Below are 139,624 nucleotides of genomic sequence, written 5' to 3' on the forward strand. Positions count from 1 at the left end.
TGTTGTTCTGAATTGTTACACTGTGGCAATTTATGTATCTTAACAAATGAATTGTTACACTGGCAATTTTTTAAGACTGTCTGACTCTCTTTAAATAGTGGTTCCGTTTTTTTTTTTTTTTTTTCCCTGCTATTAGCAGCAAGCAGGGTTAAAATAGAAAAATAAAATTGAACAAAACCAATCTAATTTAATTTTTCATTTCGGCTATTGAAGTTGATGGATTTGATTTATCTTAAGGTTTTAGATAATTTTAATTTTTAATTTTTAATTCGGTTATAAAAAATAAGTTCAATTCGCTAAAAAATATTTGTACATTCATATACCGGATCATAATATATATCATCTTTATTTTACAATCAACGAATTCTATTTCCATTGCAAGTATTTATTGCTGAAAATCAACGAAATCCAATGCTATTTATAATTTTATTTTATGGATAATAATAACAAAACACCATCTATCATGTCAAATGTAATAAACAAACTTTAAATAGCAATGCAAAATGATATTAAATTCTCAATAGAGACGCCTACAGAGAGTAACACCGTCGCCAATAGAAACTTGCGAGATCTCTACACGTTGATCCCGAGACAGGTAGTCATTGAGTTCCTGTATAGCTTTTGTCCAGTCCCTGAAAGGCTCTGGAACTTCATTTTCTTCTTGAGCTACAAACCCATGCCATAAGGTGTTATCATAAGCAATTATCCCTCCAACCTTAACTAATTTCAACAACTGCTCATGGTAATTTTTGTAATTGTGCTTATCTGCATCTACAAATGCTATGTCAAATTCTTCTCTCTCATTTTCCTGTTGTGTAAGACCAAAAACAAAATAAATAAATTCCTAATATAGATGTAATTAGGCTAAAATTTTCTGGAGTATGCTTACGTACATTGTTTAGCATTTTGGTTAATACGGAAATAGCATCAGATTGAATGAAATTTATTTTGTGCTCGACGCCTGCCTTGCGGATGAATGGTGCTCCAACTTCATAAGCTTCTTTATCAATGTCTATAGCTGTTATCTGTTCACAAAATTTCTCAGCAGATCAAGGTTTTTTCACTAAAAGTAGAAAAAGAAAAGATAAAAGTAATAAGAGTATATAAATTACCCGGCCATCATGAGGCAAGGCAAGTGCAGTTGAAAGAAGAGAATAGCCAGTAAAAACACCGATCTCTATCGTCCTTTTGGCGTTCATAATCTTAACAAGCATTGATAGGAATTGCCCTTCATCAGCTGGTACTGACATTATGCTCCTGCAATCGGAATTTTCAAAAAAATTAGAAACTGTTCTAATATTTATGGAATATATGGAAATTAATTACTTACCTGTTTCCATATTTGTTCTCAGTAGCTTTTCGTAAATTCTTGAGTTCCTCGTGCTCTCTTGGATATGCACTTGTTTCATAGATATACTGTAACAAAATTTCTAAACTTTTAAAACATTAAAAAAACATAATTCGAGTTCTTAATATCTTTTTCTCTGTGGTGAGTATTAGTAATTAATTCCTTCGCAGAGATAAAAAAGAAGAAAAAGAAAAAAGAGAACCAATGGAAACACATATATAGTTCTCAAGGAGAGAAATTGCAGGGTTGAGAAATATATTATATACGAATGACCTTCTTCAGAGCTTCGCTCTGCAGGATTCCTTCAGGAGGTAAAACATTCGCCATGCCTCACTTTCTTCTTCTTCTCACTTTAACAAAAATGCAGGCAATTAATATATATTGGAATGTTCCTAATGATTTACTGAGTGGTGTGAAGCTTATGTGATATATTTATTGATAGTAGAGTGTTTTCCTAAAAGTCAGGTTTAAATCTCAACAAACATTTTCTTATTTTTTTTTCATTGGAATTTCATTTTTTTTTTCTGAAATATTATGATTATAATTTATTTAAACAGATAAAGTACTTATCTAATTTTTTTTATCGATAAATTTATATTTTTTTTATCTTTTCATAAATTTAAATTCAAATATAAAATTTCCGAAAACAAATTCAAATATAATTTAATTTTTTTTTTTTTTTTGAAAAGGCACTAACAATATTATTAATGAATCATCTCAGCAATTTAGAGAGAGATACAAATCTGAGTAGAGTTATAAGAATAAACTGTTATTTGTGGTTTTAAGGTTTAATCAAATAAATCATTTAAATTTTTAATAGGAAGTAAAAGTGACTAATTTTGTGTCTGTTGAGATACAACGAGATTTATGACATCATATATATATATTTTTTGATATTGTTCTTATTCTTTTTTTTTTTTTTTTTTTTGAAATGGTTGTTATTCAAATTTAAGCAATTAATAGAGGCAAAATTTACGTTTTTTTCAAAAAAATTAAAATTAAAATTTTAAATTTTAAATTTTAAATTGAGAAATTATTTTCTTTTTTTTAAAAAAAAAACAGTTTAGAACAAATCATTCTCACATTGTAAAATCTGCCAAGGAATCAAGAAGAAGAAAAAGAGTCAGTAAATGACAACGGCTAACTGAGAAAACTGAGAGATTGTTTCATTGTTTGCGAGAATACTTAGATTTTGAGAAAATTAAAATTCTACCAATATATATATATATATATATATATATAGGAAATTTCTACTAATATATGAATAAACATTTTAAATTTTAAACTTTTACTTACTCTTGAGCCAAAATCACATTAATTTAAAAAATTATTAAATAACTGCTTTTTAAATATTAAGAAAAAATAATAAGTAATCTAAAAGAAGAATAAATAATTTTTAAATAGCTGTAACGGCTTTGCTTAAAAATTTGAACTATTTTTTTTTTCTAAAAGAAAATTCACATAATATCTTTTTGCAGTTTCCTACTGATCCATGCACAAATACAAGTAGATAAAAAGCGTGCAGGATTCCTTGCAAATTGAACCTTTTCTTGAGAAATATTATTGTGAATCCTAGTGAAACAAATTGCTCTTATATTCATTGGTTAAGACGAAATAAAGCAGTTCTTTCAGCTGAAATTGTAGATGCTTTGAAATGCTTTGCCTATCGTTGAAATTATTAAATTTAAGAATAGAAATTTGCATACCAATTTTTCAGATTGGGCTTCGTTTCCCCTTATTGTTTATGACAGTTTGCATGGTCCAAATGGGAATTTGCATCCTGATCATGATTTGATTGGTTGCGTTACACCTTTGCCTGGTTTTTTCAAATTTAATGGAGATGGTTCAGCACTTGGTGAACTGGGTCCAAGTATGAATGGGTGTTTTGAAAAATTCATTAGGTGAAGTTTGTCTGCATTCTATAAAAAAGTTGAAATTTTGGATTCTAATGAAGTTGAGATTCTTGCCACTTTTGAAGCTATTCAAAATTTTGCTTCTTCTGTACTGGATGTTACATGAAAATAAGCGACTCTGGACATGGTAAAAAAGTTTTAATAAAATGGAAGCTCTCGATTATTTATAGTTATTTTTATTTCGTGTTTACTTAATTGTAAGTGAGTTTTTTAAAGTTATTTTACATCTCTTTTTCTTCTCCATGGAAAAGGAGAGGTTTCCAAGATCAAGTTGTATTGTTTTTGTCAGGTTTTTATTTAATATTTCCAGGCTAGTTATGGGTATATTAAGGAAGCCTATTGGCTTGGAATAATTTTTTCTGATTTTTTAAATTCTAATAAAATTTTGTTGCTGAAAAGAAAAAATGATAAAAAAGATAACCTCACGAGGACACGGAGACGGGATGGGTTCCCCAAATTTCAATTCAGCTTCTTCCAACTTCCATAAAAGCATGGGAGGTGTCGGTGGCTCCCCATTATTTGTGTTAGTATAATTATAAACTCACTCCCCTGAAAAGATAAATTTATCTCATATTGAAAATATATAAGATCACAAAACCTATATCATTTTATATAGGTAACCCTAATTCATATAAACTCAAATTATTGAATGAATTATTAATTGAATTTGATAAATTACCCTTAGGGCGCAAATTTAACAATTTATGTATATTTTAGCAAATTTTTTTGTCGAAATATTAAAATGAATAATTTTAATTCATACATAAGTTGCAGTCCACTAATAAATCCATAGAGCCAACACATGAATAATTGAAATCATCATAATATTTATATTTCAACCAAATTTTAGATTTGATATTACTACTATTAGAATATGTTTATAATTTGTGAAACCTATTTTAAATTAATTTTGCTGAATTTTTGAAGAATTTATTTAACTCATAGAGTCATTTTGAATCTGTATTCAATCTAATCGTTACATTCTCAATAAAACACCATCTATCATGTTTTACAGCTGCAACAGAGACAAAATCTATATATACGCCATGTAACTATGGTAGAAACATTCTCAATAGAGACGCCTACAGAGAGTAACACCGTCGCCAATAGAAACTTGCGAGATCTCTACACGTTGATCCCGACACAGGTACTCATTGAGTTCCTGTATAGCCTTTGTCCGGTGCCTGAAAGGCTCTGGAACTTCATTTGCTTCTTGAGCTACAAATCCATAACACAAGGTGTTATCGTAAGCAATTATTCCTCCAACCTTAACTAATTTCAACAATGGCTCATGGTAATTTTTGTAATTGTGCTTATCAGCATCTACAAATGCAATGTCAAATTCTTCTCTCTCCTTTTCCTGTTGTGTAAAAAAAAAAAAGAAAGAACAAAATAAATAAAATCCTAATATATATACAATTAGGCTAAAATTTTCTGGAAGTATGCTTACATTACTTAACATTTCGGTTAATACTGAAATAGCATCAGACTGAATGAAATTTATTTTGTGCTCGACGCCTGCCTTGCGGATGAATGGTACTCCAACTTCATAAGCTTCTTTATCAATGTCTATAGCTGTTATCTGTTCACAAATTTTCTCAGCAGATCAAGGTTTTTTCACTAAAAGTAGAAAAAGAAAAGATAAAAGGAAGAAGAGTATATAAATTACCCGGCCATCATGAGGCAAGGCAAGTGCAGTTGAAAGAAGAGAATAGCCAGTAAAAACACCGATCTCCATCGTCCTTTTGGCGTTCATAATCTTAACAAGCATTGATAGGAATTGCCCTTCATCAGCTGGTATTGAAATTTTGCTCCTGCAATTCATATTTTCAAAAAAATTAGAAAGTTTTCTAATATTTATGGAATATATGGAAATTAATTACTTACCTCTTTCCATATTTGTTCTCAGTAGCTTTTCGTAAATTCTTGAGTTCCTCGTGCTCTCTTGGATATGCACTTGTTTCATAGATATACTGTAACAAAATTTCTAAATTTTTAATACATTAAAAGGACATAATTCGAGTTCTTAATACATTTTTTCTCTGTGGTCAATATTAATAATCAATTCCTTCGTTGAGATAAAAAAGAAGAAAAAGAAAAAACAGAAATTGCAGTGTTGAGATATATATTAAATACAAATAACCTTCTGTAGAGCTTGGCTCTGGAGGATTCCTTTCGGAGGTAAAGCATTCGCCATGCCTGACTTGCTTCTTCTTCTCACTTTAACAAAAGTGCAGCAATATATATTTGAATGTTCATAATGATTTTTTGTGTGATGTGAAACATATGTTGGTTGCTCGTGAGATATTTATTGACAGTTGAGTTATACCAAGCAGCTTTACGCCAAACGCCAAAATTAGTGAGTTATACAAACAGAGCCTCATGGGGACATGGGTTTGACGGAGTGGGTTCTCCAAATGTCAATTCAGCCTTTTTCCAACTACCAAACAAGCATTGCCAGCGGCCGCAGAGCTAAAAATATCTACCGGTCAGATCATTTTATTTAATTTGATTTTTTAGTGGTTAATTAGATTAAAAATTTTAAAAGTTTTTCACTTAATATATATATATATATATATAAAATTTTTTTTATCAATTTAATCACGTTTTATAAATATTTTTTAAAAAATTGAGTGAGATCAACTAACCCTACTTCACATAGCGGGGTGCTGTCCTGATGGGGAGGTGTTGGCTGGCTTCTCATCATTTGTTAGGCTGCATTCGACAAAAACTTTTTAAAACTCCATTCGGTAATAACATTTGAGGGAGAGTTTAGAATTTTGAATGTGTCAAAACACTATTTTTATAAATTATATCATTCAGTTGTTAGTGAATAATATATCTTTATTGAAATATTAATACATGTAAGAGTTTCCATTTTTTTATTAAATTTTTTTGACAATTATGTCCTTAATTAACTCATATTATCCTTATCCTTAATTAACTTATATTATCCTTATATTAACATTAGTTTAAAGTGTTTTGCTATATAACACTACAAATCTGCAATTAAGTTAAAAAATTACATTATTTTACACAAAAATTTAAACAAAATAATTTAATAATGAATTAACAGAGAAATACGTGAGGGAATTGTATTATCATTTTAAAGTGATAATGATTTCAATTTATCTAATTGGACTATACATAAATTGACATTTTTTTTTTATAATGAGTCAACTACTGTATTCATAAGTTAAAATTCAAACTTAATATTTAAATGTCTCTTTTTATCATTTTAAATTCAATATCTAATTAAATAACTATTTTTACCGAATACTTTTACTCTAAACAGTTATATAAACAACTAATATCCAACAGCTAACAGTTTTTAAAACAGTTAACAGCTCGTAAGACCGCTAACAACTATTAAAGTATTGTCGAACAAGCTCTAAGTAGCTTATTAAAATATTAAACCCTATTTTTTATAGTTTTTGGTAACATACGTTTAAATTAGCTTTTAAAGATTAAAACAACGTTTTATACAAAAATTAACTCATATAATATGTTATGAAAAGTTGCTCAAACAGTTAATATGTAAACACTACTAAAATGGCTAAAGAGCTATCAAAACAACTAAACAGTTACCAAAACAATTAATTAACTCATAAATTTTTAGAATTTATTTTTTTTATTTATATTGTTTATGATTTATTTAATTAACTCATAGATTCACGTTGAAACTGTATTCAATCTAACGCTTACGTATTCAACCAAAGCAAATATTCGACCCAAATGCAACCCTCTAATGATTTTATTTTATGGATGATAGTAATAAAACACCAGTATCTATCATTCTCAATAGAGACGCCTGCATAGAGTAACACCATCACCAATAGAAACTTGTGAGATCTCTACACGTTGATCCTGAGACAGGTAGTCGTTCACTTCTAGTATAGCGTTTCTTGCGTCCCTGAAAGGCTCTGGAACTGTATTTTCTTCTTCAACTACAAGTCCGAACAATAAGGTGTTATCATAAGCAATTATTCCTCCAACCTTAACTAATTTCAACAATTGCTCATGGTAATTTTTGTAATTTTCTTTGTCAGCATCTACAAATGCAATGTCATATTCTTCTTTCTCGTTCTGCTGTTGTATTCAAAAAAAAAAAAAAAAAAAAAAAAAAAAAAAAACATCAAATCAAATAAAACCTAATATAAATATATATAGTTAAGCTGAAATTTTAATACTTATGTTATTTACCATTTTGGTTAATGCTGAAATAGCATTAGATTGAATGAATTTGATTTTGTGCTCGACGCCTGCCTTGCGAATGAATGGTAATCCAAATTCATAAGCTTCTTGATTAATGTCTATTGCTGTTATCTGTTCACAAAATTTCTCAGCAGACCAAGATTACTTTTTCATTAGAGAGAGAGAGAGAGAGAGAGAGAGAGAGAGAGCATGCTTAAATTCTTGAATTCTTTAGAAAAAAAAAGTTGCATCCCGAAAAATACTTACCGGAGAGGCAGCTACCAACCCTAAAACAAAATTATTCTCGTTCTAAAAAATAATGCGGAGAAATTGAAGGGGTCGAAAGAGTATATATTATAATTACCTGGCCATCATGAGGCAAGGCAAGGGCAGTGGAAAGAAGAGAATAACCAGAAAAAACACCAATCTCTAGTGTCCTTTTAGCGTTCATTATCTTCACAAGCATTGATAAGAATTGACCTTCATCAGCTGGTACTGCCATCATGCTCCTGCAATTCAAATTTCAAACATTTATAAAATTTTCTAATATTTATTGTGTATATATACATATTAATTACTCACAGGTTTCCATATTTGTTTTCTGTAGCTTCTCGCAAATTCTTGAGTTGCTCATGCTCTCTGGGATATACACTAGTTTCATAGATATACTGTAACAAAAATTTTTAAATTTTGAATACATTATACAGATAGATATAACACAATCTTCTCCAAAAAACAATATTTAAAAAACCTTCATTAGAGCTTCACTCTGTAGGATTTCTTTAGGAGGTAAAATGGGCACCATGCTAACTACTACAGTAGTACTACTACTTTTTAACTTCAACAAAAATGCAGTAATATATTGGAAAGCTCCTACAAATTTATGGGTGTGAAAGCATATTTTCGATTGATGGGGACAAGACTTGCTTAAAAGGTAGGTTAGTTTAAACCTCAAAAATCATTTTTCTTTAAAAGAGTTGAGTTTCAAAAGAATTAAACATTCTATTAATAATATTTTCAAAAAAAAAATTCTAATAATAATAATAATATATGAAAAGAGTATATCTTCATTTTTTTAATAATTAATACATTTAAATCACATTAATATAAAAATAATTGAATAATTTATTTTTTAAAATTTTAAAGATTTTTTTTAAGTATTGGAGAAGAGATTCAAACCTGGATCTATTGTCAGATCGTAAATATATTTATCACTAAACTACGTCTTAATGTGCAAAAAAAAATTTTTGTTTTGTAAGAACCTAGAATAGTTAATCACCTCTGACGTTACACGTAAAGCTTTTGAGCTCTCTTGCAAGTAACAATAAAATAAAGGTATCATGAAACTTCCTCGTAAAAAATCTCAATAAAAAAATTAACGTACTAATTAAATATTATATCTATAAAATTATTTTATTGAGAATTTGATAATTATAAAAGTAGATTGCTTTAACACTAAATGAAAATTTAAAAAAATATAAAAATTATTATTTCAAAATTATATTAACCACGCATCAAATTAATATTCTATTTGAAAAGACCGTTGTTAATTGAAAAGTTGTATAATATTATAAAATCCCTAATTTTATAAGCATAATAATTTCCCTTGAAATTTTAGGTGCCATAAATTTTTTTTCAAACAATAGAGGGAGAAATTTATATTACATGTTGTCAAAATTCAAAGGCAATGATGTATGTATATGGTTAATCATCACTTTATCATAAAATGGAGAATAAAAGAATCATATATATAACATATTACACAGTAATACTTTTATTAAAAAATTAAAAAAATAGTAAAATAAAAATAAAAATGAGGAGAACAACATATTATTTTTAAGTAAAAGTATCATCCCATTATTCTGCAACAAGTAACATTTAAAATTTTGACCAGAATTAAAATATTATTTTTATTAATTATAATATTCAGTAATATAATATTTATAATAATAAATTAGACGTATATAGCAATTAATTGAACTTTTTTAAATTATTTTATATTTAATAGTTAATTAAATAATTATTTTTATTAAATATTCTTATTTTAAACTATTTTGTATAAATAATTAACTACAAATAACTAATATTTAATATAATTAACAGCTAAAAAAACAATTAAGTGATAACTAATTGAATAGCCAACAACAATAACTAATATCAATTAACACGTCATGGTTTTATACGGTAATTATGGAAAAGTAAAGTTTATCACTTTTCATAATACTAATTATTTATAATAAGTAAGGTGGTCTGTCTCTATCGCTACAAGAAAAAAAGATAAGGCTCCATCAACAAAATAACAAAAGAACGTCAAATGAGAGGAAAGAAAAATGCCAAACGAAAGGTTGTTGGAAAGCTACTCTTTTATTGATTTTTTTTATATTTCATCAGAAGTTTTTAGATTACAATAACGAAGTTATTGGTCTAACTATGAATGATTAATGCACGAAAATATCAATTTCGTTAACGATAGGTGGTTGGATAAGAAAAGGTGGATAACATGTCTGTAAGCTTCGTCTATGACATTAAGGCCTTGTTGACAATAATTTTTTAATTAGCTTTCAATATTTTTATCGGTTAAAACGCTAAAAATAGTGTTCAATAACATAATATTTAAATTAATTTTTAGAAGTTAAGATAATGTTTTATTAAAAATTAACCCATATAATATTTAGCTTTTTTCATTTTATAAAAACTATTTAAATGACTAACAACTGAACACTGTTATAACAACTATCAAAACAACAAATTTTACCGAATAGATCCTAAGTTTTAAAATGGATCAAATGTAAAAGCTACTAATTGAGAATCAGAAAAACTTAAACCAATAGAATTGGTTTAAATGAAAATCACTCAAGTCATTTAAGTAAGAAGTCTAAGGCTGTATTTGACAAAAAGTTTTTTAGGTAACTTTTAGCGTTTTGTCTGGTTAAAATGTTACTATTTAAAAAATTTTTCAGTAACATAATGTTTGGATTAGACTTTAGAAGTTATGGTAGCGTTTTGTGAAAATTTAACTCATGGCGTTTCATTAAAAAAAATACAAAAACAGCTAACAGCTAAACGCTACTAAAACAGCTAATAAATAACAAAACAGCTAAACGCTACTAAAACAGTTGATAGATAACAAAATAGTTAATTTTGTCGAACAAACTCTAAGTGCTCCTTCATGAAGAAAATTTTCATTGTGACAAAGTAATTTAATTAACAATAAAGGTTGAATTTTCTACACCTAAAATTTTCTACACCTAACTATGTATATTGCTTCTATGTTTTTGTACGCCTTAATGAAGGAAAACCTTCTCTTTTTTATAGGAGAAGGGGACGCGGTGGACGCGCGTTAATCACGCGTCTACTTCTCTTTTTTTTTTTTCTTTTCAAATGTGTGTGGGTCTTATATGTTGGAGGGACCCTACAACAACATTAAGGAAGTCTATTGGCTCGAGATAATTTTTCCTGATTTTTGTAATTCTAAATAAAATTTTGTTGCTGAAAAGAAAAAATGATAAAAAAGATAACCTCACAAAGATATGGAGACGGGCGTGGGTTCCCCAAATTTCAACTCAGCTTCTTCCAACTTCCATAAAAGCATGGGAGGTCTCGGTGGCTCCCTATTATTTGTGTTAGTACAATTATATACTCCCTCCCCTAAAAAGATAAATTTATCTCATATTGAAAATATATAAGATCACAAAACCTATATCATTTTATATAGGTAAGCCTAATTCATATAAACTCAAATTATCGAATGAATTATTAATTGAATTTGATAAATTACCCTTAGGGCGCAAATTTAACAATTTATGTATATTTTAGCAAATTTTTTTGTCGAAATATTAAAATGAATAATTTTAATTCATACATAAGTTGCGGTCCACTAATAAATTCATAGAGCCAACACATGAATAATTGAAATCATTATAATATTTATATTTCAACCAAATTTTAGCTTTGATATTACTACTATTAGAATATGTTTATAATTTGTGAAACCTATTTTAAATTAATTTTGCTGAATTTTTGAAGAATTTATTTAACTCATTGAGTCATTTTGAATCTGTATTCAATCTAATCGTTACATTCTCAATAAAACACCATCTATCATGTTCTACAGCTGCAACAGAGACAAACTCTATATATACGCCATGTAACTATGGTAGAAACATTCTCAATAGAGACGCCTACAGAGAGTAACACCGTCGCCAATAGAAACTTGCGAGATCTCTACACGTTGATCCCGAGACAGGTACTCATTGAGTTCCTGTGTAGCCTTTGTCAGGGGCCTGAAAGGCTCTGGAACTTCATTTTCTTCTTGAGCTACGAATCCAAACCACAAGGTGTTATCGTAAGCAATTATTCCTCCAACCTTAACTAATTTCAACAATGGCTCATGGTAATTTTTGTAATTGTGCTTATCAGCATCGACAAATGCAATGTCAAATTCTTCTCTCTCCTTTTCCTGTTGTGTTAAAAAAAAAAGAAAGAACAAAATAAATAAAATCTTAATATATATACAATTAGGCTAAAATTTTCTGGAATTATGCTTACATTACTTAACATTTCGGTTAATACTGAAATAGCATCAGACTGAATGAAATTTATTTTGTGCTCGACGCCTGCCTTGCGGATGAATGGTACTCCAACTTCATAAGCTTCTTTATCAATGTCTATAGCTGTTATCTGTTCACAAATTTTCTCAGCAGATCAAGGTTTTTTCACTAAAAGTAGAAAAAGAAAAGATAAAAGGAAGAAGAGTATATAAATTACCCGGCCATCATGAGGCAAGGCAAGTGCAGTTGAAAGAAGAGAATAGCCAGTAAAAACACCGATCTCTATCGTCCTTTTGGCGTTCATAATCTTAACAAGCATTGATAGGAATTGCCCTTCATCAGCTGGTATTGACATTTGGCTCCTGCAATTCATATTTTCAAAAAAATTAGAAAGTTTTCTAATATTTATGGAATATATAGAAATTAATTACTTACCTCTTTCCATATTTGTTCTCAGTAGCTTTTCGTAAATTCTTGAGTTCCTCGTGCTCTCTTGGATATGCACTTGTTTCATAGATATACTGTAACAAAATTTCTAAATTTTTAATACATTAAAAGGACATAATTCGAGTTCTTAATACATTTTTTCTCTGTGGTCAATATTAATAATCAATTCCTTCGTTGAGATAAAAAAAAAGAAAAAGAAAAAACAGAAATTGCAGTGTTGAGATATATATTAAACACAAATAACCTTCTGTAGAGCTTGGCTCTGGAGGATTCCTTTCGGAGGTAAAGCATTCGCCATGCCTGACTTGCTTCTTCTTCTCACTTTAACAAAAATGCAGCAATATATATTTGAATGTTCATAATGATTTTTGGTGTGATGTGAAACATATGTTGGTTGCTCGTGAGATATTTATTGACAGTTGAGTTATACCAAGCAGCTTTACGCCAAACGCCAAAATTAGTGAGTTATACAAACAGAGCCTCATGGGGACATGGGTTTGACGGAGTGGGTTCCTTTTTCCAACTACCAAAAAAGCATTGCCAGCGGCCGCAGAGCTAAAAATATCTACCGGTCAGATCATTTTATTTAATTTGATTTTTTAGCGGTTAATTAGATTAAAAATTTTAAAAGTTTTTCACTTAATATATATAATTTTTTTTATCAATTTAATCACGTTTTATAAACATTTTTTAAAAAATTGAGTGAGATCAACTAACCATACTTCACATAGGGGGGTTCGACAAAAAATTTTTAAAGCTCTGTTTGGTAATAACATTTGAGGGAGTGTTTTATAAGCATAATAATTTCATTTGGGTAATAACATTTATTATAGAATCCCTAATTTTATAAGCATAATAATTTCGCTTGAAATTTTAGATGCCATAAAATTTTTTCCAAACAATAGAGGGAGAAATTTATATATTTAGCTCTCCTCTATCCCTTCTCACCATTGCATTATATTTATATTACATGTTGTCAAAATTCAAAGGCAATGATGTATGTATATGGTTCATCATCACTTTATCATAAAATGGAGAATAAAAGAATCATATATATAACATATTACACAGTAATACTTTTATTAAAAAATTAAAAAAATAGTAAAATAAAAATAAAAATGAGGAGAACAACATATTATTTTTAAGTAAAAGTATCATCCCATTATTCTGCAACAAGTAACATTTAAAATTTTGATCAGAATTAAAATATTATTTTTATTAATTATAATATTCAGTAATATAATATTTATAATAACAAATTAGATGTATATAGCAATTAATTGAACTTTTTTAAATTATTTTATATTTAATAGCTAATTAAAAAATTATTTTTATTAAATATTCTTATTTTAAACTATTTTGTATAAATAATTAACTACAAATAACTAATATTTAATATAATTAACAGCTAAAAAAAACAATTTAAGTGATAACTAATTGAATAGCCAACAACAATAACTAATATCAATTAACACGTCATGGTTTTATACGGTAATTATGGAAAAGTAAAGTTTATTACTTTTCATAATACTAATTATTTATAATAAGTAAGGTGGTCTGTCTCTATCGCTACAAGAAAAAAAGATAAGGCTCCATCAACAAAATAACAAAAGAACGTCAAATGAGAGGAAAGAAAAATGCCAAACGAAAGGTTGTTGAAAAGCTACTCTTTTATTGATTTTTTTTCTATTTCATCAGAAGTTTTTAGACTACATTAACGAAGTTATTGGTCTAACTATGAATGATTCATGCAGGAAAATATCAATTTCGTTAACGATAGGTGGTTGGATAAGAAAAGGTGGATAACATCTTCACGTAAGCTTCATCTATGACATTAACACTGTTTTTAATTAGCTTTTAATATTTTTACCCGTTAAAATATTAAAGACGGTGTTCAATAATATAATATTTCAACTAGTTTTTAGAAGTTAAAGATAATGTTTTATTAAAAGTTAACCTATATAACATTTAACTTTTAGCATTTTATGAAAACTATCTAAACAGCTAACAACTGAACACTGTTATAACAACTATCAAAACAACTAATTTTGCCGAACAAACTCTAAAGTTTTAAAATGGAGCAAATGTAAAAGCTACTAATTGCGAATCAGAAAAACTTAAACCAATAGGAATTGGTTTGAATGAAAATCACTCTAAGTCATTTATTTTGAAGTCTAAGGCCGTGTTCGACAATAATTTTTTAAGTAGTTTTTAGCGTTTTATCCGGTTAAAATGTTACTATTTAAAAAATTTTTCAGTAACATAATGTTTGGACTAGACTTTAGAAGTTATGGTAGCATTTTGTGAAAATTTAACTCGTGGCGTTTCATGAAAAAAATATTAAAACAGCTAACAGCTAAACGCTACTAAAACAGCTGATAAATAACAAAATAGCTAAACGCTACTAAAACAGCTGATAGATAACAAATAGTTAATTTTGCCGAACAGACTCTAAGTGCTCCTTCATGAAGAAAATTTTCATTGTGACAAAGTAATTTAATTAACAATAAAGGTTGAATTTTCAAACCAGCATTCAAAAGGTAATATATTTTTTTTGAATACTAAGGTATGAAGATGCAATTTTTGATTCATTTCAAAAAAGAATTTAATTTATTATGTAAATGAGTCTAAAATTACCTTTAAGTCCCTTACCACTCAATTTTAAAAAAAAAAAATTACAAAATTAAATGTGCAAGTACATCTGGATGTTCTTATAATATTTCATAGGCCAAAGCCCATCTCATCTAATCCTATAATTCTTGGGGCTGACCTTTTAACTTTCTGCGCATGGCTTTTCGTAGAGTTCCTGCTGCTATCTACAGTATTGGGCCAATACACTTTTCAGCCCATCTTCAATTATAAACACCAATCCTGTTGTTTTTTTTTTTTTATTTTGGAGACATGCTCGGATTTTCCAATAATAATTACATAATTCTTTCCATTAATATTTTTCTTAGAAATATAAATTCATAAATGATTATAAATTTATTTATTTTATTTTTTATATGAAGGGAAGTCACGTATTACTCTCTTTTTAATATATTTTTTGACCACGAAAATTATTAAAAAAAAGGAAAAGTTAATGATCAATATCACCACATGATCCTAAACTAAAAGGAAAAAAATGTAATTCACCCTAAAAAAACAGTATCGTCTTAAATATCTCACCGAACGAATCGCAAAAAACCTAACCGCAGAGTCTCAAAATATCTTTGCTTCCACATTCCAAATTTGTCTACGCGGTTCAAAACCGAAAGCCAATGGACGCTGTCGTCCGTACAATTCCTCAAATTCCTCTTATACCCTTCTTTTTAATTTTTCTCCGGCTCCTGCATTTCTTGCGAAGTCTACGGAGACTTAACAAACTGTTCTAAAACACCGTTTTTGGTTCCATTCTGGTTCAGAAAATCGTTTTGTTTGTGGGTTTTGTGACGATTGTTAATCAATGGTGAAATCTGGAGATGATGGGTCTCCATCAGTCGCGCCTTTCCTTAAAAAATGCTATGAAATGGTAGATGATGAGTCGACAAATTCGATAATTTCATGGAGCCAAAATAGCGACACTTCTTTCGTTATATGGGATATGACTGAGTTTTCAGTTCAATTGCTGCCTAAATACTTCAAGCACAGTAATTCTTCTAGCTTTATCAGGCAGCTTAACATCTATGTGAGTTTTCTTTTTTTCTTTTTCTTTTTTTCATTAATATCCTCCTGTTTGCTTTAATGGGTAGACTTTGTTTTGTTTGATTCTAAGTTTGTTTGGTGTTTTCTAGCTTGTGGTCTTTTGTTGATTGTTGGGGGTTTCAATTGATTGCTATTTGTGTGTTCTAAATTTCGTTAGTTAAGCCCTTGTCTGTCAAAATTGTACTGTGATGTAGAAAATTGGCATCATCTTGATACGTGTTTGTATGCACTCTCTGTTTCTAACATGGAAACATCTATTATCCAAGGCATTGAATGAATCAAATTTATACTCTAACTAGAGTATTATTATGAAATGTGTTAATAATCCAGCAATTTGGTGTTGAGTAGTATTATTTTATCCTTGAAATGCTAAATGCAGAGTAAAGACCGAATTCCCATACCCAAGGAATGGTATCTAGCTTGACTAGCTTCTCTTCTATGTTGCATTTTAATAATGTGGAAGATGTACTTGTATCCATTAAGAATTTATGCATGGGTTGCAATTCCCGATTGTATTGTTTGTAAGTAGACATTGTATTTTAATTGTTATTTAGAGCTGGCGCGGTTCATGAATTTTGTTAACAGCAACTACTTCAGCAATTGGGATAATCTTTATAGCTCATTTCCCTTCAATATTGTTGAGAGGAACCACTTGGGATGTACTTTTCTAACTAATCAAACACCCATGTCCCAAGGAATGAATATTTTGGGATTTCTTTTTTGTGGCTTCTTTCAAGAAAGGTTATTGCCTTAAGAATTTTATATATTATGCTTATTGTTTGATACATTGCTTGTGGTGTGAGCCAACTGATTTTAATTGGTTTTGTCTCCTTTTTCCTTTTATTTATTTCTGTTTCTAGTCCTAAGAAAAACCAGAGGCAAACATGTGTATAGCTAATTCATCTTTGGCTAGAATTGTGATGCAGTTATGTTGTCTATCATATCTTGCAGATCCATCTATTTTGGTGGCTCTTTACTAGTACTAAGACTGATGTTGTTTCATTTGTCATTTATATATTTCTCTTTTTCTTAGTTCATTAAGCATTTGGTGGCAAAATATATATGCATGCGTAGAACGAGAATATCCTTATTGAACCTCTCAGATTTCATTCTCTTTTTTAATTTCACCTATAAATGTATTGTCTCCTATTCAACCACCCTTTTTCCTTACGTCTTTTCTTTTTCATTCTTCTTGCTACTCTGGTCCATCTAATTTTACTAGGTTGCAGGGTTTAATGGTTTCATTGTTTATTTACTCAGTTTTAGGGACTACCTTGAGTGGTAGGAGGGTGAGATGTAATTGGGAGGTTCTTGATTCTTGGTCCATGTATAGGATACTTAAGAATTCTTCTACAGATGTATAACATTAAAAATATTTCAGGGCTTCAGAAAAATTGATGCAGATCGTTGGGAATTTGCTAATGATGGATTTGTCAGAGGTCAAAAACATTTGTTAAAGAATATCTGCAGAAGAAAAAATTCTCAAAGCACAAACAATATAAAATTGTTACAGCAGCAGGACAACTCGATTGAGCCTTGTGACAAAATTGAAAATGATGGGCTGTGGAAGGAAATTGAGAAATTGAAGACTGACAGAAATTCATTAATGCAGGAATTAGTTAAACTTAGGCAGCACCAGGAAAATGCAAGCAATAAGCTACTCCTCTTGAGAGATCGTGTTCAAGGAATGGAAAAAAATCAGCAGCAGATGCTGTCATTTTTAGTTATGGTCATGCAAAGTCCAGGATTTTTGGTTCAGCTGCTACACCCAAAAGAAAATAACTGGCGGATGGCTGAACCAGGAACTATAATAGAGCAAGGTGCAGATGAAGGACAATTAGCTGCTTCTGATGGTATGATAATACGATACCAGCCGCCACAAGTGGAGGAGATGCCTACACCAATGGTTTCAGAAATACCACAAGCATCTAACCCTTTACCCGATATGAGAAAAGATTCTTTCTTGAGCCCAGATTTTGTGAAATTGCTTATGGAAGAAAATTTATCTTTTGAAAATCATGCTCCACTTGCTCTACCAGAATTGCCAGACGATAGTGCATGGGAACAGTTTCTTTTAGCCACTCCTTTCTTACGGAATATTGATGATACCAAACATGATGGTGAAGGGCTTATTGATGCTGAAGATGAAACTGAGGCAGAACCATGTCGAACTCAGGTTGACCAGTTGGATGGGAATCGTTTAGAGAAGTCTGAGAACATGGAAATCAATAACTGAGCAAATGGCTCTTTTGGCGGCAGAAACCAACCTAAAAAATGGATTACAGTAGAAAAGCTCCTAAAAATTGTTATGAAGATACTTTTGGCTGTGTCCCTGGGGCGTATGAATTTTTTTCAAAGCGATGTAAGTTGTTTCTTTTTTATTCTTCTCTATCTCTCAGCCTGTCAAAGAACATTGAAAATTCCTTTGATAGTTTATCTATCTACATCATTTTGTTGATTCTGATAAAGTTAAATTTACATATGCTGATTATTGTTTTTATGCATTTGTCTCATTGGCAGATGTTTGGTTTACTGACACGGTCTTTCTCAACACTTGCTGGGAAGAATCGCAGGAAAACATTCTGTTTCATGAAAATGAAAATTTTGTTCCTGTTGACATGTATAGGAATCTGTAGTTGATAGTGCTATGTGGAAAAAGATTTATGTGCCACGAACATCAACTCTCTCTCTCTCTATTATGCAATACTTAATATTCTCTCCGATCATGTTTGCCATTGTTGAGCTTTCCAAGAGATGAGAATGTGGCAGATTATAAGTAGTTTTTAGTTAGTTTAAGATAATACGCTCCGATGATTTAGATGCGCCTCTAGCAAAAGGTCTGAATCCATCAAACATTTCAATTCTTTGTATTAATCATAGTTTTTTGGCTTTTATAGTATTATCTTCTTTTTTTTTTTTTTTTTTTTTTGGGGGGGGGCGGGGGGTGTAAAACCACTTGGTTATGCTAAATTAGTTCAGATGCACGCTTAAATATTTCTGTTTTTATCATTTCCTTTCTATAATGGCCAAAAACATTAATTTAACATCCAACATTACAAAAAAAAAAAAAAAAAAAAAAAAAAAAAAAAATCAATAAAAAAAGAAAAAAATATAAAATTGGAATCAAATGGTACAACCGGGAATTATCAAATAAAATAATCATTTTACAGATATGCTTAATTAAATATTAGAAACATATTGAAAAGGTAGGGTGGGGAAAAGGGTAAAAGAAAACTAAAGGAAAAATGTCTTAAAAATGAACAGGTGTACGCTAGAATGTAAGCAGAAATCCATTAAGTTGCACAAATATTATCAAAGCTGATATTACAACGGTATGCAAGTTGAAATCCCTAAAATGCTTATATTGGCAATGGCAGGCAGGATCATATGATTACTGGACAGCCTTAGCCATGCCAAATGCAGCAGCAGATGCAATGGCGCCAATAAGGGCAGTTTGTAAGGCACTCCTGAAGGGTTTACTACCCGTAAAATACCCTTTGCCATAGCCAAATATTAACAATGCCACTAAGGTTATGACGACTGATGCAATTACAGCATCTTGAGCTCTTGAAATGAAAATGTAAGGAGCCAGAGGAACTAATCCACCCAAAATGTAAGCAACGGCAATAGTCAGGGCACTTTGTAGGGCCCTTCTTGGATCGGGCTTCTCCAATCCCAGTTCAAACCTGCACCCATATAGGACAACTTCGTTTCATTGCTAGTTTCTTGTATTTCAACTTTCTAGTACTACTTGTCATAAGTTCTATTGAACTATCCTCCTAAAGAAATCTTAAAAACAATTAAAGATTTTGCAAAAGAACAATTAGATGTTAAGCACAATCTTTGTTTTTCACCCTTCAGAACCATGATGAACCACCACAAACACAGTCGCAGTATCTTGACCTATGTGGCCACAACATGGACAGTCATCTATATTTTTAATTCTGATTGAAAAGGAAAGTGTAATTTGCAATGATAACACGATAAATACGCAGAAAAGGCACACAAGCATCCAAGAAAAAAGAAATCTACAGCTTTAAACCACAAAATTTTATGTACCATCATGTGATACTGAAAATGAAACAAATCTAATAGTTCCAACTGCAATTTGCAGGTGCTCTGGAATATGGGACCACTTGGGTTTGTCCTCAAAAATACTGCTTCTGTAACTTTTCAGAGTGTATCAGTGCTCCTCCTGGTGGTGGCGGAGGTACTGTTCTAGGTGGTGGGTTACAAATTTAATTATACTCGTCGTTTAAGTACATAAACTTTAGTCCTATTTGTTAGATTTTTTTATCCAGCGTCCCAAAACTAAAGATCCTAACCTTAATCAAGAGTATGTTCAGTAACTGCATTTTCATTACAGTTCCCAAACATATTCTGAAAAAGAAAGTCAGAAACTGTGGATCAATCACTCTAATATTTCAATTTTTCTATTAACAATAAAAGATGACATTTAGAAGATGTTAATTAAATTGAACTTACTTCATCATGAAATCAAGCCAAGCTTCAGGCTTTTTCATAAGAGCATTAACCACAGGCTCATACTCATGAGGCTCTATTCCATACTGTGCTAGTATCTCTGCTACCTCAGCCGCCTCTGCATTTCAATGACGATCATCATCAAAATACACGTAAGTGTTTTTAAAAAATCAGTTGAAAAAAAAAATAGAGGGAAACCTGTGTCAGGAACACTTAGTATCTCTTCTCGTTCTCTATTTAGCTCCCTTGCATAGTGATCTGCCTCGCTCTTAGCCGCTAAATACCTGCATAGATCCAAATAATCCATTAAGAGTCCTAACTAGTTAAGTGATCATATCTGATACGTAATATAAAAAGGTGCAATATTACCCTCCAAGTCCCATGGAGATAGCACCGGCGGCGACTTCGGCGATTCCGGCAGTGAGTACAATGGAAGATGTAGCATTGGCGCCAGATAAACCGGCGGCGAGGGCGAATGGTACAGTGAGACCGTCCGATACTCCGATGATAATGTCGCGGACGATTTCGCCGGCGGTGAAGTGGCGCTCCTTATGCTGGCTGAGTAGCGTCTGCTTCTCAGGGTCTAGGTTTCCTTCGGTTACAGCGGCCATTTTGGGCTTTTGGATAGTATGTTTTAGGCGGTGCCCCGCCGCGATTGACTGTTGGATGTGTGATAAAAGAGTCCTTCGAGTCTGTATGTAAATGAAGGCGGTGTGGATTTGATACTGTGGTCTTTTGTTTTGTTATTGTGGCGTGGGCGTGGCGACTCGCATTCCACCTGAGGTAACAGTATAGTATATACTTACTACGCACGTGGCGTTTGGCCACAGATAAACTCCTTCCACAAACAGGGGTTGGGATTCTATTAAACACGTAATCTGTGTCTCATGTAATTTGTGTCCTTATTTGATTTAAACAAATTAAAAAATTTTAATTAATATAGTTAAGTTATAATTTTTACTTTTTTTTAATATATCTTTATTAGTATCCATAAAAATCAAATAATTTATATTAAATTGTGATTAAATTAATCAAATATTTAATTAAAGAATTTTATTAGTAGATTAAAGATTAAGTTACGTTAAATTTATTTATATCAAAATTTAATTAATGATGTAGTTTCATTGTTATATTTATTGACAAAGAAAGTAACAAAATTCAAACATTATTTACTTATAAAATAAAAAACATGACAATAATTTAAGATAGATTAAAAATTATGAAAGGGAGACAGTAATTTTATTTATTTTTTTAGTTTATCCGTAATTCCCTATATTGACTTGTGTTTGTTGTCATTTCAATGGGCTTGGGCCATATAATGGAGATGGCCTATCTATATCCGCGTCTTACACTAGTATATCTTGATTTAAACATGTGCATTCCCTCCTTTTCAATAAAAATATTCAATGGATAAAAATAAGAAAATAAATCAAACTTTTTATTATTCTAGTTATATAAAAATCAATTGTTAAAACTAGATAATTAGCTGTACAAATTATTATCAGTATATTGAACCGACATTTTTTTTTTAATTCACACACGTGTCTCTGTGCTCAGATTTTAATGAAATCGCATTTAAGTCTTGCCTATTATATATAAATAAACATATTAGACTATAATTCTAATGGTAATTAAAAAGAAAAAAGAAAAAAAAAACATTTCACTGACATGAATCTAAGCCATTCCTCAATACTCAGCATGATAATGACATTAATATCAATTAAAGCACAGGAGTTTTGGACTAGTTAAGACTTAAGAAGGCACAACTTTCACATAGCTGCAACAAATATAGATACAAGAAGGTTGGAATCAGATAATTAAGATGTCCCAAATACATTGAAGTATTAGAGCATACAAACCCAAAGTCCATATTGAGGAGGAGAAGAAGAAGTTAGAAAATGGAGAAATGAATCAAACTCGGAAAACCTTAGCTAGGGAATAAGCAGCAGCAGAAGCAATAGCTCCAATGAAGGCAGTTTGAAGGGCACTCCTAAAGGGTCTATCACCAGTAAAGTAACCCTTAACAAACCCAAATACTAGTAATGCCAAAATGGTAACCATAATAGATGCAACAACAGCTTCTTCAGCAACTGGAAATACTATGTATGGTGAAAGGGGTACAAACCCACCCAGTACGTAAGAAATAGCTATTGTTATGGCACTTTGAAATGCTCTCATTGGGTCTGGCTTCTCCAATCCAAGTTCAAACCTGCATCATCAACACTACATTTTACTAATCTTTCTGCTTTTGGGGATTAAAAATGATATATGTAAAGATAATTATTAATTACTTCATCATGAAATTAAGCCAATGCTGGTGGTTTCTCCTTAAAGCATTCACCACTGGCTCATATTCATGTGGCTCAACTCCATACTCTGCTAATATGTCTCCACATTCAGCAGCCTCTACAGAGATTAGAGATTATGGTAATTAACTATCTAACTCATAATAATTAAGCTTCTGCTTCAAAGAGAGAGAGAGAGAGAGAGAGTGAAAGAATGTGAAAACCTATGTCAGGGACGCTGATGATTTCTTCTTGTTCTCGTTTTAGTTCTCTCATGTAATGATCAGCTTCGCTTTTTGCTGCAAGGTACCTGTTTATATTGCATCAATTAAGTAAGAACTGTTTAATTAAGTAATTGTGAATAATTGATTAAGTTAATTACCCGCCAAGCCCCATGGAGATGGCGCCGGCGGCAACTTCAGCAATGCCGGCGATGAGAATGATGCGGGAAGTGACATTGGCGCCGGACAAACCAGCAGCAAGGGCGAAAGGGACAGTGAGACCATCGGAGACACCAATGATGATGTCACGGACAATCTCACTTGACATGAAGTGTTTCTCTTCATGTTCTTGTAAAAGCAATTTCTGCTTCTCTAGCTCTGCGTAACCGTTTTCTGCCATTTTCCGTTTCCTAATTAAGATCTGAATATACTGGAGAAACTGTTTCTACTGATCCTATCTCTCTCTTCCTGTGTTTTGCTTGGAATGAAGCTAGCGAGGAAGTCTGAGGCATATATATAAGAACTGACTCGTTTACATGCAAAGCCAAGTAATTGCTCAACCCACTAAAAGGTAAAACTACCAGAATACAGTTTTTCGAATTTTGAAAAAACAAAAAATAACTGCTAGAGAGATAAAAAGAAATTTCAGAATTTATATAACTTTATAGATATATTAATACAGATTATTTCTCTAATATGAATAGATAATTATCTCAGTCATGTGCTTGTATTTTTAAAATGAAATAAATTTTTGTGTTTTCTATAATGTTTTAAGTGATAGTTTGGATTGATGGAAAATGAAATATTTATATTATGAAATTTCATATTGTATTGCTTGGTTGGAAAATAAACTTGACAGGTTTTTGAAGGGTATTTTTAAAATAAAGTCCCATGATTTAAGGGTATTTTTATGATTTAAATTTCTTCATTAATAGAAAATTAGATGATAGAATTAGAGAAATTGAAGTTGTAATTTTGAAATACAATTCTCTATATTTGAAAAGGATGAAATTGAAAGTATTACGGAATTTATCGATAGTATTTTTTAAACCAAATAAAGAAACATAATAAAATTTTTAAATTTTTAATGATATCGAATTCATTTGGAAAATTATAAAATTAAGACCATATTCAGCAATAGTTTTTCATATAGTTTTTAGTATTTTGATAAACTCAAACTGCTGCTTTTTATTATTTAGAATATTTAGTAATATAACGTTTATATCAGTATTTAGAATTTGGAAAAGCACAGTGTCACGACCCGATTCCATGGGCCGGACCGGCACTAGGGCCCAGGTAAGCTTAAGGCCCCCGAGGCCCGTAGTAAGCCTGAAACATTAGAGTCTATTATCTCGGTCTAATTAATAAAAAAATAAACTTCAATATTTGATTATTTCTCGGCCCAAGTTTATCTTCTACATTTCACAGTTCGAGCCCCATTTACAATATAACACATTTTTTAATATGGGCTAACAGAATTACTTCATCTATATTACTACACGACTAGGCGTATGTAAATTCTACAACTGCGGAGTCACTAACTGTTTGTTATACATAGCTTCTTATACATATAATTACATAGCAAAACAATTATGGAACTGGGAAAACTTCTTAATAATCCTGCGGCGAAGATAACATAGTTTAACCCGAATTAGAGAGAAACTACTTCCTGAAAAATTTAAGCAAGACATGTGAGTTTTCTAAGGAGTAATAATTATTACACAACACAAGCAGTCACACAATGTGTACACATATTAATCTAGTCATCCGACTAGTTATATGCTCACGCAGCCAGTCACACAAATGGCATATCATCAGCACTCACAATCATAAACAATAATAATGAAAATAAATAAATAATTAGAGCACTTTAGTTATTATGTATCAAATTATAGAATTTGTCTAAATAAGCTTATTTATTATGTTATTAATTAAAACTGATCTAGGTTCTATCGAAATTTCGACAGCATCTCCCCTAAAAATAGGATTATCTACCTGTTTAAATGTCACAATAACATTATATATATTTATCCATCAATACGCACAGCCCATCCGTCGGGCAATCAATCAATTTAAAACCCCATCCTCCTTCCAAAACAACAATGTCAACACTCAACCATTAATTTATAATAATCATGTTCGAATGATAATGACGATCATTATTTACTTATAATTATAACTAGCTTCTATAGCTAATTACCAAACAAATAAAAGCTTTAATATATATATAATCGAATAAAACTTATATCACTAAGTTAATTTCAATTACTTTCACTTGATAGTTTCGTAGTGTCTAACTATTATAGTACTCTTTATCAAGCTTTCATTTCTTCATTCTTGCTTAAAGATAATAACCACATATTTATACCTTTGTTAAATTTTATATTAGCCAATATGAACAAATGCCTCTTTTAAATTAAAAATCTAAAGAATACATCTACTAAGAGATCTAACTTACAACTTAAAATATACCGATTAACTATTCCTAGCAAGAATTAAACTTACTGTTCAATTATTTCAATTTATCTTTCGCGTTTGGATTCATAACAATCATTCTAAATGTTTCGCATTCATAAGTTCAAAATTAAATATATTTACCCATCAAGGTTCTCTAACAAGAACCATAATAATTTTAACTAGGCCTATTCGGTCACTTCTATTTTCAACATAAAATTAAAACTCCTCTTATCTCAATTCATGTCAATTTCCATGCTTAGAAAACATTAAAAATCCATATAAAGCTATAAAATTCACACAAGACAAATTATCACAATTAAATTCAGACCCAAATCAAATTGACTTAAGCCATTTTCTAATAGAATTATGCATTACTTTTGTATAACTAATTCATTCGTAGGTATTATTCATGTAATTATTTAGCTAATATCCTCGATTAACTAATGTTAAGGCATAATATCCTTAATTTACCAATTTTCTGTAGTCTTATACTTTCTAGTGCCTAATTATAAATTCAAGTCAAACAATAGTTTGAATATTAATCAATGTCAGATGGCAAATCTAATAATATAGTCATACTCTACGGGTTGAGTGCAAAATTCTGCCTATTTAGCACTTTCCGGTCACCGGAAACATCCACCATCGCCACAGGCCACGGTGGCCGGACGGCCAGCAGGCCTGAGATCAAACAACAGTATACTGAAAATAAAGAATGCTTCCTGTAAAGTTCGATTTTGAGATCAATATCTACAAAATATGGCAATTAATTACTAAAACCCCAAATTTTATCAATTAACAAAACCCAAATCTTCAATCATCTCAAATGGCTCATTCAAATTCAGTTTGTCCATTAATTATTTGTCTAAAGATAACAAGAAAGCATTTTGGACTCACCTTACTAACGAGGGCTTGCCGAAAAACGATGAAGTCGCCGGAAATCGAGCAGGAGACGCGATCTGGCGGTGGAGCAGAACTGCGACTTCTGCCATCGCTGCGCTCGCTAGAGAGGAGGAGGAGGCTTGAGCATCTGCGGCGGTGACGCGACGGCGAGGAGATGAGCCGATCAGCTCTGGTGGCCGGAAACGGGGAGAGAAGGAGGAGGAGGTCGCTGCTCACGCTAAAACGGAGGAAAGAAGAAGAAGAGAGGAAGAAGAAAGAAATTAAGTCGGTTTCTAGATCATTCCGGTTCGATTCGAACCGGTTTGGTCTGATTTAACGATTTGGCTCGATTTTTGCTCGGTTTGCAGGGTTTTCATTTGGTTCTCGGATTATTCTTGTGGTTTTGGATTTTTAGGCTTGGCCCAATTTGAAAATTTGGGCTCGAATTGAGCCTGTTTTACATTTGCAGCCCGCACGGCCAAAATTTGCGATTTTTGACTTAAAAAAAATTCGAAGGTTTTGAAAATAAAAATTCGGGGTATTACAATCTCCCCCCCTTTAGACAATTCGTCCTCGAATTGAAATCTAACAGGGGATAATAAGAACAGATGAATAGGTGATTTTAAAGTCATAAGAGATACTAAAAAGTCGGCTCAAAAGCGAATAAAATAGATCGAGCAAAGGGAATAGTTAGGGCGTTCTAACTGTACTTCTACCGTCAATCATCCTACTTAGTGCCACCTAGCTGAAACTTACAAGAACTTCGGTTTATTACCTAAATCTCCAATTACTATCTTCATACAGCTACTGAAATCTTTAGAAAATCTTTCTTTAAACTAAGTCTTACAATAAAACCGGGTTTATCAAGAAGATACATAATATATATTTCTCAAGATTATATAATTTCATTTGAAAATTTAAACTTTCCCTAGGCATTTCTTCATGAAAAACTTAACACATAGTTTACAAACACAAAACACATAGTTTACAATTGAAATTTAATTCATTTATAATAATAATAAGAATTAACTTGTCTAATTTGCATATATTATTACTAAAACTTTTCTTAATCAAAAGTTCAAAAACTACTACTTTAATCCAAAATTTTAAGAAAAATCATCTTGTAACTTTCGTTGTCTATTAGTATCACAGGGCGACTTGAGCTCACTCTCATGATTCTTACTAATATAAGTCCTATTTACCCTATAATATTCTTATTATAGAGTGGTGCAACTATTAGATAGTTCCTGAACTAATGACCTCACTATACCACCAGTTATCATGCCTCTACAAAGAATTTTAATGTTTTCGACTCAACTAGTAATTTCTCTTTAACTCAATCTCTCAAGTAACCCTAAAACTTATCATCTAATGGACTTTCATAATAACACCTTTCATCTCTCTTAGCTCTTATATTTTTAATAACTTTTCATTCCACCAATGTTGCTATTAGTTCATCCTAAGGAGATCAAATACTCTTATTAATTATTTTGTCCACTTGGTTTCTTTCACACTACTAATCATCATCACTAATGACTTACCTAATCACTAACATTTTAACCTAACATTTATTACTTGCCCTAGATATTCACCTTTTACCTAATATTCATCAATACTAATAAAATTCCTTATACCCTTAAACTATTCAAGTTCATTCTTAATGTTATTTCTTCCATTTATTACATTAAACAACCCTATACTCCAAATCTAAGTGCCACTTAACTTCTATACCAAAATCGGCTACCCGATATTTCCAACGTTCATGTTCTCAACTTGACTACTAACTGTATACTTATTTATTATTATCACCACCATTTGTCTTATTCTTCTTTTTCAAAACTTCTTTCAAATTTTACTATCCTTATAATCATTTCATTTTATGATCTAATCCAATTGGCCCCGTGATATAAATAGACAACTTTCAAAAATAATTTTCTATATAAATAATCAATTTCAAATTATTTATCATAACACAATTTGAATTCAAAATTGAAATGGGGTTTTAAGTTTAAATATCAAATATCAAGTAAATAAAACAATAAAAAGAAATTCTAAAGAAATTTAGTAGCCGAACTGAATACTAAAATACCGATTCCTAATCACCCAAAATTCATCAATCCACCATACAATTGGAAAACCTATTTATTCTCTACACTATCCTGTTCACTAATAGGAATAGAGTTCACATGAAAAGTAGTGTACTGGGTGATCAGGCCAATCCACTACTATCAGGTATTACTCTATTCCCTAACCTAAGGGTATAGGGATGGGTTCATCCTACTACCCACTACTTTCACTCTATTCCTCAATTAATTCTTCTATAGTTTATTGATTTATATACAATAGGTGTGGGTTTTCCCACCTCATAGAGTCTAGTGCGTCCACCATCCCCAGAGAGGGAAATCACAAAGTTTCCTTCCTTATGTTGGTTACGGCCGATCCCAACATAAAGAAATGGTCCTATACTCCGCAGTTATGTCCTAAAACCCTAACCTAAGCTCTGATACCAACTTTGTCACGACCCGATTCCATGGGCCGGACCGGCACTAGGGCCCAGGTAAGCTTAAGGCCCCCGAGGCCCGTAGTAAGCCTGAAACATTAGAGTCTATTATCTCGGTCTAATTAATAAAAAAATAAACTTCAATATTTGATTATTTCTCGGCCCAAGTTTATCTTCTACATTTCACAGTTCGAGCCCCATTTACAATATAACACATTTTTTAATATGGGCTAACAGAATTACTTCATCTATATTACTACACGACTAGGCGTATGTAAATTCTACAACTGCGGAGTCACTAACTGTTTGTTATACATAGCTTCTTATACATATAATTACATAGCAAAACAATTATGGAACTGGGAAAACTTCTTAATAATCCTGCGGCGAAGATAACATAGTTTAACCCGAATTAGAGAGAAACTACTTCCTGAAAAATTTAAGCAAGACATGTGAGTTTTCTAAGGAGTAATAATTATTACACAACACAAGCAGTCACACAATGTGTACACATATTAATCTAGTCATCCGACTAGTTATATGCTCACGCAGCCAGTCACACAAATGGCATATCATCAGCACTCACAATCATAAACAATAATAATGAAAATAAATAAATAATTAGAGCACTTTAGTTATTATGTATCAAATTATAGAATTTGTCTAAATAAGCTTATTTATTATGTTATTAATTAAAACTGATCTAGGTTCTATCGAAATTTCGACAGCATCTCCCCTAAAAATAGGATTATCTACCTGTTTAAATGTCACAATAACATTATATATATTTATCCATCAATACGCACAGCCCATCCGTCGGGCAATCAATCAATTTAAAACCCCATCCTCCTTCCAAAACAACAATGTCAACACTCAACCATTAATTTATAATAATCATGTTCGAATGATAATGACGATCATTATTTACTTATAATTATAACTAGCTTCTATAGCTAATTACCAAACAAATAAAAGCTTTAATATATATATAATCGAATAAAACTTATATCACTAAGTTAATTTCAATTACTTTCACTTGATAGTTTCGTAGTGTCTAACTATTATAGTACTCTTTATCAAGCTTTCATTTCTTCATTCTTGCTTAAAGATAATAACCACATATTTATACCTTTGTTAAATTTTATATTAGCCAATATGAACAAATGCCTCTTTTAAATTAAAAATCTAAAGAATACATCTACTAAGAGATCTAACTTACAACTTAAAATATACCGATTAACTATTCCTAGCAAGAATTAAACTTACTGTTCAATTATTTCAATTTATCTTTCGCGTTTGGATTCATAACAATCATTCTAAATGTTTCGCATTCATAAGTTCAAAATTAAATATATTTACCCATCAAGGTTCTCTAACAAGAACCATAATAATTTTAACTAGGCCTATTCGGTCACTTCTATTTTCAACATAAAATTAAAACTCCTCTTATCTCAATTCATGTCAATTTCCATGCTTAGAAAACATTAAAAATCCATATAAAGCTATAAAATTCACACAAGACAAATTATCACAATTAAATTCAGACCCAAATCAAATTGACTTAAGCCATTTTCTAATAGAATTATGCATTACTTTTGTATAACTAATTCATTCGTAGGTATTATTCATGTAATTATTTAGCTAATATCCTCGATTAACTAATGTTAAGGCATAATATCCTTAATTTACCAATTTTCTGTAGTCTTATACTTTCTAGTGCCTAATTATAAATTCAAGTCAAACAATAGTTTGAATATTAATCAATGTCAGATGGCAAATCTAATAATATAGTCATACTCTACGGGTTGAGTGCAAAATTCTGCCTATTTAGCACTTTCCGGTCACCGGAAACATCCACCATCGCCACAGGCCACGGTGGCCGGACGGCCAGCAGGCCTGAGATCAAACAACAGTATACTGAAAATAAAGAATGCTTCCTGTAAAGTTCGATTTTGAGATCAATATCTACAAAATATGGCAATTAATTACTAAAACCCCAAATTTTATCAATTAACAAAACCCAAATCTTCAATCATCTCAAATGGCTCATTCAAATTCAGTTTGTCCATTAATTATTTGTCTAAAGATAACAAGAAAGCATTTTGGACTCACCTTACTAACGAGGGCTTGCCGAAAAACGATGAAGTCGCCGGAAATCGAGCAGGAGACGCGATCTGGCGGTGGAGCAGAACTGCGACTTCTGCCATCGCTGCGCTCGCTAGAGAGGAGGAGGAGGCTTGAGCATCTGCGGCGGTGACGCGACGGCGAGGAGATGAGCCGATCAGCTCTGGTGGCCGGAAACGGGGAGAGAAGGAGGAGGAGGTCGCTGCTCACGCTAAAACGGAGGAAAGAAGAAGAAGAGAGGAAGAAGAAAGAAATTAAGTCGGTTTCTAGATCATTCCGGTTCGATTCGAACCGGTTTGGTCTGATTTAACGATTTGGCTCGATTTTTGCTCGGTTTGCAGGGTTTTCATTTGGTTCTCGGATTATTCTTGTGGTTTTGGATTTTTAGGCTTGGCCCAATTTGAAAATTTGGGCTCGAATTGAGCCTGTTTTACATTTGCAGCCCGCACGGCCAAAATTTGCGATTTTTGACTTAAAAAAAATTCGAAGGTTTTGAAAATAAAAATTCGGGGTATTACACACAGACTATGAAATGTTATGTTTGATAAAACACAATTTAAACAAACAACTTTTTTTAAAAAAAAAAAGAGTTAAACAAACAACTGTTAAAATAATAAATTTTACGGAGTAGATCACATGCTAAGAGATGGTGTGTCTATCGTTATTTTCAAGATAGGAAAAGAAAAGACTTATCTACCTCTACTTGTATGAGTTTTTTATACACTAAACCAATAATTAATTGTCATTTAAAAATATTCATTTTTTACTAATTTGTCATTTTTTTTTATTATACATCCATATTTTTATTTGTAACAAACACCTTAAATAAATCCATTTAGTGTGTAAGTGAGAATATGTAAGTATTTCCTATTAAAACTTGACAGATTTCTTAAGAGTCGTTGATTTTAGACCTCCAATTTATTTGGTTAGACAATAATTTGAAATAAACAAATTTTATTATATATTTATTAAAGTTGAACTAATAAGGTATTTATCTATAATTAATAGCAACAATAAAGTATTTATCTGAATATACAATTAAATTTTGCTTGAATTAAAAAAATTTTTTTTTTAGGAATTGATTCAACAAATTATATAATTTATTGGACAAAAAAAATAAAATCATCCTCTATAATTATATAAACCCATACCATATACCAATAGTGATTGATATTGGAGTTGGTCCACTTCCATTTCTTAATTTGATATTCCGGTCGGATTCAATTTTCAACTGTTACTTTTTATTTATTGGTAAAAAGTAATTATGGTTCGATTTGTTTAGACAAATAGTTACTAGTCAAGAAGAGTATTTCCAGAAAAAAATAATTAAGAAGACAGGTTAAAAGGAAAGAGGTCAGGTCACGTTCACGAGATTCTATTGGGCGTGTGTGTGGCACAGGTCCATTTAATAAAGAAACAAATTACTAAAAGAAAGAAAAGTGTATATTCTGGTGGGATTTGGTACAGTGTAGAAGCGTGGGTGGCACAAGCCCTGCTTTTTAGCCGACACTGCTATTTTCCAACCTTTTTCTTCGCTTTTATATTTTGTTTGCTCACTCCCTTAGAGGAATTTTTTTCTATTTTTCTTTTTCAAGGCAATATTCCATTTTGATTGTACTTCATTTTTTCCTAAATTTCATTAAATTCGATTATTATTTTGAATAGTTGTTGAAAATTTTTTATCAACAGGGAATTCAGTTCCATTTATATCGGTTTGATTGAAAGCTCATTTCTTATTATTTTGTCTTCTCCCTTTAATTTTTCATTTTGAAAATTAAAATTTTAGATCAAAATGCTTGAATTAATTTGAGATGAAAACCTTAACTTTATGATTTGGAACATTTTTAATTTATATTATCAAAGCCAATCAAGTGCGGTATAGTTGATATTCTCACGTCTGCAGAAGATGTGCGAACATAATATCTTAAGTTCGAATTTTTTCATCACAAAAAGTTATCATTAATTCGAATTTCTTATAGTCAACACAATATTATTTCAATTCATTAAGTTTTCTGTGAATAAAAAAATAAATAAATTTTTTTTTTAGCTTCACCCATGTTCATGATCTAATTTCTTACCAAGAATTACATGTTTTAAAATTAACAATACCCCGGAAAACTTATAGCTACTCTCTCTCTCTCTCTCTCTCTCTCTATATATATATATATATATATATATATATATATATATATATATAAAACAATTCTCATCTCTTTTTCTAAATAAAATAGTATGCACACCAAGCCATAGTTTAATAATAAATATATATGTAATCTGATAATAGATCTTTTAATATAAAAAAAAAAGATTAATTGGTAAATAAAAATGAGAAATAATAATAATGGCCTGTCGATGAGCATTATGACTAATGTCCGTTCTGTTAGACATTATCATTGCTATAGAACTTGGGATAGAAAATGAGCATGTGCCTTTATCTAGTCTTCGATGATGATGACATGCTCTTCTTCTTTTTTTTTTTTTTTTTTTTTTTTGGCCTTTGCGCTCTTTATCCCATAGAAGTCGTCACGTGTATTCTCCACTTCTCGTGTAAACAAATCGCGTGGCCTTTTGAATAGTTCGCGAGATTAGGCTTTAGCTTTAGTATTACTCCATCCATATGATTAAAAATATAATTAAATCACCTAATTATAATAATTTACTTTTTAATTTATTCAGTTATTCTTTGTCCCGATCTGAATAATCTCTTATCTTTTTGAAAAGTGTATTAATTATTATTAAGATCAGAAAGAAATATATCATGTATAAGAGATGGATAGATGAAATATAATGATAAGAGAAAAAAAAATGTACGATGAGATAGAAAAAAAATATGATTTTTAATCCTCTCGAAGGATAGCTTTTTTTGGAGTATTGAAAAGAGGATTTAGACATTAATCTTTTATCAGATCTTACGGATATTTACATAAGATTATGTTTGGTGTGTTCTCGAAAAATAATATTAAATAAAAAGATTTCTTTAAAAATTAAAATTTCTCTAAAAATAGACAGGAAATATATTATAAATTTAATTAATTAAATTTATTTCATGGATTTAAGTCAACATTGAAGACCGTAAAATTTGGATCACGAAGATTTTTGAAATTCAAAGTGCTGAAGATCGAAATTTTTAATTTTTTAATTGGGTTAGTCAAATCTCACGTGTTAAATGTGAGATTTTAAATGAAGATTTTGGGAGTAATTTTGATAAACGATAAATTTCTTAAAATTTACGAAATTGATTTTTTAATCTATTAGCAAATCAATAAAAGTGGTCAAGTTTATAGATTATATTAATTTTTGTCTCCTTGTCGCAGTCAAATTAATACCCTCCGTTGCATTTTATTTGCATGATTCAACAAAATACGCATATTAAAAATTTAGTCAAGAAAAGTTATTTTGCTCTTTTTTATCCTTAATTCATTAGGATATTAATAAAAATTCTTCATTTAATTAACAATCATAAATGTTATTATAGAAAAAATAATTGTTTATGTATCTAAATTTCGAAACCTTATAAATATTTCGAAACATTTAAAAAAGAATAATAAATAAATAAAATAGAACGGAAAGAGTATTAATTTTTTAAAACAGTTAAAAAGATATTTGCAAGCAGGGTGTCAACCACTAGGCATAAGCATCTAAATTAAATTCTAATAATGGACATTATCTAAATTATATTGGGGGGCCAAACTTGAATCATGAATTATCATAGTGATATATATTATGAGTTACATTACTTCTTTATTCCCAACCTTTTGGCTCTTGTGAGGTGAACTAATAGCAGCTGAGTGATCTTTTTTTAAGTGATTGACAGCACCTTTAATAAATACTCTTGCCGTTTTGTATTATCTCTTTTTATTTTTATTTTTGTGTTGCTTTCACCATAATTAGTTAGAATTTGTTTGGCAAAATTAGTAGTTTTGATTGCTATTAGCTATTTCATTAACATCTAGCTGATAAATATTTGAATAGTTTTTTATAAAACGCTAAAAGTTAAATATTACAAGAGTTAACATTTTATAAAACGCTACTTTAACTTCTAAAAGCTAATTACTAAACGCTATTTTTACTGATCTAATCGCCTGTTGGTTCTTTTATTATTATTAATTTTTTGTTGGAAATAAAAGAGAGCAAAGTTCTCAGAAGACACAACTTAGGATTATATTAATTGTGTAATAACTAACAACCAAGAGGTGATCTTTGCTGGTGGATGAAACAAAATATGTTCTCTCATTGCAGCTTTCTTTCGAGAGAAAAACCGCATAAAAGTTGGTTTTCTTGTAAACATGTTTTTTTTTTTAATGAAAATCTTAACTTCTTTTGTGGGTTGTCTCTTAAATTTACACGAGGTTAGATAAGGATATTGGAATTCTAACATTAGAAGAAAAAAAATATGTGTATGTGAATATGATTCCTTCAAAAATCTAAGCAAATGCTTGCTAAAATACAATTAAATATAATAAAATAACCAACTAAAAAATTGATCCCAAATAAAAAAAAAAAAAAAAATGTAATGTGAAATCAATTTACATGTCTCCACTTGGATTGGACCTGTAGTAAAGTTTTGTTCTTCTAGCTTTTTAGAAATTGAATCTGTGAGATTGCCTGTGACAAGCACATGCCTTAACAAACAAAGTGATTCAGATTTCAAAGGCGACAATTTTGCGGACCTCACCAAACCATATTCATATTGCATATGCTTCTACTCTCCCACTGAGCCACACGCCCTCACTTTTTTGGGTAGGAGAGGATAAGAATTAGTAACCACTCTTTGCTTTTCCCTTATTCTCTTTTCAGCAAGGCATCTTTGTCTATGCCAAACTTTTCTGATAACGAGAGATAGTTTTTTTTTTAGTTCACTGAATTAACGATAATTTTTATGGTCTAGGAAACTTAAACTCATTAATTTTTATTCATTACATATATAAAAAGACCAATTAAATTACGCTTGATAGCTGAATTTAACAATATGTTTTTCCCTTAAACCAAACGCATTATCATATTCAAACCAACCTTTTCCTGGCACTTTTATAAAGTGGAATCTAATATGGGTTGTGGGGGAAGAATAGCTGTGGGCAATTATTGCGGAGCCTGTAATTTAATAATTTGAGGTTGTGGGAAACAATGGTTGGGTTGGTGGGCAGAGCTTACAAAGTTTTTTAGTCTCTTTTTTGTCTTTAGCTCATATCATAAATATAGAGAAGGTGTGTGCGTGGAGAACGCGTGCTTGTTAATTTTTATGTTTTTCCAATTTTCAACCCCCTTTTCACATGCTTCTTTTCTGCAATGAGCCAAAACTTGCTTCTTCTTAGGCAAAAACTTTCAATTGTTTTGTACTATCGAGAACCCACTTGTATCTTCTTCTCTTTACTTTTCAATGACCTACTGTGTAAAATATCTGAATGGATTGAGTGGGTAAGTGACATTGATTTTATTTTTTAAATTATAATATAAATAAACATTTTTTTTATTTATGAGTACATGAATAGTCCATCTTTGATTAGGCTATAAGTACGATACACAATAATAAAAAAATTCCAAGAATGTCAATCTCTATTTATAAGGAATTCTGAAAACAAAATTATAGAAACCCTTCAATAACCACATTTTATTCTTGCAACATTATGCTTTATCATATAAATTTATAATAGAAATTAATTTTAATTGGTACATTTGCTATGTCATATTTGAAAGGAAATTGAATATTAGGTTTTTTTTTTTTTTTTTGAGGCAAAAACAAAATTAATTTATTAAATAGACGACTTTAAATCTGTTAATGCATCCTTAATTTTTTACATTATAAATAAATATATATTTTTAAAGATAAATAAGATTTTAAAATATATATTTCACTATATATATATATTCTACCATTTAGAAAAAATAAAATCTAAAAATAATTTCATTTACCGGATCTGCTATCCTTTTGAATGGTACAACATTCTTAATCATTTGGTCGTTTCCGTTCTTTCATTGCGTTTTCTCTTGTCGAACGACCTTCCGTTGCTACAGCAGAATCTTGTTTAAACTACGTCACGTTTTTGTCATCGGGTACTACCAGCCAGTGGAATATTCACAATACCAGCAATCGGGGCCAGACATTGAAGTGTCGGTTTGGGTTGGGCTATTGTTGGGCTGACCCACATTGAAGGGCATAAAACAATCCTCATTTCTATCATCAATCCCTAACCATAAGCAATTAACAATTAACAAAAACTAAAAATTATAAATTATAAATGCCTTTCTACAACCATATTGTGTAATTGAAATCATTTTTTACTTATACATTGGTTATAATACTTTTTTTTTTTTTGCCAGTGTAATGGTGCATGGAGATGGGCTAAAGCAAAAAGCAAAAGCTAAATTTTCTCTTCCTTTCATTTTTAACGCAATCATGGAACAGAAGGATTTGAAACCTGATGCAGTGAAGCAAATATAAATAGGTATTCTGTAAATTGACGGGTTCTAAATAACTAGCCTTTTTCTCTTCTATGGATTGGAAAAAGTAATCAATATAGGATCATGTGTACTAGGAAAAAGTTGAAACAGAAAATAGAAATATAAAAAAAAAAAAATGAAAATAACAACAATATATAATTGCAACTTCTCAACTTCACAAGGTTAACAACTAAACGTTAATTGTACTAAGATAGCTACATAGCCTAAACATACATCGCAACTCAATTCGTTTTGACTGTCAATATTAACCTTCTGATTTTGGGGGGTCTCAAAGGCTGCTAAACCAAGTTTAAAAGACACAATAATAGCACCCAATTACACATTTCAGTACATTAATAGCCACTCAAAAGAGTATCCATCAACTTGAAAAGCAGCTTTCACTCACTTAGGGTTCCTAAGAACAATAATTACAGAATCCCCGCGGAGGAACATCTTACTAATGAATCTATCCTTGTTGACTGGCATGGCCTTTTTCTTGCCTTTCCCTGTCTTTGGTACCTAATCAAAAGAATTCTCGCATTTTAACAGTACCAATGTGGATAGAATGATAAGTAGAAATGAGTTTTTATATAAAACCAACCTCAGTCCACATCTCTCTGACATTTTCAAGAACCATGTTGCAGTGTCGATCAAAGGCTCTAACACGACCCAGAAGTTTTTTGTTGTTCCGACAATTTATGAGTACCTATTGAGTTTGACAGTTATTAGAATAATTCAAATTAATTAAACTGCATACTTGATTCAGCAATTGTGGACTACAGAACTTGATATTACCTGTGTGTTATTTTTTACACTCATCATGAGTACCGAAAGGGGTCCAGTGTTGAACTCCTCCTCCTCATTCTTTCCACCCTGCTTCAATAAACACACAAATAAGCATGTAAACAGACAATCATGATAAGCAATAACTTGAAGCTATTGGGACTGAAGTTCAAGAACAAGAAGCAATTTCTCATGGAATGTTATAATTTTATAGAGAATTTTTGATTACCATGCAAAGAAAAATACTAACTGCATAATATCACAACATAACAATTGTTCATAACTATTGCAGACAGAAATTTCCAAAAATAAATTTCTTGGAGCATCTAAACAAGTGATAAAGAAAATCTAGCCATTACAGTCACACTAAAGGAGATGCATAGAGTGTAAAAAAAAATTAAAATAAATAATAGTAGAGAGAAGCTCCAGGAATGGAATATATCTTACCTCTTCTTCCATTGGCCGACTGAAAGAGCCAAAAAATAGGAACAGCAGAAAATGCAGAAAAACAATAGTTAGAAATCAGGAAAATAAACAGCTCAATAGGAAGATCCTTGAACAAAAACAAAAGAAAGATCAACCAGTACCTCATCTTGAAATTAATTAGAACTTCTCAAGATAGCCTTCACAAATACCACTGAACACAAAACCAACAATAAACAACTAATTAGAAATAAAACAAAACTATAATGAAAAAGATAAAAGGTTGATATAAACGCAGTGTTTGGTTTATACTTTCCATTCTAGCTTCTAAACTACAAAACAGGTTGCCATATTTCCTCTAACTTCACAAGATGTAAACTAGTAGAAAATGAATGAAATTCCCAAAAGTCAGATCAGACATTGAAGATCTTCTTTCAAACTCTTCAGCTCAGGTCTCCAAATATTTTCAGCATTAATAAGCTCAGGAGAACGAAAGTTTTTAAAAACACATCATTAGAGAGGAATACAGAAAGATCTCCAATGTCTACAAGCCAGAACTAAAATACTTAAATGGTATAGACAACAAAAAGCTAAAAGCTGATTTAGAATTCATTTTCATGATACATAAAAAAGAGATTAAGTTCACCAATACAGAATGTCAACGTAGGGATCAGAATCAAGCCTCTTCAGTTCAGGTCTCCAAAAAATTTTCCGCATGAAAAATCTCGGAAAGTTCAATACTCATCATCCTCAGAGGCTATAGAAATGCAACAACAACAACTAAGTCCTAATCCCAAATTAAACTAGTTGGATACGCTACATGGATCCTTTATTTCCATTCAGCTCGGTTCATCCTTAAAGCTAAGGAAAAATATAGAAAAAATATTTTAATACTGATATTAAGCATTTTATGGGATGACAATCAGACCCATCGTAGCCCTAAAAAAGTACAGGAAAGAAAAAGATGTCTCTTCAGTTCAGGTCTCCATAAGAATTCCTCATAGGTAATTTCTCGGAAGAACGAAAGTTTTAATCATAAAATCATCATTAGAGACATCTAACACCGATACAAATAACCGTATAACAAAAAATTCAAGACCATAATTTCATATTCATATCAGTAGAACGAGAACACTAATCAAAACAAAGAAGCAAGCAATAAATGTAAAGAACAAAAGTTATAAGAGCAAGCAAAAACAAAATTACCTGGATTTTAGCTTGGGGCTTAGTAGCTCAGATCCGACGAGAGGAGTAGACGGCTGTTTTATAGTGCGAGCTGTTAGAGAGATCACTGCTAAACCCTAGCCTCCGCCCCATTTTATTCTGTGGTGGGTTTTTATTACTGAATGAAGCCTTGACGTATGGGTTTGGGCCCTGTTTCAAGTAAGCCCATTTAATTGTCATATTCATATATTCCGGAAAAAATTATTTGTAAACGATAATAATAATTTCAAATTTTTACAACTAATTTTTTTAAGAAAGAAATTAAAATTGTATTGTTTTTTTTACCTCCAACTTCAATCACATTTAAACAAAGATTATCGACCAAAATGCTAGTAAATGATCAAAGGTAATTTTATTTTTTTAAAAAAATAACGGATAAATGTGAATTTTGCTTATGTAATCAAGAGCAAAAAATGAGATTTTATCATCATTTGGGATTTCCTACTTAAATATTTGGTTAGACACCTAATTCATTAATTCAATGGATTAAAGAAAAATTCAAAAAAAAAAAAAAAAAGATCCATCTAGAAAATTTTATAAAAATGAGAAAGTATTAGTCAATATTCATTGCCTGCAAGAGTATGGACTTTCTATTTTGATCTCATTGTTACAGATTATAAATATCAAAATGGCATCTCTTACAACAGAAGATCATTTGCTGCACACACATGTATGACTATTTTAAACGTAGAGGGACATTGTTCCCCTTCTATGGATTATTTGCTTACAGATACAAACATATGAGATAGGTACGGTTTTCCTAATCCAGAGAGAAAGTGCCACCACAATACCTGCATATAAATCATCAAAAATAAATAAATAAAAGCAGAGTGAATAACAATAATGTAGCTTTCAAGACAATGTTGATGATCATGAAAGAAACAATGTAATTGCATAATATCAATAGATCATTGAAGAAAATAAATTACCTTGTGCTGAACTTCTCTGCAGCATCAGAGGCATAAAGAAGTGTTTCGTCTGCTTTTTCTAGCACCATATAAAGCTCTTTCCCTCTTGTAGTTTGAGCAATCACCCAGGCATTGTTTTTCGCTCTAATGTAAATTTCCAAATCTTTCTCGTGGTCTGTGCTATCCCATTGTTCTCTTCTCTTTTCCAAATCTAATTCTTCTATAAGCTTGCTCATGGCAAGTAAAGATTCCTGAATTAAACATAGGAAGAAGTCTTAACATCACCAACAACAGAGCCCTTTCACCTACTAGTGTCAATTTCCGGATATTATCACCTGGTTGGAGCATTGATTTTGCATTCGGTTCACTCATTTGCAAAGCTTAAGTTTGTCACTTTGACTTAAAGCAATTTAAATTAACCTATATAAAATCCTAGAAAATAGTAGATCCCTTACTTGTGCTGTATAAAATGTAAATTCACTTTTAACGTATGATTACAAATGCAGCTGTAAGATGACATTAAAGATCTATTTTTCATAATTTGCTACTGCCATTATTATTTAGGTAGTTCAGAATAATTATATATTTGAACCACATCCAAAAGAAGAAACGCAATTATTGACAGTAGACTAAGCTGCCATGTCCAGCCATGTTAAACCAGGCAAGTTACTGTTAACTGGGCAGAACTGAAGGGTGATTTACCTTTCTGAGGGTTGAAACCTTTACAGGTGGAGAAGCCCTGGAAATATTCCTTTCATCATCAACCAGTAAGTAACGATAACCCTTGACATGATAAGCATTCTTACCACCCCATCCTTTTGATAATCTCTCTTCAACTTTCAAGATATTAAGCGATGCCTAACACATCCAGCAAGAAAGAAAATGAAGGTGCAGTTACTAAATGGATATCATTGAAATCCAAAAATGTAAACTTTCAAGGAGACAGATGGAATAAAGAACACTAAGCAAAATTTCAACCGCTACCTGATACACCATTTCATAGAATGCTAGAGCAAAAGGAGCATTTGATGATGCATCAAGAAGGATGCCTCAGATTTATATGCAATATCCATTTGAATTTATACAACCTCATCAAGTGACTGATGAGGAAGTAAACTTTTACACGACATATTTCAACTGTCACACCTGCTTAGTGCCTTTTGGTCAATTTCTCTCTCTCTCTCTCTCTCTCTCTCTCTCTCTCTCTCTCTCTCACATATGTATAATGTTCACCAAAAAAATTAAAAGAAAATAACGGAGGAGGACCAGATATACAGTAGAGAATACCTTTTTATAAAAATAAAATTCACTGATAACAGAATAAGCACAATTGGGAGAAACAAGGCACCCTGATTTATATCATGAAATCAAAGGGAAATAAATAGGACCAACAGTAATGACCGGAATAAATATTTAGGACAGCTCCAAAGCTGACCAAGTTAAAAATTTAGAGAAAAGAAGGCACTTACATTTTCAAGAACTTGCCGCTTTATCAGGGAAATACCTTGCTCCCTATTATAAATGGAGGAAACAGGTATCAGAAGGATTAAGGTAAGCTCTCTATATTGATAGGCACAAAGATACATTTTTTCTTGTGTTTGGTGCAGCCAAATTGTAGGGGTGGCAGAAGTCGAGCTATCCCTGTCTCCATTCCAAATATCAGTGACAAGAAAACCATCTGCTCCTTTAGACCATTGGTTCTTCTGTAAGGGCCTTTTAACATCATACCCATCAACTTGGCTAGGAGAATTATCATGCAACTGATAATTATGTTCTGAAGCAGCTCCATGGTGAGCCAAGGTAGTTGCTGTATCAACATGGGACACAGTTTTTCCTCTGAGTAAATAAGACCAGGAACTTCCTCCAGGGGATAGAGCATGAGGGGTCAACCTTAGAATAGCATATGCAAATAAATTTATCGTCTCATCCTGGCAATGGGGGCATTGTAATGAATGTTAGAAATTTGACACGATAAAAATCCCCAGCAACACCATTGTCAAATTATGACAGAAACCAGTGTGATTTAATTCTTGAGAATAAATTGCACTTTAAGAGAAAGAGAACCGAGTGTAGTGTCATTCAGAAAGCTGTGAATAGAAAATGGTTTTGGAGATTGGAACATACCGGAGAGACTGTTGTGGATACAAGCAGGTCCTTGAACAAAATCAATGAGTAGCAAGGCGTGGTCCCAGCACTAGATTCTAGTATCCTGACAAGCAACTGCCAAAACAGGCGAAATCAACAAAATTAATATTAATTTCCTATAAGCTAAAACATTATTTCCATGTTCTCTTTAATACATAAAATTGAATTTCCATCAAGTATTTTTCAAAAAGGAAAAAGAAAATCTTTAGAAATGATAAATTTGAAGTCTGCAGTTTATAAATATGCGGGTTCCATGTGTATAAACATGTTAGACCTAAAGTCTCAGAGATGCACATACAAAGGATAACAAGAAGAGGAAGAAATTTTTAATAGTTGGTGTAGTATGTGCGTAAGTAATAGTTAATGATCAATAAGCTTAGGCATTTGACATGCATATGACTACTGAAAACACTTCCTAGAGGGCAACCTGAACTTCAATTGCAGCCTCTCTCCCAACAGTCAACATCTGCACAGTTCTGCGCTTCATTAAACAGTCACGAAATGAAGGTAAGTGGAGTTTCTTCCCAACAAGAAAATCTGGCTCAAAAAAAAAGTTACAAGTAAGGTGCAGCAACTTCAACAATAATCTGGAGGCTCATCAAATCAATATATGCTATTTGATACAGAAACTTCAGCATTCCCCAGCAGCAGAAGTGCAATAGAGTCCACTTATGACATGCTGACAATTAGAAACTTTTCTATGAAATTTGGAACAAAAACAACTAAATTACCAAAATCTTAGTTGACATACAACCACATAATGTCTTACCACTTAGATAATCCACAATGAAAGGGTACAAATGAGCACGAATTAGTCCTCCACTTGGTTCTCTATCAAGGATTGCTCTTATAGATCCATGGAACATCATAAATAGAGAGTGAACTTCCTTAAGAACCTCTCTCAATGCCTCAATCCGCCAGGTGGCTTCTGACTCCACACTTTTTTCTACTACCTGTGTCAGGGTTAAACATGGAAAAAACCTTAGTAACTATATCATTTAATAGATAGATAGTTCACAGATGGACAAAGACATATATTACTTACTGTACTAAAGAAACACCTGTAAATGCATAACATTAACACAGCTCCAGGATAAAATAATAATATTCTACCACAGAAAGCATATTACACCCACAAAAAAACCAAGAACTGAAGACAATTGTCAGAATACAATGGCAAAGGAAACTTGTAGGTTCATAGTGGGTGAGAAGATTGAATAACAGCTTATTATGTGCAGTCTAGATTCTAAAATTTGTATGCATGAAGTTTACAAAATGGAATGAAGAATATAATAATAGATTGACATCTTTTTATTTATTCATTTATTTTGTATTGTCACTAAATAGATTTTGTAGAGGAATGAACAGACACCAGATTTAAAGTATAAATTAAATAAAGAAACAATAAATAAAGGTGTAGGCAAAGCAACATGACAAGGATTGAAGGAAGCAATTAACATTTTAGTATCATCAACACAAGAAAAGAGAACAAGTATTGCACCATCGTCATCCAGATATCTGGCTCTGCCTCAAAAAAAACATGAGAATGCCTCTCTGCTAATATGACATCACATGCTGCTTCTGGAGAGAAAATTCTGCAAATTATTAATGTTACAGCTTAAACCAACTAACAAACAGATATATACAAACAAATTGATAGGCTCAATAAAATTTTGAAGAAAAAATATAAATAATTTAGTGACCCTATCCAAAAAAATAGAAAAGAAAAGAAAAGGAAAGGAAAAAGAATCCTCATAGTAAATTACAACATATGACAAGCAAATACTGGGATAGCAAGAGAGTAAAAGAAGATTCAGTAAAAGATAAACTTAAGAGAGACAGTCCTCTGGAATCATGGTAATAGAATTGAAGAGAAAGTGGGGAAATTACTCATAAAAAAATGCATTTGTTCAATGCTAAACCATTCAACTATCACATAAATCATTAGAAGTTAAGAACTCTGTACATCAAGCTTTAAAGTTGATCTATACCTTGTAAATGTGATGAGTCCCTCACCAAGCCCTATGACAGAAAGTTGTTTTGACAGGGGCGAATCAGCTGGAAAGAAGAATAAAATCTTATCTAGCTCCAGCCCTTCTTGTTGTCCCCTCCTCAAATCAAATATGCAAAATTGCATGCCTTCACTTTCTATGTTAACAGATGCCAAACCCATGTCTGTTCCAACGCAAAAAGAATCCTTCAAAAATCACAATATGATGCAAGAAAAGTTCCACAGATTCTTATAATTGCATCACATAATGAAATCACTCTCCAAAGACCAAACTGAGGTGAAACTCCAAGAAAGACAACTGTTTCAAGTTTTACAGCAGAATATAGCAAAAGCTACATCAAACAAATATATAAAAGGGACATCTAATTTCAACCACCTCATCAAGAAACACACAGCATTATCTTATTGAAGTAAATCACACAACTGCAATGAGTTCCAAAGGCCTAAAGGTCACTCTTAATATCACAAGAAAAAAGATAGGATCATAATTTTGGCCTAGCAAAGAAATTTTGGTCAAGAAGTATCCAGAATTAATCGAATTCTATTCAGAAATTAACGTAAATAATAACAACTATATTGAGCTCTTATAACCAATGAATAAAATATCCCCATCTCCCTCAGTCCCACACACCCAATTCACAGAGAGAAAAGAAAGCAATGTTGGGCCGGTGGTCTAACATGTGAATGTACAGTTCTCAGACTGAAAGAAAACCTTGTCCTCATGATAGGTATATAAAATTCCAAAATTCTCATCAAAACTCAGCAATGGGAAACTGTAAAAACAAAATAAAAATTACAAACTCAATCGTCATTTCATTTCAATCAAATTCAGAGCAAATTTTCAATATGCAAGTCAATAAGCAAGAGGTCAAACAAAACCCAAGAACTGACTTACTTGAAAAACAAAGAGACCTACGTGGACTAATAGAGTACAGATGAAATCGACTGGTTAAATGCTTGAGACTGAAAATGGGGGAAAGATCGACGCAGGCAGTTAAGGAGAAAATGGAACTTCGTCAACTATTATGCATTCGCGTTGTAGTTTTACTTGAAAAAAAATGAGGAGGAGGAGATCGGTTGATATTTAAACATTTGTGCCTTTGGGTTAATTTTGAACGGTAGGTAAGTCTTGGTAAAAGGGCTTGGCAGGGGAAATATTATAAACCCCATTAATTTTTTTTTTTTTCGTTCGTGGAAGGTGATGTATGGAAATAATATTATAGGCTATTTTTAAAAAGAAATAATATTTAAAAATAATATATAGGTTACATAAATTTGTAATAATTGTCATGGTGAATAGAAGAATCTAACACAATTCCTACGTGACATGGAAATTGAAAACTTCATAAATAATTTCTTATTAAAAAAAATCTTATTTATGCTAAAAATGATGAAAATTGGGCTAGATGACAACTTTGTTAAACTTCAAAAAACAAAAAAATCTAAGTGCCCATATACTTGAGAGTGATTTTCTTCCTTTGATGTTTTTAATGAGATTTTTTAGCTTGACTAATGTTATGTTGCTATTTCTTATTAATTAATTATATTTTTATCAATAAGTTAAATGAAATGGAAATTGAAATTCATGAGGACTACAATTTATTATGTAATTCAAAAAAGATATAGTAGAAACTATTACTTGTATATTGTTTTAGAAAAATAAATTCTAAAAATATTAATGGAAGATACTCCTATTTAGATACATTTTCTAACATTAAGACTAATGAAAAATAAAGAATAACAGACAGAGATAAAATGAATCTATAAACTTTTTACATTAAAGCAATTAGTGATTAGATGGAAGTTTATAAACTTTATGTGAATTGCTAAAATCTCGTAATTATCAAATTGAATATATATTTATTCTCATGGACAGATATGAAAAAATTTTCTTAAAATGAGAGGTATGAGAGTTTTTTTTTTTTTTAGGTATTCATCCATCATAAAATATAAGTCATTTTATATTTGTTTGAAAATATAAATCTTTTGAGTATTTTAAGGAGTAGGAAATAATATTTTTTCAATATTTTTCTTATTGATATTAAATATAATAATTATTTTTACAAATTAATTTTGATTTTGAGATAAATAATAATAATTTAGTAAATTATTTTTCATTTTAATATAATTTGTAAAAATTAGTTGCTTCTTTAATTTTTATATAGATATTTTAAAAGATTTATAATTTAAGATAGTGGGAATATATAGATATTTTAAAAGATTTATAATTTAAGATAGAGGGAATATAAAGGAGGGGAAGAAAATAAAAAAACAACACTGAATATAATGTGGAACTTTTGGGCAAGCTACACTTCGGCTATGATAATATATGAATATTTTCTATTCTCACTTTATTAAAATCTAAAAATAAAATTCGATAAAAAATTTATAATTTCACAGGCAGCGTTTCAGTCCATCTGAACTGTCAATTCACACGGAGCCCCACCTCCCACGGTTAATCGAATGGTCCTAGATTTTCTCCACATCCATTAAGCTGGAGGGAAGCTGATGTAAGCATTTTTCATTCTACCCCACTAACAAGGAGATGGCGAGCTGATGGCCGCAGACTACAAAAGTCGTGTATGAGAAACTCACTCTCACGTGGTCCACACACAGCGTATAAAAACCATCCCCATCATCCCCACGCACTTCACTGCCAACGTCCATAACCGCTTTCACTCAACTCTGCTCAGCATTACCATTACCACCTCCACATCTCTCCCTCTTATTTTCTCCTAATAACTCAAACAGAGAAACAAAACAAAACAAAACTTCTTTTCGTGCACTTTGAATTTGAAATTCAAACAAAATGAAGCTTAGTTCGAGTAAACTCAAGCCAAAGATTGAACCAGAGCCATACATCACGAAGAAGCAACGAACAAAATGTCGTCGTAAACTTCGATCTCAGATCTCTCCGATTCTTATATCGCCTTTGAACCCTGCTTGTCCTCGAAAGAGCAGCGGTTTCTCTGCTTCGACGGCGGATTCTTGTCGTTGCGTTGGCGATGAAGTGTCCTGCGATTCAAGCAGAGTTACAGTTGAATCCAGAGCAAGCAAGAGAAAATTGCGTGAACCAGGAGTTGGGGGGATTGAAGAAGATCCGTTTAGAAGGATCACGAGATCTTATGCTAAGCAGAAAGAAAGCGAGAGGAAAGGAAATGAAGTAGAAGTGAGTGAATTGTCTTGTGTGGAATCCAATTCTGGAGCTGAATGTGTTGTTTCTGAGAAGAGAAGAAGTTCAAAGTTGAAGAAGAGAACTGAAAAATCAAAGGAAATTCAAATTGACGAAGCCTCTGTATCGGTTACCAAATCGGAGATTTCCTCTGTCCAGCGAAATTTGGAGATCGTACAGTTCGAGAGTAAGGAGAATGACGCCGTGTCTATTGCTTCCGGTGTGGAATCGTGCTTGTCAAATAAAACAACTGAAGTAGGCAATATTAGAGCACGTGAAACAGAGCTCTCTGAGATTTCAAAAAATGACGCAGTCTCCATTAGCGGCTCAGTGGTGGAGCAAAAGCCAGAGAGCTCGGTACTTGAAGCTGATCTATCTTGTGCAGAGCACTTCTCATACGACGGTGCTGTTGCTGAATACTCTTCTAGTCACGAGGTGGCGATCTCGGAGCTGCATTCAGAGTTATTCCTGGAGAGTTCGTCGGACCTGGATTTCTCAGACTACACGCCGTCGATTTTCTTGGATTCTGGAAGCGAATTCTCCGAAAAATCTGATGATTTTCCACCTTCGCGTACTTACTTACTGTTGCTCGAGTTTAGACAGCAATTTTCGCGATCAAGTGTTCCTTTAGACATGAGAATGACCTCGTTCAGTGAAGCAGAGTACCTAAGAAAATCTAGCGTAAGTTTCTCCAGTTTTTTACTGTCATCCAACCAAAGCTGTCATGCATAGCTGTCTATTCAATTCTCTAGTTTGATTTAGCTAATTTTAATCATAACTTCTCTAGGGAATTTCAGTTATAATTTGTCATTTTTATATCAAATTCTCATTCGTTATTGGTTACTATTTTGCATTTTTTTGTAAAGATTTTTTGGTTGGAATTTTATGCAAACATATAGTTCTTGCGTTTCCTTTTCTAAGCTGCCAAACACGTGTAATATGTTTTCGAATAATTTTCAAATCCGTTTGTTCATTTGTTTCCAGTTTGTGAGGTTCCAAGATGAAAAAGATGAGGAGAGCTATCAAAGGTTCCGGGAAAGAGAGAGAAGGCAACTATTTTTGTACGACTACGTCGAATTTTACCGTTCCACGACGGAATACGGCGACCTCATCTTTCAGCAACGATACCGGATGGTCCATTGGATCGTTGAGGTGAGTTTCTTCTCCAGCCGTCTAGCTTTTGTTGACTTATTCATCGCGCTCATCGCCGTATAATTGAACACTTAATTAATCGGATGCGGCGTTTCGTGACATTTTTATTGTTTCTATTTACGTTTGGGAAGGCATGTAATATGACAGCTAGCAAGTTCTTTCTGTTACAGAGGGCAAATATGCACTGCATTCACGTTTACCATAGGATATCCAATCTACTTATGACACGTCACAATGTCATAATGTTGTATAGGGCTTTCAAGCTGATGATTATATACCTTCTTTCTAGCAGACAATGTTGTTAGATCCAGGAGCCGAGTTTCCCCATTGGCTGCAAAATATATAACTCGATTTTCTCCTTTTCTATTGGCTATGCTTGTAAAGTTGCAGTGGTAGAAATCTTTCCTGAGGGTGTTCTTGCCGTTTTTCCACTGTAACTGTTTCATGACTGAACTAGTAGTTGCAAAAACGCTTACACGTTGCAAGTGTGTTGCTAAACTAATCCCAAAGTATGAATTTCCGTACCTTCATAGTTTACATTTTTTTCCTTTAACTGCATGGAATATGTATCGAGCAGCCGCAGGCAACGGCGTTGCTTTTGGAGCATCTGCAAACTGCAACATCAACAGTTCAAAACAAAGAAAAATCTTCTTTACACTATTAGGCGTTTTCTGTATACAATAATTATCTTTTACACAGTTATTTTTATCTTTTGAATCACCCATAAACTTCTTTATAGTCTTTATAGCCGGAATTTGTCATTTGCATTACCGATCACATACATATACACTCGTTAATGGTTCATGTTGCTTTGAATAAGCAGCAATCAACTGCAAAGGAGTTTCAGCTTGAGACAATGTTCCTTGGAGTTAGTCTTCTGGATAGATTCCTAACTAAAGGATTTTTCAAGAATAAAAGGAGCCTTCAGATTGTCGGAATAGCCTGCCTTACATTGGCTGCCAGAATTGAGGAAAATCAGCCCTACAACACGTAATTATCTTCACCTCATTTTTCCATGATCACTAACTACTCGGAAAGATACCGGTCTTATATTCACAATTATGGGCATATTATTTTCTTGATCTGTCATTGTTTATGAGATCACAGTTCAAATCTGAATCCATTCCTTCAGATTTTTTGCACTTATTTGATGGCCAAATCACCCCACTAGCAGAAATATCTATTGCTAGCTGCAAGGTTCCATTATTTTTATTTTTTATTTATACTTTTGCATTTCAGTGTGAGGCAAAAGAATTTCCGCATAGAGAGCAATGTGTACAGCAGATTTGAAGTAGTAGCCATGGAGTGGTTGGTGCAGGAGGTTCTCAACTTCCAATGCTTCTTGCCGACTATACAAAACTTCATGTGGTAATTTCTTTTCCGTTGACACAATGTATTAGGAATTAGTAAGATTTGCATCTTTGTCATAAACATACTTCATTTCCTCTTTAACCAGGTTATTCTAGTCTACTGAGTTTGATGTTATTTTATTTTTATTAATGGATCTTAGGTTCTATCAAAAAGCTGCTAGAGCTGATGCAGAGGTGGAGAAAAGGGCTAGATACCTTGCAAAACTAGCACTATCAGATCCCGAGCATCTTCGTTACTGGCCCTCAACAGTTGCAGCCGGGCTTGTCATTCTGGCCAGTCTAGAAAGCGATCAAATTGAATCTTATCAACGGATCATTGAGGTAAGAAACTTAAAAGAACAACACTGCAGAAACTTCTAAATATATGCGGGTCCATAGCTTCAAAGTGAGTTGACTTACTGCCATTATTAAGCTGAGGAAGCATTACATACGAGACATCATTGTTTATAATCGATTTTAGCATTACTGTTCCATTCTTATATTGTCAAGAATAAGCTTCCAGATTCTAATGAATCTAGCAATTTGTGCAGGTCCATGTCAGAACAATAGAAAATGACTTGCACGAATGCATTAAGGTAAAACCATCACTCCTTGTCATTAAAATTAATTTTCATTTTTAAAAGACATTATTGTAAATTGGATTTTACTTTGTCATTTTAGTTCTTTTTATTCTATTACTCATATGCTAATATTAACAGACGCTGGAGTGGCTGCTACAGTATGTAAGCTAGCAGCAAAGCTCAGGAGAAGAGAATTCTAATCTAACTTTTTGCGCACTGACATTCCCTTCTTATACATGACAAAGCCAATTCTGGCCTTCTCATTCCTAATAAATGAAAGCAAAGGTTATAGATATCTGATTCTTTTTCAATTTGGCATAAATGCCCTGTTGTTATCTGTCCATAAAAAGGCAGGATACGAAGTCTGTATAGCTTGTGGTGCTGGAGACATAATTCTTTCTCTGGCATTGACTATTGCAAACATTGTTTTTTTTTTTTTTTTTTGGGTTTTATATATGTATATAATATATAAGAGATCTCTCTCTGTGCAAGCACAGACAGATTATGCAATTAAAGGATTTTTAGTTTCCTTTTTCCTGACGTAGAAATATCAAATATGCAAACGCCGCGTAGTTTTGAAGTAAACGACATTTCTCTAGACGCCACCTACTTGCACTGGCTATTGTTGTGGCATTGATTGCACGTTGTGACGAATGAACATGGGATTTAGTACTTTGTGGCAGAAATGTGATTTTCAAAAGGCATATTCATACTGATATTGAAGCAAACTTAACAACAATATGACTCATCTCCAAAAAAATTGCTCTAAAAGAAGTATTCTATAAACTTCAGTTATCATAAGATATCATAAAGAAGGTTCAAGTTGTCAGGCATAAATTAGTGAAATAAATGTTACATTCCTACACTAAAATGAAAAAGTACCGCACTGAGGATGAAATGAAAAATCCAAAAAGCTGTAAAAGAAAAGGTTGAAGATTAATACTTAATAGAGAAGCTCAAATATATCAACGAGGCAATCATTTGTCCTGTTGGGTTCCAACAATACACATCTTATTTCCTCGTGGCATGCATAACTAAATTGATATAAAAGACATGCATGTTTTTTTTTGCTTAATATCAGTCCATCCAGTGGCAATGAAATATCATTTGTGATAAAAACACTAGATTTCTTAACATTGCTCTTTTTGGATAGGAATATCAAGCAAGTATTTTCTGTTCTTAATTAATAGATGCTAGTTTTATAACTTTTCTAGATTTTTTTTATTTCAATGAAAAAGAGAAGGTAGACTAGCAATCCAAAATAAGACACCTAATCAAATTACAACATTGACCAAACATTTTTAGTTATTTTTCCCTAACCAAACACATAAAATAAGTAGCTCATCAGTGAACTGTGTCGTTTATAATCGTAATTTTCTGTAAATATTTTTTTATGTAAGATTGAAAACATAAATATACTTCATTGATCAGACTAGTTTTGAGTATATTAGGAAGTTTATTGGCTTGGATTAGTTAAGTTTTTTTCTGATATATTAGTAAAATAAATTAAATTTGCTGATAAAAAAAATTAAACTAAGATCATTAATACATTCAGATTTTGCAAAACTATATAAAGAACAAGAATGAAAGAAAGGGGAAATGCTACATAATAAAATTGAACTGTATTTTCAGATGACCTATAGTATGGTCCACAAGAATCTTCAAATAGTATGACGGCAGCAAAACCGCAAAAAGCAAACAAAAATGAAGTTAGTTACTACTCTATAATATGAAATTACGAAAAAACCACCGCTAAATCCATTGAATTCTCCCGCCTAAAGAGGGCTAATGTCGTAAAATCGTCCTTTAAAACCTCATATGCTCTCCTTTCTCCGAGCCCATGGCTTACCCCCCTCTATCTCTCTGCAACTTTGTTTCAGTTTTCTCCCAAATCAAATGGCGATAACCGTATTTGAAGCTTGCAAGAAAAGAAAAAGAAGCCCAAATATCTTCACCACTTCTCACTTTTCCTCTACGGAATCATCGATGATGGAATTTCGCGCTTCATTTAGAGAGAACATCAAACAATTTCTTAAACGATGCGCAGAGAGTGAAGATTATAGTATTGGTGGAAATTCAGTTTGGTGTGCTTTGCTTGTTAGTGAATCCAGCGGCGTCGTTTTTCCTCTCTACATCGTTGAGGAGAACATGAAGGATTCTTCATCGTCGCAGTCTCTTTGTGACCTTTGCAGATTCGTTGGTACGTGTGTGTCTATATTTTGGTTTCTTGATCAATCTTTTTGTCGATTGAATTTGGATTCGTTTTGATTTTCTTGGTTTATTTAATTGTTAGAAGTTTTATTTAACTTGCATTTGTGCAGTTTTTGTGTTTGAAAGTTTGGTTCTATGAATTCTTGGATTTGCTAAACTTACTGTTTTATTGGTCTTCTTCTACACGAACATTTTTGAATTCTTGGGGTTCTTGGTCTCAATATTTCCATTTCAAATTCTTTTTGTTGGTTCTGTAATAATACTATGGAGTTAGGTTGCGAAATTTGTAATATCTCACTTTCTGGTATGAGATTCAGCTTGACGATTGGTTTCTTAGATAGGCTTCAGTTTTTTGGTGGATTTAGTTCCAACTCATTGTCGCTTACATTACTATGTTTCAATGCTCTATTCTTATTTGGGGTTTTGTTTTTTGAAGATATTCTCTGCTTTTATGAATTGAATTTTGGCCTTTGGTGGATTTCTTTAGGCTGGAGTCACCATTTTGTGTCCAAAAGAAACTATCACCTCATAATTCCAGAGGATTGTAAATGGAGTAGGCCTTTAAAGAAAGAGTCCCTTAAACTACAAACCCATCTCTTACACGGTGTCATTCACTGCAATGGCTTTGGCCATTTACTTTGCATCAAAACTAAAGCAAATTTAAGCTATCTTCAAGGAGAAGAACTCATGAGTCTTTGGGATAATATGTGCGACATTCTTCAAACTCGGTATGAAATAACTGATAAAATCTTCTACCAATAAATAGCTTGATTTCAATTAACTTCAATTTTGATTTCTTGTTTTCTCTTTTCCCATTTTTGCTTTGTGTTCAGGGATATTTCAGTTCATGATATGTCAAAGGAGGGATCCATGGACCTTAGATTACTTAATGGAGTTGCATATGGGCGTTCTTGGTTTGGTAAATGGGGTTACAAGTTATACCGTGGAAGCTTTGGTGTCACAAAGCAGCAATACAATAGAGCTATTGAAATCCTTAGCTCATTAGAGCTTAGTAAGATTATTCATGAGTCCAGCACAAAAAGACAAGGAAAATTGATTGAGGAAATTATTCAAACTTATATAAAAGTTAGTGAGACCCCATTGGTTACTATTAGTGATTTATTCCACTTCATGCTTTCTTTTGAGTCCAAATCCGCTATCCAAAGAAAAACAGCAGTAGCATTGGCTTCAATTTTGTCAAAATCCTCAACAGACATAAAACCTCAAGCCAAAACGCCTAAGCTGCAAAGCCATCCAAATGACCATAAGTCGCTTGCTTCTTTTGTTGCTAAATTGGATACTAGATGGCCTGCGAGAAGATTGGAGTATGCAGTGAAAGTAATTTTTCAAAGTCTGGAAACAAATGGAGCTAGAATGCTTCGCCAAGACTTGAGAGATTCAGTTAGAGGTCAAATTGGTGATACTGGTTTGATCGATTGTGTTTTAAAACATATTGATAAGGTTATTGTAGGCGATAAAATTATTCTACGTGCAACTAATACTAGCAGGTTGTTAGAATTTTCACTTGCAAATATTTCTGATGCAGTTACAGATGAAAGGAAAGTAGAGCCACGGACTAATAATACATTGGCTCCACAACCAGGATTAGATGTTTACAAGGATTTGCTTTACTTGTACAAGAATGTTTTAATGGGGTACCCTGAATATCATGCAGTTAGTATAGCAGCAAAAGTAATCTTGGACAGCAAACATTTTGTTAAGGAGAGGCAATTTAAGAGCAGTAACGAGGACATGTTACTAAGACTAATTTGCCAAGTTAGACCGAGTTATGATGAGTTAGTGAATGACCTAACTCGGCCATTGCCTCCAGGTGAAATAGTCACGGCTCAAGAACGTACAACAGTTTGTGAGCTGAAAATGATAGTGCAATATGCATTGAGAGATACTTATTGTATAATGGAAAATTTTGTAGTGAAAGATATACAGATTGGTGAATTGGTGACAAAGGAGGACCAGGATTTGGTCAAGTGTGGTGTGGAGCAGGGTATGCAGGTTTGGGTGAGAGGGCATGGACTGGACTTGGGTACAAAGATGAGGTATCAAGGTGGGGATAATGATTGGACAGTGGATTGTAGATGTGGGGCAAAGGATGATGATGGAGAAAGAATGGTGGCATGTGATGTTTGCCATGTTTGGCAGCATACTAGGTGCAACAACATTAAGGATGGGGATGCTCCTCCTTCTCTCTTTCAATGTCGTTTGTGCAGTTCCAGGATGAAGAAGAAACAGGCTGCAAGTTGTAACTCAACCAAGAAAAAAGGCTTGCTGGTATAGCTAATAGCTCCATGTGAATTGTGAAAAGTTCTGTCGGCATGCAAACTATTGTACAAAGGAAGAATTCACTCAATGACTTGGCCTTATTTCATTATTCAACCTGTTGAATTCTTTTTTGAAAAAAAAAAGTTATTTGCAGGAAAATTTTATGAAAATTGAATTAAACTTGGAATTTATTTTGTATATTGATTAAGTGAAAAGTTTTATCGCATTTGAAATTGTTATAAGAAGGGCTTGTACCCTCTAGCTAGAGTTTACACAGGTTTTGCTTTCAGCCTTCCCATTTATAAGGGCATATTGGACAAAATGTTTACAAAGCAGTGTTTTCTTAGTCAAAAATGGTTTTCATAATAGGTAGGCGGAGGCACACAGCATATTTCGGTTACAAACGTCATTTTCTCTATTCTTTAAAAATAAAGGAAAACCTAGAAAAATTTTTATTGGTTACAATAATAATTTTCTCTAAAAAGATTATCATTCTCTTAACAGAACTAATCATTCTTTATCATTTTTTTTTTTTTATTTTAAAAAATTTTGAATGAAAGGATCTTTATCTATAATTGTTATCATGAAACCTAAAAGCAAAGTCCAAAAGAATACAATACAAAAACAAAAAGACACACCCAAGCCTAGGAATGGCAACAACTAGTAAATTACTAATCTCATTGGCCTACCGAAGCTCATAACGTGAAATTACAAAAAAAAAAAAAAAAAAAAAAAAAAAAAAAAATTCCATTTTCATTTACTCTGTGCACAAAATGTCAATACCTTTCTGCACATAAAATCTCACAGGAGTATGGGAGAATGGTATGGTTGGTTAATTTCCAAGTCTTCTTTCCATGTCCAAAATTCTCTGGATTTAAACTATTCAATACAATGTTTACTCACAGGATTCTTTCCTATAATACCAACCCATTTTTCTTTGGCTTCTCTTTTTGTCTGCCACATTGATATAACATAACATTGTTCCCATAACGCAAGGAGATGAGGGTCCCAATTACTCAACTACCATAGAAAAAAAAAAACATAAGTGTGACACCACCACCGCCACCACCTCCTTCACCACCACGGTCCCGACATAGATTGCGACAAAACTTGCCATCTATGACGGCCAAAGAAAATCAACCAATTAAGAACATTCCCATCAAGAATGGAAATTTAGATTAATTAGTATATAGAAGAAGGGGAATATTCAATTCAATACAAATTTAACACCAACCATCAAGATGGATACATACAAAAAGTTTCTGTTTTCAACTAGCATACCTCATGACTCATTCTGTACAAATCTCAAAACCAATTTAAAGATCTATATTCTTATTAATTGAATTGAATGCATACTTTTATGTGACAAAATTGCATATAGAGACAATGAAAATATGATTAGACAAAAGAGAAATTAAAGAAGATAGATTTTTTGACTGTTTTGAAATTAACAGAGAGGAGCCCTTCTAGGAATTCCTTTTCTTTTGTGCAATTGTTTTCTTGGCTTCAATGCTGAAATCAACCATTCTTGATTTTCCTCAGACATATCAGTTAAAGAAAGGGTTGATTCCATCTCACCACTTGATTCTCTTTCTTGATTGTAGTTTTCTTTCCAAGAAAGATTAGGAAATTCTTGGATTGAAAATGTGATCAATTTAGGCTTTTGGTCTTTAGGCTTTACTGAAACTGTTGAAACCTGAAAAAATTGCATACATCAATACATAATGAAAATAAAACAATTAAGCAGAAATAATTAAATTGTGTATTAATCTTTATTACCTTGCAGGCAATTGAGCAAAACCTATTAGGCAAGTCTTGTAAGTATCTCCCACAAGCTTCACAAGAAGCACCAAATTTTGCTTTTGTTGATGGTTTTGAATCTTTTGGTTGCGGCCGCGGATTTAAGTGCACAGCCTTTTCACCATTGATCTTGTATGTCTGCGCAGAAATTACATAGTAAGATCTTAATCAATCTGAGGAAAAGAAATAGTTGCAGAAGATTTAAAAGAACCTGAATTTTGGAGCAGTCAAGATGTTTCTGGATGTCTTGGAGACGAACAACATCATGATAGACATATTTGCAGATCTGAAGTTGCCTATGGAGACTGTGAGCTTTCAAGCAATGCCTACAAAGTCCAATATTACAATCTATACAGAATACATTTTTTTCATTTTTTCTAAATTCTCGATGATGAACACAAGAACCAAAGAATTTGCTCTTCAACAGTGTACTCAGCCAATCTGATTTGTTCTCTATATAAAATTTGCATCCTACCTGATCAATATAAACAAATCTCAATCAATTCAATATATTAACTAAAAACAAAAATTAGGCAAACTGTCTTCAATAACAACTAAATTAGTTAAGTATTAATTTCAATTAGGTATCTGAAAACAAAACAGAAAATCATTTTTATGCCTTCAAAATAATAAATCAATCAATTTCAAGTATCAAATGCTCTGTTTTCCCCCAATTTGATAACTTTTTGCTCTTTGAGTTGAAGAACCAAAACAAGAAATTAATAAAGAAAAGCAATAGTAAGAAATGAAAATACCCAAAAGAAAAGAATTCATACCATTTGGCTTGATTTTGAGATCGAGTTGATGTTAGTACAGTTAAAAATTGCTCAGTTTGTGAACAGAGTTGTGGGTTGAATAGGAAACAGAGCAGGAGCAGAGCAGAAAAAGAAAAGAGAAAAGAAGAAAAAGGATGCTAAGATTGTGAAAAGAATGATATAAGGAATGTTTGAATGAGAGAAAAATAAAACTAAATAAATCTTAAAAAAAAAAAAAAAGAATAAGGAAAGAGAAATCTTTGTGAAAGCAGTGTTTCAGTACTCGCATAAAGAAGTGGCCTACCAGCGGCGGGAAGGTGAATGTATATCTTTCTCTCTCTCTCGTTATAGAAGAAAAAAAAAAAACATATATATTACCAAAATTAAATATTGTTTTTCTTAATATTTAAAAATAATATAAAATAGCTTATATGGTAAATCTCGTTCAGCTATTCAAGTTGCAAGCTCTATTTTTCTTATTTGCATTGAGCCACTTTGAGTAAGCCAGTGAGGTTGTGAAAAAAATAGAAACAAAGCTCCAATTTAAGGCTTTCTTTGATTTATTTTCCAAACAAAAACATTTCCTTGAAAGATATTTTTCCAATAATTCATTTTCCATAGTTTGATTTTAATATTTAAAATTAGTTAAAATATTAGACTATTTAACTTATAAGCCTTAAAAATACTTATAATCATAGAAATTTATTTGTTAAGTATAAAAAAAAGCATAAAAAATGACAAATTATGATAGTTGTCCCGGAAATAAACCTCATATGACAATTTCTTGCAGTTAATATAATTAATAATCTAAAGGCTAGAAATGGAAATGTCCTTCAGATCACAGAACCTGTACCAGATTTATAATTGATTATTTAAGAAAAAAAGAATTAACTCAGAGAAAAATTAGTAAAGTGTAAAAAAGAAAATAATCTTTCTTTTTTTTTTTTTGTAAGTTTGACAAATAAGATTCTGTTTTTTAATAGACCTCAATTTTCTCCAATATATCAGCAATCTTAAAATCGCATATCTTAATTTACCCTTCGATCATGGGCGGTAAATGTCAGCAATATCCTTTTAAATTGAATGATGTCAAAAAAGGAAGAAATAACTACAGGGACAGTTTTGACTTTATGGGGACATAATGAAAGGTCTTCATTTGTAAAGCTATAGATTTAAAAAAAAAAAAGAGTGCGGCATATAAAGGAATTCCTATATTTACTCCGAAAAATGATCACTCTGAGCAGAATACGTGAGTGATAATAAGAGGAATAAAAGCAGAACTCTAATTCATTTTTTTAAATTTAGATTAACATATTTTTGGGTAAAATTAATTAAAATTAATGAAATCAATCAAATTATAAAATTTATTCAATAATCAAAATAATAGGCTAATATATAAATAAAAAAAATTAAAAGTTTGATATTTTAATTTTGTTTATATATAGATTTGATTCATAATAATGCAGTAGTTTGACTAACATATTTAGAGAGAAATAAACATATTAAATAAGAATAAAATAATAAACTTAAAATATTATTCACTTCTAAAAAAGGAACAAAACAATAATTTGGGACAAATAAAAAAAAAAAGTATGACAAAAATTATGAAATGAAAAAACTAATTTCTTAATTTTTTAAATTGATAGATAAAGTGGATTAAAATAATTGAAATTTTATTACTTTAATGAAGGTACTCCAGGTTTTGTCAAGGAAGGAGGCAGTGTTGACATTTTTTTACAACTTACTAGCATAATATAAACTTTTTACTCGGTCAAATTAGTAAATGTGAAGGACTCCATTGATCTTTTCTAGAAAAAAACTCCATTTAGTCTCATTTAATATTTTTGTATAGTGATTAAGAAAACATCAATTCCCATGTATTATAACAAAATATTCATTTATTTAACTAAATTAGTTCAACCAAGTACCGGATTCATACAGATTCTTTTATCTCACATCATTAATTTGATTTTAAAAAATTATAAAAATAGCCATTGTATTTAATATAGATAAAGATAAAATTGAAGAAGAATATTTAATTACTCCTAACATTCTAAAGTGATGATATCTGTAAATAGAAGAACACTCTAAACCACACATATTTTCAAACAAATAATAAATAGATAACAAAAAATAAGTATAGCTTACTAATAACTTTTGATTAATTATAAGTAGATTATTGTACTTTTTTAATTTATAAGCCAACTAAACACTATTTTAGTAGAGGAATAAAAGTCAATTTAGATCCCAAATTTATTTAGCAAGATTAAAAAAGGGCAGATTTGATCTTTTCAGCTAATTAAAAAAATCAAGTTTAATATCTACAAATAGTCAATGTTTTTTAATTCAAATTGATAAGTTGATTTGTTTGTTATTTTTCTCTAGTTCAAAGAATCCGAGTCTAATCAGAAGAATTTCTCTTTCTTGAATAAAAAAATATATATATTAGTAAGATTAAATTTTTTTATGAAAACGACCTATAAGCCGCTCTAAAAAATGATAGTAAAGGAAAAAGAAAAGCATGGATTTTAAGGTAGTGGTTAGACCGATCAGAGAATTCAACGAATTTCCGGCTTTCCGCGTTTATCAACTGGCAATCTAGTTGGACAACGGTGTGCATGTCCATCCCACCTAAGACTATAATGATTAATCATAGGCTTTCCCCAATGATTTTGTTAACAGTATCTTTTTCCTTTTTTTTTTTTTTTTTTTTTTTTTTTTGGGCAAATAGAAACACCAATCGTTTGATATTATTACTACTATAATTAACAATAAAATCCAAGAATTTTCTGTTTATATGAAACATTTTTGTAATTAATCTTGTGCATATAAAATTTGTGACCATGTAATTTTTCTCTCTTAAGCTACAAAACAAAAGGCAAAGAAATAGGCAGGCGCTTTCTACTGTAAAAATTTGGAAGAGTACTATACATCACAGAATGATATTTCGTTTTGTAAGTTGTAACAAAATTGAAGGGAATAGAAATATTACCCCTGTGAAACTCAAATGGATTGGCTGGTTTAGCTTACGCTGTCTAGTGATGACCATGAGAAATGCTCGTGAAGTGGTTCTCTATAGTTATTTTAGTATTTTAATCATTGTGAAGATGGCGTTTTCTCTTTCTGCACCTATTCACGTACCAGGTGGCATGCTTCTGTAGGCCCATGCCAATCATTACCTTTAGACTTGTAAGCATTACGTAGGTTACAGCGAATAAGAGGATCATCCAGAAGAACCTCCATAGCAGAGGACAGCATGGAAGGCGAGCAGAATATACTGGAGTCAGTACTCGGATTACCTGAAAAAATATTATGGACACTCGGGTTAATATGCGTAAAGGTATTAAATTTTAGAATTTAATTGGGAAAACGATTCAGCAAAGAAGACGCGTTGCTTAAAATTCCAGATACAGTATCTGGTGAAAATCATTAGTTTTCCCTCCTGTTTAGCATGTTTGCTTTGAAGAACTGGAAACTTTCGTTTGGATGGATCATAAAAAATAAACTGTGTTCTACTTATCAAAGTAACATCAAGAATACCAGTGCTTTGAATCACAGTTAGCCCTTTATCTAAGGGTCGCAAATGCCTACATCGATAGCCAGTAAATATAAATGGTTTTGACGAGCATTACCACACATGCTGGCGCTAGAGGAGCAAAAGTAAGATTTCTTTTCCTGTTCTCCGTTTGAATATTCAAAGTCTGTACAAAAAAATGTAACCCAACAGAAAAAGGTAAGACAAAATTTACAGTAAGGATTATTTTCTGAAGGGTTAGAGCAACAATATAATACCTGGTTGCAGAGCTCTTCAAGAAATTCGGAGTATGCAATGGGCTTTATGTCATTGAATTTGGCTAGAAATGAATGCTTTATGATGTCAATTAACATCTCACAGAAGAAAACCATCAAAGCATTCTACAAAATTCAGATCAGATATGGAAGTCAGCAAGGGAAATAAATTCAGATAAGGTATCTCATAATTTCTCCCATTTAAAGCATTAAGGGCATAAAATCTAACTTACAAAAAGAAAACTCTCAAACCAAGGACCTTCAGCCTCCCGAATATTTTGAGCCAAGACAAATAAGAGAAATGCAGAAATGTGGAATCTCTCTACCGAATCTGGTGAAAGAAATGGCAAAACAAAAAAAAACATGAGACAGCATAAACTAAATAATTACACCACAAGAAAATGCATGAAATATAAAATGCAATAACTGCATTTCCATGACCTTTGGTACATAATAACAGCAATGTGGGAAAAATAAAAAAATATATTCACACAGGCAAAACTGAAATTTCCTTTTAGGTAGGATAATTTATTCATCAAAAGAAATAAGAATTAATACAATCAGGTTAATCCTTATATGAAGATGCAAAGAAAAGGTCAACATAGTAAAGCTGTCAAAACCATTTAGATGTCAGCCGAAAATGCCCCCTTCGATATCTAACAACTAGAAACACATTCAGAAGCAAAACTTGATACCTGCAAGGTAGAAAACTTACCAGAATACACCAAACTGTGAATGTTATCCTTGCTGAAGCGTTTAAAGACACTGCTTTTTATCTCAGCAAAGTTATTGGATACCAGCAAAGCCAGCAAGGCATTATTATGTGCAACAATACAAGTTGATAAAGTGATTGCCTGAGCTAATAAAATGAAAGAATGAAGAAGTAAGGATTGTCAAGGAAAAAATATAGAGAAAATAAATCAATGACAAAAAAAGACCAAAACAATTGAGATTAAGGATATTTGAAAAAGCAATAGCTAAAGCCTGATCACAGATAAATCTCCAAATCCAGAATTTTGAGTCTTCATCTGAACAACTAGCAAGCCCTTCAGCAGAGTTGAACAGAGTCTCCAACACATCTCCACCAAAACTTTGGCATAATTTGTCAAATATCTGCATAAAGATACAATTATGCATCTATAAATCAGCTGTCAAATCAAAACTATGACCAAAAATTATAATTTTGAAGGCAGTGTCAGAGTTACGCCCGGGATATACTAGTCCTTGAAACCATTAATTCAGGTGATGGAAGCATCTCCATAATAACAGATTAGAGGAAGATAGAAAAATGGTTCCAATTTTTAATAAAAAGGTATGAAGGCCATCTAAAGCCAAAAAATATCTGTTACTATACAACTAGTTCTACACTGGTAATATTTCATTAGTTTTATTTGGCAGTCTTAATGTTGATCTAAATCCTATTTTAACATGAAAGCTTTTGAATCTATCAAAATGCCAGATACAGCATAGGGGGTTTGTGCAATGACAACAATAACGTGCACCCCTGAAATGAAAAATATTTTAGCCAAGGTGATATGAATAGAACTTCATGAGTTGATAAATGCTGAGATGCACCGGCAATTCACAAAAGGACGTTTATAGAATTACAGATCTATGTGCTTTAAATTATATAATAAATTCTAGAAGTGGCCTGAGAAATTGGAATTCCTAACAAATCTCTAATAGTTGTGTTTATAACTCACCTCCAAAACATTGTAAACCACGTAGAGTTTGATTGTTCCTTGACCTCGAATCATGTGATATATTAAGCTGATGTCTAAGGTAACCATTAACAAGCAAACAAGATATTAGTATTCTGCATCCAATGCTCTAACTACAGCGGGATCTGATTCTGCCTTGAAAGTAATGGCCATAAAAGTTGGATACAGAAATGAGAGAATATTCCAAACTTGTACATTACAGTATATCCTTTGTATACCTGTGCGCTCCAAGAGAGCAACACCTGAAACCAACACGAGAAAGCAGCCAACATCAGAGAGCTCTGCTGCAGAAGGCTTCTTGAACTGCCTGCCACAAGCATGGTTAGGTTATTTTGTGATTATTTAAGTTACCACAAGTTTATAATAAAATCAAAAGGAGGAGCAGGAGTACCTCCAACCACAAGTTTATAATAAAAACAAGGCATTTATTTGTCGATAAGTTAAATATAGGTCCAAGCAATGAGAAAGAGGAAGACATTAACCAGATATGCCTCCAACCATCATCGCTTAACTTCTAGATCCAATCCAAAGCAAAGTTCATTGAAAAAGTTCAATTCACTAACCCCCCACCAGGAACAGGAAAGACCAGCTTCTAATTCAATAATCATAATATCCTGAAAATCTATTTCAATTAACATTATCAACCTAAGTAACAGAGAGAAGATTCTGAAGACATTAAACATATCAATCAAACCCAACCAAGTCCAAATTTACACCAAATTATAAATTTACTCTTAGTCCGCTTGTGAACAGAATTGCAAATATAAAGCTCTGATGATACCATAGATTCTTAGCGTCCAACGAGGATGGAACTCACAATCCACGGTGGAGTTTCAACTTTACCTCCATCATGTTTTTAACTCTACAACCACAAAGACGCTCTCTAACTCATAACCTCTATGTCGATAGTGCAGCACTAGTTTAGGATAATGTATATCAAACCAAAAGTTCAAATCTATTGACACATTATTGCCTATCAAACTATAACAGCCATTTTTTTTTTTTTAAACCACCAGTCTATCAAAAGCAGAATCAATTAGCAGAGAGGTGAACCTGCTTACTTAAAAAAGAGTAATAGTCTGAACCTTTGAGCCAATGTGCCACATATTTGTCTCTATATTTCCATAAATCCACATCCAACACCATAATGGAAAGTAAAAAGGCAATGACAAAGAAAATATAAGCAAGAACAAGTCAAAACATAAGTTGCATTTTAGCAATTTCAAGCAAGAAATCTTTAAAAAGCTCCACCACATATAAGTTAATATTAGTAATAATCTAAAAATGCATCACACTGAAAATATTTCTCTTGTAGAAACTTTAACATAAAATGGGCATCAGCAGCATCAATGTGGCAGCATTAATGGAAATCATTTTCATTTTACTGTGACGGTAGACATACTGACTAAGCTAGTATATATTGGTAGTGGTATAATACAAGCATTTACAGCTGAACCCCACCCCAATACCCAAAAAAAGAAACAGAAGAAGGTGAACGAGAAAGAAAGTCATCCTTCGACTAAACTATTAAGAAGCTACGAGGTTAATGAATTTGTAAATCTGCTAAAGAATTATGAGTTGCATAAGTACACATGCGCACAAATATAAATCTATGACTAACCTTGTATTTATTATTCTCCAAAGGGTAATCAGAATCCTTGTTGGCATTATAGTTAACAGTGATAGAAATGAATCCAAGCATACAAAGAAGCCGACATCTATGAGCTGCAAAATTACTGTTGCATTAATGAAGCATGACAATGCAAGGGAACTTATCTTAATTAAAACAAACAGAAAATTTGAAAGCAAGGATTGCCAAAGCATAACACCAGCTTTCTTGCAGTAAGAAAACGAAAGGTGAGATTACCAGTTCACATCTCCATGGCAAGCGAAAGATAGTATCATACACTCTCTCCCTTTCTTTTTCACTGCCAAGAGTTGTTGTGCTCCTTAATGAATTTCCTTTATACATTTCACCGGTAAAGTACTTCACTGGCGAAGTCTCAACTGAAAAGAGATCTAACATAAAATCAAGCACCAAAACCCTTAGAGCATGAAGATGCAAATGAACAAGGACATTTTGATAGCATGACAAACGAAGTATAGACGATCATACATATCAGGAAGAAAATACGGAACTAATAATTATCAGGAGAGAGAGCTAAATATGCATGAAGAAAACAGAGTAGCATATGTAATGCAGATGGCTTGGTTGATATTCAATTTCAAACATAGTGTAAACAAGTGAAATATGAATCCAATTGACATTGGTATATTAGTTCATTATCAACAAAAAAAATTTTAAGTTTCTCTATATTTAGTCACTTACACCACCATTTTCCCCTAAGCAGCCATAACAGTGACTCAGGAACAAGAAATTCAGCAAAAACAAAAGAAAATGAACTGGGCCCGAAATCCTTCAATATAAACCACAAGGTCAATGAGTGCCTGTGATCTGATCCCTGAATAGTGAGGATAAGCATGCATGCATTCATAGGATGAGCATTTATCATCTCATCCAAACGTTTCTCCACAGCTTATTAATTGCAAGCAGAACAGGACTAAGTTTCCGGAGTAAGAAATTAACCAAAAAAATGAGCCCATGCTTTTTCAAAGTCGGATTTCTAAAACACCTTACATGAACATAAACTCCTAGCATTTATAGCATTCTGAGATGTAAATCGGAGGGAGAGAGAGTAGCGCTCGATGATTGCCTTCACTTACAATTAGGATCCTCCGCCATGAGCCGGTTCCAATCCAATGATTCGGCAGGTTCCAACTTCGCAGTAGGAATAGCACTCCCATTAGGCTCACTCCTCCATTGCTTGTCCACGGAACTTACCTCCACTCCGTTTTCCTCCATCTCCTTCTCTTGAACCCGCGAATACGATAGCATCTCTTCTTCTTCTCCTCCTCCTACTCCTCCTCCGGCGCCATTACTCACATTCCTCTGCCTCAACTCTCCACCACAGTTGTTATACAGACTGTGACACTCCGCAACCTCTGTAACATCACTCACAGTACAGGACAAACTCCCTCCACCTCCATATGCAATAAAACTACTGCTTCCGTTTTCCAAAAACACGTTCCCGTTCTCCACGTTTCCATTTCGGGTAACATTTTGAACGGAATTAGAATCGGTGAAACTCGTTTCGGTGATCGGATCTTCACGAATTATGGAGTAAGATTCAAGAGGTGGCTTCTTTTTCTTGTGTTTCTTCTTTTTCCGACTCGTGGAGACTTTCTCGATCGGATCAGAATTTGATCGGTAAAACAAAAACTGGTCTTCTTCAATGGAGCTACTTCCATTTAGAATCTCGAAGGACAGCTTTCTACCAGAGGATCTCAACGCCATGGATATCTCGTGAAGGAAAAAGAGATCCAAAATTCAAAGAGGCCTTCCTGGATTCAAAAATAGGTATTTATATGGTGGTGAGGTTGCTGAATTTGGTAAAAAACGGTGGTGTGAGTGTATCTTCTTTACCCATTTCTCGTTTCTCGATGTTTATCTCTGTGTAAGTTGAGTTTTCTGTTTTAATTAGATGATATTTCTTAAGGCCGTTTGTGTTTAAAACTTTAATTTGATTTGATTTTATCAGAGATTTATTTGACTTTGCAAAAAACCTTTTAAATAACGTGAAAAAACAAGAAATCTACTAAACAATTTGATTTTTTTTTTTGTTTAATACTGTATTTCATAATTTCATTATGGAATCGTGATGGGCCGTGGTGATATGGTATTGCTTGCAAGTGCTGGTGAAGAAACGAAATGTAAACGAATAAAATGGTGACACGTTTCATTTTTAATTCCATTCTTATTATTTTTATTTCTGAATTAAGTGGGTGGCATTAATATAAAATATTTTCCTTAGTTTAATGGTTATGGTGTAGGTAAATGTTCAACAGGAATAAAATTAGAGTGCGCAAACATGCGGATTTAGTTAATTCGATTACTTCAATCTACAGTTGGGTATAATTTTTAATATTTATCTCCATTCATTTATTAAATAACATTCTATTAGAATTGAATAGAAGCAAATATTCATTAAATCGGAATAAATTTCATTTTTAAAAAACACACGCATAAGGAATAAATGATAACTAACAAATGCCAACTGAATCATTTACTTTTTTTTCTTTTCCATACAATAGTAACTTGGATCAACTATAAGACTATCCATCTTTTTATTTTCTCATATAAAGCAACAAAAATGTATAGTTAATTATTTTGTTTTATTTTTTCTGATGTGTGTTGCTCGTGATTGTACCCATTGGATATACTCTAATCTCAATATTTTTATATATAATTTTCTATTAAATTTTTGTCTGTGAAATAATAATATTATATATTGACTATATATTACTAAAAAAATTGTAATTTTTTATCATTTTAATATTAAGCTTGCTAAATTAAAATATTCATAATTGAGTTAAAATATTTTTTTTACAAAATATTAGGATATATTTATCTCTTTTTTTAATATTTATTCTTCGTTGTTATAAGAATAAATTATTAAGGATATTTTTGTTCATCATTTATTTTTAAGTACAATGATTATAATGAGAAAAATATAAAAATAAAAATAAATTTGATAATAAAATATTTTTAAATAGCCATTGCTATTTTACAAGGTTCGATAAAGACTAATATTTTAATACTTCATTATTTTAGTGATATATTATAGAAATATTTTCATATTCAACATTGTAGAAATATTTTTATAATTAAATTATAAAAAAATTTAAACAAGCATTATATTAAAAAATTCGATATCATAATGATAATAAATTTATAAACATATATACATTATATAGTAAGATGATCGCATGGGTTTATTTCAACCATAAATAGCACTCAAAAGACATATAGTAGGTTGAATGACATGTCCCGTCGAAAATTTTGATAAATAAATGAAAATAATTAACTATATGTAAAAGAAAAAAAAAAGTAAAAATCACAAATATTAAAATAAATAAAATGTATGCGAAAAATAGAACATCAAAAGAAACTAAAAAAAATAGAAGTAATTAAAATAATTCAATTATTCAATAATAAAGTGCCCAACATATTATTATTCAGTATAATGAAAAATAAATAAATAATGATTAAAATTGATGTCAAAATTAAAAAAAAGAAGGATTCAAATCTCACATTTTTTAGTAAGGAGATTAGCCACCTCTACATGCAACACCAGTTTAGATTATGCATTAAAAACCATATCCCGTGCAATTTTAGTTATGAAAAAAAGAAATAGAAAGTAAATTTAAATTAATATCTAAAATATAAAAAGAGTAACAAGAAAAAGTAAAAAACACAAAAATGCATTGTATATTACTTTTTTTTTTTAACAAAGAGATTCAATTTTTATATATTAGGTTATGTATCAAAAACTAAATCCCATAAAATTTTAGTTAAAATAACAAAAAGAGAAAGTAAATTTAAGCTAATATCTATAATATAAAAAGAAAAAAAATAAAATCATAAAACTCAACCATAAATGAAATATATATACTATATATAACATGAAAATAAATTTATAAAAAGAATAAGGGTAATTAAATCATTCAATTATTCAATAATAAAAGTGTTGGATGTGTTGCATGTCGAAAAAAGTGTCCAATGTGTCATTATTCAGAGTGATATAAACAACAATGACATAATTGAATCATTCAATTATAATTGAACATATATATAACTCATTCAATTATTCAATAATAAAAGTGCCAAAGTATCACTGATTAGTAAAACATAAACAACAATCAATAATAATTAAACTTTGATGTCCGAATTGAAGAAAAGGAAGAATTAAACCTCACATTTTTTAACAAAGAGATTTTTTTAGTCACCTGTATATGCAACATCAACTTAAATCATACATATATCTTATAAAACTTTAGTTTCTTTTTTTTAAGAATGAGAAAATAAGTTTAAATTAAATATATATAAGTGGAAACGGGTGGGCGGACAATGGAATTGAAAAAAACGCCCTTACTAAATTTATGGATTGGAAAAAATATTATTAAGAATTTTAATTTGATTAGTTAAAAAAAGATAATTTAATTTTAATTCGTCATGTTCATCTTGATTGATTATGTTAATTAATCTTCTATTTAAATCAAAAAAAAAATATATATATATATATATATAGATATAGGATAGAATAAGAAATTATATTATATATTATATAAGGTATATACAAAATATGGTAATATTATTCCTTACCTTTCTTGTAAATGAACCAATGGTTTTAAAACATAAACCATATATATATATATATATATATATATTAAAGAAAGTATATAATGTATAATTTAAATATGGTAATAAACATATTATATAGTAATATTTACATATTATATGGTAATATAATATAATAAAGTAATATTATTTTATGGACACTAAATAAAACATATATTAAATATTGTAAGAATATAAAGATTTTATTTTCATTGTTAAAAAAAAGATAATTTAATTTTGACTGATTGTATTATATTATATAAGATGCATATTAAATATGGTAACAATATAAATATGTTTAATTTATTATTTTTAATAAATTTTTTTTTATAAACTACCGGTATCCGAACCTTATCACCAGAGATCGCCTAATCCATGTTCTTACTAGGGATCAAATCGAGAGTTTTTCTCACATGTTCAACCTGTATTGCCAATTGAGTCACAACCCATAAGTATTTTTAATAACTCTTTAATTCGATTGGTTATAATTATTTCCTGCAAGAAACTTATTTACAAAAAATAACTGTAATTTATTATTATTTATTAAGGAATATATTATAAAATTTATTTTTTGTATAAAATAGAACATAAAATCACTAAAATTATATATATAATATAATATAATATAATATAAAATTATGATATAACACGTTATATTAAAAAATCATAGAATACATTGAAATAATTTTTTCTCAAAAAAAGCACGTATAAAATTAATTATGCCCATAGAGTAAGTAAAATAAAAATATCAAAATTATAAATGAAGCTTTAAAATAATGCTTAATATATTAATTATGATAATAGTTGATACTGATTTATTATATTTTAATAACATAGATAGTTTACGATATTATATTATATATGAAAAAATTAAGTTAATCAAATTTAAGTTGTTATAAAAAAATTCAAACTAATTGATAAGTAATTTTGTTTTGATGTTGGTTGTCAAGTTATAATAATAATATTATTATTATAAATATATTATTTCCTTAACAAGTTATTTAATTATTGAATTGTTTTATTTTATTATTATTTCATAAAATGCTATTTTTTTATTTTATGAGTATTCTTAAATTTTTAATAATATAAATTATTTTTAATATTATAATTTATAATAAAAATTATAAAAAATTAAATTATATTTACATGTGTAAAAATTAATTAACGAGGACAAACAAGGTGAAATTTTCCGCCTTTTGAAGTTCTTGCTCCGAAGATTATTTTTAGGTGTTCCATCAATTGAAAATTATAAATTGTTAGGTTAATAATCCAACTGTAGAAGTGCTAATGTCACGGTTTATTTTCTTGGGAAATTTTCCATTTGGGAAACTAAAAAGATAAAAAAAAGCATTATTGAAAAAATATTTCATTGGGAAAAATAAACAAGGCATGAAAATTATAGTCAAGGCGTTGAATTGACGTAAAACTGTAGTCCAAGCACATTCGATGAAATTCCAAGTCTTCCATCAACGGTCCAACAGTGGAGTCCAATTCCACAATTATAATTTTATTGTACAAATTCCGATTTAATATTTTTAATTCTTTATTCTTCTGCGCGTCCACTTGAAGGCAACAAGGACAAAATACTTGTTTAACGGCTAGAGAAAGAAAGGGCGAATGTTACTGAATTTACAGCTTGATGTAATTTACAAGTCATAATTTTTATTTTGACAAATTAATTAAGTATTGTTATCTGATTAAATAGTTTTTATTTTAATAGTTAGCTATTTTTCAGTTAGTCAATAAAAGAATGTAAAAATTTCTTTGTTTCAATTTTATCCTTTCAAGAAAAAAACCAAAATTTATTTAAAAATTTAATCCAAATATATGAGATGAATTGAGATTCATTATGTTTAAAATGAAAAGAAATCTTGTTTAATTTGATGACATTATGTTAAAAAAATCAAAATTTTGTTAATATTTCATCATAATTTAATAGAAAAATCATCAATAAAAAGTTCATTTAATTAGTATTATTTTATTTTATGAGAGGTTCAATATACTGTTATATCTATATAAATATATAATTTTTAAAGTCAAAATGCTTATATGACGATATGTTAAAATATGAAAGTGATAACATGATATTTTTATTTTTTCATTATAATTAATATCTTTTATATTTAAATAAAAATTAAATGTCCTTTATTAAATAATGAAATTATAATTTAACTAATAAGATTTCATTATAATTAATCTATAATAAATATAAAAATTTTTATTAAATAGTTTTTATTCTAAAAAAAACTAATGGAGTTATAATAGAGTTATAGTTAATAAAAAAATAATTAAATAATATGATTAAATTAATAAATAGAATTAAAATATTAATTTTAATGTACTAAAATTTATTTCATTAAAATTAAAAATTCTTATACTTCATTTAATTCGAATATATGAGAATTTCAAAGAAAAAAAATTATTAACTAAATACATCAATTGAATAATAATAATTTCCTATAATAATTAATCGTGCTAATTAATATTTTAGTTCAATGTTTGAGAATTTTAAAAAAATCTATTATTTTATCTTCCGACATAAGTAAATTATATAAATTAAAACAACACAAATAAAAATTAGAATAATTTTTTTGAAAATTACATTAAAATTTAATTAAAAAAATAAAAATTATACAATCTGGGCATCGCGCAGGTTCAGAATTAGTTATTATACAATTATAGGAACAAATAGACTATACCCCATCAGCCTATTTAATTAATATTTAGAAATAAAAATTCTTATTTACATATTTCAATGAACTGCAAAGGCTAACATTAAGAAACTTATAGCTTATACCTAAAACAAAAAATAACATTAAGTAAATACCGGTTTAAGAAAAAAAAAAAAGGAAAGAAAGAAAGAAAGAGCATTACAAGAGAATACAATATACACAATTCTAAAACAAAGATTAAATGCATCAAAAACAAAAACAACACTCGTATTAAAAAAAAAAAAAAAAAAAAATACAAAAACAACACTAAGAAACTCATAGCTTAGACCAATTATTTATGCATCTCCTAAGAAGAAGATGGTAGGCTTCTTTGGTTCAGTGATCTCCACCGTCCCTTCCAGCATCTTAGCAACCTTCCCCATTGATGGCCGCGCTTCCGGCCTATCTTGAAGGCACCACATTGCCGTCTTCACCATCCGATCCACCATATCAAAATGCAGCCTAGCATCATAGCAATGCTTAATCTTACGGTCCAAAATGTCATCAACCTTCAATTCCTTAAATACCTTATCAAATGCCCACCTAGGAAAATACCAATCCTCACTATCCATCAAAGAGCCTTGCATTTCAAAGTTCCTAGAACCAGTCACAATTTCTAACAACACCATTCCAAAACTGTAAACATCTGCTTTAGGAGTAATCGGATCGCTTTTGACCCATTCGGGTGCCATATATCCACGAGTACCCCGAATGCGAGACATACTTACCATATCTTCCTTCTTCCTCAACTTGGCTAATCCAAAATCTGATATTTTCGGGCAAAAATCATCACCCAAAAGAATATTTTCGGGTTTGATATCGCAATGCAATACCCACTCCAAACACTCTTCGTGTAAATATGCGATTGCTCTTGCCACACCTAGAGCAATCCGGTACCGGATTCCCCAGTCAAGAATCGGTTTTCGGCCATCAATCGCCATCGGACCCAACTCTACCTCAGACCCTGAAGATGTGATTTGACCCGCAGGGAAAAGATACTTGTCGAGAGAACCATTAGGCACATACTCATAAACTAAAATCCTCTGTCCTTTCTCAGCACAAAAACCCCATAATCTAACTAAATTGAGATGATGCATTCTGGCAATAATAGTAACCTCTGCCCAAAACTCACCATCACCACCAGTAACATGTTTCAAGCACTTGACTGCAACAATTCGCTTATCGGTCAGTTCCCCTCTATAAACATCACCAAATCCACCTCTCCCAATAGCATTAGCATTAGAGAAATCATTAGTTGCTGCTTTGAGCTCTGCATAAGTGAACCGTTTAGGCCCACCGGCGGGAAGGAATTCTAGGCCTAAAGTCCTAGCCATGTCTCTGTACTTGATATACTTTCTCAAAAATGCCCAAAAGAACAAAACCCCAGAAATCAATTCCGCGGCAAATAACGTACAAATTATAGCAATATTCCTTGTTGTAGTATTTGACTCTTCAGGCGGTAAAGGAAGGCTGATTTTAACAGGACATGTAGTTTCCAGCACACTAGTCATACCGGTGAAATTAGATTTATCTCTTTCAGAGCTGTCCACACGCAAGAACATGGCGGTTTCAGTTCCTGGAGACCAATACCCATATAGCAATCGATCAAGTTGAAGAACACAATAGCCTTGCCCATCATATTTGAACATAAAACCGAGACAATTGGGTTTGTTCGAGCAACTTGATTCACAAGAAGAAAAATTTCTAACGTTCAAATTGCTCTGATCTGACCCGCCAGTGAAATTGACATAATCAAGACGAAGATATCTGGGTTTTGTGGTCGGATTAATAGCAATTTTTCTTTCACAAGAATCTTTGTTAGTAGAGCTTTGCCTAAATCCTGGCGGGCAAACACAAGAAGTAGTATCTGATCCATCGTTCATGCATATTGCATTAGGCCCGCAAACTCCATGAACTTTACACAGTTCTTGAATTGCTTGCCAAACAACAACCCACTGAACCCGATATGGATCATAACTGTACAGTCTCAAAACGCCATCGTTGTCAAGAGTTAGTCTTCGCAACCGGGCTTCCGTACTGTTAGTAGAAAAATCAGCAGAAATGATTGAAGCTCCGCTTGCTTGACCAACGCTACCATCTGTCCTTAGCTGTATAAAGCCGCTAGACGCCGTGTAATATGTTTCAGTATTATTGAAAACCAGAGATATGGATTTCGAAAAGCTGAACTTACCATTATTGGAGACAAGATTAGTTCCGTTTATGATTTGATTCGGCAAGAACGTATCGGTTGGGTAATTGAAACTCTGCCAATCGCCATAAACAAGATTTCCTCCTTCAGTTAAGGAAAGTTTAGTAGAATTCGATTTTGGCGCACCAGGAAACGGATATGTCGACTGAGAATCGATGAGGCGGAGTTCGCCGGTGGGGGCAATGACCAGAGAGGCGTTTGCGGTGAGTGATACAGGAGAACCATTTGTATGAGCTGACCAAACAACGGTAGCCAACTTATTGTTATACCAAATTGAGAAGCTGAAACGATTTGGAGAATTGGGTAGTGGGCAGAAACCAGCTGCGAAGGTGGAGTTGGGAGAAAGAAGGGACTTATTCTGGTTTAGACGCCATGGAAAGTCTGAGGAGGAGAAAGAAGTTAGGTTTTGTTGTGAAGATGGTGAAGGGCTTGAAAAGAGAAGAAAAGCAAATAGAAGGAAGAAGAGAGACATGGATTGTTTAATGGTGTGAAATGGTAGAGAAGATATGGCTTCTCTATAGGTGTTGAACGCGTTTTAATGGCTGCTGCTGCTTTAGAAAGAGTGGTACTGCGTTGACGCATGACTTGTTGACTTTGATGAGATGGCTTTTGTGGATTTTTTTAAGATAGCACTCTGTATTTAATTGGTTAAATTAATTTCATTTTTCATTTTCTTATGTGCTATGAATCTTATTTAATTTAATTATTATGAAAAGAAGAAGTTTATTATTGGTCATAGTCAAGAAATTGTTAATTTGTTTGTCTTGGGTTCCTATTATTGGAATGAGGTTGGAAACTCAACTTTAGAACAATTTCGTTTTCATAGTGAATTAAAATATTATTAATCTAGTCACCAATTTGACTAGTCAAATAAAAATTACTCAAACTATATAATCCGTTGGTATTATTTTAGCGCATGCGGAATAAGCAGTTTCACCTCATGAAATTCAAAATAAAGAATAAGCTGTTTCACCTGATGAATTCAAAGTGAAAAATTGCACTTTCATTTAGATTTTATTTTAGCATTAAACTCTTTATTGACTTCACAGAAAATGCAGAATAATTATGTACAAGTCATGAAACAGAGTTTAAAGAAGGTTGGTTGCTGCCTTGAATCTTGATGGCCTGGCAATTGAGATGTGACTTGTGAGTTAGTGACTCAATCTTATTAATTTTAATTTATTAACTATGGATAACAACGATGGGCATCTTACCGTCGGTTACCCGTGATTAGCATAATTTATCATTTTTTTATATTTTCTTATATTTGATTATAAATTTTTAAAATATGAAATTTTTATAATTATAAATATTTTTATTGTCTTATAAATTAAAAAGTTTAATATTTTCTACTTAATTTTCAATATTACAATAGAAAACGAGTCATTTGAAAATATATTTTAAAAAAAATTTCTAAAATAAGTTATTTTTAGAAACAACTGTACCCTTATTATGAAAATTTTCATCATATACTAAAATTCAATTTCATCACCAAAATATATAGTGATGTTAGAAGAACAACTTTTAACTAATGTTTAATGTTTTGACTACTAAAATAAATTATAATCACCCTAATGTTTAGCTAGATAATTACTAGAATACTAAAATTTCTAAAATAATTAATAGTTATTAAAATAATTAATATCGTCTATGTAAAAATATTATTTTCAATATTTCTAAAATGAATATTAATAAAATCAGACCGTAATAAATAAATACATAATATATTGTTTCACTGTGAGCTGCTATGAATTGGTCAACTTAAAAATTAGAATAAACCTCCAATATACTAACTATTTCTCAATTTATGCCAATTAGTAATTACCCATCTACAAAGAGAAATCAAAGATTCAATATGGCAATAACGACATGAAATGACTAAAAATCAAATGATAATAATTATTTAACCACTTGAATTATTTTTTTAATTTAAAACTATTAGCTTAATATTGAAATACGTGTATTCTGGTGTAGGCATTTTTCTTTCTTTCTTTCATTTATTTGTTTTTTTAATGACTTTGGAGTCTTTGCTTTGATTATTTGAATATGGTATAAATATAATGACCAAAATAAAAACAAAAATTGTGGAAATTAAGAATTCATAAATGTGGTATAAATATTTTTATTTTATCATCACATCCTAAAATCTTTTTTAATTTTATCAACATTTCCACCTAATCGACTCCTCTTTAAATTGGTATATGTATCTAGTCAGTATTTACCGTTTTTCATATTATAATAAATTAATATTATATTTTGCAAATTTTATTTATTTATTTCATTTTATTAATTAATATCTATGTTTTTTTTTTCTTGATCAAATTTGTTCTTCTAATTTTGTCTTTTCACATTTATCATTTTCTTTTAACATTTCTTTATCAGGTTTGACAAGTGCAATCGATACTGAAAATCTTAAGCTCAGTTCATCTAATAGTTGCATATGTCAAGAACGTGTTGTAAGAAATTAAATTAATTATAATTACATGCAAGACACTAATTAATTAAGTTAAATTAAAAATTTTATTTTAATTCTAATTGCTGTGATGAACAATTTTCAAGTTCATACGGATTGCACACAATACTTTGTCCCAATATATAACAAATGTACAGCAGCAAGGTAAAGACAATTAGAGAAAAAAGAAAAAAAAAATCCTAATTAATTCATAATCTAATATTAGATCACCCTTATTATAATTGGATTATTTTGTTGTTTTTTTCCTACTTTCCAACATTTATTTAGTGAAGTACAGTAAGCTTTTTTTTTTTTTTTCGTTAAAAATAATAGAAAAAGTACAGCAGTATCTCATTGTAATTGTAATTAACTTTGACAATTCCAAAGATAATTTGGTACTAAACTATGTGATACATATAAAAAAAACAACGACAATTACCACAGATATTTATGAATTGGTCGCTAAAATATAATTGCGAATAAAATAACGACAATTACAACAGATATTTATGAATTGGTAGCTAAAACGTAATTGCGACCGATTTGAAGAAGCAAAAAAACGGTCACAATTTAAAATGGTTCACCATGTTTTAAATTTAGTAAAACGATTCCTGCAAAATCAATGATCTGTGAAAAAGTATTACTGCGCTTCATGAATTTTGAAATGAAAAAATTTATAAAAAATTTGAAAAAAAAGCTTTAAATTCAAAACTGATATTCATGAAAAAATTTCTCAAAAAAAAAAAAAAAAAGAAGAAAAATACTCATGAAAAATTCAAACAATAATAAGAATTGAATTCATAACCCATTGAGGTTAACGTAGACAATGTTTTGATTTGGTAATACTTGATTACATGTTATTTACATTACTCCCTCCGTCTACGTAACTAAATATAGTTTACTTTCATATAGATTAAGAAAAATTAATTAATATAGTTGAATTATGTTTTTTGTTTAATTTTTTTCAAAATATTCCTTTATAGTATTAAATGATGGATATAAATTGAGAATATAAATATACATTAAATATGAATATATTAAAAAATTAGATAACAATGATCTTTTAAAAAATGAAATAGAATTATATTTTAAGACGGATGAAAAAGAAAAATGAGTCTATATAGATAGAACAGAATGAATAATATTTAAAATTTAAAAGAAACGCTGCTCCTTTGTATTATTGGATGATGAAAGGCTAATAAAATAACTCTTAAAACAATTACCGCTGCTGAAATATATTAGGTAACTCTAAATAATAATTAAAAAAAAAACTCAAATATGCATTCCATTGATTTTGTCAATCAATTGCAAATCAATTATGTTTAGATTCTTTAACATAATCATACAATATATCCGTCGTTTTCTAGGCATTTGATCCTTAAATAATGCCTCTCCCTCACCTCTTCTTCTTCCTCCTCTAATTGATCCCTGTGTCTCTGTCTCTGCTTGTAACCATGCACAGGCGAGTGAAGCAAGTCCTTTGTGCCCTAAAAGAGCATAGCTCTCTAAGCTATGCAAAAATAGTAACTTTTGGAGGATTTTGTGACATTGATTTAACCATTGTCAAAGCAACTTCTCCTGATGACTTACCAGTACCTGAAAAATACATACGCGAACTTTTGAAAATATTCTCCATTTCTCCCCCGTCGTTTCATTCTTTTTCCCTTAGTTTCACTCGACGTTTTGGAAGAACTCGCTCTTGGAAAGTTGCACTCAAGTGCCTTCTCCTTCTCCACCGCCTGCTCCGCTCCTTACCGGAGAACAGCCCGTTTCGAGCTGAATTATTATGGGCAAGATCTAATGGTTTTCTCTCTCTTTACCCTTGTCAGTTTCGCGACGACTCCTCGTCAAATCCTGAAGATTATACTCTCTTTATTAGATCTTACGCTCAATTGCTCGATGAAGCACTTCATTATTGCTTTTCTTTAGAGAAGAAGATAGATTCAGATGAGAAAGAGGAAGAAATAATAGCAAGTTTGCCAGCAAAGATTAAACAAGTAAATAGAAATCTTGAAATTTTGCAGCAACTTCAAAGCCTAATTGATCGAGTAATGGATTGTAGGCCAACAGATGTAGCTGCAAGAAGTTTTATTGTCCAATCAGCAATGAAACATATAATAAGAGAGAGTTTTGTTTGTTATACTACATTTAAAAAGGATGTCGTTTTAGTTTTAGATAGCTTGATGCAAATGCCGTATAGGAGTTGTCTATTGTCGTTCAGCATTTACAAGAAAGCAGCTCTGCAAGCAGAGCAACTTTGTGAGTTTTTTGATTGGTGCAAGGGAGAAGGGTTATGTGGGTCTTATGAATATCCTTTTATAGAAAGAATTCCAGAGATACAAATCAAAGCTCTAGAGAATTTTCTTAATGGGATGTGGCAATTAACTGAGCCTTCATCTTCTTCTGCTACATCTCCAGGTTCTTGGGTCGAGTCTCATAAATCAAGTTCAAGTGAAGAAGATGAAAGGGGAGATCATCATAACAATAAGCAAATTGTAGTGAGTACTAATCAGTGGGTGACATTTGATCAAGAAAATACTAATGGGTTTTTTCCAAGAAAGTTGGAGGAAAAATTAGAAGAGTTGATGGAACCATTGATTAAATTGGAAGAGGGTGAAAGTGATAATTGGGAGGCGTTACTTGATGCTTCAATTGATAATTGCTTGATAAACCCTAATGGAATTAGCAATAATGGCTATGAACATGGGAAAGAAATACGAGGAGAAGAGAAAGTTGACAATCAATGGCAAATGCAAGTTTATAATCCTTTTTGTCAGCCTTACAATAATTACTATAATACTTGTATGTCAAATTGCAATAGATGGCCTGCGAGTAATCCTGCATATCAATGGGGATAGTGATCTAATAGGGGGTGTTGAATGTTTCAGAAAATGTTTGTTGTTGTAGAATTTTACACCTGAGCTAAGGAAATGGATGGAGTGGCTGTAGTTTATGATGGTGGGTTGATTTGTTTTATTTAAGTTTGTTTGGCTATAGGATAATATAGGTTTGTTTATCCATGCTGCAAGAGAATCATTTCAGAGATGTGGGCATCGATCGTCTATGTCCTTGTTGAGTCAGTCCATTTTTATTTAATTACATACACATTTTTTTGTAACAATTGGAGATGCGTATTTAAATTGTTCTTAATTTCTGCCATATATTATCATGTCATGTCTGTTTATCTTCTATCTTCAGTTCTAAATTTCTTATCTTTTCTCGAACAAAAGAATTTTTCATTATTTCAACAATCTGATTACAAAGAAAGACCCTTTTATGAGCTGAACCTAAGCTCGAAAAATGTAAGACTCCCAAAAAGTCATTCTCTCCAACAAGGTAAACATCTACGATGAGCTTTGCATAACCACCACTAAGATTTATTTTATTAGAAAAATTGAGCTACAACCTTAGCTCTGTTGTTCTCCTGACATGCATTTGCCAAGCTTCTTTTCATTCGGTGATAACAAGTTGATATAATCAACAACAGGTCCCCATACTCGGGGTAAAGCACAAAGCTGCAGCTCAAAAGACTTGAAACTGAAATGGCAAATAATTGAAACCAAAACTCAATTTTATTTACATTTCATATGAAATTGAGCGGAGAAATATTTGGTTAGATACACTATACTATGGTGATCACAATATACAATATGGTACAAAAATTTCATCGATCATCTCTCATCATTAATGAAATATTAGATATAAGCACCAAAATCAGGAGCTACAACAGCTAGTCCGGTACAATTTAACAGGAAATTGGAGTACCAATGGAAACAAAATAATCACAAATGTTGATATTGATGCACCCAAAATCAGCTCGTCATGTTCCATTATTGAGGACATTACTTCCGGTGCCTCCGCTTCTGCTCTCCTCTTTGCCTCTTCTCATCATCCCATTCTCGGTCATACATCCTAGAATGTGATTAAGGTCTACCACATTGTGGTAAAATAATTATTTCAAATAAATAAATGATGCCAAACATAGATGCGATGGCCTAACATAAAAATTATAAAAATCATGTGCTATGTTAATGATTTCGGTAGGCTGGTGTCCATTAAAGATCAAATCACCAACCACACAATCATAAATACATTGATATAACTTTGAAGTATAAGGTATTCCCGTGCAATTTGCATCACTCAAAATACGGCCTAACATAATAGGCATGCATATTCAATTAAATGGTGCATGTGTCTAGCTTATGAAAGCAATCTTAAGAATGAGTATATTAAATGGTGCATGTGTATAGCTTATGAAAGCAATCTAAGAATGAGTTTTGAGGATACGGATCTGCATCACGACGAGTCATTTTGCCAGCTACTTCTTTGCCATGAATCCTCATAGGTGGTTCCTCCATGTAACCTGCACGCTGGATCATGGCTCCCTTCCTATCCCCCCGATCTCTTCCGTCATATGTTTGTGACATGCCAATAGGAGGAGGTGGAGGTGGTGGAGCAATTGGAGAGTACTCACCAGCTTCCCCTGAGGGCAAATGTTCTCTTTTAAGTTTCCGTCTCTTAGAGGCTGCACTAGCATCCATTTCCTCCTTCAAAAGGTTCACTTTTTCTCTTTCCCTCTCCCTTTCTCTTTCCCTATCCTCCACCTACACATAATAGTTCAACTTCAAAGATTAGCCAAAACAGTGAGACAAATGAAAGCAAAGTGATCTGCATGCAAGTATGCCTAGACTTTTAGGCTCAAGCTAAGCTTATTTATTAAACAAGACGAGGCACCCACAAATACTCGATCTTATCCCAATCTCACAATAGAACTTAGAAGTGCCATGTCCCTTAGTGTGCATAATATCCATGGACCTTCCATCTAATCAGCAATTGCCCAGACGTGGAAGATTAGTGGGGTCCACTTTATCTCTGCCTAATAAAGATGTGCTATGTAATTACCCGATCTGTGGTTTCCCCTATAACTGGTCTTTGACCAATTGATTTGAAAAAAAAAAAAATTACATAACAATATCTATCCCATTTTTTACCAATCACTTCAAATAATAATGGCAAAAAAGGCAAAAACAAAATCAATGCCATAAAAAAAATCAAAATGTAACATAATACGTGCCAATAAAAAGGCATTTCTATCAAAAGCATTTAAAAGCACCCCTTAATTGGCCATAACAGAGTTTAGAATGCACTGGTGAATCGATGATTTAAAATCTCAAAATAAGGAAAATATAGAAACTAACAACTACTTGATTGTGCTGTCTTTAATGGTCAGCAGCAAAGCAGACTAAGGACACATAATATAGGAGAAATGAAACCCTCTGACCTGAACAAGGTAAATGAAAAAGTAATGTGCACATGAAACTTTCACTTAAACTTGCATCCTCAAGTCAAACTATAACTGACTTGTGTCTATGTGTAAATCTGACTCAACTACCTATCACAAGGACCATGGCCTCCTTTAGGCAATCCAGGAACTAAGAATAAGAATAAACAAGCATAAACGTCGGGACATACAAATTCTTCCATAATCACCTCTACACCAAACAAAAATTTGCATTATAGGGCTTAATGCCAACTGAATTCAAGTCAATGCAATTTAATTTAGCAAGCAACCACATCACATTCCTCCCACTTCATATTAAGCAGTGAAACAAAAAGAGACCGCAGGGACTGGGGAGGGAGGAGGGGATTGACCGACAACACCAGAGTCAAAAAAGTAATGACATATATCTACACTGTCAAACTCAAGTCCAATCTGAATGCCAATGATTGCTTTATGAAACGTCAGACGACAGAAAAAAAAAATCCAAAATGAAAATTGAATAAAGAACCAACAGTAAATGCATACCTTCATTGACATCCCCTCTCTCTCTTCTCGCTTCCTCTCTCGAAAGTCATCTTCTCTTCTACGTTTTGCATCGTCTTGTGAAACCATAGAATTTTCTTCTGAGCGTCTTCTTTCTCTCTCTTCATGCCGTGGAGAAAGCCTCTGAGCATGCCTCGCAGCTCCAAACCTTCTATCAGCATCTTCGTCTCTTCTACCAGTATTAACAGATTGGGGAACCAAATGAGGCGGCAAAGGCGGTGGAGGAGGAAGATTTTGCCCATAAAATCGATCATCAACATGAGATTTTTCCACAGATGTATCGCTATAACGCAGCTTGCTTCGGTCATCCTTGTTTCTTTCATCTTTGGCTTTGTCAGTAGGCCTGTCAAAATTCCTATCAGCACCTCTCTCAACTGAACGCTCTCTTCCATATCTTTCCATTGACCTGTCTCTTGATCTTTCCATTAATATATCATCTGCACGAGATTTATCAGGACGATCTGATCTTTCCCTATAGTCCCTGTCATATCTCTCATTACTTTTGTCTTTTGACCTATCCAAAAGCTTTTCAGTACTTCTATGTATATTTTGCTCATCCGAGCCCATTTTCTCAAGGTCCAGTAATCGAGCATCAATGGACCTCTCTCTATCAGATAATCGGCCTTCACCCTCTAAATCTCTCAATTCAGTGTCACCTTTCCGGCGTTTGATTAATCTTTCAGGATCTTCTCCAGGGCTAGCTCTCTTCTGCAGCTTATCACTAGACTTTGATGGTGCTAGAGAACCATCATGCCTAGGAGAATGAACAAGTCGAGGAGGCTTCTGAACATCAGCAACTTCAGTAGCATCATCTCTTACTACAGATTTGCCAGCTCCACCATCTGTCTTGCCTTCACCACCATGACTTGAGGTTGAGCACCTTGCTGATGCTGAAACCACATTACCATTGGATGTGACCGCAGCAGAAACATTGGTAACACTTCCTTGCCTTCCATCAGACAAATGAGAAGAGATGTCCTTGTCACCGGAGGAAGTGCCAGGAGTTCTGCCCACTGCTTTTCCAGATTTAAAGTCATCTTTACCAAGATCTTGTTTAGGTGTTTTAACTGATCCAGCAGGCACTGACCTTTTACCAGAAGCTTTTGACTGTTAACAAAGGCACATGTTAAAAAAAAAAAAAAACAAGAGGTAAGCCACACCAAAGGAGCACAAAGCAAATCATTCCCAAACTTTGAACAAATAATCAATAGATTTAGATTGCAAAAAAAAAGACTAATTTTCCCCTTCAATACCAGAATTAAGAAAAACAAATCAATAAGAGATTCAAGCATATATATCAACACAACAAATACATGATAATCGATCAATTATTGTCATTTCCATCCAATCATATAGAGTCCATACTGCCATGCAATTATTAGTGGAGGTGCAACAGAAACTATCTTAGAAATTACGTGGGCCAATGCTTGTTAATGACTACAGCCTTCAAATTTTCTTTACACAAGGCATGAATACATGTCCCTAACTAATCCCACTAATTCTGGATACAGAGGGCAGTGTCTCTCCCAAAACTGGATATGCCACAAAAAGAAAGAGTCTGTTTCCAGAAAAATACTTTCTCAGAAAACAATGTCTAGATTTTCCAACATCTGGAGCACATAGCAAATTAGTGAATAGAAAATGTTTTCCTAGTCAAAAGAAAAGCAAAAGTAAGCTCAACATTCAAAATGGGAAGTTATTTCTGAATTTCAACAACCTTAAAAAATAAAACCAAACAATGACTACAAAATATTTTTTGTGAAATTCTCTCGTAGTCAACAATAAATTAAAAAAATAGTGTAAGTGGAAAATTTTACAATTTATTATAAAAAGAAATTAATATTTTGCAACGTACCCTGAAGTGCAAAAGCCAAAAGTTTTTAGTACCACAATCAAGCTACAGAAAAATATACTATATTTCATTAGAAAATAATTTCCTACCATTGCCATTATTTTATGCAAACAAAAAGAACTGAAGAAGAAGATGTCTTTAGCCTCAAGGAGGATGTCTCAGATAGTGTCACAAAAGTCCACATTAACAACATTAAGATTAAGCACAATCCACATGATACCTCAGATTCTGCAGAGTTCTTTGAGGCAGCTCTGCCCATGCTTTCATCCAGCGTTCTATTTGCCATTTCATCCATTTGCTTTTGATTCTCTGCTGACCTTGATGCGCCAATTTGTACAGCAGCAGCAGAAACAGATGACTGAACGTCTGACCCATTCACCAATGACCCACCTTTTACTTTTTGATGTCCTTGATCAGATTTCACATGTGAAACATTTTCAGTTCTATCAGACCTCCCATCCGCAGACTTTGCTCTGGGTTCTCTGGCTGAATTCCCAAAATCTCCATGTTGAGTTACCGTCGCAACTGCTCTTCCCCCAGCAGCTTCACTCTGAGAGACATTAAGGGTAGAACTACTTTGGCCAGCTGCTATATTAACAGCCAATGACTTCGAAGCAGCTGGAGGCTTTATTTCGAGGTATCCCATGCCAAACTCTTCATCGGTAACCCAAGAAGGCTGGATATGCCAAGTAAAATTAGATTATATTATAGCAGTAGCAATTGATTGCAGTGTTGAAATTACTACCCACCTTTCTAGCAGCCAAGGCAGCAGCAACACCGGTTGCCAACACTTTAAGATCTTCTCTTTCATCGCTTTTAATTCTAGCAACCTGTATGGAGAGGCAGGAAAAAAATGAAAACAAAGTATATCTATTATAACAAAGTGTTATTTAAAGCCAATTATTCTTGATTTCTCATACCCGCTTTTCAAGGTTAATTCCACTCCTTTTAGTAACAGGGAAAACACCAGAAATTTTCGTCAACAAGATAAGAGCATTTCGAATTTCCATGTACTCGGTTGACTCCAAGCATTGAATCAACAACCGAGATATCCTTTGACTCCATTTCCAGTGTACCTATCAACAAAACAGAAATTGGATAATGATAATGAGCCAGAGGTGACAAAAAGAAAAACTTATGATAATACAAGAGTTTGGCGTCAGCATTAAGGACAATAGCATGCTAGCAACACTATTTCCTGAGCAATTAACAATTGAGACAACCAGAGATGCTATCAAAAAGAAAAAAGACATGAAACAGCAGCCTCATGTCAAGTGAGTCAACAATATAATTCAAAGAGGCCCACTAATGCAATCTTTACAGAGTGTGTTCCAAAATTAACGAAATTTCAGAAGAAAACTGAAAAAAGATTAAAGTAGTAAATACAAATCATGGGCCATTCTATGAGATGAATTACAAAGTAGAGAATAATTTTCTGCCATGAATCCGCAACTTACCAGTGAATAGGCCAATAAAAGCATCCACACATCTGTGGTAAATAATTTAAGTGGAAATTGAGGAACAAAAGCTGACACATTTTTATTTAGAATGTAAAAATCTTATGAAACATGAAGCACTTGCATAAGACTTGTGAAAACAGATCAACAGAAACGAAATTTTATGCCACTTTTTCCCAAGAGAACTGACCTTGATGAACTGGCCATATGTAACACGTTGGCTATTTGGAAATCTATAATACACAGCAAAGCCTGGCATGTTTCCGCACTCACGTTCATATATTGATTCATCACTCTGGACAGAAAGCATCGTTTAAGATCAAGAAATGAAAAAGATATTTCACATAATTGCAAGAAACGAAGCCAAAAGAAGAAGAAAAGAAGAATAGCATTACAATTGTCCATTACCTTCCAGTAGTAAGCTATCTTTAATGTCTCATACAAAAACTTTCCAAGTCGACCTGCTTCATATTCCGTGCAACAGCAAATCATCGGTTGTAAGGTTTTGCAAATCAGTACATCAATGTGGTTTACTGTGTTGAAAAATGGAGTCCCAAGGGAATGAAGAGTATGCACAAACATAGCACAGTAAACAGCATCCGGCATGCTAAAAGTACAACGTGGAAAAATACAGCGCTGAAGGAACTCCATGTTAATTTTCAAAGTATCAGGGCAAGAACTCAACCATTTGTCTTTTTCACGAGACAGTCGTCTACGAACTGATGCAACATTTTCTTCATGCTTATGAAGTTCACTAGTCAGGCGATCTAAAGATTCCTGAATCCTTTCTTTGTCTTTCTTCCTTTTAGTGATTGCTGAGCTTGAATTATCAGAAAGCTCTTCCAAAGCTTTAAGAGCCGCATGCTGCTTCGCAATTTCAGACTCGTAGCGATTTCTAGGAACATATAGATCATAAAGAGTGAGACCCCAAAATGTCGCATAGAGATCAGGTGAGAGGCTATTCCAGGCTTTTGAAGGCAACATTGTTTTCACTGTTTCAAGAAGATCTGACCACCTGCATAAAATTTATATATAAGCATATTACACATTAAATATTATATATCCAGTGCATTAAGAATTGTTGCTCTGCCAATTATTCTTCAGTAGAGAGCATGATGGGGGGCAGGAGGGATCTGGGCAATGAAATGCTACCACTGCAAGGAAATTACAACAAAAGGATTATATTGTTACGTTATTGGCTTCTGAGGAGCTCCTAGATCCAGAATCACTTTTCCAGAATATTCCAGTTGTTCAGACTCCATGTTCATAGTTGTGCTGTTCACAGCCTCATGGTCATCATCCAAAGGCCATAAAACATCAGAACGTCCCTCACACTTGAAGAGCCTCATTACAGGGCGATATATTAGAAAAGCAACCTACAAGGTGGAGCAAAACAAAAACAAATTACATAGGAGAACAGTGAATCAAACATAAAACTTCAACCATGACATGAATGATAACTTCTAAAAGGCGAGCCAAAGGCCATCAAAATAGTAAGTAAAAAAAAAAAAAAAAAAAGGAGGAGGAATATAGGGAAGGAAAAGAAAAATAAAAAATACACATAATGTATAGTGGGGGGAGCTCATGGAACATACAGAAAAGAAGAGAACGAAGAAGAGAGAGGAGGGAAGGGAGAGGGGGGGGGGGGGGGGGGGGGGGGCGGCGCAGAGAGAAGAGAGAGACACCTCTGGATCAAGGTGGTAAAGGTGTACAAGACCATCAAGAGATGGAATCAGCTGAGCATAAGCATTGGCTGGTGTCACAGCACTACAAAGGAATTCCACATATTGAAGAAGAGTTCCATGACATCTATCAAACTGCTCGCTAACCATTTTGATGTAAGGCGCCTCTGCATTGATGACAACCCTGCACAAAAAACAAAACCACATCCTTAACATCAGATGGCTAGAGAGGTTATGGGCATGCAACTACTCGATCAAAATGCCAAACTTTAAGAGTTAGGAAGAGGTAAAAAAATATGTAAAGGAAATGATACAAACAGTATAATTTATAATTCCACTAGTATTGAAACCTTAACCCACTACAAGAGACTTGGAAAACAAAACAAGAGCAAGTGTTATTACCAATAAACATATCATGAAATATTTTCCTTTCACCCAGTTACAGCCATCACACTAGATATACCCCCTTATATTCTCAAGGTAGTTTTCAATAAAAATCACGGTATCCCTACATGAAACTGAAGTTGAGCTGTGGCACCCCCAATATCACAACACATGACCTCATTCCCAGCCTCGCTCTTGAATAATTGGGTAAAGGATTATCCACAACAATAGCCAAAACCATAGAAATTTCTCACAGCCGCAGTCAAATATGCTAAGCATAAAAACATAACTAGAGAAGAATATCTTTTATTACTTAATACAGCAACGCGCATGATAAATTGGTATAACTAGCATAGAACGATGTTCAGCAAAGACATGCATAAATGCAAATACCAAGAGAAGAATATCTTTTTTACTTAAGATAGTAACATGCATGATAAAGTAGTATAGCTTACACAGAACGATGTTGAGCAATAAGTAGCAAAAGAGGGATTGCCAGCTTTGGCTCATCCTTCGGAAGCAACGAGTCCCGAAGCCTGTTAGTAGACTTGATCAAAGCCTGCACAAGGAGATCTTAAAATTTAGAACTTAAATACTCAAATCAACATTATTTTGTGAATTCAACTTTGAGAATTTCTTAACTATAATATGAAAATGAGCTCAGCAAAAAAAAAAAAAAAAGAAAAAAAAATGTAATTGCAGCAGCTATAGTTGCCACTGTTCATAGCCACTTGCATATGGATTCAGAACTTCAACAATGGCAAGAAACAAACAGAAAACATGAAAAAGGTGAGATTTAATTACAGAAAAGCAGCAATCAGAAGCTGCATCAAGGCACTAGATTATGCTAGTCTAAGTAAGCAAAGCAACAGTCAAATATCATGTTCAAACAGATGAAAGCCCTGAGTGGAATGAAAAAGGCCATGTCCCCATTTTCTCTTCCCATTCAAAAGAGAAAGGCATACCCACAGTCTAACATCGGTGACCAAACAAATAATGAGTTAAAATATCTGCCAGGCCCAAGACATAAAAGAAATAGCATGAACGCACCTCAGTCGTAATGCACAAAATTAATCAATGATTCAAAATACCCAGTGAGTGTACATGCATACCATGTTTTGAGATCATATCAAAATACTTTTAAATGCAGAAAACTCTCAAAACAAACATTCATACCTTAGCAAAAAAAAGGGAAAGATGCCTTTTTTTACTTTTCATATTTACTAAAGGAACATCAAATCTAATCTAGATATGTCAACATCAATCTAAGCATCAGAAATTCAACTGTTCTTTTACCTTACTAGGCATGTGTCAATTGAAAAAATGATTGACTGAATTAATGCATATACATAGTTATTCAACAGACTCAAGATAAATAAAGCATGAAGACCTTGTTATTCCGTGTTACTCCAAAAGAAGTAGCCTGATACCGGAGAGTTTCACTCCCTGCCATTGCATCCAACTGTTCCTCTGTTAGGTTCTCTGTGTACTGAACATTAGCCATTTGCTGAATAAGCTCCTGATTAAGCATAAACACCAGTAATTAACAGCAATATTTCACTTTAGTTAGAAGTTATAAATCACATAACTTTAAACTTGAATAGTACCTGCAGAAGAACAAGTTCAATTCCTTGGCCCTTCTTAAGCTGGTTAACAAGATACTGGAAAAGACCCCTTAATTCCATGGATGGATACTTCTTGCACCTGGAAACATGTAAAAATTTCTTCATAAAATCTCAAGGAAGTAACAAATACAAGAGAATCCCATTTATAAAGTTATAAGAGGACTTTCCCCACTCAATTTCACAACAAACAATAAAGAAAATGCAATAAAATGTAAGACAGTACATGTCCCGAAAATGTTAAGGAATCAATGAATTATAAGAAAAAATAGCCTTGTGTGCAGATGAGTTAATCATTGTGAGACCAAATTCAGAAGAAGAAATTAAATATATTGATGACTGACTATAAATTCCACAGAAGCAAACAAAAGGCGGCCCAATCTATCAGGCTTCTAATTAATTAAATAGGATAGATAGTAACTATGACAAAAAGTAAAAATTACACAGCTTATGATTATAAGAGAATCAATAAGTTTAATTTAATTAAAAACAGGTGCTGTTGTTGCTTGATACTCATGAAGGTTTGGCATCTAAAAGTTCAATTAAATTATTTCCATTTTCCATGATGGGAAATTAATTCTTATAACAATTAAGAGTCTGACCTTTATCTAAGGTGGCAGAGTGGAGCACTCTCACAGTAATACAATAATTGTTTTTTCCTGATTCGAATTCAATGCTTTATATCAATTCAATAATTCAACAACTTCTGGCAAGATATTATTCTATTGTTTGCTAAAACCCAGACTCTTAGGAAAAACATCTCCTTTAAGTAGAGATTGGGCATATGAAAGTACATGTTAAGTTTTGCATGAAGACTCATTTTATCAGCCAATACTAAACTGAATCCATAAGCACAGTACAAATTTCAGTTCCAAGTATATTCAAAAGGTGGAAAATGATTTCGAAGTGAGATCATATTTTGTCCATAAAATAACACAGGAAATGTATGATGAAACAATGGAAAAACAAAATTAAAACATGCAAATATACATTCCAAGAGCAATTGGTTAATAAGAACACATCAATTAGGTGTAAAATATAAATAAATACACCTAAATTTAAGCTAATCAGAACCACATTGCCGATCAGGGAGAAAATGCAACTGTTAGCAAAAAATGTACTGTCACCAAAACAATATGTAGGAAATAGAGCCTCCACAAATATCCATTGTCATATTACACATAACATGAAGAGAAATTTCCTTCTTGTTGCTCAAACATATCTTTTGATCCCCACCGAAGGTCACACTTGCAAACTCCATAGTTGCGTCTACAAAGCCTGATCTTCTATCTCCGGACCAAACAATGGCTCAATAGTCCCCATTCACAAAACATAACAAAGCTCATTAACCCCCAGACTTAGATATGTGTGCATTTCACTTCACAGGGTATTGACCCAAACCATCAACCATTTCGGGATGTGATCAAGAAAACTTTATACCTGACTTCACTATGCACTTCAACAAAGAAGACCATTGCACAAATGCCCCATACATATCAACCATACCATATCCAACCCATGATACTTCATTCATCAACTTTCTGAATCCTTCTCAAGCCCATAATAGTACTTTGCTACTTTGAAAAGGTGATATGCCCAAATAGGAATAGAAGGAATGATTATTGACCAAAAACAGAATTCTTTAATGACAGAAATATGACTGGAAATATATCTTGTGAAAGATTCTGAATGCCTATGAAAGATATTTGGAAATGTATTATAATTGGAGACACATGCATTTATATATGCATGTGCTTATGGAAAATATTGAGGCAGATATGTTATATAACAAAAACAAATACCATTGACTAAAAGCAGCACATAAAAGAACTATCAGCGGAACCAATGAGTACTTTATTGCTGTCAGCAAAATTGACAACGAAATTTGTAGTAAATATATATCCTGACATGAGAAATCAACAAACTGTGAAAAGGTTGGGAAGCATGTGAAGAAAGAAAGTGAAGCCCAGAGGACAAATCTGCTGACGATAACACGAAAAGAACCTTTAAACCTGCTTGACAAGGAAGTTGATAAATTTTATCAAACGAGAACATGGAAAGACCAGAACCAAGTCCACACTTAGTGACGCAAGTCCAGAAACATTAGAACGTACATGGAGTCGATGAAAAGGTGAATTATAACCACGAATCATCTTGAGAACTCAAAAAAGGCACAATTGCTAGTAAGTCCATCCACAAGACTTATTCTTCTACTCCAACCTTACTTCTTAGTGGCTGCTAAAAATTCAAAAGTCAGCAACAACACTGTAACAGTAATAACCACATCGTCACAAACTCTTAACTCTAAAACAAACCTCGGCCACTAATTAGTCCCTGTCAGTCCTTTTTCCTACTGCTTGAATCCACTAAGTTATGCGTACAAGTCCTGAAAGAATTCTTTGTTGAAGAACCATTTTGACACATCCATTTCCAACTTATCCTGAATGGACACTACCTTGAGCCTTCAATCTATTCTCCCTGTCTCACATATTCATCTTAACAACATTTCACTTAAGCTAATTGCACAAATATATTTTTCAAGTTGGTAAAGCCACATTAAGAGAGTCTCATCATCCAGTTCCAACTATAAATAATGAAACCACAAACACCAAAGTATAACACAGAATTCCAAATCAATTAAGCAAAATGCAAAATAGCCATGAAAAAAAAAGGGGGAACATAAACATTATATTGCCCAACCAAGTAGCTCTGAACAAGCATGTATTGATATCAGACATCACTTCTTGCAAGTTACATGTGTTACCAACGTTGAAGACCTCTGGCTCACTATATACACGCTATGGTAATCAATGCAAAAGAAGAATTAAAAATGTGAAAAAGGAAAAATTGAATATAAAAAACGCAAACCAAAGTTTTATGAAGTCCATGAAAAACTAGCCCAAGGCATGTACAACTGAACAGCTCTGGCAACAATTAGAGCTTCAACAATATTTCCGAGTGTCGCATCAACAGAATTTGATTTACTTCAACAGGTTGCAAGCTATGTATGGCATTGAACATTTCTATCCATGGAATTCCATCTACGAAGAACCCGTTGCCATTTGACGAATACCAAAGCCACCATCAAAGCAAGCTAATGCAGCTATACCCACAACAGAGTGCTCAATTAACACTCATATTATTCTGAGCACACATCTCGTGATAGAAGAATACCCGTCCGGAGGACTTGAGCCAGCAAAATTATATGTAAACAACAGATCTCTCAGGACATACATATCTTGCAACATTCCAGCAGCAAAAAAGAGGGCAGACACTAACTAACCAAGATGAATGGCATTCAGGCAAGAAATCTACTAAACCCAGAACCAACTGCCTTAAAATTTCAGCCTCCTGCCTAAACCTAAGCTCTTTAGAAGGCGAACAAATTAAGGACATCAATTTCAAACCATTATGTGTCACCCAAAGAATACCACTAATTAGCAAATCTTCATAGGACCACAGCCAATAGTATAGATCTTATCACTGGAAATCACTTTGATCAATTACTCCACTCTCAACTACCAATTAAAAATTTAATTCAATTGGTTTGCAGCAAGTTTAAATATGTTTTCCACCATTATTAAAATTGTAAAAGACACCAAAATTGCAAATTGCATGGTAAAGCACTATTAGCTTGCCAAGAACTTCCCTTTTTCATCAGAAATCATCTTCCATCTGACCAGGTTATGATCATCAATCTCACTTGAATATTTTAAGCAGCACCCTCTAGTCCCCAATGTGACAAACTTGAAAAGGCAATAAAGAATGGTATCTATGTGAAGTTTTGATGAAACAATACTTCCTAACCAACATCCTTAGCTCAAAGCCCTACTTCATAACGAAATCCTAAAGTTTGATCTCCAACGATGAAGGTGATCAATGAATATCACTCCAAAATTCTAGAAAGTGGCTGCCACACATTATCCAAGTATACGCCAAAAAATGAATAGCATCACTGAGAACAATGGATGATGCAATCCTAACCAACCCTCTTCCTCAGGTATCATTTCCAATCCTGTAGACACTTCTTTCAATCTGTTACAAAATCCCATAAAGTTCTCTGAATGAAATTCAATTGCCAAGCCAAAATGTTGAAACTGATATGGCCTCAAAAATCAAGACTCAGAAAAACTGGCAATGTCCCACAACACCTCAGCTCCAATCATCCTGCTTTTGCTGAGTTAAATCTGCAACCCGTAAACTGAAGTAAAGCATCCCAAGAAAAATCTAAAGTTCTTAATAGAATCAAACCAATGCTCAAGGTGACTCCACATGTTGAATATCAGTTTATAGAACATAAACTAACCAGAAGTTGCTTAGTAAGCAGATGTAGGTTACTAGATTAGGAACCCCTTACTGTTGATGAACCATATCATTTAACCACTATTGCCTCATGGGAAAAATAAGAGTACATAACTAATGGAAGTGTCAAAAACCAATAAATTCTAATAATCAACATGCTGTGGCAAAAATAACAATGTACAACAAGGAAGACAGAGCTCCACAAATAAGATAAGAGCACATACAGGTGACCCCAAAATGAAGCCAGTGACTGAAGCCAATCTGACAAATTAAGACCATCATCTTTTAGCTTATCACGACCTCCTTGTGCCAACCGCTCAATTACAACATATTCCAAGATGTCATACTCAAGCTGTACAGAAAATCAAGCATATAGTAAGTGTCAACATATTAAAAATACTGGAGACTAACCCAACAAAATTATTCCAAATAATTTCATAATCCATCATCAAAAGCACCAGGATAAGAGTTTCAACCAAACCGGAAAATAAGAACACATAAAAGTACAAGAAAATAGGAGAGTGAAAAATCAGCTAGATTCTGCACAAATAATCAGAGCAAGATTCTGCAGAAACTAACTATTTAGAATGATCCATAAATCCACTTGCAACATGCAACTGAAAAACAAAAACAACCATGATGTCAAGGAATGTTGGTCTTCTTTTTCTTTTTTTTTTTTTTTTTTTTTTTTTTTGTTTGTTTTCCAGAAATGAGAATTACTTTGGCAGATTGAAATTTCAAGGGGAAGCGAGAAAAATTTTTAAAGGGGAATAAGGCAAAAATACTTGCAAACAATACTAAATGATTTTAAACAAAGTAGAATAAAATTCTGAGCATGGCATGAGAAGAAGGAAATAATTAGGAATTGCAAAAGCAAATGCTCACCTGTGTCAAATATTTGAAAGCATCTACAACAGGCATAATCATATCCCTATAAGCCTCAATCTGCCAAACAAATTTCCATACAGTAAATTCCTCTAACTTATGAAATCTAAATCTGTGAGAAATAAAATATCACTGCATTACAACAACACCTGGTGAACAATCGTTCTAAGTACAGTCATTGGATTAGCATGAGCTAGTTTTGCAACCATCCGACCCAGCTGCTTCAGATTTTCTTTTGCAAGCCTCTTTAAAATCCTTCTGGTGTCCAGCTGTGACATAGAATGCCATTAACAAAGACAAGCAAAATGACAAGTAGGATATGAAATTCTTACAACAGCATGCCTGCAACAGAAAATAGCACAAGATCGGCATAGTTCATACTTTGGCTGTTTGTCGTGCAGCCAAAACCATCGGATTCCTTTCATCATCTTTCTCCCATTCACCATATAAACGATAGCGCACCTAGACAGACAATTTTCATTAGCAACATTACAATGCAAGTCTAAGACACTATGAAGTGCAGATATCCAAGGCCAACCTCATATGGAAGAAGATTCATCACTTCCCAAATCTCCTGCCCCACAGCTGGATTGGCAGGCATCAACTGTAGAGAAGGTAGCAAGCACGTCCCCAATGCTTCCTCTACCCTCAACCTAGCTTCCCTTAGGTGGAGACGAGGATTTCCGGTAAACACAGATTCACCATTAGCAGCTCCATCACTGCCACCTACAAGCTCAAGTGCAGACAAGTAGTAACCTCTCAATACTCTGCATACCTGCTCATGAAGGAACCAGATATAGTCAATCTACGAGAGCATAAAAAATTGAAGTAAAAGATTTAAGAAGAAAACAAATCAATAAGTAAACTATATATCTATTTCATGAGTAAAATGAAATAGCATACCTTCTGCAGCAATATTGTATCACGGTAAAGATAAGGTCCAATAGTTGCTAGCATCTGAAAAAGCTCCTTGGGAAGATCAATGAAAGTCCTATGGCCAACGGAACTACTTGTACCCATATAATCAATGCTGGCACCCAATGAAGACCCAAAATTTTGGAGATGCGTTTGACGAATGTTATCATATGCAGCTGAGATTGACTTTTCAATGAGCCTGAACATAACCAATAACCATCACCACATTATCCAAAAAGACAATACATAAATTCCATAGTGATTCTCTCATTGATCTCAAATTTTTATTCTTAGAAGTGTCCTTTCTCAGGTTGAAGTCTTAGATCAAAACCAAAAACTGGAACACCAATCTCACCACACATTCACAAGTGCTTGTGTGTAGATGTACAATGAGCATGTAAACACAGATTAAAGAGACAGATAAATGGATAACTGAAGAATACCTAAACAATCCATTGCATATTTGAACATGTGCTACTGGATTTAGAGGAGAGAGACGATCAAATAGTATGTGAGCATGAAACCTGAGAAAAAGAAATGGCATACAGATAATGAGACAAAGTAAATAAACCACAAATCAAAATTAAGCAGTGGCACTCAACACTTGCAAAAGAAAATTTTATAATATTAGAAAGAAAACAATGATAGACAATAACAAGCATTTACTTTTTTGGGTGGATGAGTGGGTAAAAAGGTTAAGAATTCCTAAAACTATGCATGATAAAAAAAGAAACTCCTCGTGTAGGCCTGTGACATTCAATAAATCATATTTAAATTACCGAAGTAAACATTTGCATAAACATGTAGAAATAGTTAAATTGGAATTAATTATTATAGCATTAGTTGCAGGGAAAAGGCAGAATTCCCAATAATATTGCATAAGAAAAATCAACATTGCTTGTGCATTTTTTATGTGTAGACCAATGACCATTGATCAATGGCAAGTTAACTTCTTCACCTATTAAAACTACCAAAAGGTCAACACACAATGTGCAAATACCAATTGAGCGAAAGTATAAGCCTTCGAAGAAACACGACATATAAATCCTCAATCAACATTTTACATAAATGACCTTCCTTATACAAATTGAGAATAAGAGAAGTTTCACAAATCTCCTAAAAGTTGAAATCAATTCGTGACAAATGAAACTTGCAGGAAAAAGTAAGCAAGAGATTAATTAATATTTAATCAGATACTTCACAGATAATAACTCATATGCATAAAGCTGACCAGATCAAAAGTTATAATGCATTAAATTGTTTCAACAAACTACCCAAATTATTAATCAAAGTTGAAAAGAATAATATTATCATCAATATGAAGAAGAAAACAGATACTAATTGCATAGCATCATAAACCATGTGCAGAGCACCAGAAATTTCTTAGCAATTCCAGAAAAGAAGTACTTTAGCATTAAACCTACCAGTCATCCACTAAAAGAAAACCAGTCAGCAAGCCCAACGTTTGACTACTTTCAAGCTCTGAGGACCTTTCAACTACAGCCTCAGTTTCCATGTCTAAAGCAGCAAAAAGATCAATTGTCACATCTCCTTGTTTGTCATCATCCATGAGGTCTTTTCCAGTAGCAGCCAGATTAATTTTTCCAATTTTGTTAGCCTGCAGAATTGAATAGGAAAACCCACACAGGCAGATTGGAAAAGTGGAGAGGATCAACACTCTAGATAACCAGAAAAACGCAGCTTATGTAGCACAGATAAATGCGTATATATAGAACACTAGAACTAAACTTAGATACCAATGGAAACAAATAATTAGAGCAAGTATACTACTATAGGAGTATACCTCATCTAACCGCTTGGATGAAACAGCATTATAATGCTCAAAGGCCTCATCATCCCTAGGAAGTAGATGAGCATATCTAAGACAAATGATATTTTCGTTAGAGTGGGTCAAAGCAAATATTTGAAGACGGAAATAAAGAAATAAATAATCATATGTACGTGTGTGCATATTCTTTCTAAGGATCATGGGTCTATGTATAAATTATAAACTAGTTGGTAATGCTGTAAAAAGTAGAATTGGTGGCTGATCTGCATTGATATGCCATGTTCGAGAATTTTCCATTTGGCTGATGAAGATTTGTTGATCTTGGATTTCAAAAGAAAGAGTCTCTGAGACATCTATAAAGCACCATAAAGAAGGGTAAACATAGGGAGTATGAAAGTGGCATAAGGGCATTTTCATGAAATAAAAGTTCTACTAATCAATAGGCTGTAGTCACAGTCATTTGGGTGTGGCAATAGCATCAACAATTCTGTAACTGAAGTGATTGATAATAAACAAAACAAACAGCATCACCAATTTCAATGCTCCAAGAAAGCTATTGCTAAAACTGCAGAATGAAAATATGTACTAAAGCGTAGCATCCAATAAAGCAAGAGGACCCAGCCAACAGAAGGATGATTGCACCCAAAACTTTTGCCACAAAATTTATTTTAGCAGCACCAAAATTTAACAACACATTGCACAAATCCCATGCTCAAATATGTCATTGTCGAAGACAAATAAAAGAAATAAAGAAACACTATGCTACAAAAAAATAGAAAATAAAATTGAGAATACCACTCACATGCTATCAAGATCAATAAACTCTTCCTTAACCAACAAAGCAGTAAGCTTGTATAGCCCAGACGGTACAGGACCATTTACATCTATTCTCTGGTAATACTGGAACTTAAAACCAAGAATTTGTGAAGCATGAGACTGCAAACAAATAAAAGTATGAGCATACAAGCCGTTTTTATAACCTCTTTTAAGCCAAACATATGCCAACCTCTTTAAGAGAAATATTGCATACCTTTGGAAAGATAGGAATCAACTCCAAAAAAGTACTGTTGTCAGGCTGAAGTTCAAAACATTCTAAAACCTGATGATTAGGAACAATTGCAGCCAGACATTAATCTTAGATCATTGAGTTCTTAAACATTACAGCAAAAACTAACAGCAAAAATTAACAAGTAAATACAACTTACAATATCAAAAACACGGTTTGGGTCCAGATCAAAATGCCCAATTAATGACTGCAGAGATTGGTTATCAGAAGATGCAACAAAAGCAGTAAGATGAAAGACATACTAGACAATAAATGAAGGTCAACTCAAAACCTTAAGGATGCCTATTGTTGCAGCTGATGTGTTTTCAGTTGTATCTTCATAACCTCGACATAGAAGTGTAACCTGCAGAAAATTAAATTCAATATAAGGAATATGTGCACAAAGTCTTAGAACTATATTTGCCATCTAAACAGCAGCACATATTTGAAAAATGGAATGATATAGGTCAGAACTGTAGCTCGATGTTAAAATTGAAAATGGTCAAATTTTGACACATTGATTGTGTTTGGGGAAAGAAACAAGAAAAATAAATATTAACGAAAAGATGTCAAGTCATGGTAGTTATACTATGGTAAGCAATATAATATGAGTTGCTTACAAGGAATTTGTATCACAAATTTAATAGGAACCAAAAACGATTTGATTATCTAGCAGTTTACGACTATAAAAAGATGGAGATGAGGTAGAGAGAAAGATTAATAGATTTGTAATTGGTAAGGGAAGAGTTTAGACTATAACCAAGGAATTTTTTAGACATAGCCCTCAAATAGGGGAAAATAATCCCTATAGCAAAGTCTAACTAGACTAGGGGATTAAGGTTTAGTCAAGTTGTGCATAATATTGGAAATTAGAGTTAGAAATCACCTGAAAAATTACAAATTAAATAATATATCTTGGTCAAATATATAATGCATGATTTCCAAAAAGTCACTGTATTATTATTTTGCAGACATATAATTATACACAGACTGCTATAATTAACAAGAAAAGCCTTTAGCAAAACGTTTTAATTCAAAATTCTAATATAAGTTGTGGCTAAGAATCTGAAGAGACCATACCTCTTCAAGAGCACTAATTATGCATGTAAATGGGAAGACAGAATTAAATACCTCTTTCGAATGCTAAAAGATATTATTCATGCATATTAAAATATAATTATAATGAGGTGACCATTTGCAAAATAGAAGAATGAAAAAGCTACGTACCAGTTTGGCATAGCCCTCACTTTCTTCTCGAAGAAGGTTAAATTTCGTTTGCTGATAAAGAAGACGAGTGTTTACTCTAACCTGAGAACAACATAAATGTACATCAATAGCGTGCAGGGATTAGAGTTTGCTCCAGTCTGACATTACAGCCATATATCTTGAAAAGGGAAAAAAAACACGATTTGCTTGTTATATCAGCTGCACGTTTCATCAAACAACTAAGCACTCACATGTAAAACCAGACCATCTTTTCAAAACTTTAACATAGAACAACTATGCACTTAATATTCAGTTACAGGATTCACCAAAGAAATCAACTTTTTTTGTATTACAATTATAACTATCAGTGTTAATAAAGGCCCAAGGCACAAGGACTTCTGGTGCCTGAGGCACAAGAAACAAGGACAGGTGCGTGCCCCTGACAGATACAGAGTGCAAGTTGAATGTAATTACATTATATATATATATATATATATATATATATATATATAAAGTAAATCCTGATTACATTATATGCATATTGTCAAGGAAATTCAAGAATTAAACATACAATATGCCATTTTCCTTATAAAGATTGGAGATGATGTATTATCTGAGTTCCGACTTCTGATGTACTCAGTTTTTATGAAAGACTTTGTTCCCCATTTTTTGTAGTAACAATTGGATTAGGGAAGTTCAAAAGTTCACTTTCTGTATTAGGTTTCAGTATGGAATCTTTGGAAATTTCAAAAGTTCTCTTTTGCATTTGGTTTTCTATAATGAGTAGTCAATTTCTACAAATCTGGAACCACAAATTAGTAAAACAGTAAAAAAATTCAGGCATGCCCTAGGGGTGTAAACGAGCCGAGGTGAGCTCGAAAATGCTAGGCTCGAAGCTTAGTTCTATAGGATTTAGCTCAGGTCGAAGCTTAATGAGCCTGGAAATTTTAGGCTCAAGAGCTCGACTTGAAGTTTGAGTTCAACTCGAAAAATTTTGAGCTCGGGCTCGGCTCGTTCAGCCTGAGCTCAATTTGAGCTGAACTTTTCAAACTTTTTCAACTGAGCTCAAACAGCTCGCGAATCGGCTCAGATCATTTACACCCCTACCTGGCCCTATTGCATCTTGCCTGAGGTACTTGCACCCAGTGCCTTTAAAACCACTAGACAGCACAATTTTGGGAGATAAAGCAATAGCTTAAGCATTAAATAACATGACACTGAACATTAGCACTTATTATCCTTCACATGACGCTTTAGTCCAAATAAAAGTAATAAAAAGGCCATAATTCCTTAAAAAATTACTTAAGTTGTCCAGCATTCAAGAATCCAAGATTACACTCATTGAACTCTGTAATCATAGTCCTCATCAGGGAACATGAGAATTTGGGTTTCTAGATTATACTATGTAGACATCAAAATGGTAATATCAGACTACAATCCACAATTTCCCCACATGCTGTAAAGTAAATACCAGCTTAATTCACATCATGGGATAAAAGAGAAATTAATAAATAAAGACAAAAAAGAGTAAGCATTTCCGGCTTTTGAAATTAGTACATAATCCGGTTTGATGACACTCAAAGTCAACACCAGCAATAAATCTGAAACCAAAGTACCTCTTTGCCCTTCAAATCCTGAGCCTTAATCTTTATCATTTCAGCCTCAAACAGAAATTCCTCCTGCAAGAAGAAAGTTTTAGTTTAAAGATTCCTTCTTATCCCTTCCCATCAAGCATATAATGAGAGCACCAATAGCAAACTTCTCTCGGAGAAACAAGAGCTCACCTCACATCGCTCCTGGAAAAGCCTCAATGGGACCAATGTAGATTCCACCAGCCATTTCGCCTGTAAAGAAGGAAAGAAGTTGGGCATTAAAAATAACAATGCAGCAATATTTAAAAGAAAAACAATATCATAGAGAACAAGAATAATATAAAGGAACAGCTGCATAAAATCCTAAGGTAATTATTCTGTATAAAGAAGCCAATTGATATTTCGTATGCTATACAAATGTCATTATGACACTCAAACAACAGAAACACTATATCAACAAAACGAGACACCAAGCTGCTCACTAAAATTTCTTAATAACATAGTGCAAATTGGGGAGCATCAAGGTTTTCTTCCTTTAAGAATATTAAACAGCAATACATATGTTCAATTTTACAAGGACCACATGTAAATTAAAGACACCATCAGATACTGATGTCAACATCATTGCAGCAGGTACAACAACCACAAAAAAAAAAAAAAAAAAAAAAAAAAAAGAAAAAAACATAAAAATAAAAAAGAAGAGTCAGAAGGGACTGAACATCAATCAGTAGTACATCTCAAATAAAGAATTGAATTGGACAAATCTAATTTACTCATGAAATAACTTTCTTCTTCTTCTAAGCCTAGTTGGGGTCAGCTGAAATGAGAGGTACAACACGAGGACTTCCCAAGAGGTAACCCATCTTAGTACTATTCTTGTCCAAACACTTTTAACTTATGAAATAAGTTTGTGGCAAATAAAAAAAAAATACTTGTAGAAAAACTACATACAGTTTCAGACTGCTCCCAGAACAACAAATACTACAGTCAAGACAATAAAAACAGCAAAGCTTGAATTGCCATTTCTCCATTAAGAGAAATGATATTCATGTAGACAGTGCAAATCACTACTAACATTTGGACTAGATAATCAACTCATAACAGAATGCAGCTAATCAGAGAGAGTATAAAACAAGACAGGCATTTAGCTCCTAACTGAGAAAATGAACACTTGACTTGAAATCCCAATACTAACCAACTTTATGAGGCGAGCACGATACTCTCCAGGCATTGTAAGCTGCAAAATCAGTCAATAGCTCAATTGAAGCCGAGAACTTGCTCTGCTTAGTAATATAAGAATATCCAGTAGCTCTAAAGTTCCACAACAATATCAAATTAATTACTCACGTCCTGGGCCATTTGTGTAACGATATCAGCAAAACTAGAGGCTAATTCTTGACTGGACACTCTATCAGAAAACTCTACAGAATCTAGTGCTGCTTTGCACTTCTGAAACGGAAATTCACCCCGAACCTAAGCAATTTCACAAACAAACAAAACGTCAAAGTCAGAACACAAAACGAACAAGCACATGCACATAAATATACAATTAGATAAATGAAAGGAGTAATCTACCATAGTCCAGCAGAGTTCATAAAGGAATCGAAGCATAGGCACGGGGCTAGAAACACGAAAGTTTTGGTTTCCGCTTTTCCATTCACGAACACATTCTTCTGTGACGTATATACAATCAATGGGAGGGAGAGACATTGTGTTTAGACACTAGAAATTGAGAATTCGTAAACCCTAAATGTTGTTATAGAAAAAATAGTGTAGGGTTTGGCAGACGAAAAAAAAATTAGAAAGGATAAAGAAGTGGTCGCCGAGTTGTAATTAGAGGAAAACTCATGGGCAATAGTGGAAGGAAAACGATGAAGATTAGGGTTTCAGTGAAGGCGATGGTTCCCCTTGGTGTTTCAGGCGGAAGTGAAAATGGCGTCTCCTCCTCTCATGTTTATTTCTCCTGTGCGGTGGTTTCATTACCGGTTAGTTTCGAGTCTGGTCGAACCGTTACCGAATTGCCAATTATTGGGAGAAATTTGGGAGAATTACTATTTGGTTGCTATAATTTGATGAAATCTACTCTTTAGATAGCGTTTGTTTCAGTGGATTCCTGCAGCTTATAACTTTTATTTGATAAAGCCAGATGCGCTATCTATGACTATGTTCATATGTACAGGGATAACCATGGTTTAATTTCAAATTAAAATCAAACCAATTAAAATTGAGACTAAGTAGTAGTCAATGGTTCACATTCTAAACAGTAATACAAATCATGAATTGAAAGTTGATTCCAGTTTTTCATTTTTTAAAACCAAAACCAGTGTTTTCGGTTTAAAACAGTGAAAAACATATTTTAAAGTAAATTTTTAACTTGTTTTTTTTCATTATAGTTTTTTAAAATAATTTTTATTAAATTGATTTAGTTTTTTACATTAATATTTATTATTATTTATTCAATCCACAAATCTTAAAAATAATTTTAAAATTTAAAAATATATTATTCAATTTCAATTTAAAACTAAAATAAAACCGAAATCGATGGTTTCAAAACCGTCTTAAAAACGGCTTAAAAGAGGTTCGGTTCGGTTCCAATTTCATCTTTTTTATAATCAAATCGACCTTTTTAAATTCGAACCGATAGTTTTAGAACCGTGATCATGCTTACGTATACAGATAAAAATTAGTGAATTAATTTCTTTTAACTAATTTCATTTTCCATTGAACTAACCATATCAATCATCAAAACTAATATTAAACAGTATTGATTTGAATATTTTAAATATTAATTAGTTTGGACATGCTTTTACTTTTATCTAAATCAAAATTATTGATTTATTGACAGATTTATAAAGAAACCAACTATGAACACTTTCGAGTTCTAAATAGCTAGGCAACTGTAAAATTGCAAAAAATAATTTTGCAAAACTTGGGGGATAAATAAATTTTTTGGGATAAATTTGAAGGCCCATAAAGCTTGGCAACAGGAAATTAGGCCCATAATGGTAAACGGAGAGACTTGAATGAGATGTAGGCCTTCGTTACAAACAGGCCCAAATATTCATTTATGTTCTTGTTGGACCAAGCACGATTTGGGCTTGGCTTGACAATGTAGGTATCACATGCATAAAAGCTTGTTCACTTGGTGGGTCAAACCGTCAAAGGTCACCCAATCTAATAAATTTCTGTATCCAAGGTATCATCATATCAGAATAAGGTTTGATTTTTTTTGTTTTTTGGAGTCAATAAAGCACAGCTAAACCTGCCATTTAAACTTTTTTTATCCTTAATTCCTTATTTGATTCAATATTATATAAGGTTTCTCATTTTTCTATTGTTTCTTTTTAAGCAGATCTATTGAATTACTATTATTATTATTATTATTATTATTATTATTATTTATAATTATGGTAGATTATCTTATTATAATTATTGCAGTTATCAGAATTCAACAATCATATGAAAAATTACTTTTACAAGAAAGTATATTTTCAGAAAATAATACATTTAGGAAAGTAAAATTAATTTTTAGCTAATATACTAAAACTGCTCGAAATAAGTTAATTTTTAGCTAAAGAGAAAAAACAAAAGACTTAAAATGGTTAAAATCGTGTCAAAATCAAAATTGATTGTGTAAACCAATTCTGACGAAATGAATCTATCTAAAAAAATCAACAATTTGGTTCACCAAAAGTGCCAGTTCACGACTAGACATGCCTACAAAGATTCAAGAAAGATGAAAAGGATAAAGAATTTAAAATAATAATAAAAAAAAGAGAATAAGAAATTTACAATTCATATATCCAAAAGAAAGAATATTTAAAAAAAATAAAAAAAAAATCAGCAAAATATACTAGTCGGGTACAATAGGAATGCAGGTAATTTCCGTGTGGGGAAGACGAAGTGCATTGCATGGTGGTTTCTTAATTCAAATACCGAGTAAACCCCGCGGTAACCAATCAGACAAAAAACCCCAAATTCTTCTTGCTGAAACGCAGAGATAAGCGGCGCGTTTCCAACGCGTAATGGACTAATAATGTGAAAAAAGAGAAACCAAAACCGGAAATAAAATAAAACCCAAAACCTCACATGGAAATTACAATTAAGTCTACACCGACCCGCACGTTGACGAATGGACCAACCGGCCCTTTCAAAATTTTCGAAGTGTCAAACTTTTGATCCGTTCCAATTTATAAAACCACCAACACCAAGTCCAAATTAATATATTCTTTTTTGCCATCAAGATTTTCAAACTTCAACGGTCAAATATTCAAAACTCTTATCAAATCAACAAATAAGACTCCCAAATCTCATGCTTTAATTATATTATTTGTTTTTCTCCATTTATATATTCTTCCCTTACCTAGCGGTTTGAATATTGAACAACCGTGTCCCTTTTATTTCATACATTACCGGTCTTTCTCTATATATATATATCGACTCCGTTATTACATTACTCATAAACACAATTTCTATAAGCACAGATTTTATTTCAAAAGGATAAATATAATGATTTCTACATGGAGAAGGCGGAGGGCAGCACGGCGAGCCGGAAAAGAAAGACCGGAAGATGAACAAGGCGAGATGGAGTTAGCCATACCGAATCATTTTCGGTGTCCGATATCGCTGGACTTGATGAAAGATCCGGTGACTTTTTCAACTGGGATTACTTATGATCGTGAAAGTATTGAGAAGTGGATAGAGAATGGGAATGTTAAATGTCCTATTACAAATCAGGTTTTCAGGAGCTTAGAGCCTATACCAAACCACACAATACGTAAGATGATTCAAGATTGGTGTGTGGACAATAAGTCTTACGGGATTGAAAGAATTCCTACGCCGAGAATTCCTGTAAGTTCTATGGAGGTTTCGGAGATTCAAGCTAAGATTAGTATGGCTTCCAAAGGAGGGGATAAAATTGGGTGTCAAAATTCTTTGGCTAAAATCAAGACACTGATGAAAGAAAGTGAAAGAAACAAGAAATGCATTGTGGGTCATGGAACAGCTAGTGTATTATCACTTGCTTTTGAAGATTTCTCGAGAGAATTATCTTTAAGTGAAAACGTTGCTGTTTTGGAGGAAATATTGTCGTGTTTGACATTATTTTTGCCTCTCGATGGAGAAGCCAAGAGTTATCTCGGTTCAGCTGTGTCTATGGATTGTTTAGTCTGGTTCTTGAAAGGGGGAGATTTGACTAGAAGAAGAAATGCCGTTTTGGTCCTTAAAGAAATTGTTTCGTCGGACCAAAGAAAAGTAGAGGCTTTATCAGGAATTGAAGGAGCTACGGAAGCTTTATTTAAGCTTGTTAAAGAACCTATTTGCCCTACTTCAACAAAAGCTTCACTTGTGACTATTTATCAACTGGTCACACTCACTCCTGCAAATGTAAAGGTCATCACCAAATTTGTAGATATGGGTTTGGTCTCATTGCTCGTAGAATTGCTTGTCGATGCCGAAAGAAGTCTATGCGAAAAGGCATTAGGGGTTCTCGATGGAATTTGTGGATGTGGTCAAGGACGAGAGAAGGCATACGATAATTTTCTAACAATCCCAGTTATTGTCAAGAAAATACATAGGGTTTCAGATTTGGCAACAGAGTTTTCTGTTTCGATTTTATGGAAGCTATGCAAAGGTGAGAAAAGGGAAGATGGAGGTGTTCTTGTTGAAGCTCTTCAAGTTGGTGCTTTCCAAAAGCTATTGCTTCTATTGCAGATTGGTTGCGGTGAAAAAACAAAGGAGAAATCAACCGAGTTACTGAAGATGTTGAATCCTTATAGGGCAAGATTGGAGTGTATTGATTCTTCTGATTTCAAGGACCTCAAAAGGCCTTTTTGATTCAAAAATCTAGTTAATATTGTTAAAAAAAAGAACATACTCTAATATACACACAATTGAGATATTTTCCATTCAATAACTTCTCTTGCAAAATTTATCAATTACCAAGATTTAAAGTATCTTTATAGTTTTTATATATGTTGGATTTGAATAAGTCATGTTTGTGAGGAGTGTCTAATGTAGTGATTGCAATTACCGTTTCAAATTATAATAAAATTTCCTTAAGTTAATTAGTAATTAAAGCTAATTTTCTTTAGATTAGGAAGTACCTGCCTGCAAAGAGGCAAAAACAGAGAAAAAAAAAAGGTACAACAAATTAACTTACCATTAAAAGGTGCTTGTTTTAGTTAATGTGGGAAACACTTTGGTCAACTGAAATTTAAAAATTTAGCTTATAACATGAGCTTATTATATATTTAGGCTATTATTAATGAAAAGCTATTCTGTATATGTAAATGATTTATGGTATAACACAACTTGTTAGACCGAGTATGCAAGTCAGAATCAACTTTTTGTATCAAATTAAAAGCTTATTAATTAATTAATTAATTAATTCTCACACATAATTCCCATGTTATAGTAGTATTTCTTTTTTTTTTTTTTTTCTAATTAGATGGTTAAGCATGATCAATAATTAATTGAGGATTAGTTATTTAATTCTTAGTTCAGAAGTTGTTGCATGAGGACACAGACTCTGAACAAGTTTCTTTATATTAGAATAGGCACCCGAATTCCAAAGTGGGCTCAGCTTTAATCTAAAGTTTTACTAATCTTTGTAAGGGTGCAAATTGTAATGAAATTATGTAATTGTGTATTTTTCCAACATTTCTTATCAGTCTTTTTATGTTAATGACATTCTTAATTTGGACAATAACATTCTTAAATATGCAAGTACTAGTCAGAGAGCATTAATTTGGACAATAACATTCTTAAATGCATTAGGTTAATGAAGGGGAGAGTATCTTTTAGATAGTTCCAAAAGAAATTTAATTCTGAGTGTACATAAATTGACTTGAGAATACTAATTATGAAAATAATAATAAGAAAAGTACAGTATATTTATGTCTTATAGCGTCATGGATTTATTTCAAGTTCTCCTTCTTTATTATTAAATAAATTTGAAAGTATATAATTCATTCATTTGTTATAAACTTTAATTTATTATTTTTAATTTTATTATAATTTAAATCCATAGGAGTTAATTCTAACTATGGTTTCTTATCGTCAAAATCAAGTTTTGATAGTTAAAGGGTAATTAAGCATCAATGGTTGCATTATGAGTTACTATTATAAATTAAATTAAAGGAAGGATAAGATTAAATCCTGGAGTTTGAAGTTTTGAACATTGAACCGTATGGAAGAAGACTTTCTAGAGCAAAATGATGATGTGTCTAAGTATATAATTAAGCTTAATCACTTCTACCCATTAATCAAGTTAATTAATGGTTTTCTATTAATTAGCAAAAATGTGCACATCATATATAAATTATCATTTGTTTATGTGTGAAGTTGATTATTACATTAAAATGTGAATACCAACCCATAATATATGCATAAAACTTAATTTGTAATATCAAAATATCAACAAAGAAAAGATTTATTTCGGCCTAATCTATATATATAATAAGATTGACGGTCAAAAACTGTCACCCAATATATATATATATATATATATATATATATAGCCAACGTAAAATGTTGACAGTGTGAACTGGCTGGGCCTCAAAATTTCTCTCCAAATAATTTGCTTATTGAAAGAGTTTCTAGAGCCAAACACATGATATTATCTTCTGTCTCGCATAAAATCATGGGAGTTGAATGAGTAGTAGGGCCGTAAATGTGAAATTAAGCATATTCACATCAAAGATGGAGACTAATGTTCCTTAGACACGTATATATGTTAAAAAGAAAAAAAAAATTATTATGTTTGCTATTACTTTTACTAAAATCCATATCTCATATTATTAATATCATTATTACAAGGGATTGAATTTGTAAAAATGGTTAGTCAAATTTTATTATTAAAATTTGAAACTATTATTGTTATAAGGAATTTACTTAAATATTATCTCTTCAGCCGGAATTATAAAAATAGATAAGAAAAAATAAAATCCATTATATTGTATATGTGTATGCATTCATTTAATAAATGCATAGATAGTGGAGTGGGAATTGCTTGTTGGGTCATTGGAAGCAGAATTTGGACCAACTAGCAAGACGTCTCCTCCTTGTTGAAGCAATTAGTCGTGCATGTGGTGTTTTTATGACTTTTCTCCTTTATTTTTATTTTTTTTTTATTTATTTATTTCTTTTATGTTTACAACTATTAACAAAATTCACACTTAGATTTGTTGGAGAAAAAATTGTAACTTAGACTGGCAAATGAACAAGGGTCTTTTATTATTATTATTATTTATTTTTAAATGAAATTATGACTTTTTTTTTGAGTTCTTATCACGGGAATTGAGGCCGCTTATCATTCCAGCTTAAACTATGGTCATTAGAAATTAAAAATAGTGTATAGCTGTCCAAAATTGACATGGGAACTGCAATATGATGTTTAGCTGTGAAAGGGTGTATTGACTTCAGTGACTTGTATTTGTTGAGTTGAGACTTGAGATACACAGGCTAGGGCCACATGGGCCCAATCCTTCTCTTACAATTTAAACAAGATTGAAATTGGGCCTTTCCGCCACATTTATATAGACCAATTGGGCCGTTTGAATCTTCAAAATTCCTTGTTTTTCATGGCAACTAACAAGTCAATTATTACTTAACATTTCTTCGTAAGTTAGTTCCATTGTTATGTGTTTCCTGGTTAACCAGTAAAAGAAGAAAGAAAGAAAGAAAGAAACTGTATGTACCTTCTTCATTTTGACTGAGACAATAGCTTCTTGAGTTACAATTTTCAAAGTTTACAACGCAAAGAACAAGTTAGGACCATAAATTAAGTTATGGTAGCTGCGAAACTTGCTGCCCGTACCCCCATTACAGCTCATTGGTTCCATTTGGAAGAAAGCAAGTTATTATATTATAGTAACAAAGAAATATTGACTTGGTCTTGGTCTTGGTCTTGCTGCTGGCCAGAGTTTCTTCTTCTTCTTGGTTTTTTGACGTCTGAAGTTCAATGCCATCATAAATGATGTGCAAGCAATTCAACTGACATCTATAATTATGGCTTTAAGGTTGTTTATGCATTATTTTTATATGGGTTTTATTATATGATTCATTTAAAGTCTATAGAAATAAAAAGTTTAGACTGTTTTCTTTAATAGGGGTTAAAATTTATTAATATGCGCATAAATTAGCTTGTGATACTTTTTTTTTTGAAATATATTTCATTAATAATAAAATCTCGAGTGTTATAAATACCCATATAGATTAAATGTGAAATTTATTATGATAGAGTTTATTGATCTTTTAATACATTAAAAAAATGGTTATATTCTTTTAAATAATAAAATTAAAATAAAAGAAATGGTATTATATATATTTTTGTAAAATCTTTATAGTGACAACTAATTAAAACATATAAATTTTCATAGTGACAATTAGTTCTTTATTTAACTTGGATGGCAAAATAATTTATTTGAATCTTTTATACCAGGATTTTTTTTTTTTTTTTAAGAATTTGTTGCATATGATGTACACAACCAAGCTCTATTGAGTCTGCAAATTAGAATTTAAATTGTCCAAACAAATAAAGTCAAAAATCATGTCTTTATTTACTAAAACAATCTTTATAAAAAAAGAGAAAAAAACTATAAATATGGAGTAAAAACAATTGTAATAAAAAAAATGTGTTATAAGAAAAATAGTTATGAATTAATTAGAAGTGAATATAAGTAGAAGGTACAGCTACCATTGATTAATAATAATAAACCCATACTAAAATTAGGGTAAATTACAATAAAATATTTTTAATTTAATTAAATTACTCTTTTTATCTCATATAATTATTTAAATATCACAATTATGTCTCTATAATCAGCCACTGAAATGAAAAGAGAGCTAAAGAAGATAAAAAATGGATTTTCGAAAATTACAGAGAATAATTATTCCATTCATGGTATAAAAATAGCTCTATATAACTTTTACATAATTTAAGAAAATATAATTAATGTAGTCAAACTATAGTAATTTTAAGTTAGTTATTTTCCTAATATACCTTTATAACTTTTTCCTAAATTAGGAATATGAAATAAATTGAAAGGTCTATATTTTAACTAATTATATATATATATATATATATATATATATATATATATATTAATATTTGATTAATATTAATATTTAATAGTAATAATAATTTATTTATTGATAAAAAAGTATATTAAAATTGATATAATAAAAATCTGTAAAAAATATTTTATAAAAGAAAGAAATAAGACTATAATTGAAAGAGAGAGAGAGAGAGAGAGAAATAAGCCTATTTTGATGAGACCACATGCAACCCAATGGAACAATTCAAACAGAGAAACATGTGGACCAAACAGTTTACCATACCTTTCACATGCAACCTTAGGACCCCCTTAAAAAAAGCACCAATTTAACATATATTCAGATAATAATCACTAAATTAGGCCCCACAATTGTCAGTGTCCAAAGCCAGATAGATTTCAGACAGCATGTGACTATCTAGCAGTTTTACTTCACATAGTTTTATTTCCTTCCAACTTAATAAATTTGTCAACCATCAAAGCAATTTAAACTGCCTCTACCGATAACTATTTTAGTCACCATCAAACTTTAATATTTTCCTTTCAGTTTTCAATTTGAAAATAACACTTCCTCTTCCTCGTCTTTCCCGTTTTTTTTCCTTATCAACCCAAAATTTTCATTATAAAAAGATTTTTTTTTATAAGATTAATGAATTCATCCTGAACTTTTTGTATTAATTTGAATTTAATTATTAAAATCTAAACATATTTATTTTTTAAAAAATAATAAAAATAAAACAAAAGAATGGTTGCTTTCAAAAGAGAAAGAAAACAAAGCACAAAAATTTTAAAAAATAAAAAAAATCTCAACCACCACCAACATTTCTATAAAATGATTTTAAAGAAAAGGATAACTTTGCCTGAAGATCCGGCTTAGCAGCCGATCAATTGATTTATTATTTAAAAAATTCCTAAATTCGACTTGACAAGTCAACGGTTATATTATTTTAATTATAATTTAATACGTAAGGTCTCACGAAATGAGATGATCACCGCTAAAATAAAACACGAAAGTCGCACCCACGTACACGTAATCACTAATCACTATCCAGAAGAAAAGACTTGCATTGCAGCTGGCAAGCATATGACCCAGCCACTCCACGTACGACACGTTGCATCCATTCTATGTCGTTTTTGCATAGACGACATTGTTTTTTTAATTAGACATTCCAGAGAAAGAATATGAGCTGTCCATGATTGTCTCAATCCTTTCACATCATCCAATACACCTAAAACACTACCAACAAGATATTAGATAGTATAATATAATTTTCTTTATCATGGATAGGCAGTGCATGATGGATTATGGAGTCCCACTCCTATTACGAACCATGGGAGTAAGAGGTCTACTTGTCAAATCCACATCATTTAAAGTGGGACCCTTCTTTTATCTGCTAAAAATAACCAATGGCAATGATGCAATTAAATTAAGGATAATAACAAAAGGAAATTTTTGAATTGGACCTCATATCATATGCATTATGCAAGGAGGCTAAGGCAATTGCATTTTCATCATTAGCAACCAATTCTCATATCAATGTCTAGAAATGGATTGGAACCAAAACTTTATGATGGGTCTCTTTCACTAAAATCAGCTCAATGTAATCATCTCTAGGATTAAAACATAATAAAAGAACTTAGACCAAGTTAAAAAAAAAAAAAAAAAAAAATCAAGAGATTGGAATTTTAGCATCTGCTTTGTGGAATAAGACATTTTGCAACTATTGGCTTCAGTGCAAAGCATTATGCTATGAGAAAGAAAGCTCAAGTAGATGTAAATCAGACTCCAAGGAGACATGGAAAGAAAAAGAGGAATGAAAGGAGAAAAAAAAAAAATATATATATATATATATATAATCTCATTCTTAAGAGAATCATATTTGCAATTTCTAGCATCTAAAAGAACTCAAGAAAAATGTATTGACTTTTTAACTACAGGGGCAAGGGGGAAGAAAACATCAGTAAAATATCCATAGAGATAGCAAACCTTAAAAGAACAAGCAGCAAGCAGCAGCAGGAATAAACAAAACAAACGAATCAAAGGCAATCGCATCATATCTCTAACTTCTCTTTTCTTCATTTATCGGCCATCGGTTGATGTAAATGATTCGGCAAAGCCAGCTGGTCGAGTAGGTATGCTGGATTGGGTATTATCTGCACTAGGAGTAAATATTGAAGATCCATCAACCTCACTTCCCTCAATTTCTTGCCACTTCTTGAGTGCCTGAGGCAAGGTCATTTCAAGGTCAATCCCATATAAGTCTTCAGAATCTGGTTCTGCCGGTTTCCATAACTCAACTAGAGATGAAAGAACATTAACAACATGACCCATGTCAGGCCTCTGGTAGGGTTCCCTAGCAGTGCAATGACCAGCTAGCTCAGCAACTGTGCTAATGCTGGCAATTGTTTCCTCATCAAGCTCAATAGAACGATCAATAGTCTTACGGAAAGTGTCCTTGTTGATGTGCATCCTACGGAACCAAGTAACAAGGTGCAGGCTATCCTCGGGCTGGGTATCATCTAGTGCTTTTCTTCCCGTAATCATCTCCATTAGTATAACACCAAAACTAAACACATCAACCTTGGTAGTAACTCGTCCAGTCACTGAAAAGAAATTAGAAAAAAATTTCAGTTAGGCACATCGGTCTTCATCTTAAGTTGACTTAGACAAACTTATTCATTGCAGCAACCACATTTCACACTTACAATACCTTATAGATATTAGACTAAAATTTACAGGTTGATAACAAAACCATATACACGAATACCCTTCTAATATTTCTGTCGGTTGCCAGCAACCTCTTTCTCAATCATCAATTTCTAATATTTTCCCTAACTCAGTGAATTTATTTTCAGGCATTAACATAATGTGTTTCTTTTAAGAAAGAAGAAATTGTTTGATATTGAAAAAGAAAAAAATCAATCATACCATCAACAATTAAAACCCTCCATAGAAAAGAGTCAATCACAGTAAGGAAAAGGAAAGAGAAAAGATATAATAAAACACAAATTATTTCAATATTTTGTTTCATCCTTCCCCACGCCATTCATTTATGCATTTCATTTACTCCACTGTGTCTTCCCCAAGTATAATGTTCCTCTACTGCTTACCAAAATTTTTCTCAAATTCTTCATTTTCTGGTCATAAAAGATTCAATGATAAAAAAACTATTCTAGGCACATAACCAAGCATGACATTTTAAAGATGAGTTACCAGCATACTCCGGTGCAAGATACCCAAAAGTTCCAGCTAGTCTTGTCTCAACTGAGGCCTTGCCTTCAGGAGCAAGTCGGACCAGTCCAAAATCTGCAACCTTGGCCCGCATATCATCCCCAAGAAGAATGTTGGAAGGCTTCAGATCACGATGAATAAAACTTTGATGCGCAAGGCCATGTAAATATTCAACCCCTCTGGCAACATCCAAGGCAATGCTCAATCTTCTGGTCCATTCAAGTGGTTTCAACCCTTGTTGCCTCCAATCAAATAGAAATCTACTAAGAGTACCCTGAGGCATATATTCATAAACAAGAAGTCTCTCATTTCCATCCAAGCAATACCCAAGAAGTGCAACCAAGTGACGATGACGGACTTTAGTGAGCACTGCAATCTCAGACATGAACTCTGCCAGACCTTTTTCACTTATCACTCCTGATTCCATTCTCTTCACTGCAATTTTTGTCCCATCATGCAGTTCTCCCTTGTAAACAGTTCCAAAACCACCTCTTCCTAATATATTCTCTTCGCTGAAATTATTAGTCACATTTCTCAAAACTTGAATCGAGATCACCATACTCCCAGTTTCAGCTACATGAATGTCACTAGGTCCACTATCAGTATAACTTGTAGCAGTAGCACTAGGATTGGCACTTGATTCTGCAACAGTGATTTTCACTGCATCCTGATCACTAGAATGGCGAGGATGAATTACCATCATATTTGGACTCTGCACCTTACTGAATCGTTTCTGTTTCCTGCTATAGAAAAATATACCCAACCCAACAACACACAACCCACAAACAACACCAACTACAGAACCCACAATCTTAACTGTACCAGAATTCTTGGTACCATTTCCATCAGAATCACTACCAGGAGGTGTACCAGATGTGCTCCCAGGAGTTGAACCAGGAGGAGGAGTTAAGCTACTATTCTCCTTCCCAATATCAGGATTACCATCAGTTATCAATTGTGTACTTTTGAACTTAGGTACTTTACCAAATAGTTTATTATTTGCAACATTTAATAAAGAAAGGCTAGGCAGAGTTGTAAGCTCATCTGGAATAGTACCACTAATCAAATTGTTTGACAAAATCAATTTTTGCAAAGAGGGTAACGATGAAAAATTCGAAGAAATTGTACCAGTAAGCCCCATATTATGAAAGTTGATAACAGTAATGTTTCCTCCAGAAGAACAAACAATCCCCCTCCATTGTGCACAAGGGTCATTTCCTTCCCAACTGTCAGCTAAACTTGCAGGGTATCCAAAACCTTTGGCAATTGATAACAGAACATTAACACGAGGGTCACAAGAACCACCAGCAGTAGAAGTGCAAAATCTATTAGACCCAGAAATCATGTCAACCCTGACAGAATCAAGAAACTTTGGTGTTGGTCCCTGTAATAGATTATTTGTTAAATTAACAACAGAAAGAGTGGGAAGATTCACTAGTGAAGCTGGAACAATACCAGTGAACTGATTATCCCTTAAACTCAAATTCTGTAAAGCATCAAAACCATTAAATTCTGGTAATGGACCAGTGAATTGATTCCCATGCAACCAAACCTCAGCTAAACCAGTCATGTTTTGTAAGACAGCAATTGTACCATTGAGTTTGGAATTACTCTTTTGCCCATTAAGCCAAAGTGAAGTCACCGATGAAGATCGTGAAAAATTCCCAGGCAATGGACCCTCCAAATAATTCATGGCCAAATGCAGAGTTTCCAAAGTAGGAAAAACATCATTATTGAAGAAATCAGGGATTGTGCCAATTATATTCGCCCCATTAGCAGAAAAATCCTTTAAAGTTGAGGCACTCTGAAGACTCGTTGGTATAACCCAGGGTTCAAACGGGTTGTAATCCAAATTCACCGACGATAACGAGCTCATCCCGCTGAAAAAATCAGAAGGAAACGAAGAGAACCCGTTATCATGTAAATTTAGAGTTTGAAGCGAGCTTAACCCAGCTAAACTCGGTACTGGACCCGTTAAATTGTTTGACATTACCTCCAAAATCTGTAAAGCCGTCAGCTTTTTGAGGTCCGACGGGAGAGTTCCCGTTAAACCCTTCCCGGCGATTTGGATTTTGGTAACCTGATTGCTCGGGTTGCATTCCACATGGATCCATTTACATGGGTCAGAACCAGACCATCCTATATTTGATGGATTGCCGAGACTATCTCTCAGTTTAATCATAACGGCGGCGTCACCGCTTTGTTGAGACTTTGCAACAGAGAGAAGACAGAAACAGAGAAGGAGAAACGGCGGACTAAAGGTAGGACCCAGATGCCGTTTCTTCATTTTCGTTGTCCAGAGAGGAAATGGGGGAAAATTGGCAGGGAAATATAGTAGTAGATAGTGAGGAAACAGAAGGAATTGAAATGTTGTGTTTGTAGGGTTTATGTGCACATGAAGAGAGTACTAGCGAAGAGTAAGAAAACAAAAGTGAGTCAGCAGGGAGGGATGGTGGTGATTGGCTGAGGAAGCGGCGGAGATAGAGGAAAAGAGGTAAGCGAAGAGACAGAGAAAGTGAAATTTTAAAAAGGGTGACTTTTGCTTTGCCAATTGCCAAACAGGCGTTGATTCGACAGAGAGAGAAGAGAATAGAGAAGAAGATAACTGTTTTGTATTTTTCGTGTTTTCATTTTTTTTTAAAAATTTTAAAATAAATTCGGGATATTTTTATTTTACTATTACTTATTTACTTATTAATTAGAGAAGAGGGAAACAGTTGGCACTTGCGTGTGGGTCCTGCAATGCGGAGTGGGCCCGAGCCAAAAGTAGTTTTTTTTTTTTCTTTTTAGAAATTATTTAGATTATGAGTTTTGACTTAATAAATAAAAATTTTAAATTTTTTTATATAGATTACTAAATATAATTAATATATTCACAATAGAATATATTTATTTGAATTATTTTACATAAATAGTAAATAATTTATATTACTCTATTAACATTATCTATTTAAGGTAAGTGAAAAAAAATTTTTTAATAAACAGTTATGTATTAATGTCGCTTTAAATTTATTTGATAATAATCTTAATTTTAAATGAAATATAATAATAAATAAATAAATCTCAATTTAGAAGGTTAAGTATTGTTTGCACTAAGCGTGGCTGGTTCAAAAATATTTTTAGAGTGAATCTAACTAGCCCTTCAACAATTAGCTTCCGATCGATTTGAATTCCACGCGGTATTAGCACAGTTACGCATTCACACAATTTTTTCTCAAAAAAAAATTAATATAATTTTGTTTTCGATTTTGCATTTTTTTTAGAAGAACATGCATAATTAATTAAAATTTTCTTTTCATATTTGATTTTATATAATTAATCAAAATGATTTTCATTTTTATTAAGAATTCAAATTGAATAATTAATCATAATTTGACTTTTCATACTTGATTATTTATATTTTTTATCTTCAATGGGAATTAAGAATTGAATAATTAACTAAATAATTTAATATTTATTGAAAATATTAACAAAAAATATCCAGCTAACTAATTTTTTAAAATTTTTATTGAACGTTGCAACCATATTATAATATCATCATAAATATTTTGTTTCATGCTGATTTAGGTATATTTTTTTCTCCTTGAATTTAAATTGTCATTAAACTTTCGGTTTCAGTTTGGTTTTTGAGTACTGACAATTCTAAATTGATTATATTTATCAACAGTATAAGGGGATTTCGATTCAGAATGCCGACACCAGCTTAGGATATTTTTTATTTTCCAAAAATGTTATGGTAAATCACAAACATAGATGTCAACATTTCAAATTGAGTAATTGACAATTTTAATTTTAGATATCCAACAATAGTTTTTTACATAATTTTTGATATTTTAATAATGTCAAAATATACTATTATTATTTTTAATGTTCCGATAACATCTGGGTTAATGTTATTTAGAGTTTGAAATAACGAATTATGACATATTATTTTATTTAACGTTGATGAATCATTAATAAAAAAATCGGCAATTGCAAATCAAACTAATTTTATGAACAATGACAAGTCAAATATATAAAATGAAATGTTATAAACATACTAATAGAAAGTACATTGATTATAAAAAGATTGTTAGTTTTTTCATCAAAAAATTTAACTAAGTAAAAATTCACTTTCTTCAAAAAAAAATAAAAAACAAAAAATTCACTAAAATTAGAGTTACAAATGAATGGTCTCAACGTTGTTTTTATAGGAAAAATTTCCATTTACGGTGTTCTTCTTATAGAAAATTTTGCATAACATGAAAAATTTATGTTACCCTTATTTAAATTCTTTGTGAAGCTTTTCAATGTGAAAAATTTTCAAGGTACCGGCAGACAAAATATAATTAGACATTTAATGTGACGAAATTTTAGAGAATGTGTTGTTTTATATCATTTTCGCTAGAAAAAATATATGCTCCTATAGGAAAATCCCACAATATTTTCAGTTTGACCACATTAAAAGTAATCCTTACATTCTTCGATTGAATATTTGAAAATTTGCATCATATGTAAATAACTAAAGGTGGTTTTTGAAAGGTTAAAATAAACACAAGTTTTCATATTTTCACAATTTCCAAACAATGTCAAAAAAAAAAAAAAAAATAAGGGTTAGAGCATAAACTTCATTTTTTCATCCATTTGTATTCCCTCCATTTCAACCTTTCTCCAAAAGAAAGTATATAAAGTCTTACTATTTATCTTCTCCAAAAAAATATTTAAGGTTGAAACGTAATTTAAGGTATAAATTGATATTAGAGAGGAATTAATGATATATTAAGGATAAATTATGGAAAAATGACAAAAAAAGGTTGGTCAAACTACTTTCTTAATTTTGATGAAAATTTAATTATTATTACATAAAAAGAACTGAGGAAATATAAATCTATAGACACATATTTATTTCATTACCCACTTACCATTAATTACCACCTAACATCAGTAACTACCATTATTACCAGTCATATTTGGCTATCACCGCCAAATTCAATAGCTAATGACTACCATAATTTATTATTTTTATGAATTTTCTTACATTTAACAATAAAATTTTAAAATATTAAATTTCTATAATTTTTTAAATATTTTTATAAATTTATAAATTAACAATATTAATATAATAAACTAATTTTTAATATTGTAATCAAGTAATTAGATGACGAACTATTTTAAGATAAAATTATTTTTCAAAAGTAATAGAAGCTAAAGAATTTGAATTCGAAGAGTGCACAAGTAATTCATAATTACATACATCGGCCAAAAGTAGAATTAAATCTTTTGTAGATTATACATCATTAGCTTTAAGAGGCCACAAGTTTTGAAATCATGCATATGGACTAATATGAGCAAAGAGAGAGAAAAAAAAATTAATTAGGTGGTAAAAGGACTTTTTTTTTTTTTTTTCTGGGAGTCAAGAAAGATAATAAACCTATAATTTTATGATATGTTATGTAACATGTAATTTTTTTTTTAATCTTATGTTGTTTTCCATATCATCTTTCTATTCTCGGAAATATCAAAGTTTTTTTTTTTTTTATGTGTTTTTCCTTTTTTGTATTTTCCGGACAGGTCGTTATTGGAAGCACAGTTGGGAACGAACCCGAGTTATACATGGCGTAGTGTGCTTGCTGGGAAGGAACTGTTGAGGAATGACTGTGTAGGAATGGCAAAAGCACACTGTTTTTTTCGGATTCTTGGTTTCCTACTGTGAGTTCTCCTTATATTCTATCTCCTCATCTCACCGGTATGGCTGAGGTTTGTGTTGCCGATTTATTTCTTGTTGGGCAAAAGAGGTGTAGCAGGTTTTGTTTGGGGAAAATTGCTACTCCCCTTCGAAAACTAGCCACAGTGTCCGTTTCTTTTTGTGAAGAAATCAGCGAATCAGTCTGTTCATATTTCGTTTCACACAGTTATTTTTATGTCTGATTCAATGGAATGGAGTTTTATCCCACCATCTATTATTTGTGATGTGTTGCATTCTCATTCTAATAATGAATAAGCATATTCATGTTCCAGAAAAAATATATATGTTTAACGTGTTTTATTTACAATTTTTTATGTATATATTATTGATAAGTTTAGAAAATTACGGATAAAATTAAAAAAACGTTGTGTGTATATAGATATATTAAGAGTAATATCTTTATTAGAGAATTTTAAATAGAGCCTATTATGCTTTCTTAATATTTACATGGTGTGTAGAGTTGATTTTAATACTATATTAGTAAATAAATAAATTATTAAGGAACTAATTTCAAAGTTGTACTGAGAAAAATGAATATTTTAAATGATAAAATATATTTATTTAAATATGATTTATTTATAAATGTATAACATTATTCAAATAAACGTAATTTTTTGCAATTAAATTTTAAAAAAGAAAAAAAATCTTATTACGTAATTTTTTTAACATTATATTTTTACTTTTAGGTAAGTGATATTTAGATAAAGTTTGTGGAAAAAAATAATATTAAAATAAAATTCTCTCAAAAATCATAACCGTAAATTTCAAATATTTTATAGAAAAAATTGGCGTAAGAAGGATAAAGGTCTGTTTTGGCCCATTCATTGTTGGTCGGTGAATATTTAGCTGAATGCCAGTAATGAATAAAATGAAAAAAATTATTGAATACTAATAATTAAGAAGCGTGCCCACATTGATTTGATGCGATTAATTAAAGATTTGCTGAGATTTTTAACAGTAAGTTACAGTAGAATATTCTGTTGTGATTCTGTTTAGGCATATTTGTCAGCCTTTGCTACTGTATCTGAATTCTGACAAATGTTAATGGGAACGAGGTTTCTGATTTACTCCGTTTTCATTGTCTGAATTATTCCTTTATTATTTGTTAATCATCATCAAGTCAATAATAATAATAATTGTTGTTATAATTATCATGTCAACTCCTGCTCAAGTACTCACCTTGCCAACTGCCAAGGCCGGCCTGCACGTCGGGTTGGATACCAACCCATTCAATGTCCAACACCGTTAAGCTCCGTATAAATACAATCTATTTAATAATAATATCAAATATTAAAATATGAAATTCGCCTGAAAATCATACATGAGATAGGAACATAATATGTCTACCACGTTTAATTAAATATAATGATCAATCATAAAATTTAATATATCTAATTAAAATGATCGTATAAAAATGTTATATATGTTGAAAAATTTAATATGTATAACACACGGTTCACTTGATATATGTGCGCGCGTGCGCATGCATGTGTATGTGTCATATTGATAGCTAATATTGTAAATAATTGAAAATAATGACAACAATGATAATAGGAATCATAGAGCATATATAATAATTATAGAAATTATAATGGTGATGGACCACTGTGTGTGTGTGGCGAATAGGTTATTCACATTTAAAAAGAAAATACAAAAATTTGACTCAAATGTTGAATTTAATTTTTAAATTACTCCAAACATAAAATTTGAGTTTAACAAAAAAATTTAGAAATTCAAAAAGAATATCAATCACATTATTTAAAATTGAAAAGAAAAACAATAATACATTAAATGTTTTCTTTTTATTTTCACATTTTGTAATTTTTAAATTTATGATTAATGAATAATTTTTCTTATTTAAAAGTAAAAAAAAAAAATTAATATTTTATCATTTTTACAAAAAATGAAGTAAATTGATAATCTCTCTCTATATATTTTTAAAATACATTAAAAAGTCGAAGCATCAAACCAATCATTTATCCAAAACCTTTTCAAGAAACTTTAGGAATGGACCTTTTCCAATTTTATGACTAAAGCATTTGAATTTCTTTATATGCAATTCCTTTCATCATATTCTCTTAAATTAATATCCAATCTTTGTCTTAAGAATAAATTTTTACATAGAATAAAGGCATAGGGCTATCAACTGAAGCTCCCTATATATGTATATATCGTTAAAATTTATGAATTAAAAAAATAAATACAATATCATTAAAATGCATTAATTCAGTAAATTATTTATATTGTTAAAAGTTATATTAATTTTTAGCATGTTATTATATTTAATCAATTATATTTAATATACTTTATTTCAATAATAAATAATTATAAAATTTATTTTATTTTCCAATAAATATTTAACTAAGTAATTGCTATGAAATCCCAATAACATCATTTATCAATCATTAAGCACCACTTGTCAATCACTTAGAAACATAAAACTAAGTTATTACTTTGAAATTCTACGTGACAAATAATATTATCACTTGTTAATCGCTAAAATGGCACTTGTCAATCATTTTAATTTTGTAACCATCCATAGAGGAAAGAGGATTAAATGTAATTAAGCTTGATTAAATTAATTTATAAAATAAAAAAATTAATTTAGTTTATTTTGAAATTAATTATTACTATTATCATTATTATTCATAAAATACTGAAAAATAAGATTGCACTCAAAAGCTTTACTTATCTAAATTGTTACTAGTATTATTGTTGTTATTATTATGTAATTATATATAATTAATGTTTTGTTATTATTTGTTTTATTATCATTATTGCCAGTTGAAAATATTAAATGAATAAAAATTATTAATAATAAAAGTTATCCGTGATGGTGACTAATAAAATATAATTAACTCTAAGTGACTTTATAATTCATAATTAAAATTTTGAAAGATGCAAGGACTACTACTACTAATTATTATTATTATTATTATTATTATTTCATAATACTTATTACATTTTAGAAAATAGTATATTCCAAAATACTTATTACATTTATGGCTTCAGAAAGTAATAAATATTTTTTTCATATTTACTTTTTATATAAGACCAATAATTATTAATTCAATTTAATAGTTTTCTTAAAAAATTAATATTAAATTAAGGGCAATAAGGTCAATTTACTCAATGATTTATTATAATTTAAACAAATTTAATAAATTTTTTTAAAGGACGTGAAATTCCAAATGTGATAAGTACTATAGAACAAAGATAGTATGAGTTGTATCGAGACATACATGGTAATATGGCTATATCTATATATTAGTTGAAGAAATACTAAATTAGAATCATTATAATTCTGCGTGGCAATATAATCTTTTAGTTGATTAATTACGAGAGCTTTCTTACGAGTCTCATGCAGGTTTCTATTAGTAATTAATTAAATATTAAGATGTTAATTATTTGTCTATAGTGTGATACTGATAATTTATACACACATAGAAGATTTCAAAAAAAATAAAAAAAATAAAAAATAAAAAATCAAAATAGGGAGGCAGCTCCTTTTCATACAAGTAGAAATTAAAAGACGCCACCTTTATTATTTTGTTATAATTGTTACTAATTATATTACAAACACATTATTCAAATTTTACACACACACATGATGCCATCTTCAACATCTTCAATACGACTAGTTTCCCCAGCCAACTATAATATGCTTTTTGTCGTTTCACACACTGCATTAAATTTAACAACAGAAATCAAAATTAATTAATTCTCTGATATAATATAATATTTATTTGTATATAATTATAGGAAATGCATGCATGTGTATTATATTTCTTACCGATCATAGGCAATGTTAATTTTTCCAGCATCGGTGTTGGCAATGGAGGCAAAAGCTTCTTCAGACAAATCAATGGTGCCCCGACAAGCCGGGGAGGGACAATAGTCAACGATTTTGACCTCCACTGAGTTACCATTACAGGGGTGAGGATCGCCTTCATTGGTTGCGCTCAGGCATTTCACCCTATACTGTCTTCCACAGGCTGCTCTATTGTCCCATAGAGCATCACTTGCTGCTGCAATCATCACACCTTCTTCTGAATTTCCATAACAAGAAGATGCTGCATATAATATAATATATATATTGTCATGTAAATGAAAAATGAAGAAGAAAAGGAAAATCATCATAAGGAGCTTATTTCAAATTCTTCCATGTATCTATATATATGAAAATGAAAGGTTAAAGAATGAAAGCTTATAAGGAGCTTACGGACGTATGGAGGAGTGTAGAAGGTAGCAGTTCCTTCATCTGCCATAGCTTCTTCCGAGAAGAAGAAGCAGAAGGCTAAGACTAGGGTTGTTATGAAGAAAATTTGCATATGGTAGAGTTTTGCCATCACTTAGTTTTCTTTAGTTAAAAATAAGTATATGTGCAAGTGCAATATATGCTCTCCTCATGGATTGGCTGCCATTTATAGAGACGTACTAACGTATTACACATGCTAGTTTTCTTTTACTTAATTTGTAATTTGGACATTGGCAATCTGGATTTGAGGCTCAAGACAACTACTTTTCGACATGAATTGAAAAGTATTAATTTTGATTTTATCTGAAATTTTACATATTATTATTATTGATTCTGAATTATTTCAATTTGTGAGAACAGATAAAATAAAATGTATAGGCCTTGTCTGACAACATCTTATATTTAAAATCTAACGGTTAACAATTATTATAATAGTTAACAGCTATTAAAATGGCTAAGATCGTCGAACATGGTCATAGTCAAGTGAGGATATATATACGTATAAAAATATTTTATTTTATTTTATAGTTATGTTTATTCATTTAAAAAAAATTACTAATAATAAAATTTTGGAAGGCTAAAATATAAATCATATAAATTATGGACTTTATAAGTCTAAATTATTTATTTTATTGTGTAATAATTTGACTGAAAATTCAATAATTTAATTATGTTTAATTCTCACAATATCAAACCTAAAATGATTTTTAATATTTTAATATTAATATAAATTATCTCCTTCTCAAAACATATAGAATTTTTTTTAAAAAAATGAATATTAGTAAAATTTGGATTTAATGGCCATATAACTTGTAGAATGAAAAATTATATCAGCTTTGTATTTACTTTTGGCGGGGAAAATGGTTTCTTCCGTTAAAATGGTAGGGAAATTTAATTGGTGATCTGAGTCATTGACATGGACCAATAGCATTTATTTAAATTAGGGTGACTCTTTTAATTTAACCTTTTGCAATCATGCAATAATTACAATACAAAACAAGCAAATTTTTGAAAATGAAGGGCTTGTTTTTTGGTAAGCAGCAAAACACAAAACACAAGAACCGAAAAGGACTAAATCGAAATGGGCCTTAACCGAACCTGCAATGGGCCTCTCGGAAAAAGGCACAATTTGTGACAAAAAGACTAGTATAAGAAGATAATATCAGTCTCATTAATCACATACAATTATTTCTAAGGGTAGTTTAATAAATTTAAATAATTGTCTTATGTGGTTTGATTTTTAATATATTAAAAACGGATCAAATTCTTAATCATATTATTGAAATTAATTATTATCATTTTACTTCAATTATATAAAAATATCTTTAACTGGATAAATATGAATTAGGGCATATTTGGAACCTCTTATCAGCTGTCTAAACAAGCCTTTGTCTTTCTACATTCTGATAATACAAAAAGAATGAATATGCTTTGATTTGGACTATAGTAAAATTTGCAGAGGGAAAAAAAAAATAAAAATCTGTTGCTTCTTCATATTACATTATTAAATGCAAATTGGGTTAATGAAGTCCAGGTTTTGGCATTTTCTTCTTGCAATTTCCGTACGTAGCCAATCAAAGTATATCCTTATACTAATTTAGTGATTTCCATTTTTGTTTATTAGTAGAAAGCAGCCAAAGGATATGATCTACCCATTTAGATTTTGACCCTATTTATAGGAATTTAACCCTATTTGTAGGATTTTTGTTTCACTTAGCTAACCATTCTTTGGTTGGCCATAACATGTTGCAATATAATTATACAATAAAGATGTTTGGCTCGAGTTGTACCTTATACAACAAGAATTTTATGATGTACATTTACTCGAATACCCCATATTGCATAAGGGCATGAGCGCAATGTAGGTGCTAAAGTAACTGTCGATCTTCTAGGCGGAGCTGACATCGTCGATCATGAAATTATGTTCACACTTTTCCTCCCTACCGTGACCCACTTTCTCTCCTTCCTCACAAAACTGTTGTTCATACTCCTGTCATCATTAAACCCGAAGCTTGAATTTTCAACGACTAAAAATCCATAGTCATATTCATCGAGTTCTAGAGGCAACACTTGTTCACTCCCAGCGACATCGTTTTCTCTATGAGCAAAGTTCGCGCGACCAGAAATTGAAAACTATACTGTGTAACTCTCCTACTAATTCTATCTTTTCTTATCTTCTCCAGTTTGTTTTGCCTACAAATTCAGCTTTTGTGACATCCGTTCCAAGCCTATTCACACTCGTCTGGGAGAAGAATCCTGCAATGTTAGACTCCTCATCGAATCTCCAGCATTTTTAAATGCATTGAAGATCTTGTGATCATCACGGTTGAGCACAAGCAATAAATCTAGAGGAAAATTGTGGATTTGGTCACCGTCACCGAGAAAGAGAAAATTATAGTTAGCGCACTGGATCTTCAAACTGTCGAAGCCGGCTAGAAAAGTGTCTGGACGGAGATTCTCGTCTCGTTTTCATATTTTGTAGGTATCTGAGGGAGTAATCTTCGCGATGAAAGGGATGACAAAGCTTTCGAAGTGAAAAGAAATTTCTATGTAAAAGTCTCGCATTATGCGAATAACCAAATAACAAAAAATTTAAGGGCATCGTGAACATTCTATCTATAAATATTCTAGTTGAGCTAAATTCAAGCCGACCCATTTAGCATTGCTCTGCGTTACTTTTAATGTAAATAATTATATTAAAAATGCATTTGATTATATTAGGTTTATATTTCACACCATTCATCAAACAAAGTCTATTTTTTAATAATATAAAAAATCTACCTTAAAAAATTAATATAAAAAATCTGAAAATTCAACCTCTATTAGGAATTTTTTTTAAAAAAAAATATTATCATAAATAAAATAAATTGTATTTACGGAATGAAATGAAATATTGAATAATATAAAATAAATTGTTATTGTGTTTCATCCATTTTCACAAAAAGCTTCATATATATATATATATATATATATATATATATCCGAGCTTAAAATTATTCATGTTGAATTCAAGGCTAAAATTGGCTAAAATTTTAAGAAAAGCCGAGTTTTCAGCCGAGTCAAGCCTGGGGTTTGAACTCAATGAGCCGAGTCAAGCCTGGGGTTTGAACTCAACTTGGCCAGTACCATAGTCCATAATTGAAACCTTAGCTATGACCAGCCAAGACATCAATTTTATTCACAGGAAAACCCAAAACATCACCTCACAGACACATCAATGTCATATTCATACCAGAGTGATGCTCACATAGTCCAATCAGTGAAAGTTCTTTTACCTTCTCTACACTCAATCAAAAGAAGCAATCAATTTCCACTCAAATAATGTGTATATTTTCCAGCATTGAAATGTTCACTGATGCAAGTTTTTCTAGAGCAGACAATAATACAGATCAAGATGTGGAGACTCCATTAACAAGTAACAATATTAAAAAGAAGGGGGAAAAAATATAAAGAAAATTATGAGATTTACATCTTTTTGCTCCCACCCTGTTCTAGGATCTATACATACAAGTGGGGATGGAGGCTCCTTTTAGTACTGTACATGTACTCTGGTTCTAGTCAAAGTTAAAATATTAAGTTGGTTAGAAATAATTGCCCAAACCTGCATTTCGCCATTTGATCAAGAATCTCAAAAATCCAAGGAAACCATCATCCATCATCCACTTACGGCCATAGTACACCAGCAGATGGGTGAAAATTGCTGGCGCCACTCGACCTAATAACACTCTACAATTTTAGATTTGCCTAGTTTGCAGGAGGAGGCAAGGAAGACATGGCTATGAGTCTGAGATTGGTTTAGCTTTGAAGAACTTGGCAACTGCCTGATAGAGATTTTCTTCCTCAAAGGGCTTTGATACATATCCATCCATCCCACATTTCAGGCACTCATCATATGTTGCATGTATCACATCAGCAGTCATGGCTAATATTGGTATGTGCCACACGCCCTTTCTAGCAGTTTCTTCTACCATGGATTGACCATTTATCAGATCATTTGCCTGGCTCTCCATCTGCCGGATACGACGGGTTGCCTCAAACCTGGAAAGAGTATTCAAGGGGAAACCAAGTCATATAAAAGTAAGCCAAAAGCACTTGTTCTAGCGTTCCAAAGGCATGGAATTAAATTTTGTAATACTATAATTCTTTAGGTTTCAAGAATGCATTGCAGGATGAAATAACCAGTGAACATATAGACAAATCTTGAGAACTCACCCGTCCATTTCTGGCATCTGAATGTCCATGAAGCATGCATCGAAACTGTGTGGTAGTTGAAGCAATTTCAGCGCTGCTTTGCCACTGTCAGCACATTCTACATTAGCTCCGAACTTCTTCAATGCACCTGCAGCAACCCTGCGGTTTACCATATTGTCATCGACCACCAGAATTTTCTTGCCACAGAGTAGACTTCTAACAAAAGAAGATCCATTAGGCATATCTTGTGACCTCTTCTTCCCCATTCCTAGCACCTGTTGAAGACATGCAGCAATCATACTTGCTCTCAAAGGTTTCATGATCACAGTATCTGCAAAACCTGCTGCTTTTGCCTTGTTAAATTCTTCACTAGTAATATTAGTAGCAAGAAGTATTGTCTTAGACAACTTAGACATATGTCCGTTCTGTTTCCAGTCCAGCAGCCATACATCCTCTCCGGAAATCCACAAGTCCTTCTCAACTAGAACTATATCTGGCTGGATACTGCTGTCATTTAAAATGAAAAAAGTAAACATAAATTTATTTTATTGATTCCTTGAGAAATCTTATTATTGGTCATCTTGCAGGAAAAATAGCTAGCAGACCCAGTCAACTAGCCAACTAGCTGCATGGTCCAGGTCTACAGTAAAATAGAACTTACATTTATCAATCTGTAAAATAAGTACAAAACTAAAGTCCTAATAGGATAAAATCCAACTAAGCCATGATCCCAATGTAGTTAGGACCGCTATGTGGGTACTTTGCCTCCACTCGAGCTTGTTTAGGACAATTCTCAACAGGATAAATTACTGTGAAACTTGTAAGGCAAAATGTGCACTAGGTCTTAGATTGTTCTATTTTGTTTTTAAGTGGTTTCAACTCTGAGGTCAATTATGGGGGAGAGTGTCTTATGTAGGATGGAAGACTTCAAAGAAGCAAGAGAAAACTTATGTAGGAAGATAATTTGGAACACATGTTCCCCTTCTAAAGTTGCATTTTTTTCTATAAAGTATACTTGGGAACATATTTTGACAATTGCAAATCCACAAAATGGAGAAAAATTTTGGTGGATGCATCTTCCAGGTTGATATTCTTAATGGGGTAAAATTAGGAGATTCCCTTTCTTGTAAATGACATACTGGTTAAGCTTACAAGCCCCTGCAAGGACTTAGTTGCAGTTAAATCTTTTGTCATTTTATTTGAATCTTTCAATTTCTTATCACAATTAAAAATATCTACGAAAATAAATTGATGAAGAACTTACCCAGAAGTCAGAGAACCATTTTTCCCGCAAGCACTGGCAGCTGCCTTCAGACTACTTGCAACTTCAGCCACGATACCAAGCCTCTTCAAATGGTATCTGGTTACAGCAGCCCTCACTGGTTTGCCATCAACTACTAGTGCTTTCAATCCTCTAAAACTAGAAGGAAGATCTTCAGAATTACGCTTTTCCATTTTGTTAAATGTATTTTTCTTGCACCTTCCGAAAGCAGCAGTGAATGAGAATGTGCTTCCAACCTGAGGCCGGCTAGTAAAGCGAATATGACCACCCATAAGCTCGACCAGACATTTACTTATGCTCAAGCCAATACCAGTTCCTCCATAATTTCTAGAGGTTGAACTGTCTGCCTGCATGAAGGGCATGAAAACACGATCTTGAGCATGCAAGGGGATTCCAATTCCTGTATCCTCCACAGATACCATTAAAGTAACACTCTCAGAAGCTTCATTATTAGTCAGTACATTTAGCGAAGCATCAGACTGGAATCCTTCATCTGCAACTAAATGCTTAAAGGCTTCCCAACTGTTCTGGTCATCAGCTGCTTCATAACCACTTAAGGTTTTGAACTGACAGGTACCAGATATACTTTCATTGGATCCTCCATTCAAACAACCATCAGCTTTTGCATGTGTTGCAGCCTTAGCATGCTCATCCAGGTGAACTTTAACAAATATATGGCCTCGTTCAGTGAACTGTCAAGCATTTGGTTACATAAATCAACTATGTAAAGCATAAATCCAAAGACAACAAAGAAATACGATCATTGTATTACAAAGACACATGTCGAAAATCACATACATGGCAAAAGACCACACAACTCATCTATATAGTTACTCTAATGCAACTGAAGCAAATTATGACCAAGAAACATGTTGGAAAAAAAAAACTGTATGGCAAAAACCACACAACTTATCAATCCACTGACCTTGACAGAGTTCCCAACAAGATTTGTAATGATCTGTCTGAATCTCCCTGGATCCCCAAGAACAATTTCTGGAACTTTGTCAGAAACAAAGACAGACAGCTGTACTTCCACATGGATTGGCAATTGAGTTGTTTCGATGAGACAACACATTACAAGTGCCACATCCATTGACATTGATTCAAGAGAAGAAAGACAAGGAAAAGAAAAAAATGTCAGTTTAAATGAGATGAAACAATCTGACAGTTCACTTTTTATAAAATTAAATTACCATGTAAAATGCTGCAACTCGAGCAAGTTTTATGTCCTTTACAGGGCAAGCACTTCAACTAAGAATACAAAATAAAACTAAATCTTACCTTTTCTTATTGTAAATCTATATGACTTACCTCAATACCCTTGTTTCTGGACTTCTCAGAAAATAAAGAAAGAACATCATCTAGTATGGATCGAAGGTCAAATGGGACAGCTTCAAGCTCTAACTTGCCAGCTTCAATTTTTGCACAGTCAAGCACCTCATTTATTAAAGCTATCAGTGCCTTTCCACAGATTTGAGCAGTTTGAGCATAATCCCTTTGTGTTGAGCTCAAATCTGTATCTAGGAGTAAAGCAAGCATTCCTGCAGTCGTACACGGATTACATAGTTGATACAGAGGTACAGGCATCTAGAGTATGTTTATACTTCAAAAGAAAAAGGAGAATATGTTCCTACCAAGAATACCATTCATAGGTGTTCTAATTTCATGAGATACAGTAGCGAGAAACTGGCATCAAGAACACAAATCATAATCAGGTCAAAAGATGCTGCAATGTAGGAATGAGAAATTAAATTGTGCTTCTCAATTATGTTTGAATAAACACCTGGGATTTAGCAACATCAGCAGCTTCTGCACGTACTTTCAGCTCCTGCATTTCATGAAAATCATCCTCAACTTTTACAATATGAATTGCTGCGCCATACAAGATATACCCCACTAATAAGCCAATCACGAAGAATAAGAAAGCAGTGGTAAGTGCTGTCCATAATGTTGGTGCCTTCTCATGATACCTGTTCAAAATCCAAATCAATAAGTAAGTGCGTGCTGAAAGCCTAAACAATTTCACTTGTGAAAATATTAATCAGTTAATTAATGCACTTACCTACATATCATCTGATGCTTCCTGAAAGGATCTCCAAAATCAAGCTTGCTTTCATGCACAAGAGACATGTCACCATCTTGATTTTGGTGACCATACATTATCAAGTGATCAGAAGAGTTAGTTACATCATAAACATTCACCAAAATTGCCTGATTCCCAGCAAGTTGTCCAAGTAAATTCTCCACAAGGGACTCAACATCAAAGGCTCCACCAAGGTACCTGCTTTCAAGTAGAAATCTACATTATACGTCAATGCATCAAAAGGTTCCACATTAATAAGCGAACTGATCAAATTAATGACTTTTACAGCTAAGTTCACAGGCAGTAACCATAGCTAAAATGGCAAACTTTTTAGTGTATCTAAATCAGAATTCCAGCAGTGATAAAATTAAAAGTTGTCTCACTTACCCGGCACTTGCTTCTATACGTTGAGCCACTGTGGGGTTTGGAGGAAGCTTGAACTTGTAAACAGGGAATGTTAGAACCACACCAAGATGATGAGAACCTAGCAACCTGAAGGGGCTGGTCAACACAGCTTTCCCTGTAGCTCTAGCCTTCAGTATGTTTTCTCTGTCCTCCTACATGCAGAGGCGACATTACTGGTTCAATCCCAATTAAACACCAGATTATATAATAATATCAGAACTTAAAACAAGATAAGCAAAAGGACAAGACTGAATTCATGAACCGTGAAAATTAGATTTACCTCCCCTGACATCATGTCAAGAGATTCAATGTAGGATACAGTTTCTTGGGAAAATATCACCGGCGCATACTCATCTCGTGTGGGTGAAGGCTCCCTCTTCATCGTCTTTATTGTCCATCCGTGTTGCCTCTCAAATTCATCCCTCTCTGAGTCGATCACTCTCTGAGCATAGGCTACCCCACTCAACAATGGCCGTTCAAATGATGTTCTAGCCGTGTATTCAGCAAATGTTTCCTATATTTTGCAAGAAACGCAACTTAAACATATATAATTAGAGAACAAAGAACAAAAAAAAAAGTTTCAAGTTCCCTTGGAAAGAAATTTTTACGCCCTATCGATAAAAGTAATAAAACCCATTTTATAAATTTGCATCTCCAAAGTAAAATGGTCGCAGATCAAAAGTTTCAAATTTCATTTAATTTCATCCCTCAATATTATCATAAATAAATTACATAAACAACTTCTTTTAAAAAAAAATCCAAATATGAAAACTCCAATACCGTTATTAAGCTAAATCAAATTCTTCAGTTATGTCAACCAAAAGAGAACAGCAGCAGAAGTAACATTTATATTTATATTTTTTATTTTCTCCTCATTCCTCTGCAACCAAGCAGAAACTTTACCACCACAGCAAACAGGAATATATTAAATAAAAATAAATAAATAAATAAAGGTTTCAACAAAAGGAAATGGGCACAAACCTGATCGATTGCAGATGGGTTCTTGTTGTAATGGAAAGTGGATACAAGAATAGCAAGGGCATGGACATGATTAACACTAACACTAAATTGATCTTGCAACATTCTTGCCCTTTGATCACACATGCTACCTAGCACATCCCTTCTCCTTACTTTATTATCAGCATCCATCCCATTATATATCATCCAACTAATAAATGCCATAAGCATAACCCAAAGCAACAAGAATTTAGGAAGCCAAGCCCTATGGGCTTGTATAAATGTGTACCCTCTTTTTGTCCCCATCTGCTGCTCATTGACCTTAACAGCTACTGAGTGGTGGTGATGATGGTGCTGGTAGATCTGCTGTAGCTTAACAGCCATGGAGAGAAAAAAAATACAAGAACTCGAAATCTTTCCCTGCTTCTTTTTCAAGTTGTTGGGTCTTCTTTCTCTTTGTTTTCTTGTTCTTTCTGTGTTACCCAGTTCATATCCAAGCAAGAAAGTCTTCAAGAACGCATGTACCCGTAGACATGTATACTAGGTGGATATATAAGGAAGCTCCTTTAGCTCCTTTAAAGGACTGGCAATTTTGCAGGTACCCTTTTTTCTGATATAGAAAGAAAAGGGTACTGCTAAGCTTAACTAGAAGTAAATTATCATGTGTAGCATTGTTTTGCGCGAATCAAGCGAAGCAGAAAAACATAAACAAACATAAAAATTGAAGAAATAAACAAACTTAAACTCTCCTTTTACAAACCCATTTGAAGAATCAAAAGGGGAAAAGACCCACGATTTGAAAAACCAAATAAAAAAGAAAAAGAAGAGTTACTCAATTGTTAGAGACAAGCATGGCTCTCAAAAGATGCAAAACAGCCCAAATTCCAAAAACTAGTCTTTCTTTTTTTATCTCTGTCTTAACAAAGAAAGATTGTTTGCTATAAAAATAGAACTGGATAGAAAGAACGACACTAATCATTTTTATTTTCAAGCGTGAAAAGAAAATTAGTTTGTTTTTGTTTAAGCAAGAAGACAAAACAAAGAGCACGTTCACTGTTCTTCTTTGATTAACATTTATTATAAAAAAAATCAAGAACGAAAAGCTTGACTAAAGAAACACACACAGCGAAGCACAAGCAGGCAAAATGCTTTTAGTGAGAGAAAACAAAAAAAACAAAACAATGGTTACCTGTAGAGAGGTGGAGGAGAAAGAAAGAGAAGAAGAGGTTCTTTGAATAATAGCAATTAGCAAGAAAGAAAGAGTTTAGTTTAATTAGTTTAATGTAATTAATATAATTAATATAGTTTATATATATACGCTTTTATCTGTCCTTTGCTTTATAAAGCAAACTGTATCGAATTTTTAGGATTTTTGTAGATACGATGGTGTCCTCTCTCTCACACAAAATCCATTAAACTATGACTTTCTCTTTCTGTAATACTTCACTTCCTCTTCTCTTTCTTCTCTGGCTTTCCTTTTTTTATTATTATTTCTTCTCTTCTTTGTCCCCTTTGTTTTTTCATTTTTATTACTTGACATTGACACATAGACATGTAATTTTCTTTTTTAATACTTCTAATTAAATATAATAATAATTGGCAAGATCAAAATTAATATATAACAATAGATGTTATTATACGTAAATGAGATTAGTAATTTAATAATGCAGTGAGTTTTTTTTTTTTTTTTTAGTTTTTTTTACTTGAGTTATTAATTATACAATGCTAAATCTGCTAAAAGGGCAAAATATATAATATAAATTTTTAGTGGGAGCTAAAAATTTCTTTTTTTTATTTCAAAAGGACTTTCTTTTTTATTAATTGCTATTATAATGTTAACTAGTCATTTAAGTATTTATTTTGTAATATTAATTTTTTTTCTCTCATTTTAAGGAAAAAGTATAATACTCACTTTATTTTAATACTCCAGTTTCATTTTTGTACGAAAATTAAAAGAACTTTTTTGTATGAAATAATTATTATTAATGTAATTGTTCTTTATTCTAGTAAAAAAATAACACATAAATTAATGTAAGTATTTGATGAGTATTATTTTAAAAATAAAATATTAATATTCATAATTAATTAAAATAGAAAACTAAATAATTAATATGAAATAACTCAAATTAATAATAAGAATTGTTATTTTAATAACAGAGAGGTTTTCTTTTTCAAGTGGAATGAGCAAATATGATTGACGATGACGTTTGTAATTATGGAAACAAGAAACATGAAATTGACTGAATGCATAGAACGACCCAGTTAGATTCCAAAGGAACGAGTTGGTATTTCAAGATCCAGCTTGATTGGGTTTTGAAGAATTTATTTTTTAAAATAAAAGATTAATTCTTCTTATTATTTTTTCATAAAGAAAAAATATATATATATTTGTTTCAGATTATGAAAAATAAAAAGAAAAGAAAGGTTCCTGGGCTATGAAAATCACTATCACATATCTTAGCGAAAGGGACACCAAGACAAGGAATGGATCTCATTCCCACCTAATTTACCTGTATCCCCACCTTTTTCCAACTATATTTCCGTTTCCATGCACCCCTCTCTCTCTCCCTCTTTTTATTTTATTTTTGATTTTCCTCTCTTTTCTTTTATTTTTATTTTCCAATGGAAATAATTAAATTAATAAAAATAAGAGCTCTAACCGTCTCAATGGCTTATAAGAAACAAATATTAATCAAATCGATATAAAAGAATGCGGCATCAAAATTGACCGAGGATGAAATTTAGTCTCGAGTTGGCTCAAAAATACGACTATAAATTTGGAAAAATAATTATTAATTTATATGTTTTCGTATAATATTGTCATTAATTTTTGAATATTCTAAATTTAGTAATTTTAATTGTTGCATTACCATCAGCCCAAAATGTAAGATGTGAAGATTTAAAGTATTTTCTAATAATTGAAAATTAATATTCAAGAAATAAATCATGATTCGATATAATCAGCATGGAATTACAACTAAAGTTTCAAATTGAGGCTTCAATAGCATAAAAATTTTTTACATAAAATCGCAACTGCTTAAAAAGTTTACGCTTAGATTAATAAATAAAAAATCTTTGTACTTTACAATTATTATTGTATCTAAAATACATATAATAGGGAGTAGATAAAATCAAGAAGATAGGAATTCACTTTTTTTTTATTGGAAAAGATGATTTGAATTTGGATATATTTTCAGGTTGGAAGATAGAAGTTGACTTTCAACCTTTATAATATTTTATAATTATTACTGGATCAAGCATGCATGAACTATATTGTTCAAAAATGTTGATTTAACAGAACCAATAATGGAGAATTTCCGGGCAAGTCAAAAAAAAAAAAAAATCATCAATGGATGCGACTCTTTGAGCAAGAATTAGCAACACAATCAAAATATATATATATACATAATTAGAAATTAAGTATGACTTTTTAATTTCTTTCTTCTTTATAATTTCAATAATAATTCACAAACTTTTTTGAAAATAAATAAAGTGTGAAGAACTTTTGTTGACATGTGAAATGGCAGAATCTTAGAGGAATCTTTAGATCTACAATAAATGGTTTCCAGCTTTGGCAGCTGAATCTAACTTCCAATTGTTTACTCACTTGATTCGGGAAGTTTTATATGCTTCTGTATAATGATAGTAGTAATTATTGTTTATATGCGTTTTATCAGTAAATAACTTGTCATTTATAGATATGTATTGTAAGATAAAATTTTAAAATTTTCAAAAAATTTCTTAAATTTTTATATTTTAGATTGAAGGATAATTTTTTTTTTTTTTGATTGTATGATAAATTTGACTCGTCATACCAAAACAACAATAAAGATAAAATCAAAATTCCTATTTTAGTGAAGGGAAAAAATAAAAATAAATGGAGATCCGACCCAGATTCATGCACCTGAGCCAACCCTCACCAGATGTTATGCATGTGCATGAGAAGTTATCGATGAAAATTAAATTATATATATTCAAAAAAAAAAACTGTAAAAACCCATTAAATAAATAATGATGAAATGTTTTATGTTATCGACAAATATATTGTTTAATAACTTATGAATTTATTAAAAATCAACTGAGTCCTCACTTATTTTAGTTTGACTTTTTTTTTCAAAAAAAAAAAAAAAAAAAGAGATAGAAATAAATAAATAAATGGGAAAATAAATTGATCCAAGAAGTTGATAAATTAGGGTAGGAGACAAGCGTGCATAAAATGTCAAAGTGGGCAAGAAAGGAAACAAAAATAATAAAACTAAAAAGGAGTTCACCAAATTTGTAAAAAATAGATGGTGAAAGTTATTTAATAGTATGGCGGTTGATGGATATTTTTAATGAAAGGGCCAAAGGAATTGATATCTTTTGATGGGAATGAGTGGGAGATTTTATGGGGGCCATTCTCTATTTCTCTTCTACTCATGTTATGGCCAAAGGGACCTTCTTCCTGTTAACCATGTCTGCTTCTTTTTTAGCTACCAATATTGGAGCCGGTCATTTCTATATAAACATTGGGATGCTCAGTTCTATGAATTCCTTTTAGAGGAAAAATTAGGATGCATTCTAGTTTTGATTTTGATTCATGTCGTGAGATCTGATCCATTTTGAGTTGATTAAAGAGTGTTTTTAATATTTTTAAAACTATTAACTTAAAATTATTGTCAAAATGAATTTGACAACATAATTTAATCATTTTCGTTTTTATTTAATTAAAAAATTATTTTTAATCTCAATATTAAGTGAAAAAAACAAAAAAAAGAGAGAGAAAAATGGGTGCCACTGAAAGTGTGAGTATGATGTATGTATGTGTCGGCCATGTGGGGTGGTAGTGAAGCCCCACCGCAGAGGCATCACTTTCTTCTAAGGAAACAAAAGTCTTAAGTTTCTCTGTTGTGTTCAATAAATGATAATCATGTCCTCTTAGCCCCATCACCAGTAGCGAGTGACCACATGGCCAGGTAGTTGCTTCTTGCACCGGCACCAGCACCAGAGTTCCTGAACCTGGGTTAAACATTTCCTATAGGGTTTCCTTTGCATGCCCTGCTATGGCTCTTTTCTGGTCCCCCCCCCTCCCCTTTTCTTCTTCTGGGTTTATATTCATCCATGTGATGTTCTGTACTCCTTTCATCCAATGGCTGGAGTTTGTCCCATTAATATAAATTTTGCAATCATTATAACTTCCTTGCCATATGGCATATGGCAAGTGGGTTCAAACGTTCAAATGTTCAAAGCCAAAAATTCAGTTTAAAGAAGAGAGAGAGAGAGAGAGAGGGCAAAAGTTTTAAAAAATTAAAAAAATTTTGAACTTTAGACTAAAAATCTAATAATTTAATCCAAAGGGACTGTAAGTTACATAAAATTTTAAAATTATCAATTAACTTATCTAATTATCAATTAACTAATTAGATAAGATATACTTATTCGTACTGCATTTGATTATTGGAATTT

General features: G+C 32.0%; 20 protein-coding genes and 3 non-coding genes across 32 annotated transcripts; 5 read left to right on the forward strand and 18 right to left on the reverse strand.

Annotated features, from left to right (window-relative positions):
• Positions 1-404: 404 nt before the first annotated feature.
• LOC105634145 (putative caffeoyl-CoA O-methyltransferase At1g67980) lies at positions 405-1,790 on the reverse strand. The gene is made up of 5 exons (XM_089716476.1): positions 1,622-1,790; positions 1,331-1,416; positions 1,113-1,257; positions 894-1,025; positions 405-808 (listed from the first exon to the last, which is right to left on the reverse strand). Exons 1-5 carry the CDS (start codon positions 1,673-1,675, stop codon positions 518-520), a joined length of 708 nt encoding a protein of 235 aa, XP_089572602.1. The 5' UTR covers positions 1,676-1,790; the 3' UTR covers positions 405-517.
• A 2,400-nt stretch (positions 1,791-4,190) lies between these two features.
• Positions 4,191-5,563, reverse strand: LOC105634143 (caffeoyl-CoA O-methyltransferase). Its single transcript, XM_089716125.1, has 5 exons — positions 5,405-5,563; positions 5,149-5,234; positions 4,931-5,075; positions 4,712-4,843; positions 4,191-4,621 (listed from the first exon to the last, which is right to left on the reverse strand). The coding sequence occupies exons 1-5, from the start codon at positions 5,456-5,458 to the stop codon at positions 4,331-4,333; spliced, it is 708 nt and encodes a 235-aa protein (XP_089572251.1). The 5' UTR covers positions 5,459-5,563; the 3' UTR covers positions 4,191-4,330.
• Positions 5,564-6,986: 1,423 nt separating this feature from the next.
• Positions 6,987-8,365, reverse strand: LOC105634146 (caffeoyl-CoA O-methyltransferase). Of its 2 annotated transcripts, XM_012216952.4 has the most exons (5): positions 8,207-8,365; positions 8,038-8,123; positions 7,820-7,964; positions 7,465-7,587; positions 6,987-7,350 (listed from the first exon to the last, which is right to left on the reverse strand). In XM_012216952.4, the coding sequence occupies exons 1-5, from the start codon at positions 8,258-8,260 to the stop codon at positions 7,060-7,062; spliced, it is 699 nt and encodes a 232-aa protein (XP_012072342.1). In that variant the 5' UTR covers positions 8,261-8,365; the 3' UTR covers positions 6,987-7,059. The 2 variants fall into 2 exon arrangements, with proteins under 2 accessions (XP_012072342.1, XP_089572252.1); XM_089716126.1 differs by lacking the exons at positions 8,038-8,123; positions 8,207-8,365 and having other exon boundaries at positions 6,987-7,347; positions 7,820-7,980.
• Positions 8,366-11,462: 3,097 nt separating this feature from the next.
• Positions 11,463-12,867, reverse strand: LOC105634147 (caffeoyl-CoA O-methyltransferase). Its single transcript, XM_089716127.1, has 5 exons — positions 12,697-12,867; positions 12,441-12,526; positions 12,223-12,367; positions 12,004-12,135; positions 11,463-11,914 (listed from the first exon to the last, which is right to left on the reverse strand). The coding sequence occupies exons 1-5, from the start codon at positions 12,748-12,750 to the stop codon at positions 11,624-11,626; spliced, it is 708 nt and encodes a 235-aa protein (XP_089572253.1). The 5' UTR covers positions 12,751-12,867; the 3' UTR covers positions 11,463-11,623.
• Positions 12,868-15,730: 2,863 nt separating this feature from the next.
• On the forward strand, positions 15,731-18,497 carry HSFA8 (heat shock transcription factor A8). The gene is given in 3 exon segments (XM_020679366.3): positions 15,731-16,119; positions 17,518-18,363; positions 18,365-18,497. Coding segments are annotated over 3 exon segments (1,128 nt in total). The 5' UTR covers positions 15,731-15,897; the 3' UTR covers positions 18,425-18,497.
• Positions 18,498-19,264: 767 nt separating this feature from the next.
• Positions 19,265-21,397, reverse strand: VIT1 (vacuolar iron transporter 1). Its single transcript, XM_012216956.4, has 4 exons — positions 20,988-21,397; positions 20,817-20,902; positions 20,622-20,736; positions 19,265-19,822 (listed from the first exon to the last, which is right to left on the reverse strand). Exons 1-4 carry the CDS (start codon positions 21,227-21,229, stop codon positions 19,528-19,530), a joined length of 738 nt encoding a protein of 245 aa, XP_012072346.1. The 5' UTR covers positions 21,230-21,397; the 3' UTR covers positions 19,265-19,527.
• Positions 21,398-22,363: 966 nt separating this feature from the next.
• Positions 22,364-31,597, reverse strand: LOC105634150 (vacuolar iron transporter 1). 4 transcript variants are annotated; one of them, XM_089716315.1, is made up of 6 exons: positions 31,073-31,597; positions 26,476-29,341; positions 23,286-23,627; positions 23,128-23,213; positions 22,910-23,024; positions 22,364-22,827 (listed from the first exon to the last, which is right to left on the reverse strand). In XM_089716315.1, exons 3-6 carry the CDS (start codon positions 23,522-23,524, stop codon positions 22,530-22,532), a joined length of 738 nt encoding a protein of 245 aa, XP_089572441.1. In that variant the 5' UTR covers positions 23,525-23,627; positions 26,476-29,341; positions 31,073-31,597; the 3' UTR covers positions 22,364-22,529. The 4 variants fall into 4 exon arrangements, 3 of the variants coding, with proteins under 3 accessions (XP_089572441.1, XP_089572440.1, XP_089572442.1); XM_089716314.1 differs by having other exon boundaries at positions 26,476-29,390; XM_089716316.1 differs by lacking the exon at positions 23,286-23,627 and having other exon boundaries at positions 26,476-29,390; positions 31,073-31,595.
• Positions 31,598-37,659: 6,062 nt separating this feature from the next.
• LOC105634151 (uncharacterized) lies at positions 37,660-40,083 on the reverse strand. Its single transcript, XM_012216959.4, has 6 exons — positions 39,935-40,083; positions 38,893-38,942; positions 38,753-38,771; positions 38,318-38,395; positions 38,124-38,228; positions 37,660-38,041 (listed from the first exon to the last, which is right to left on the reverse strand). Exons 2-6 carry the CDS (start codon positions 38,895-38,897, stop codon positions 37,925-37,927), a joined length of 324 nt encoding a protein of 107 aa, XP_012072349.1. The 5' UTR covers positions 38,898-38,942; positions 39,935-40,083; the 3' UTR covers positions 37,660-37,924.
• LOC119370851 (small nucleolar RNA Z159/U59) lies at positions 39,166-39,249 on the reverse strand. The gene has a single exon (XR_005178392.1). It is a non-coding gene; the product is annotated as a small nucleolar RNA Z159/U59 (small nucleolar RNA).
• On the reverse strand, positions 39,409-39,486 carry LOC119370852 (small nucleolar RNA Z159/U59). Its single transcript, XR_005178393.1, has one exon. It is a non-coding gene; the product is annotated as a small nucleolar RNA Z159/U59 (small nucleolar RNA).
• LOC119370850 (small nucleolar RNA Z159/U59) lies at positions 39,695-39,783 on the reverse strand. Its single transcript, XR_005178391.1, has one exon. It is a non-coding gene; the product is annotated as a small nucleolar RNA Z159/U59 (small nucleolar RNA).
• A 401-nt stretch (positions 40,084-40,484) lies between the features above and the next one.
• Positions 40,485-46,125, reverse strand: LOC105634152 (vacuolar fusion protein CCZ1 homolog B). 4 transcript variants are annotated; one of them, XM_020679342.3, is made up of 10 exons: positions 45,933-46,125; positions 44,997-45,180; positions 44,507-44,600; positions 43,775-43,958; positions 43,433-43,542; positions 42,985-43,080; positions 42,330-42,788; positions 41,563-41,718; positions 40,882-41,111; positions 40,485-40,743 (listed from the first exon to the last, which is right to left on the reverse strand). In XM_020679342.3, exons 2-10 carry the CDS (start codon positions 45,176-45,178, stop codon positions 40,713-40,715), a joined length of 1,542 nt encoding a protein of 513 aa, XP_020535001.1. In that variant the 5' UTR covers positions 45,179-45,180; positions 45,933-46,125; the 3' UTR covers positions 40,485-40,712. The 4 variants fall into 4 exon arrangements, with proteins under 4 accessions (XP_020535001.1, XP_012072350.1, XP_089572760.1 ...); XM_012216960.4 differs by having other exon boundaries at positions 45,912-46,124; XM_089716634.1 differs by lacking the exon at positions 45,933-46,125 and adding an exon at positions 45,729-45,747.
• A 1,561-nt stretch (positions 46,126-47,686) lies between these two features.
• On the forward strand, positions 47,687-51,766 carry SDS (Cyclin family protein). Its single transcript, XM_012217123.4, has 7 exons — positions 47,687-48,869; positions 49,173-49,340; positions 50,164-50,330; positions 50,580-50,708; positions 50,851-51,031; positions 51,241-51,285; positions 51,409-51,766. The coding sequence occupies exons 1-7, from the start codon at positions 47,826-47,828 to the stop codon at positions 51,439-51,441; spliced, it is 1,767 nt and encodes a 588-aa protein (XP_012072513.1). The 5' UTR covers positions 47,687-47,825; the 3' UTR covers positions 51,442-51,766.
• Positions 51,767-53,102: 1,336 nt separating this feature from the next.
• LOC105634289 (RING/FYVE/PHD zinc finger superfamily protein) lies at positions 53,103-55,973 on the forward strand. Its single transcript, XM_012217124.4, has 3 exons — positions 53,103-53,470; positions 53,969-54,209; positions 54,315-55,973. Exons 1-3 carry the CDS (start codon positions 53,167-53,169, stop codon positions 55,774-55,776), a joined length of 2,007 nt encoding a protein of 668 aa, XP_012072514.1. The 5' UTR covers positions 53,103-53,166; the 3' UTR covers positions 55,777-55,973.
• Positions 55,974-56,920: 947 nt separating this feature from the next.
• Positions 56,921-58,642, reverse strand: LOC105634154 (PLATZ transcription factor family protein). Its single transcript, XM_012216962.4, has 4 exons — positions 58,338-58,642; positions 57,773-58,036; positions 57,541-57,699; positions 56,921-57,457 (listed from the first exon to the last, which is right to left on the reverse strand). The coding sequence occupies exons 1-4, from the start codon at positions 58,338-58,340 to the stop codon at positions 57,209-57,211; spliced, it is 675 nt and encodes a 224-aa protein (XP_012072352.1). The 5' UTR covers positions 58,341-58,642; the 3' UTR covers positions 56,921-57,208.
• A 2,551-nt stretch (positions 58,643-61,193) lies between these two features.
• Positions 61,194-67,421, reverse strand: POD1 (POLLEN DEFECTIVE IN GUIDANCE-like protein). 2 transcript variants are annotated; one of them, XM_012216964.4, is made up of 11 exons: positions 66,551-67,421; positions 65,694-65,833; positions 65,448-65,551; positions 64,045-64,133; positions 63,809-63,882; positions 63,068-63,218; positions 62,821-62,988; positions 62,339-62,436; positions 62,109-62,231; positions 61,949-62,017; positions 61,194-61,615 (listed from the first exon to the last, which is right to left on the reverse strand). In XM_012216964.4, the coding sequence occupies exons 1-11, from the start codon at positions 67,179-67,181 to the stop codon at positions 61,409-61,411; spliced, it is 1,854 nt and encodes a 617-aa protein (XP_012072354.1). In that variant the 5' UTR covers positions 67,182-67,421; the 3' UTR covers positions 61,194-61,408. The 2 variants fall into 2 exon arrangements, with proteins under 2 accessions (XP_012072354.1, XP_012072353.1); XM_012216963.4 differs by having other exon boundaries at positions 65,694-65,845; positions 66,551-67,418.
• A 5,365-nt stretch (positions 67,422-72,786) lies between these two features.
• On the reverse strand, positions 72,787-75,524 carry LOC105634156 (G-type lectin S-receptor-like serine/threonine-protein kinase At5g24080). The gene has a single exon (XM_012216966.4). It carries the CDS (start codon positions 75,454-75,456, stop codon positions 73,072-73,074), a length of 2,385 nt encoding a protein of 794 aa, XP_012072356.1. The 5' UTR covers positions 75,457-75,524; the 3' UTR covers positions 72,787-73,071.
• Positions 75,525-78,633: 3,109 nt separating this feature from the next.
• Positions 78,634-80,625, forward strand: LOC105634290 (putative clathrin assembly protein At4g32285). Its single transcript, XM_012217125.4, has one exon. It carries the CDS (start codon positions 78,891-78,893, stop codon positions 80,292-80,294), a length of 1,404 nt encoding a protein of 467 aa, XP_012072515.1. The 5' UTR covers positions 78,634-78,890; the 3' UTR covers positions 80,295-80,625.
• Positions 80,626-80,989: 364 nt separating this feature from the next.
• THO2 lies at positions 80,990-104,092 on the reverse strand. Its single transcript, XM_037639776.2, has 32 exons — positions 103,567-104,092; positions 103,339-103,464; positions 103,187-103,228; positions 102,184-102,243; positions 102,016-102,078; positions 100,421-100,501; positions 99,486-99,557; positions 99,354-99,401; positions 99,179-99,247; positions 98,951-99,084; positions 98,164-98,239; positions 97,784-97,977; positions 96,803-96,883; positions 96,348-96,558; positions 95,983-96,219; positions 95,826-95,906; positions 95,594-95,713; positions 95,445-95,504; positions 94,784-94,911; positions 90,243-90,339; positions 90,026-90,154; positions 89,091-89,194; positions 88,255-88,435; positions 87,761-87,945; positions 86,978-87,584; positions 86,760-86,864; positions 86,033-86,188; positions 85,862-85,942; positions 85,333-85,788; positions 83,243-84,367; positions 81,724-82,040; positions 80,990-81,348 (listed from the first exon to the last, which is right to left on the reverse strand). The coding sequence occupies exons 1-32, from the start codon at positions 103,699-103,701 to the stop codon at positions 81,279-81,281; spliced, it is 5,631 nt and encodes a 1,876-aa protein (XP_037495704.1). The 5' UTR covers positions 103,702-104,092; the 3' UTR covers positions 80,990-81,278.
• A 2,146-nt stretch (positions 104,093-106,238) lies between these two features.
• On the forward strand, positions 106,239-107,905 carry LOC105634158 (U-box domain-containing protein 21). Its single transcript, XM_012216968.4, has one exon. The coding sequence runs from the start codon at positions 106,501-106,503 to the stop codon at positions 107,824-107,826; it is 1,326 nt and encodes a 441-aa protein (XP_012072358.1). The 5' UTR covers positions 106,239-106,500; the 3' UTR covers positions 107,827-107,905.
• Positions 107,906-113,943: 6,038 nt separating this feature from the next.
• On the reverse strand, positions 113,944-117,881 carry LOC105634159 (receptor protein kinase TMK1). The gene is made up of 2 exons (XM_012216969.4): positions 115,261-117,881; positions 113,944-114,650 (listed from the first exon to the last, which is right to left on the reverse strand). Exons 1-2 carry the CDS (start codon positions 117,563-117,565, stop codon positions 114,127-114,129), a joined length of 2,829 nt encoding a protein of 942 aa, XP_012072359.1. The 5' UTR covers positions 117,566-117,881; the 3' UTR covers positions 113,944-114,126.
• A 6,911-nt stretch (positions 117,882-124,792) lies between these two features.
• LOC105634291 (EG45-like domain containing protein) lies at positions 124,793-125,352 on the reverse strand. Its single transcript, XM_012217126.3, has 2 exons — positions 125,226-125,352; positions 124,793-125,076 (listed from the first exon to the last, which is right to left on the reverse strand). The coding sequence occupies exons 1-2, from the start codon at positions 125,350-125,352 to the stop codon at positions 124,793-124,795; spliced, it is 411 nt and encodes a 136-aa protein (XP_012072516.3).
• Positions 125,353-128,568: 3,216 nt separating this feature from the next.
• Positions 128,569-135,539, reverse strand: WOL (CHASE domain containing histidine kinase protein). 2 transcript variants are annotated; one of them, XM_012216970.4, is made up of 11 exons: positions 134,204-135,539; positions 133,503-133,736; positions 133,205-133,374; positions 132,797-133,015; positions 132,518-132,704; positions 132,369-132,420; positions 132,046-132,275; positions 131,660-131,758; positions 130,717-131,426; positions 129,474-129,959; positions 128,569-129,299 (listed from the first exon to the last, which is right to left on the reverse strand). In XM_012216970.4, exons 1-11 carry the CDS (start codon positions 134,561-134,563, stop codon positions 129,038-129,040), a joined length of 3,009 nt encoding a protein of 1,002 aa, XP_012072360.1. In that variant the 5' UTR covers positions 134,564-135,539; the 3' UTR covers positions 128,569-129,037. The 2 variants fall into 2 exon arrangements, with proteins under 2 accessions (XP_012072360.1, XP_012072361.1); XM_012216971.4 differs by having other exon boundaries at positions 129,474-129,956; positions 134,204-135,532.
• Positions 135,540-139,624: the final 4,085 nt, after the last annotated feature.

The sequence above is a fragment of the Jatropha curcas genome, chromosome 11 (genome assembly GCF_041381405.1).
Source record: "Jatropha curcas cultivar XTBG-Jc1 chromosome 11, XTBG_Jcur_1.0, whole genome shotgun sequence".
Lineage (NCBI taxonomy): Eukaryota > Viridiplantae > Streptophyta > Magnoliopsida > Malpighiales > Euphorbiaceae > Jatropha > Jatropha curcas.

Coding starts and splice junctions, on each gene's coding strand:
- LOC105634291 (XM_012217126.3), bottom strand. CDS start 125,352: ATGGCAAAACTCTACCATATGCAAATTTTCTTCATAACAACCCTAGTC. Junction 125,077..125,225: donor CTACACTCCTCCATACGTCC/GTAAGCTCCTTA, acceptor TATTATATGCAG/CATCTTCTTGTTATGGAAAT.
- LOC105634146 (XM_012216952.4), bottom strand. CDS start 8,260: ATGGTGCCCATTTTACCTCCTAAAGAAATCCTACAGAGTGAAGCTCTA. Junction 8,124..8,206: donor AGAGTGAAGCTCTAATGAAG/GTTTTTTAAATA, acceptor TTTTTGTTACAG/TATATCTATGAAACTAGTGT. Junction 7,588..7,819: donor CCTTGCCTCATGATGGCCAG/GTAATTATAATA, acceptor TTTTGTGAACAG/ATAACAGCAATAGACATTAA.
- LOC105634156 (XM_012216966.4), bottom strand. CDS start 75,456: ATGTCTCTCTTCTTCCTTCTATTTGCTTTTCTTCTCTTTTCAAGCCCT.
- WOL (XM_012216970.4), bottom strand. CDS start 134,563: ATGGCTGTTAAGCTACAGCAGATCTACCAGCACCATCATCACCACCAC. Junction 132,421..132,517: donor CTGATGTTGCTAAATCCCAG/GTGTTTATTCAA, acceptor TCTTGATGCCAG/TTTCTCGCTACTGTATCTCA. Junction 131,427..131,659: donor TTGTTGGGAACTCTGTCAAG/GTCAGTGGATTG, acceptor AATGCTTGACAG/TTCACTGAACGAGGCCATAT.
- SDS (XM_012217123.4), top strand. CDS start 47,826: ATGAAGCTTAGTTCGAGTAAACTCAAGCCAAAGATTGAACCAGAGCCA. Junction 50,331..50,579: donor GAAAATCAGCCCTACAACAC/GTAATTATCTTC, acceptor TTTGCATTTCAG/TGTGAGGCAAAAGAATTTCC. Junction 51,032..51,240: donor CTTATCAACGGATCATTGAG/GTAAGAAACTTA, acceptor CAATTTGTGCAG/GTCCATGTCAGAACAATAGA.
- LOC105634159 (XM_012216969.4), bottom strand. CDS start 117,565: ATGAAGAAACGGCATCTGGGTCCTACCTTTAGTCCGCCGTTTCTCCTT. Junction 114,651..115,260: donor TCTTGCACCGGAGTATGCTG/GTAACTCATCTT, acceptor ATTTCTTTTCAG/TGACTGGACGAGTTACTACC.
- LOC105634151 (XM_012216959.4), bottom strand. Junction 38,229..38,317: donor GTGTAAAAAATAACACACAG/GTAATATCAAGT, acceptor CAAACTCAATAG/GTACTCATAAATTGTCGGAA. Junction 38,042..38,123: donor TCAGAGAGATGTGGACTGAG/GTTGGTTTTATA, acceptor TCTTTTGATTAG/GTACCAAAGACAGGGAAAGG.
- LOC105634289 (XM_012217124.4), top strand. CDS start 53,167: ATGGCGATAACCGTATTTGAAGCTTGCAAGAAAAGAAAAAGAAGCCCA. Junction 53,471..53,968: donor TGACCTTTGCAGATTCGTTG/GTACGTGTGTGT, acceptor GGATTTCTTTAG/GCTGGAGTCACCATTTTGTG. Junction 54,210..54,314: donor TGCGACATTCTTCAAACTCG/GTATGAAATAAC, acceptor CTTTGTGTTCAG/GGATATTTCAGTTCATGATA.
- THO2 (XM_037639776.2), bottom strand. CDS start 103,701: ATGTCTCTCCCTCCCATTGATTGTATATACGTCACAGAAGAATGTGTT. Junction 99,248..99,353: donor CAAACCGTGTTTTTGATATT/GTAAGTTGTATT, acceptor CCTAATCATCAG/GTTTTAGAATGTTTTGAACT. Junction 95,714..95,825: donor CTGCACGACAAACAGCCAAA/GTATGAACTATG, acceptor TCTATGTCACAG/CTGGACACCAGAAGGATTTT.
- LOC105634145 (XM_089716476.1), bottom strand. CDS start 1,675: ATGGCGAATGTTTTACCTCCTGAAGGAATCCTGCAGAGCGAAGCTCTG. Junction 1,417..1,621: donor AGAGCGAAGCTCTGAAGAAG/GTCATTCGTATA, acceptor ATTTTGTTACAG/TATATCTATGAAACAAGTGC. Junction 1,026..1,112: donor CCTTGCCTCATGATGGCCGG/GTAATTTATATA, acceptor TTTTGTGAACAG/ATAACAGCTATAGACATTGA.
- LOC105634147 (XM_089716127.1), bottom strand. CDS start 12,750: ATGGCGAATGCTTTACCTCCGAAAGGAATCCTCCAGAGCCAAGCTCTA. Junction 12,527..12,696: donor AGAGCCAAGCTCTACAGAAG/GTTATTTGTGTT, acceptor ATTTTGTTACAG/TATATCTATGAAACAAGTGC. Junction 12,368..12,440: donor GAGAACAAATATGGAAAGAG/GTAAGTAATTAA, acceptor TATGAATTGCAG/GAGCCAAATGTCAATACCAG.
- VIT1 (XM_012216956.4), bottom strand. CDS start 21,229: ATGGCCGCTGTAACCGAAGGAAACCTAGACCCTGAGAAGCAGACGCTA. Junction 20,737..20,816: donor ACTAAGTGTTCCTGACACAG/GTTTCCCTCTAT, acceptor ATTGAAATGCAG/AGGCGGCTGAGGTAGCAGAG. Junction 19,823..20,621: donor TGGCTTGATTTCATGATGAA/GTAAGTTCAATT, acceptor ATATGGGTGCAG/GTTTGAACTGGGATTGGAGA.
- LOC105634290 (XM_012217125.4), top strand. CDS start 78,891: ATGCACAGGCGAGTGAAGCAAGTCCTTTGTGCCCTAAAAGAGCATAGC.
- LOC105634158 (XM_012216968.4), top strand. CDS start 106,501: ATGATTTCTACATGGAGAAGGCGGAGGGCAGCACGGCGAGCCGGAAAA.
- POD1 (XM_012216963.4), bottom strand. CDS start 67,181: ATGGCGTTGAGATCCTCTGGTAGAAAGCTGTCCTTCGAGATTCTAAAT. Junction 65,846..66,550: donor CATGGCGGAGGATCCTAATT/GTAAGTGAAGGC, acceptor ATTTTATGTTAG/ATCTCTTTTCAGTTGAGACT. Junction 63,219..63,808: donor TGGTTTACAATGTTTTGGAG/GTGAGTTATAAA, acceptor ATCTTTATGCAG/ATATTTGACAAATTATGCCA.
- LOC105634143 (XM_089716125.1), bottom strand. CDS start 5,458: ATGGCGAATGCTTTACCTCCGAAAGGAATCCTCCAGAGCCAAGCTCTA. Junction 5,235..5,404: donor AGAGCCAAGCTCTACAGAAG/GTTATTTGTATT, acceptor ATTTTGTTACAG/TATATCTATGAAACAAGTGC. Junction 4,844..4,930: donor CCTTGCCTCATGATGGCCGG/GTAATTTATATA, acceptor ATTTGTGAACAG/ATAACAGCTATAGACATTGA.
- LOC105634152 (XM_020679342.3), bottom strand. CDS start 45,178: ATGGGTTTGGCATCTGTTAACATAGAAAGTGAAGGCATGCAATTTTGC. Junction 43,959..44,506: donor CAGATATCTGGATGACGATG/GTGCAATACTTG, acceptor ACCCTGACACAG/GTAGTAGAAAAAAGTGTGGA. Junction 40,744..40,881: donor GCAGAGAAGTTCAGCACAAG/GTAATTTATTTT, acceptor ATTTATATGCAG/GTATTGTGGTGGCACTTTCT.
- LOC105634150 (XM_089716315.1), bottom strand. CDS start 23,524: ATGGCAGAAAACGGTTACGCAGAGCTAGAGAAGCAGAAATTGCTTTTA. Junction 23,025..23,127: donor CATCAGCGTCCCTGACATAG/GTTTTCACATTC, acceptor TAATCTCTGTAG/AGGCTGCTGAATGTGGAGAC. Junction 22,828..22,909: donor TGGCTTAATTTCATGATGAA/GTAATTAATAAT, acceptor TTGATGATGCAG/GTTTGAACTTGGATTGGAGA.
- LOC105634154 (XM_012216962.4), bottom strand. Junction 57,700..57,772: donor TTGACTGCTCCAAAATTCAG/GTTCTTTTAAAT, acceptor ATTTCTGCGCAG/ACATACAAGATCAATGGTGA. Junction 57,458..57,540: donor TTTGCTCAATTGCCTGCAAG/GTAATAAAGATT, acceptor CAATTTTTTCAG/GTTTCAACAGTTTCAGTAAA.